The sequence below is a fragment of the Mixophyes fleayi genome, chromosome 1 (genome assembly GCF_038048845.1).
Source record: "Mixophyes fleayi isolate aMixFle1 chromosome 1, aMixFle1.hap1, whole genome shotgun sequence".
NCBI classification, from domain to species: Eukaryota; Metazoa; Chordata; class Amphibia; order Anura; family Limnodynastidae; genus Mixophyes; species Mixophyes fleayi.
The window spans coordinates 275999786-276143964 of record NC_134402.1 but is presented as its reverse complement, the minus strand read 5'-3'; the positions used below and the strand labels follow the sequence as shown (position 1 = coordinate 276143964).

Below are 144179 nucleotides of genomic sequence, written 5' to 3'. Positions count from 1 at the left end.
TACAGAATTTGTTGAAAAGGAGCAACGTAAAGCATCTAGAGTGCAAAGTGTGGGTTAACATTATTTATTCAGCTTTATATAATTATTTTTAAAATCATTTTTGAATGTATAGCACATATTAAAACTGTTTACTTGTTTAAATATATTTACAAGTCTTCATAAAACAAGATTTTATACTTGTAAGATACAGTCCTTCATTCACAACTAGACCCCAAAAATTACATATACATATATGGAGCATAAAAGTTAAATGTAATGCTCAATGTTACCCTGCTTTTCCTCTGCAGTTCTGTCTAAAAGTAAATTTTTTATTATTTATTTCCACTTCATCGTAAAACACTTGGACTCATTAAAAAGTACAGACCCATCTGGTTTTCCAGAGCAGTACAAAAATTAGATTTCATTTTGCAGTGTGAGAATTTTGAAATGAGATAAGGGGTTGAAGAAGTTTTTTTTCCTTTAACATTATTATTTTTATTAATGCGGTTCATGGTAATAGTAAACGGGTACAGAAAAAAGAAAAATGTGGATGGGTACATAGTGGGGAGCAGACTTAACAAAGCACATCATTAAACAAAGATGTACGGCACCCACAGAGCCATGGAAACGAATGAAAACTAAAAACTAGCAACATTATAGAATACACATTTAGGTACCTGGAGGCAAGTCAGGGGGACCAGGGAGAGGTGGTTCATTAGAACCAGGAAGACGGAGAATCACATAGCATTGACCTTCAGTAACAAACATTGCCAGTCCATCAATTTAACTATGGGGGGGGGAGGATGACACAGAATGAGGGACACCAGACGTCTCTATTTCAAAACTAAATTGTATTTTGAGAAGGATTTTGTGCAGAGAGGGATGGATCGGCTGTTTCCATTGATGTGCAATCACCACCCTGGCAGTTATGAGGATATGTCCCCATGAATATTTATGGTGATATGGCAGCTGGTAATGATAGAAAAGGAAGAGGGCAATGAGTGGTGACGTGACCAATGAAATCGTGGTGACTTTCCGTGTCAGGTCAAAGACCTCTAGACATAACGACTGGTTGGCTGGTTTACAAGACATGTCCAAAAGACATGAAAAATGTCTCCCACAGCACCACAATTGTGCCAGGAAAATTTGAGAGACAATTTCTGCAAGCGAGCTGGGGTTAGATTAATCCTAAATAAGAATTTCAAAAAGCATTTCCAAGTGATTAGCGCATTTGGACACCGTATTAAGATTACTCTAGATGGAGTCCAAGTGGTCTGGGGAGAGAGATGCACTAAGGTCCGACTCCCATTTGCTTTGAAAGGCATAATTGGGTATGTCTGGGAGACAGGTCAATTGCTGGTATCAGAAAGTAATATTCCCCTTATTATTGCTCCTAGTCAACATAGTATGTATCAGAGACAGTGGCAAGCCAAAGGGGAAGAGCTCTGTGATCCAATGCTGCAACTGCAGGTATTTGTAGAAATCTTTAGAGGAGATGAAATATTTGTCCTACAATTACACAAAGGAGCAGAGATCCCGGTGTTAAACATGTGGGCAAGAGAAGAGATCCCCTAGCACACCAGCTGGATAAATTAAGGTTGGGGATAAGCTTAGAAACACTGGAGAGGGGGAGGTTTCTTGTCGGGGGAACAAATCTTGCAGAGGAACATGCCCTTTTATCCCATACCCTAAGGGCATCCAGAGTAGAGGATGTAGATTGGGTAGAATGCGGTCTCATCGAGGAAGGAAGCCATAACACACTCGCAATAGGCAAGGTGGGTTACAGGGCTCACTGTAGGTTGATCTGTGAGAGGATACATGCTTCTAGGTACCTGACCAAGTGTGGAAGACCAAGTCCTCCCTGTTCCCTGAGAAAGCTCATCTGACTAAAAGACACGGGAAGGCCTTCGTCTCCAGATATATTTAAGTAGAAGAAAATGCAGTGCATCTATAAAACCTCTATGAGATTGTTCGAAATACATAATCTTAAGAAGGCCCATCATTTTGAATGCAGCAATTCTACCCATTCAGGAGACCTCATATCCCATCCAAGAAGCAGAGAGCATAGTGATCTAGGCAATAAATCAGATAGATTTGAGGAAACATGAATCTCTAGCTAAGAAATACAGCTGTCCATCCAAGCATAATTAAAACAAGATTTTAACAGAGCCAAGGAGTCCAATGTAATGTTAATGGGGAGGTGTTCAGTTTTAATAGTATTGAATTTATATTAAGAGGCTCATCCATACTGATCTAACGATAGATGTTGTGAGGCTAACGAGGTCTCTGGGCTGGAGACAAAGAGCAGGACAGCATCAGCAAAGAGGCAAAGACTGTGGCTGGTCCCCAGGGTGTGCAAACCCTTACAATCTGTAGAACAACTGAGGTGTTCCGCCAGGGGTTCTATAACTAAAATATACGTAAGGGGCAAAGAAGGTGCTTTTTAATTGTTCATTTAAATGTGTTCCTTGCCATGCAGAAGGGCACGTAGCATATTTTCTGAGCTGGGGGAGATCAAGTCTCATCCTATAATTTTAATAGGATGCTTTTTTTAGCTTCCAGTTGCAATTCAGCAAAGAAGTTCAATTCTAGGTACGCTTCAAGAAATATAAAAAAAGTCCCAATCTCTCTTTATTTTCATGATTAAGTTAAACCATAAAGTAGGATAAATCGGGCAGAGAAACTTGAAAAGTTTTATTTTATGGAAAGGGCGGGTGGACAGTTTTTCAAAGTAAACTTCTTCAGATCTTTTTCACGTCCCCCAAACTTAACCACTTTTCTAATTTGCAGAGGTGTCTCCCTAGAATGAAAAGTAGACATGCCTCTTGATGGGCTAACAATCTAGGAGCAACAACGCAAGACCAATGTGATTTGTGATGCACATCCAGTGTGCTTAAATTAGTTTGAAGAGACATAACAACGGAAATATTCACATCTTTGGGGGCTATCCAAATAGTCAAAAACTATACCAAGCAATGTGCATCAATACCAGAAAAATTATAGAATGCACATTTGGGGGTAAATGTATCAAGCTGAGATTTTTCCGGCGGGATTGAAAAACCAATCAGATTCTATTTATTTAGTACATTCTACAAAATGATAGCTAAAATCCAATTGGTTGTTATAGGCAACATCTCCACTTTTGAAACCCGCAGGAAAACTCTCAGCTTGATACATTTACCCCTTGGTGTTCTTAAAAGCCATTTCCACTGTCAAGACAGATTTAGTGGTGTGCTGCTGGGCTCACTTTCTAAGGTTTACAAAACATTTGTGTCAAAAACCAAGGTGGCTCCTAGCATTTGTCAGGGTCTGAAACGTTCTCCTGTGGCAACTGAGATGAATGATGTTGGTAGCCAAGTGCACCGCCAATTCTTCTCACATACAGCAGATTTAATCAGAAAATTTCCATATATAAGGTTCTCCAGTGCCATGGTGTCCCAACATGCTGTACCTTATTTTGTTTTGCTTTGTCTTGCGTCAGTGCCGTAACTAGACATTTTGGTGCAGTGGGCGAGACAGGGCACCGGCGCCCCCCTTATAGGTGGGAGTGGCATTTGACAAGTGGGTGTGGCCAACCTAATGTGTGGGTGTGGCTAGCACTTTACTGAAAGAATTCATATATATATATATATATATATATACATATACACACACAAAAAACCCTTTAAACCCTGTCATTGTGTGTTATATAAAAGAATTTGATCTACTGCTCCTCTTTTTTCGTGTGTTCCAGCGGTGGAACTATGCATTCCACTGACAGGAAGTTTGGCATTTGGAACGCATTTGCATTCCAAATGCTAATGCAGGATGCCGCTCGGCCGCAGCTACAGCGCCGTTCAAGCTTCCGATGCCAGGAACAAATTGTTTCTGGTGGGGGAAGCTGTGTGTGATTGAGCCAGGGCACAGAGGTAGATAGCGGGCGGCTGCTGCGCCCTGGGCGACGGCACCACCCACACTACCCTAGTTACGGCTCTGTAAATCACAAATTACTTCCAATGAAGTAAAAGGACGATGAAAACCAGAATGGAGTCTACAGCTACATAGAAAACGTTGACTCTATGGTGCTTTTCGGCATCGGATTGAGTGGGTAGGTGATGACTGGTGGGTAAATCTATGATGATCTCATCCCATTTATCTTATATCTGTTCAATGTTTTTGAGAAGACATTTGATGTTGTCCAGGGTATGGAGGCAAGTCGCTGGCATCTTACCACCTCACTTCACATAGGAGAACTTACTCTACATGCCTGTATTTCATCAAGCAGAGGTAAGTGTACATCCACAAATCGATTGGGGAATATATGCGAATTTGAAGCTTGGCTCATTTTGATGTTTTTATCCAGCTGTCATCAGGTAATAAATAATATGTTTTTACTTTGATTTGTGTTATGTCACATACAAAAAGAGTGCTTCCATTATCAATACATATGGATATGGTTTTCTGGATTAAGAGAAGACTAATGATTAAGCATAATCACCTGTAAGAAATTATTGTGATCAATTTATTTTCATCTCATGGTCTGGTTTTTTTCTGACATTTACTTTTGGTATTGACTGGTAGCAAATTCAGTTATTTTAGTGACAATACATTTACTGACAGCTGGAAACCCTGGCTGTACTTAATAACCCTCCCCCTACGTGTAGGTCTATTTGAGCTGTTTTTCACACCGTTTCCAAACATATGTGACTGTGTTTACAAACCAAATATAAAGCTTGCTTCTTTCTTCTCCTGGAACATATATTTCAGTCACCTGTTTTATTGTTGCTGTGAACTCAGATGTTAATGTGTAGCGTGACCCTTATTACTGGTTAATTGGCCACACCCACATGACAAATTGACAATGTCACAAAAATTGGCCAGACCACACCCAAACCCCACCCATATGACATCATAAGTAGTCTCAGGGTATAAAAGTGGGGGCTGGGAGCCTACAAGTCATTTGCTCCTGGCTGAAGGCAACTTGGCCACTACAATGGCCTATCAAAGGAAACAAAAGAAGCGTCACCTGCCCAAAACTCGGGCAGTGACTTCCCGGAAGAGGAGACGGTACACAAGGCAGAAGAAGCGTGTAACCGTTACTAAAGGCACACGGAGAGGTAAATATATATGTTCCAGCTAATGTATAAATTACAGTCTAGATCAGTGTTGTACAAGATTTCCTCTACAAATTCTGTCTACCATGAAAAAGTGAATCTTTAACTTAATAAGCTGTTATTTTTCATTGTTACAGGTTACAGACGTAATCGTCTGATGTTTTAGAGGCATAAGACGTGATGATGACGGTGACCTTCTCCACCTGCCGGAGTCACCTCAATTCACCCTAAAGAGCATTCAGAAAATACAAAAAAAAGAAAAAAAGAAGAAAAGGAAAAACAAATAAGTTAGGTTTAGACAAGGTGCAAGGTTTAGACATGCTGACAATGGTAATGGTCCCATGCAGAAGAATTAAGGCTAATCTAAGTGCAAAATGGTAATGGTCCCAATGCAGAAGAATTAAGGTTAATCTACGTGCAATTAAGAAGCATGACACAAAGTTATTTAGCATGTAGGTTAATCTGTTTAGATTTACAATGGTAATGGTCCCAATGCAGAAGAATTAAGGATAATCTAAGCGCAATTAAGAAGCATGACACAAAGTTATTTAGCATTCAGGCTAATCTAAGTGCAATTAAGAAGCATGGAATAAAAAAATAAGCTGAATTTGGTCTACTGTGATCTTTTAAGTATTAAGGGGTTTAATGTACATGTTACATGCACGCTGCACAAATGGTGCAGAATAAACACACCTTTAAAAGCCTTAAGGTAAGAAGTCTAAAGTTTAAAGATAAATAAGGAATACATAAAATACATAATTATACTGCCTGGCCAATAAATTTTAAAGGGGCGCCACAAAGCCAGATCAGATTGTAATCTGAAAGAGAGCGGAGGAAACTTTTCCTGGTATACTTGTGAAGATCTAATGACTGCCGGTAAGGGTTCAATAACCACAGTGAAGACCATGGACAACAGCGGACATCTTTGTCTAGTACCGTTTCGGATAATAACCCTATTGGATGGTGTCCCATTGATCACTATCATTGCTGATGGGTCTGAATATAGAACAAATATGCTTATAAGGAAATCTCCATAGACGCTAACCACTTCCAGAGTGAGGGATATAAATGTCCACGATATTCTATTGAATGCATTTTTTAGCATCAAAAGATAGAAGTTTATCTGGGATTCTTTTAGCATTTCTAATATAAGATTTATTTATTGACAGGTTTTCATATAGCACCTACATAATGATCTGTGCCTTACAGAGAATATTTTATCATGCAAATAACTCCCAGCCCAGAGGAGCTTACAATCTATATTCCCTACCACACAGACTAGGGTTAATATTGTCAACTAACCCACCACTATGCTTTAGGGATGTTGTCACACTCCGCTCCCCAGGTATCTCTTATCGAGCCTCTAAACACTGACTGTCACTCAGGGCCGGACTGGGACTAAAAATCAGCCCTGGCATTTAAAGTACACAGGCCCACCTGCTGTGGGCTCCATGTACGATATTGTTGCGTGCTGATGTGGTGTTGCTGGTGCAGTGCAATATAAAGCCTCAGCACAAACGTATTTATCAAGAATTGTCTTCTGCCCACCCTGATCAATTCCCTTTTTGTGCAAAGCACCTGGAGCACTGGGAAAATGCACAAAACCACAATGTTTTTTTTAAAAAATTATATATTGTTAAAATACAATGTATAGTGTGTCCATGCTACTTTCCACTGCACCATATAAGACAGAATTTTTTTGAGATGCAATGGCCATAGTAATTTATTGAATCATAATATACTATATGTAAGCCACAGCATCAAACCAAAAATAACTTATGCATTTTATATAACAACTAAAATTAACATGTAAAACATAAATTGCATAAAACTGAAATAAAAGACCTAATTACTGAAATTAGCAAACCATAAGTCAGCGGCCCTACAACATGACCCCTTCCACCAGGTACAAGAGGCTCTACCCCTCGACTTCCAACATCATTTATGATTGCTGTCGCCTTTGCTGTAACTTTTATTAGGTATATTTAATATATACTGAAATATATACTGAAATTACCTTCAAGTATTAAAATAATAATTTGGAAATCAGACGGTATAAATAAGCTTAAGCAATATCTAAAGCATACAACATTGTACTGAATTATATAACGGTATAGTTATTGGTTCTAATCTCTCCAGTGTGGACAAGGAGTGATATAAATGTTGCATCCTTTACAAATTGTTTAAGCCATTTCCGAATAAATCACTTTGGATCATCGTAATGCTTTAAGGTAATTTCCGTCTATGTTAAGTATACCTAATAAAAGTTACATTTTACATTTACGAGTCTATAAAATATAACCAGAGCAAATTCTGGTGCTGAGCTTACTTCATACCAGTTGGAAAATTAAGTTGCATCTGTAATAGAGGACCTTACTGTATGTCCCAACTCAAGACAGAAAAACTAAAAAATACAGCGCTGCAAAAAACTGGTGCAAATAATTAAATTTGATTAAATTCACTAAGGCAGAATAAGTGAATGGTTCTCTGCAAAAATTAAACATATATGGTTTGAGTAATTAAGGAGAGTAAGGCAAAAAAAAGGGTTAAGGGTGATTAAGTGTTCTGCCCGCCCTAGGCGAATACACTGGTTGCACCCCCGCCCCCTCCCCAATGTGTTAGGAATACTCATGAATATGAATATTCAGATGTATTCTCCAGCATTCAAGTTTAGACAGATTGTGCCATTGTCTCTTACCTGTTCTTGCTCTTCTCTCCTGCTTGTTCTTGCAGCTTTGTTGTCTTTTTGATGGATTTTGGAAAGTTGGAGTCCTGTATTGAAAATTGTATCATATTTTATTATAATGCAAACTGTTAATAAACCCTGAATGATTAGGCCCTTTAGTTCAAACAAAACACTCCATTATGGCCAAATAAAATGACCCCATTGTACAGGCATATAAAAGCAATAACTGAACATTTGCTGTCAATCAAATATTAACCTCTACCAGCCCCATCTCAGAAATATTTAGTATTCTAGTGATTGATAAGGCCACAGAGAGCTTTCATGTAGCCATCACACAATAAAGAGATCATGCCCCCAAAGCTGCTCTTTTTATTAAATACCCCCCAATATATTTTATTACCCTTGGATGAATAATCTCCAGTGCTATTAAAAGAGTAAACCAACGTAAAAAAATAATAAAATATTAATTTAATAAACTCATCTATACACAAATATAAATTGTGTACTTCCAAACAAGTCAATACTTCCCGCTGCAGCTGTTAAAAGGGACTATTGCTCTTCTTCTAACTAAACCACACATCTAAACACAAGAAAAACAGCGATGAAGGCAGTAAAGTGTATACAAATGTACATAATTGAATATATATATATATATATATATATATATATATATATATTTATATAAAAATTATTGATTAATAGAAAAATCCATTTCATTACCCACCTTTGGCCATTTTCATTATCCCCCCTGCAGCCTTTGCCATCTCCCCTGCAGCCATTTTCCTTACTCCCCCATGCAGATATTTTCACTACCCCCTCCAACAGTCATTGTCCCCCCATGCAGGTATTTCCTTACCTCCCCTTCTACAGACATTGCCTCCCCCCTCAGTCAGTTTTACTAACTCCCCCGCTGCAGGAATTTCCTTAGCACCCCCTCCTACAGCCATTGCAACCCCTCAGTCATTTTTACTTACCCCCCCTTCTACAGCCACTGCCTCCCCCCTCAGTCATTTTTACTTACCCCCCCTTCTACAGCCATTGCCTCCCCCCTCAGTCATTTTTACTTACCCCCCTTCTACAGCCATTGCCTCCCCCCCTCAATCATTTTTACTTACCCCCCTTCTACAGCCATTTCCTCCCCCCTCAGTCATTTTTACTTACCCCCCTTCTACAGCCATTGCGTCCCCCTCAGTCATTTTTACTTACCCCCCTTCTACAGCCATTGCCTACCCCCTCAGTCATTTTTACTTACCCCCCTTCTACAGCCATTTCCTCCCCCCTCAGTCATTTTTACTAACTCCTCCGCTGCAGGAATTTCCTTAGCACCCCCTTCCCCTCCTACAGCCGTTGCCTCGCCTCCAGTATTTTTTACTCCCCCCCCCCCCCGCCCGCAGGTTTTTGCTTACCTGCTCGGCAGTGGCTGCCGGCATTCACTCTGCGCCTCCAGATTCCAGACCGCGCTCCTACGTTGCTGCGTGTGACGTCATGACGTCACATCGGGTGCGCAGGGAAGCTTCAATCAAGACCACAGGGAGCTCCAGCGTCGGGAACCAGAACAAGGGCGAGCAAGGAGCCGGACCGGCCCATCTAGCCATCGGCCCTTCTGGCAAATGCCAGAAGTGCCAGATGGCCAGTCCGGCCCTGCTGTCACTTTAATTCCTGTTCTAGTGCAGACGATTAGTCAAGGTCTGCACCTGTGTTTGCTACACCTGTGTACTGGTCAGGTTTACCATTGGTCAGCCTCCCTTTATAAGGCCTCTCCTTTCATTCTTGCATTGCTGGTTCTTCAAGTCATATCTGTTACTCTGATGTCTCTGTTGGCATGCATACCCGTGGAAACTGAGTTTATCTGCTGCTCGTGGTAAATGCTATGAATTACACCAGTTACCTGCGCGGCCTGCATCGCTGACTGCTGTTACCTGTTCCACAATCCGTGGTAAGCTGCTATTCATCACTGCTGTGTGTTCATCGCTGCTGTATGCTGGACTTCCTTGATCTCTGCATACTTGTTCCACTGCTCGTGGTAAACGCTATGATCTACACCTGTTACCTGTTCCACAATCCATGGTAAGCTGCTATTCATCATTGCTGGGTGTTCATCGCTGCTGTTTGTTGGAATTCCTCTATTTCTGCATACTTGTTCCACTGCTTGTGGTAAACGCTATGATCTACACCTGTTACCTGCTCGGTGTCACGACTCTGAATGATTTTTATAGATCCCCTGCCTCTGCTGAGATGGAACTTGCCCAGCTGTGCGGAGTCTAATGGGTAGGAGGTTTTCACCAGGGATCCCCGCAAGGGGATATGGACTCCGCTGCTCCTGTTCTGCAGGTCACGGTCTCCCAGACAAGCACTAGCAGAGGGTAGTGGAGGTTAGGACACAATGGATACAGGAATGATGAATATATATATAACGGCAGAAACAAAACACATGGCAGGTTAGTCACTTGAAGAAACAACTCACAACACGCCACTTCACAATAGGTAACCCTTGACAACTGCAGGGGATAAGTAGAGCAAAAGTTCAAAGCTGAGGATGATGAATGGAAAATGCTAGATCCAATAAAGTAACACACGGCAGAGGAATGTGAATCACTGATACAGCAACCGTCCAAACAGAATAATAATATAGAAGTAGCTTATCCGTAAACTAAGGTGATTCCACATAGCAGGTGAGTTACTGGTATAGCGGTAATTCTCTTTGTAGAAAAGCAAAGGCGATGAACTCGATTCTACAGATAACAATCCCAAGTGACATAGATGAACATAAGTGCATCAAACAATTTGTTACCTAGAAGTAGCGGAGGAGCAAAGTATATCTGAGCCGTGCGTGGAACTACAGGTGACAGATAGCTCAGCAGTAGATCCAATAGTAAAACCACAGCAGTGTTGAGCCGGCCAGTTAGAAGTTAGAAACTTGAGCTGTGGTAATAGACACAGGTGCAGCAAGCAGTTCACAATAATAGTTCAGCATGCAGGTTAGCAGCGGAGTGAAGTTTCAGCTGAGCCAAGCGTGGAACTACAGGTGACAGGTAACTCGGCAGTAGATCTCACAATGAAGAAATAGCGGTGTTGAGCAGCCGGGTAGAGATGGAGAACTTGAGCCACAGGTGCAGCAAGTGGTTCACAATGGTAGTTCAGCATGCAGGTTAGCAGCAGCAATGAAGAGACAGCCAAATCCAGACAGCAATGGATAATAGGAAGATCAACCTATGGAAGCCAAATCCTAGTACTGAGTGAGTAACACGAAGAACAGGCAATGAACAGAGAACCATGGGAGATTTAAATAGTACTCAGAACCAATGAGAATCGGGAGGAGGTCCAGAACAAAGAAACCAGGAGCACCTGTGTGAAAGTAATGTCTTAGAACCAGGTAGAAAGTTCAATCACCGTTAACAAGAGGAAAGTCACAGCGCTGCTACCTGTTTATGGGACCGGCGTATGACACTCGGCCTGCATCGCTGACTGCTGTTACCTGTTCCACAATCCATGGTAAGCTGCTATTCATCATTGCTGTGGGTTTCCCCGAGCCTCTATGAACCTCTGAAAGGCCCTGTATATAAGTGACACCATCATGTGTACGACAATGCTATCTAAGGTATCAACAGATCTTGTGCACTATTCAGTGGCAGAATGGCATGCCAATCTGAATGTATCTCTTAAATGAGTCTCGTCAGAAACGCATATATCCTGATCCCATAATAACTTTCTTCACTCATCTGGCTTTTCAGCACCTTTTTTAAGCCTGGTTCTCTAAGGACGCTTTAAAAAATTGCTACTTGACACTCTGTAAGAGAAAACACGTGACAGCTTGAGAACACGTTACATAGCAGGAGAATGATCCAATTCGGCCATCAAATGGTGGTAACAAAGATTACCATTTTATTGTAAAACATTAACACAAGGATTCTATGAAGACTTGAGTGATTTGCAGATGATGATCACGAAGACATGCAACAATAGTAACTATCAGCAACATTCATTAATACAAGCTGCATATGCAATAACCAGATTCTCTATTAAAAGTAGAATTGAGATACAGGAATCAACAAAGTTCCAACATATTCAGTCACTATTGGCACGGCTTGTCACAGATGATGGAGCTGATAACGGTAATCAACAATGCCGGCCAGGTAGATAACAGATGCGGGTCCAGAGCCGTAACTTAGAATTCTAGCACCTGGGGCGAGAAAGACAAATGCCGCCCCCTAGCCCTCAATTTTAACCAAATGAACCTAAAATTTTCCTAGATTACGCCCCCCTTCAGCATTGCGCCCTGGGCGGTCGCCCCTGTGGCACAGCCCTAGTTACGGCCCTGTCTTGCGTTCTCCATGTCTTTCATTCTCATTCTCTCAATTCTCTTACTCATACATTTAAACCCATTTGCCTCAATGCCACGCCCTGTACACTTTTTCTTCTCTCTCTGCCCCTGCTACAGGACACCTGAACCACAGCTAAAAGGACCCATCATCTTTCAAGTGAACGTCTTTAAAATAAAATCTTTTATATTCTTAGTTAAATTGTTGTTATACTAAACACCAAAATATTGCAATTACTGTGTTTAAAAACAGGGCTCTATTTATCAAAAATCAAAATGTTTCATTGCCACCAAAGACAGGAGATTTTGTTTATGAGAGGGCTTATTTTTGCTTCACCTTATACATCATATACAACCCCTATGATGTATAAGGTGAAGCAAAAATAAGCCCTCTCATAAACAAAATCTCCTCTGATGATAACATTGTTACTGCCGTTGATCAACCTTTGATGATTGTTGAAGTTGTATATATAATAATAATAACATTTAGTGTCAGCAACCTGATTTGCAATATTATTATATATTATTGTTATAATGCATATTATATTTAGGAATGGCTGGTATAACACTGTGAAAAGGCTATATCTTGTGCAAATATCTCTTCTGAGAAAGTAGATCCGTGAAGGTAATCATGATTCATTGTAAGCTATTGACCTCTGTGATGACATCATTTTGTAAACACACCCACCATTGTAAACGTTTTTAAATTGACCTGCAGTCAATTGAGTGCAGGCACTCTACTAAGAATCCTGGTCTGTCTCCTGTATAGTAACTATGTAACTTAAAAATGAAGTAAAATCTCTTTGTATTGCAAAATCTACAATTGGACTGGACAATATTTATTTATTCTGAAAATTAACTCAACATGATAAATTGCCAACTAAGGCTTCAACATGCTTTTGTGTAGTGGAGCTTATCTATCGAGCCCAATGGCACAATACCTATTCTGTTAACGCCATCTCAGAATGCCATAACATTGAATTACCTAGTACATTCCATGCAACAAGAGCACTGGTGAGAGGTGATGCCAAGCGGGATTAACCTTTAATTCTGTGATGCATGGTACCCAGCTCTTGCCACAATGATGACAGAGATTACAGTTTGCACATTACAATTCTCATCAGTTCCAATGTGGTAAAGGGCTGAGGCAATCACAATACCCCTAGCCATATGCAAGATATTTTAGCCACCCTGCATTGGTGCAGTGAGGACCAATTCAATCACAATCAGCCTAATGCAAGAGACCCTACCCTAGGTCCCCTGGTGGTGCTGGGTCAATCGCAATTTGTCTCCAAGTTCTGTCATATTTAGCCTGACTTACTCAGGTATGGCCTCAATTTTGTGATTCAGGACGAGTGGTTTTCATAAAGTGTTTTTTATTTTAAGTGGATAATGTGATGAATATAAGCAAATGTGGTTTTCATAGTATCCCCAAGTTATGATTAATTACATAGAATTCCATACTGTTCCAGTAAAAACATCTGTAATTTGGGCTATAAATACATAATACACAATAATATAACTGTGCACTCTTGTTACCATATGAACTTTTAAATGGTAATACACCTAATAAAATAGCTATGCGTAGCACTCACTAGATCACAAAAGATCAAGCACCTTATATCAAAATTGAAGATCTCTAATTTAGAGTTTGATGCCTTTTCTTATGTCCTGAAAGAATGCATAAAGTACGTGTGTATTTAGAATAACATGTATCTCAGGATACGTCCAACTGAAGATACAGCATTATTTCTATGTCAGGTATATACTTACACCCAACGATAGCGTAGAGATGCGGTTTGATAGTGTTAGTTATGAATGCAAGTCACATTGCCCTATTAATATACTATAAAATGTAATGAAGTGTCATATACACAAGAGAGAATAGTGTTTCTACAATACTATTAATAAATGCGTTAGTCGCATTTGTCAATTAAAATGTAATTCAATACAAACACCCTCACATCCATTGTTTATCGCTTTTTAAGTACAATGGGAATCTTCTTTTCTGCAATAGTCCTTATAGAAATGACAAATAAGAAATCTGACTAGACTACCACACCTTAACATATTATGGCCACAACGCTAATTTAAGAAGTACTATCAGTTGGTGTGGTCAATATGCAAACAGCCTATCAGAAGTATCTAGAGTGTCCTGATGGTGTCATCATCATCATCAACATGTATCTTTACACCACGCCTCCAATACCCACAAAATATATACAACCTGGAGATGCTTTCAAGTCTAATTAGGTGCCAGGCACCTTCTACATTTACGTGTACACGTCCTTACTGTACACAACTTTTGTATGTCAGTCACCTTTCCATCACTCTTAGTGAACTAGCTCTGCCGCTTATCTTTTGTCTTTTTCCAGTGGCTGAGATGATTCTATATAACAATTCCATCCACAAAAGCTATTTATTGTTTTAAAAAACTCCCACATACCGCTTGGCAAACCTCATAGAATGCTAAAATCAAACTACAATAATGATAGTCAACAGTCACACTAGTAGTGTGTTTTACCCTTTCAGCTTTGTCAGTGGCTGAGTTACATTTACTGACAAAGACTGAAGATGAGGGCCTCGATTTACTATGCATAAAATAAGGGTAACTAAGTAAAAAGAGGGCTTTATAATTAAATACATTTATAATTAGTTTGTATTTTATTGGAGTGTTGGCTTTTTTTACATTTTTAAAACTGGTCAGGAGTCTGGTTACCCCTAGACCAGCATGCCCCAAAACAGCATGGGGGTTGGAAAGGACCCTCAGTGTGACATTAAAGGCCACATCATGTGTTAGGATATATGTAGCCATTGGATAAAATAGGAGAACTTGAGTAATAAATACCCAACCCTGAGGGTACTGGTTTATAGATTCCCATTGCACAATGACATTTATGGATAAAGCAAGATTCCCCTCCCAAAACACACTAGGGGATGGGTAGTCTTTATTGCACAAGGAGAATTCAGATGGAGCACTGGACTGGGGGACTTTTACATTGTCCCCTCGTCCTGCACCAATATGGATGTTAGGCATCTCTACCTGGATCTTACTGAAATAAACAGCAAACCTCATCTTCACATCCACAGCACCAGGTGAGGCTTTAAGATTTCTATAAAAATTATGTAATTTGTTTTCCACTTAAAAGCTTTCGCTGCTAGACAACATATTGTAGCTGTGTAAGAGGTAACACCACTTTTTGCTACCAATCACTACACTACAACACAGGTTTGAAATTCACCATGATTGGCCCTCAATGCTTGTCCATTATTATTTCATAAACTACTGCTGATGCATTAAGCTATGAGCTGCAGGTCCGGATTTACTATCCAACCTAGGCAATTGCCTAGGGCCCAGCGGTCCTCAAAGGGCCCTCCCAGGGCCGTTGGTGAGACCAACCTTTAAAAATGGGCCGCTACTTATGGGCCAGTGCTATGTGCTTGCCCCCCTGGGCTAAAGTCTGCCAACCAGCCCCTGAATAGGGGTATATGTTATGCTAAAAACTATAGTGCTATGGATTTTTTTAAGGGAGGGGGACCCAAACCAGTATCTTGCCTAGGGCCCCATGAGGTCTAAATCCAGCTCTGATGAGCTGTGGTGAGCAAGTAGTTTTCACCACATGCTAGTAGAAGTATACTAGAGTTTCATGATAATTGAAGTACCTTATACACATTTCACGTACAATTGTTATATATTTCTAGCACTAGACTGGGAGCTTTACTTATACGTCCCACTCTTACACCACTTGTGGGAGACATCTCTTCCTGGTCCCACAATGAACCAGGGGTAGAGGGACTGTAATATACAGCACCTAAACCACCACATTCAAAAGCACAAGCACCATATAGAGTATTATTTAACTGTATTTTTTACAGCAAATTATACAACCTTGGCTATTGCAGCTTTTTAATAGATGTCATCAAATGTATTTTTCTAATTAGTAATAACACTCACCATAAGGTTATAACTTGGCACTAATCACCACTTATTGCCCTACACTGTTTGGCGCTCAACACTTGGCAATCTTGCTTTAGAAAATGAGTCCCTGGTGCAATGAGCTGCTTAATAAGAGTTCAACAAAGTTTTATGATGCTTAAAGTACAATATACCCATTTCAGCCACATTGTTTGCTATATGAGTTTAGATATGAACACATAGGTAGGGAATCTATACTTGAAAAAAATCTGTAATAGTGTGTGTATGTCACAATAATGTATTACATTAAAAACAGGTATGTTTAAGCAAGATAAATGCATACAGTAGGCAATTTGACAACAGTGAGCACCATGGCAGCAGATTGGCTTGTTCCAATATTGTTATAGTTTACACTGCGGTTCACTATATTTAAGGATTTGCTATAAATTAAGTCTCCTTTGCCATTAAGGAAAATTATATTAGTTTTCCTGGGAGATTTACAAAAATGTTTTGTGGTTTAATAGAAACCCGGCTGAATAACAATAGCATGACATTTATATTAAGTGCATCCATGTTTTAAAAAGTTTAAGAAAGGAAAGGGAATTATTTGTAGACGCTAGAGACAATTTAATTGTATGCATTATAACCAGTCTTTATACTAAACAGACTGTTATAAACTCATTCAAGAGTTTTAACCTTTCTGGGATAGATTGTTTTTTCGGCTGGAACATCAAAGTGAAAATAGTGAAAATGTTGCTGTTATATACACCTCCCTTATAAGGGAGATTCATACTTTTTTAAACTTAGTAACTTTTTATAACTCCCTTTTGAAAACACAATATCTGTACCTTTGTCAAAGATGTCTAATTCAATGGCTGGAACAAAAAATAACATGGAACACATTTCCTGTAATCAGAACATTCAATTTGATCCTATAAATAGTGTGGGATGAATTGTGATGTAAATGCCTTCAATGCACATAAGGAATATAAAAGTCATGAAAACCAATGCTTGGAATGTAACTACTAGCATGTAGTAACCCGCAATACTTAGTTGTGCACTGTTACAGCTCATTTATAAGGATTGAGTTCCCATGATACCCAATCAGGCTGAGCTCATTTAGCTGAGCGGAATACATGTCAGACAACTCTGGACAAAAGGATTCTTTATTCCACTGAGAATCTCAAGTACCATCCTCCCTCCCTATGTTGCCCTGAACATCCATGTGAATAGACGTTGCACTAATGGCAGGGATAAATTTAATCATTTTTCCAACCCTGCCTGACATGCCCTTCTATTCTTTTCAATACTAAAATAAAAAAACACCTTGAAGGATGTAGCAAAGCAATGTGACTGTACTTGTAGATGAATCCTAAATCCTATAATGTGGGGCTCTTTGTAGGAATGTGATCATTTGTTGGCTGGTGTATGTAATTATTTTCTTTAGAAGTATGTTACTGTTTTCTGACAAATATCCAGAGGAGTCATGGTCAGACGTTCCTGCATGCCTTGCAGTGCCTTAGCTGCAGAAATAATAGCTAAATAAATCTGTTAAAATGGAGAAAAAAATATTGGTTGAAAGCATCAACCACTGAGATACATAATAAGTGATGAAAATTCTATAAAAGACTCCCCTTTGAGAATCTATTAAGTCCATATTGTCATGAAAATTTGGTGCATTTTTTGTTTAATTAGAATTCTTTATGTATTTAAATTTATTCTTATGTACAGTTTGAATGTGTCAGATCAGGAAGGAAGGTTTCTTTCCTGAGGGTTGGGGATACTACATGCAACCTTCATTTAATTACTTCAGATCAAGTGCTTCAATCAGTATATGCTCTGGATTACATCTGATGAAGACTTCAACTGACCACGCGTAGAACTAGAGTAAGTACTTGTGGTCTAATAGAGATCTTTTTTTTTTTTAAAAAATAATTAACTTTATTTTTTTTTTCATGAATATATTTTATTTTAACCTAAACTTGGACCATTTGTGGCTGTACAGCTGTTAGGGAATTACAAGAGCCCCATGTGGTCCCAGGGGAAAGTGATGTGAACAACCCTGCAGGGGACACTGAATGTTACCTCTTCAGTTCACAATTGTACTACTATATATTGGCACCCTTGCTTTTTTTCTAATGATGCACCATTTATTCCAGAAGTTGTTGAAATTAAAAAATATTTGGATGACCACATATGTATTTGTTTTGCAGTGTAATACAAAAAGCAGGAACGAATGCAAAGTTGTAGCTTATTCCATAAAGAAATCCTTAAATGGGTAGAAGAAGCTAGAAATAATTAGATCTCAAGCATGTAATCCTCCTTCACTTTGGAACTGAACTCACCTGTAGTAGTCGCACTGTAGAAAGAAAGACAGCCAAGGAATCGCCTGAGGAGGTCAGACAGAAGATTGCAGTCAAGCATGGACAATCTTAAGGCTACAAAGCAATCTCCAGAGACCTTAATGTTCTTGTTTCCACCATGCATAATGTTATTAGGAAGTTTAAGGCCCATGGTACTGTAACCAACCTCCATGAACTTGGCAGCAAATTAAAACTTGAACCGAGATTGCTCTAATGGTGGAGAAAGCACCTTGAGCAACTGCCATACAGTTTCAGTAAGAGGGAGTACCATGAGCCCCAATTTATTGAATGGGAGTGCATAATGTATTCTGCAAGGACGTCAGACATCACCCCAGAAAGATTGGAGAGCCTTTGGATGACAGTGCCTAGAAGTAAGGCATGGATGAAGAGAGAGACCCTTGGAAGGGATGAGTGTGATTGTTGGAAGTCACATGGACTGTGATAAAGCACCCTATGTAGAGCTCCTTGTAAAGGCCCCCATACAGCGAGGGTGGGTTGCAGCAGAGGCAGCTTGGCTAGCAGGAGCTAATTTATTTCCCCTTTAAAGAAAACCCATAATGTGATAGGGGGGTAGGCACTTGGCTGCTCTGCAGGAAAGGAGTCCGCACAGTCAGCTGTAGATGTGTCCTGTGGTTGAGTAGCTATTATATCAAGTGAGGCAGAGTCTCTGGCTATTGGGATGTATTAAAGAGGTCTGCCTGAGTGACTTTACACCAGTTGTTGCAGTGTGTTCCCTAGTTGTGACCGGTTCCTAGATATTCAGATAACATTTGAAAGTGTCAGTGTGAAATGCACCAGTTGACTGGAGTAAGAGTGTCCCTGTTTGATATGGCACAGAGAATCCCTGGATAGTCCAATGTTAGTTAATCTTTGTTGGAACTCCCAAGGATGCCCATTGTGTGCTGAGACCTGTGGGAGAGAGCCCAGTATTTATAGAATGTGTGGAACTACTGCACCCAGCAACATCACTTATGCAGATGTGTGCTTATGCATAATGGATTTTAGAAAACAAATGTGCATGTCGAGTAAAGGAGTATAGTAAAGCAATAACATCTGCTGAAGTAATGTGCTGAAGGTGTTTTGAAGAAGTGTCAGTAATCACTATGATCAGTTTTGGAGGAGTTTGGTATTGTGTCCTATACCACGCAACCATTATGATATGTGCAGGAGGAGAAGACTTTTGAGACAATGTTACTTTCTATGAGATGATCTGGCGCCCAACATTTATCTGACAATGTAGTTCACACCCCCCCATGATTTCTGTTAGGTGGGCAAACACTGTGTTTTGCCCACCAATGAACTTCTACACAAAAGCCTTCTGAGGTCATGGAATCTCTTCTAAATTTGTGAAAAGTTTTTAAATTATAGATTACCTTAGTATAACTACCAAATGTTCTTTAATATAGATTGCCTTAGAATATATTTAATACAGATTGATTTATTTGTTTATTTAAAAAACTCTAAAGGGCATATTTACTAAACTGCACGTTTGAAAAGGTGGAGATGTTGCTTATAGCAACCAATCAGATTCTAGCTGTCATTTTGTAGAATGTACTAAATAAATGATAACTAGAATCTGATTAAATGCTATAGGCAAAACCCGCAATTTAGTAAATATACCCCTAAGTGTTCCGTTCATAAACATTTAATAAATAACCTGTATTGACGATGAACAACTATTTACTTTTACCCTGAATTTTGTGTGGCGTGTCCAGTAACAAACATGAGATATAGCAATCTGAATAGCACATACCATAACCAGTGAGGCAATGACTATAGATTTAAAAATACTTCCAATCAATTGAGATTAGGCTGTCAATGAAATCTGAATAAAAACTAGGTTAAGGACTATAAAAAATGAAATTTTTTAAGATGGACATTTGAATTTATCTATCTTTCTAACAGCTTTTGTACTAATTGGTAGTTAATATTATTAATAATATATAAATACATTTTTATAGTATAATAAACAATGAACCTGGGGTTGGCCAACCCCTAAAACACTGACAAAAATGAACATAAGGGTTAGGAGTCTTTGTCAACTATCATAAAACGAGATACCAAACGTGAGAAAATGCACTACAGTAGTAGTTGGCCTTTTGCCCCTCCATGGTCTTAAAGGAGCAAAAACTCTCCTGTCATTAAATGGTAACTTACTTTTTGTTTATTTAAACCAATAGTAAAGTATTTAAAAAATAAAAGATTCAGAAAGGAACATACATGAAATTACATCCATTGCTCAAGAATCTCAAATCATCTTGCAAACTAAACAAATATACATATATGAATAAATATATCCCAGAATTAGACGCAGAAGGGTGTTAGTGAAAATCGGAATTGCCTGAATGCCGCAACACCATAATGATTTGGCTCCCTGCAGCGCCCTCTGCTGCTTGGTGTCTTGAGTGAAGTTTGGGGGTATATTTACTAAACTGCGGGTTTGAAAAAGTGGAGATGTTGTCTATAGCAACCAATCAGATTGTAGATATCTTTTATTTAGCACATTCTACAAAATGATAGCCAGAATCTGCTTGGTTGCTATCGGCAACATCCCCACTTTTTCAAACCCGCAGTTTAGTAAATCGAGACCTTGGTGTGTTCTCTCTACCTGTATAGTGCATTCTGTTCTGCTACACAGATAAGTTCTCTGTAATATGTGGAACAACTATTGCACATATTATATTGCACATATATAATATTGTATGTGTGGAGATATATATATATATATATATATATATATATATATATATATATATATATATATATATATATACACATATATATATATATATATATATATACACACACACACATAATATATTTTTATATATTTCTGTATACTGTAGCTATGTATTCTAGTTATCCATTCTACCTGCCAGAATGTATGTCGGAATGGACTGCTGAGATCATTACCCATCCATTCTGGGTGCCAGAATGAAGCTCCTTGGACCTTAGCCATCCAATCTGGCTGCTGTAATGCAGCTCTGAGTACCTTAACTATCCATTTTGGCTGCCGGAATGGGCCTTAAAACATCATAGCCTTCCATTACGGCTGCCAGAATTGAGTTCTCAGAAACTTTGACAATTTTTCCAGGAATGGGCCTCTGAGTACATTATTCATCCATTCCGGGAGTCAGAATGGGGCTAAAAGTACCCTAACCATCCATTCTGGCTGCCAGAATGGGGCTCAGAGTAACTTAGCCATCCATTCCGGCTGCCGGAATAAATGTATGAGTAACTTAGACATCCATTCCGGCTACTGGATTGGATATATAAGTACTTGAGCTATCCATTCTGGGTGCCAGAATAAGGTTTTGTTTATATTAATCATCCATTCCAGATGCCAAAATGGATGCTTAATGCACTCGGAGCCCCATTCCAGCAGCCCGAATGGATGCTTAATGTACTCGAGGCTTTATTAAGATAGGGCTAAGGTCCTCAAAGCTCTATTCTGGCAGCAATAATGGATGGTTAAAGTCCTTGGAGCCACATTTCGGTACCCGGAATGAATGGTTAATGTCCTTGGATCTCCATTCCAGCAGTCACAATGGATAGCTAAGGTACTGACAGACCCATTCCAGCATCTGGAATGGATGGCTAAGATACTGACAGACCAATTCCAGCCCCCAGAGTGGATGGGTAAGGTACTCGGAGACCCATTCCGGCACCCAGAATGGATGGGTAAGGTACTCGCAGACCCATTCCGGCACCCAGAATGGATGGGTAAGGTACTCGTAGACCCTTTCTGTCAGCCGTTATAGATGGCTAAGGTCACCTGAGAACCATTCTGGCAGCCGGAATGGATGGGTAATCCACTCAGCAGTCCATTCCGACATACATTCAGGCAGGTAGAATGGATAACTAGAATATATAGCTATGATATAAAGAAATATGTATAAATATATTGTGTGTGTGTGTGTGTATATATATATATATATATATATATATATATATATATATATATATATATATATATATATATATATATATATATTACACACACAATACAATATTTATGCATCTCAATATGTGGAATAGTTGTTCCACATATTACAGAGAACATATCTGTGTAGCAGAACAGAAAGCACTATACAGGCAGAGAAAACACAGCACGCTTCACTCAAGACACCAAGCAGCAGAGGGTGCTGCAGAAAGCTGACTCATTCCGGCATTCCGGCAGTTCCAGCTTTTACCTAATCCTCATTTTACAGCTATTTTCTCTTTACCCAGTAGAAGTGTTTGTGTGCCTCAAAGAGGAGCACTAATGACCTGCCTAGCGCATGCTCTTTGTATTTGTTACGTCCCCTCCTCCTCTCCTCAGCAAGTAGCTTTCTAATACCTTCCATTAATACAAACTGGGGAAGCCTGAAAACCCAGGATCTACTGCACTGGAAATACACAGATAAAGAGATAGACAGAGAGATGCGTGATTGATGCAAACAATCAGGATTACAAGTCAGCAGCATCGGGAGATAATATACAAGGAAATCTCTGCACAGAGCAGGAATCAGAATGCCTACATTTGGGATTTTATCTCGTGCAAGTTGTACAGTGTATTGGGACTCCTAGCTGGACAGATTGGCTGACAAGGAAAGGACACAAAAAAAGGTAAGAGGCACGATGAGGTGTTGTGAACAGCAAACAATGCTGGTATGGGGGATGCTGTCTCGTGATAAGATGAAGGAAGACAGAATCCTGCTGTGACAAATGCTTGTGGTTTTGCTGTGGTACGTTATAGTGTGGTTGTGCACCTGACATTATACCAGCACTCCTCTAAATTGGATAGGATTTTACAATAAGGGCATATTTACCTAAATGATCCTACAGTACAATGCATTTCCTTTATTATGCATGTCAAATTATGAAGGATATACTGTAGCCTAGGATACAAACGAAGATTTATGTTCTGTCAAACACCAGCTAATACGGTTGACATTAATAGGTGCTGTATTTGCATTTAGTGCTTTCTTTGCAAAGGGCTGAGATCTCAGGAATTTGGGACAGACAGGTTCCAGCCTATTGCCGATCTTTGACTGAATGTGCAGTCAGGTTGAAAACTAGTAGGAAGGATGCTTGAAAATCACAGCAACATTTGAAAGCAAAGCATTAGATACGTCAAGCGGTTGAACAGTTCCTCTTTTTATTTTGATTGCTGAACTGGAAAATAAAAAAGGTGATGTCGAGGTCATCCGTGGACATGATGAGTTATTATTTAATACTACCCTCAACGTGTCTGAGAGCTTGTGAAATAAACCAGGGGGGACTGGTGTTGCTTTCAAATAATCATTGGTGGCCACATTCCCAGGGGATGGCATGCAATCTGCACAAGGAAATTGTGTTTTTTAATGACAGGGGGATGGATAGAATATTTGTGAACATGTGATCATATGTGTATATTATGCAGACTATTCCTGTTTTTAGCATATAGAAAGTGTGTCAAAAAGCTTTTTATTGCTAAAGAATGCTATATTATCTATATATCTATTATACTGATACACTGATACAATCTATAATAAGAATAGATTGATCATTGCACTTCAGCCTTTTAAAGAAATTAAAAAGATTTAATTTGAAAATAAATAAAAAAACCAACAACACTATATCTTTGCTCATGATCCACATTTCCCATGTGAATCTAACTTGCATCTGCTGTGTATTTATTTGAAAATGAAATGCTGTGTGTTCACTTTCTGGGGCATGTACAATGGAGAGGTTAGGTATGAATAGAGAGGGGGTTGGTCCTGGCTGCTTACTAACTACTTATGAGAGTTAGCATTATAGTTTGGTGCTTGGTGCTGGATATATCAACCATGGAGTATAATGCAAACAACATCCAACCACACTGTGTTGTCTTTTTGCTGTTTATTAACTACTCTTATAATATCAAGAGTACAGTTTCATTTACTAGTAATAGTGTTTATTTACAGCATTTATTTGGCAAAAAATATCTTATTTCCTTATCGTTTCATTGGGATACTGTACATATGATTTGTGGAAATTAAAAGACATCCATTTTAGGTAATGTAATTGTTTCTGCACAGGGAGCAATTGTCATGTCAATTACCAGCAATCACATAAAAATTATATATAAGCACATTGTGAGAAGGTTGTTAAAAAAAGCAATCCCATGTAATATAGGGTATTCACTTGTACTGCACAGCCAACATCTACCTTGAAAAATGCAAGTCAAAGAAATGTTTTTGCTCTCATTATTTATGCATATTTGCAGGTTTTACAAATACGCATTAAAAAAATGTGTGTTAATTATGCTTTGTATGAAATGCTGATTATATGTGATTGGAAATATCTGCTTTGAAAATAGCTTGCACATTATTATCTGTATGCAAATTTATTGACTAATTTGATTTTGAAAGAAAGTGTGTGGGTAAGTGTGTTTATATAAACAGTATAATTTATATAAATATATTGGAATAAGCAGAGAGAAGCACTATTGATACATAGATGACACCTTTGCAATAAAACAGTTATGAAAAAAACAGAATGGAATGGAAACAATTCCAGTGAAACTTTGATATATTGATTGATATATAAAAAGTATGGTTATGGCTCCCATATGTCCCATTGTGAACAAGGCATCAAGGACCATTACCCACTGGTGTCGCATTTGCTCCAAGAAAACGTAAGTGCAGTCCGCACCTGAAAACTTAGGTAAATGCTATGAATTTGCTTATGTGTTTGATAAGCATTTTGACTGTGGTATGCAGTTGACATGCGGTTTGATGTGTTTGCATGCATTCTTGAATGCGTTAAGAATGCAAGTGGTAAGGGGCTTCTCCCAGTTATTTCGATAGCTCATTCATTTCAATTGGATTTTCAGCCTTTGCATCACATGTAGATACACTATTAAAATGAATAAAGAAGCTCAGAAAGTAAATAAGTAATCTTAAAATTCATGAATCGTGTTTCCCCTCCAATTACTCATCCAGCCCTGAGCCCCAGCATTAGACAGCGTGGACTGGTTCCTATTCAGGCAGGTGTACAATGAGTGTGGGGTTGCCCTGCTAGGGTGGAAACCAACTAGACAGGATGGACTGGTTACAAGTATTAATAGGGAAACCATAAGTGTGGGTCCCAGGCTGGTCAGTGCAGGGCTGTGTAGCCTCTATGTTGGTAGTGCAAAAAAAAACCAAAGTGCCCAAAATTTTACACCGCCGCTATAGGTGTCTTCATACGTTTGGGAGCGTGGCTATGCATCATTGGGGCGTGGCTAGCAGGTGAAACACGCTAGGCCACCCTCCTACAGAACAAAAACATGCATTGTTGTGCACTCCTGACTTTCAGGACATCTAGCACAATGTAGTGTGTATATAAAGAGTTAACAATCTTGGCCTGCCCCTTACATTGGGCAGAATAGTCACCAAAAATTGGAATTGTCCCACTAGAATTACAACATTTCACAGACTGTCCTGTTATCTCCTACCTGCTCTTGTCACTTTCACCACCTGTGGCTGCGGGTTTCTTTAGTTGCGGCTTGTCTGGATCCTGGAAAGTCAGGGCCCTATTTAGAAAAAGAAATGGGTACATTTAGAAAATTCCAACCAGCCCTGGCGTTAAATCAAGAGCACCCACGACTAATAATTAGGCCTTCCTCCAGCCCTAACAATAAAATAATGGTATTCCCATTTAATAAATTAACCTATTTCCCTCCCTGCAAACAGCCCCAGCAACAAATTAATAGTGTTTACATTTCATAAATATACCTATATCCCGCAACCATCACTGCCATTAAATAATTCATAGTCACATTTATTAAAGAGACCTCATTCTCCCCAAACTCACCCCCACATTCAATAGCCCCCAAACCACCCCATCTTAAATTAATAGTCCCCACTATTAAATTGCCCCACCATTGCCACACAAACAAAATAGCACCCATTAATTAGCCACCACCTACCTCACACACACTACATTGCTACAAGGCCCCTGTGCCATCACACACACATTACTGTGCCCCTTCATCACGACCACGCTGTGCCCCCTTATAATTACACTGCGCCCTCCATGCTGCTTTCCCCTTCACCTGGCCCCCCTTCATCACACTGTGCCTTTCTCCCCCCTTCTTCATCACACTGTGCCTTTCCCCCACTTCTTCATCACACTGTGCCTTTCTCCCCCTCTTCTTCATCACACTGTGCCTTTCTCCCCCCCTTCTTCATCACACTGTGCCTTTCTCCCCCCCTTCTTCATCACACTGTGCCTTCCCCCCTTCTTCATCACACTGTGCCTTTCTCCCCCCCCCTTCTTCATCACACTGTGCCTCCCCCCTCAGGGCCATCTTAACAACATTATGGGCCCCCGGGCAAAGCAGTGCACCGGGGCCCCTACATATATATATATATATATATATATAGATAGATATAGATGTATAGAGATAGATGTATAGAGATACAGATATAGATATATAGAGATAGAGATAGATAGATGTACTTGCTCAGTGACCATTGAAAGTTTTTTTGCAGGTGTTTTCTTTTGCAGGATTATTTATTCTAATTAAGAGCCCTGCCTATGGGGCCCCCTTGCCCGTGGGGCCCCCGGGCACCTGCCCATCGTGCCCAATGGAAAATATGGCCCTGTCCCCCCTTCTTCATCACACTGTGCCTCCCCCCTTCTTCATCACACTGTGCCTCCCCCCCTTCTTCATCACCCTGTGCCTTTCCCCCCCTTCTTCATCACCTTGTGCCTTTCCCCCCCCTTCTTCATCACACTGTGCCTCCCCCCTTCTACATCACACTGTGCCCTTCTCCCCCCCTTCTTCATCACACTGTCACACTGTTCCCCCCCCTTCTTCATCACACTGTGACTTTCTCCCCCCTTCTTCATCACACTGTACCTCTCTCTCCCCCCCATTCTTCATCAAACTGTGCCCTCCCCCTTTTTCCTCACACTGTGCCTTTCTTCCCCCTGTTTCCTCACACTGTTCCCCCCCTCCCATTTTTCCTCACACTGTGCTTTTCTGCTTGCCTCCGCTCTTTTACTTACCTCTGTATTGGTTTATTTCAACACTTTTCTTTCCTTCTGTCTTCGATTTCCTGTTTTTTTGCTTCTTGCTGGGTCCTCTCTGCGCTGCTTCTCACGGAATGTTGGGCGTGACTTGATGACGTCATTCCCGACATTCAGTGTGAACGGAGGAGGGAGGAGGGACGCCAGCGGCGCTATCACATGAGCATATTTTTGGTTTTTCTTAACTACCCTGCTCCCCCACCAACGAACGGGGTGGAACTACACCCCCCTCCCCACAAAAAAACAGAACAAAACCACAAATGAAGAAATGTACATTTTAAAAAAAATCTAATAATAAAAAAAAAACGTCGGCAGTAAGGGCCCAGGCTGGCCCCCTGGCATGTCCGGGTAATTAGTACCCAACCACCCCTCTAGTGGCCCTGCTTGTCTCTTGCCTCTGCTATAGTGCCTAGATATTATGTCTCATGTGCAGTATTATGTTTCCTGCATTACTTTGCTTATCGGTATGCTTTTGTTATATGTTTCTCCTCTGTACAGAAATAATTAGCAAAACTTTGAAGCTCCATTCATGTCAGTGACCCATTCATGTCAAAGAGCCATTGGAATGCATGCGTCATTGACATTAATGGAAAAAAATACAGCATATTGCTGGTTTTACCTCTTTCATTAACCCCTAGTGGGTATATATACACTGCGCGCCAATAAAGGTAAATTTAATTTTTGGTGACATGTGTGAGTGACATGATTTGATGCACTGATATGGAGCATGCAGCATTCAATAAACATTGCCGTAATACAAATGCACACAGATGCAGGTAGTAATGGAATTATTTATGAATACATAGAATAGAATGGGTTTTTATACTCACATGCAGTTATGTTTCACACTTGTGTTAAGAACATTGCACTTGTGTAAAAATGCAAGTTAGGAGCAGCGATTAAGTTTCTTGATACATGTGGCTAAGCTGGAATAGGAATATATTGCAGTCACGGCCAGCACTATCAATAGGTGAACAAAAGTGGTTGCCTAGGGTACCAAAGGTTAGAGGTTACCTAAAACACTGACACAATGTCACTCACACAGTGATTGTAATGCGGCACCCCCCACTTGGTATTTTTATTAGAAAAACAGGAGGAGGACTATACATCCCTAATTTAAATAGATAGGAAACAGAAAAATAAGCTTTTCCCTGGCAATAAATCCATTCCAAATAAAATTGTAATAAAACATAATGATGATTAGTTGGATGTAAGAAAAAAATATCTAAAAATACACATATAAAAATACAATACTGATGCCCATATCCTGAATCCTACACATCTCAAGATACATCCACCTCTGCACCAGTAGCATATGTGTCAAGTTTATATCGGGCATACATCAGATACACTTATACTCAATCAGGACATAAGCATAATAAAAGTTTATAGGTATAATCTGAAAGTAGCAATAAATTAATTCTAAAACACAACCACAAAAAAACCCTTTCACATTCAGAGGTGAATCCTCAGTCAGCCAATTAGAAACAGTTAGCTAGTGCTGGTAACTGTCATCATCATCAGTATGCATTTGCACCATCCCTCTGATACTGCTACTGACAGGTGCACTTGTATGTCTGCCACAGACTCAAATTCATGAACATGCACTAAATTTGACCTCCCATTTCCTCAACCTTTACGCCTGTGTGAATGGTGAGACCCGGGTTTTTCAAGTCACCGACAGCTATTGAAAAGTTAAAGAAAAAAATTAAAGATCACAAGAGTAGCCAATCAGAGCTCGTCTTGTGTTGTTACCATGGAGACCCGGGCAGATCCGTGTGTACCTGGAGAATCTGTCCCCCAGCAATTTCCCGGGTTCATATAACCGGGCTATTGTTGGGGTGGCAAACTGAAAGTAGCATTAATGACTATGAAAAGTAAGGATGAGCGGGCTCGGATTCCGCTAATCCGAGCCCACCCGAACAGTGCGGATCCGACGGGATCCGAGCACTGTTCGGGAACTTCCGGGCGCCAAACTAATCCAAACCGAGGCTATGACATCCAAGTCTCGCGTCGGATCTCGCGAGACTCGGATGTCATAAATACTCACCTTGCGGCCGCCATCTTCATTTCGCCTGACATCAGGGAAGAGGGAGGGTGTGTAGGGTAGTGGTGCTCTGTCCTTGTGTCCAGTGCTCTGTCCTTGCTGAGTCCAGTGGTGCATCAGTCCAGTGCTCTGTCCTTGCTGAGTCCAGTGGTGCATCAGTCCAGTGCTCTGTCCTTGCTGAGTCCAGTGGTGCATCAGTCCAGTGCTCTGTCCTTGCTGAGTCCAGTGGGGCATAAGGCCAGTGCGCTGTGCTGCTGAGTACAGTGGTGCATCAGTCCAGTGCTCTGTCCTTGCTGAGTCCAGTGGTGCATCAGTCCAGTGCTCTGTCCTTACTGAGTCCAGTGGGGCATAAGGCCAGTGCGCTGTGCTGCTGAGTACAGTGGTGCTTTTGTCCTGTGCTTTGTTCTGATAAGTGCATAGTTATTTTAAAAATATTAAAAAATCTTAAAAAAAATAAAAATAAAAAATAAATTTATACAAAAATCATTTAAAAAAAATATATATTTTTTTTAAAAAAGTATTAAAAAAATTCTTGCAGTCCAGAAACATTAATACTGCAATCTATTAAAAAGTGTTCACTGTTCCAGCAGTATTTAAAAAATAGTACTGTAATACAACGTGTGCTGCATATAATGGAGTATCAAAATTTGGAGGATAAAGTAGGGAAAGATCAAGACACACTTCCTTCTAATGCTGAACCTGCTGCCACTATTCATAACATAGATGATGAAATGCCATCAACGTCGTCTGACAAGGTCGATGCCCAATCTCCTAGTAGAGGGCATGTAAAATCCAGAAACCCAAAGTTCACAAAAATTACCAAAAAAAGGAAAATAAAAACATCTGAGGAGAAACGAAAACTTGTCAATATGCCATTTACGACACGGAGTGGCAAGGAACGGCTTAGGCCCTGGCCCGTGTTCAGGACTAGTGGTTCAGCTTCACCCAAGGATCTAAGCCCTCCTCCTCCCCCGCCCTCCAAAAAATTTAAGAGAGTTATGCTGTCAGCAACAACACAGCAAACAACTCTGCCTTCTAAACACATGACATCACAAATCCCCAAGGCGAGTCCAAGGGTGTTGGTGGTTGCGTAGCCTGACCTTCCCATCACTGTACGGGAAGAGGTGGCTCCTTCCACCATTTGCAGCACGCTCTCTGCATATACTAGAAGGATCACCCACAGTCCAGTTACAGATTTGGCTAATGAAGGTGTGAATGTTGTACACCTGGAGGAGGATATTGATGTAGCTGGCGCTGAGGAGGAACTTGACGAGGAGGATGCTGATGTGGTTATCATAAGTGAGCCACCAGGGGGGGAAACAGTTGTTGTCCATGGGATGAAAAAGCCCATCGTCATGCCTGGTCAGAAGACCAAAAAATCCACCTCTTCTGTCTGGAGTTATTTTTATCCCAATCCGGACAACAAATGTATGGCCATATGTAGCTTATGTAAAGCTCAAATAAGCAGGGGTAAGGATCTTGGCCACCTAGGGACATCCTCCCTTATACGTCACCTGAAGAACCTTCATAATTCAGTGTTTAGTTCAGGACCTGTGGCTAGGACCTTCAGCAGTCCAGGGACACCTAAATCCCTTGATCCTGTTGGATACACACCACCAACACCCTCCTCGTCAACCTCCTCCACGATCTCCATCAGATTTAGTCCTGCAGGCCATGTCACCAGCCAGACTGAGTCCTCTTCAATACGGGATTCATCCGAGGAATCCTGCAGCGGTACGCCTACTACTGCCACTACGCAGTCCAGAAATCTTAGTATCAGATATTAAACTATGTTCACTGTTCCTGCAGTGCAGAAATATTAGTATCAGATATTAAATTACGTTCACTGTTCCTGCTACATCAAAAAAGCATAAACATGCCCTGCCATCAACAAAACCAAGAGGTAGTGACGCGCTTGAACTCCACCCTCTATATGCTGCAGAGGATGGAGGAGCAGAAAAAGGCCATTCAAGCCTACACAGCCACCTACGATGGCCACGTGTTTGTGCCGCCCACTTGTGTTGCTTAGCTTAGACATCCAGCTACCTCGGTGCAACCTTTTGGACTAAAAACAATATTGTGAGGTGTGAGGCGTTCACAATAGACTGGAAGTTAGTGGAAATGAATGTTATTGAGGTTAATAATAGTGTAGGAGTGAAAAAAAAAAACGAAATATGGATTTTAGCACTTTTTATGCTTTTTTTTTAAAAAAAAATCAGAACCCAAAACCCAAAATCAGAACCAAAACCTTTCGTGGGGTGTTTTGACAAAACAAATCAGAACCCAAAACCTCAAGCTAATCAGACCCCAAAACCCAAAACACCAAAAGTGCCCGGTGCACACCCTTAATGAAAAGGAGAATATTGTTCATCCTGCAAGAATTGACTCTTCAAATGTAATAAGGGAAACATTAAGTTAATTAAGTATGAATGACATCCCCGTTGGGACTGTATTCACTTTTTTTTTTTTTATAAGAAATGTGTTATTGTGCAGCTTAGTGCACCTTTCTTGTTTTTATTATAAGCAACTACAGATGCAATTTTACTTAAAACACCCAGACAATATTATCAGAGTGTAGCTTCTCACTGAGACCGATAATAGGGAACATTGTTCAGAAAACAATTCTGTTACCATACTTGTCTATAAAATATAAAAAAGACATTGATACAATTGCTGAGAATGTATCTTTCTAAAACTGATAGAAAGGTAGCAAAAGTATTGTTAACAATATCTTAGATATCTAAAGAGTGCTTTAAGTTAACTTTGTAATCTTGCCTTGCCTGGTATATGTTTATCTCTATGTATTGCTGTTTTCTTCTTGAACAATATTGACTCTTGCAAGACAAGTCTCAGAAGCCAGGTAGCCATAAGGCTTAAAAGCTTATTGCAGATACCTTATATTTTGGAGTCATTTTTGATAAGTATGTTCCTCTTATATAATTTTAAAAGGTTTGCTTTGCATCTATGTGTGCCTGAGTGACTTGTGAATTATGTCCAGATGTGGACTAACATCTCTCTCTCTATCTATCTATCTATCTATCTATCTATCTATCTAATCTATCTATCTATCTATCTATCTATCTATCATGTCGTCATATGTCAGTCAGTCCGTTATCTACAGATTATGCCTCCTGCATACAAGCATCATTGCTCATGCCTGTGCTTCGCTGTCTTCACCAAAGTGATTGCAGAGCTAGCTAGGCGTTGGGTTCATTGATCTCTATATGAAATGGACAGGCTATGACAGGGGTTGGCAACCTTTTTCTATCAGTGTGCAGGCTAAATTAAAATCTAGTGAAGCACAGGTGTGCCAGATTAAGCGTTTTTGCTTGGTTTAAGTGTGTGTTAAAGACAAGGGGCCTGATTCATTAAGGATCTTAACTTCTTATTTCAGTCTCCTGGACAAAACCATGTTACAATGCAAGGGGTGCAAATTAGCATTTTGTTTTGCACATAAGTTAAATACTGACTGTTATTTCATGTAGCACACAAATATCAACTTTAAATTTCAGTGTGCAAATAAGCTATCAAGTATCTGTGTACTACATGAAAAAACAGTCAGTATTTAACTTATGTGCAAAACAAATGCTAATTTGCACCCCTTGCATTGTAACATGGTTTTGTCCAGGAGACTGAAATAAGAAGTTTCTCAAGTTAAGATCCTTAATGAATCAGGTCCAAGATTTTTTGCCAAGAGAAACTGTACAGTAGTTTACTATGATGTCACTTTGTTTCAGATTACAAGAAAACCATGGTGACATGCACAGCAAGGGTGTTAATTTACTCCCTGAGTTGACTACAATAAAATATGCTTAACAGAACTCTATTTATATAGAAAAGGAGTGGTAACGTACAAAGTGTGGTGCAAAGTGCATAATGAAGTGCAAATGGCTTAGGGCTCATTTACATGTACATAAAATAACACCGATTTATCCTAAATCTGTATTTTATTAATATATGTCATGGGGTAAATGAATCAAACTCAGAGTTTATAAGGGGTTTAAAAAGTGCAGATGTTGCCTATAGCAACCAAGCAAATTCTAGTTATCATTTATTTACTACATTCTACAACATGAAAGCTAGAATCTGATTGGTTGCTCTAGGCAACATCTCCAATTTTCAAACCCGCCGTAAACTTTCAGCTTGATACATTTACCCCCAAGTGTGAGTGAATGGATTGCAATAATGATGTTAAGCTGTATGCACATTTTTTTTAATCAGAATGGTAAGGGCCTATCTTTACAATGGCAATTGTGAAACATTAAAGCTGCGCATTAAAGCTAATGTGGTGCTGTTTCCCCATTTTAGCATATGCGCATGTTTTACATAGTCCATATTTAAAGCATACACATTTTATGTAGGTGTGAATGGGGATTTAGTCAAAGGTGCAGTGCAGTGTTCATGTAGAGAAGGAGGGGAGGTAGTTGATATAATAGGAAATGCATAGGTATGAGCCCTGGGTTCTAATCACTGAGCTTATGGTGCAGATTTTTGTGAAATGTGACAGTTGCTTAATTATTTTATTTTTCTATTGACCATTTCATGTTATAGTATAATATTATTCAAAAATAGCTAGAACTGGCCCAAAGCGCAGTCAAGCTAGAGGAATTGGTAAACTAATTACTAATAGCAATTGTATTATAGTTAATATTAGTAACAATGTTGTTTAATAGGTCAAACCAGTTTCAAAACATTCACATTTTACATACTTCATTATTAATGTAAAAGTTGGAGAAATAAAAAAAATCATCTTTTAAAAGCCTGTGTGATGGAAATGGTCCATAATTTGGAGGAACGGTTGCAATTTTTCTATTTAATCATTCATTTTACAAAGAACATTGTGTATTGTTCTTAAATTGTTCTTAAATGCTTTATAGCAAAACAGGAGGCATATAATATTATATTTATTATATACTATATTCCTATACACAAGTGATGAACTTTGAAAACTCCATGATAAATAAGTTGTAGATATTTGGCTGTTTCCAAATGGTAGGACATAATAGTGTTTATCTACTAACATTGCATTTAGGTGCAAAATTTGCTTGAAACACAACAACCAATAAGCAATTAATTTTTATCTGTCCAATGCCAGTTAGAATATGAAAGCAATTATCTGTTTGGTTTAATTCTAATTTTGCACCTAAATTATATTTTAGTAGCTGCAACATAGGGCACCAGGGATCATTTGCTATCACTGGCATTCTGTTTAAATGGGAAAACATTGGTGCTGATGTAACTGAGTTCATTATTAGCTGGGAATCCATTTATTAACCACAATAAAATTGTCTGTAAATTTCTGCCCTTTGACTCACATTGTGAACCAAACCTGATGTTAAAGGGTTAAAGACTTATCACAAACTTATTATAGCTGGTACCCAGGAAATGCTGTAAAAGGTGAGCACATTTTTTTTTGATAGAGGTATTTATTATTCTAACCATTGGAGTCTAGACTATGTGGATCCTACTGTATTATTACTGAACAGCTAATGCATAGTTGCCTACTCTTCCGGAATTTCTGGGAGACTTCTAAATTTTTGGGACCCGGGAGAGCAGGACAACCTGTCGGTTACTAAAGTGGTGGGGGTGGGGTTTATGATGCAAATTGTGCCATCGTGGCCCTGCCCCCTGCTGTAATTGGACAACAACATTGATGCTCATTTCGGGGATGGGGCCCAATGGCACCAACCACGCCAGCACCACCCCCAACACGCCCACCTCCCTATCCGATCTCACAGACCACCTCTTGTCAAAGTTGGCAAGTATGTGCTTATGTTAATAGTGCAATGATACTAGTTCATAATTGAGGATAAAAAAATAAAATGTACTTGTAATTAAAAATATATTTACAAGTGTTTACAATATAGATAGATTGTCAATAGGGCCATTTTAATAAAAGAGCAAACAGTAAATTTTCCATGTGCTCAAAAGGACAGGGGAGGAACCATTAGACTGTTTAGTAATCAATCAAAGCATTGTAAGCATAGGCAGCAAGGTGGCATAGTGGCATTGCTCCCTCTCGGATTCGGGTCATGAGTTTGATTCCGACCAGAGCCCTATGTTTGTGGAGTTTGTGGGCCTGATTCATTAAGGAAACTAAGGCAAAAAAATGAGTATGTTTTCTCCTGGACGAAACCATGTTGCAATCCAAGGGGTGCAAATTAGTTTATTATTTTGCACTTAAGTTAAATGCTGCTTTTTCATGTAGCGCACAGATACTTGATAGCTTATTTGTACACTGAAATTTAAAGTTGATCTAGGATATGCCTTACCCCAACTATAATTCTGCCATCACATTTTAAATTTACATCCTCCTTTTATGTACAGTAGACCTTAATAACTTTATAATAAATGTATTATGACTATATTATTAACAGGTGAGATTAATTGAATTTTTTTTTCTTGTGTGACTTGATATTCCACGTGTGTTATTATTATTATTATTATTATTATTATCCTTTATTTGTTTGGCGCCACAAGGGTTCCGCAGCGCCGTACACTGTACAAAACAGTAGACTATACAGGGTAAGACATTACTGGACAATAAACAATAAATACCAAACTTCAGAAACTCCAGGCAGGCTAATGCAGTAAGGACGGAGCAGAAGAACAGGTATGGATACAGGAGGGAAGAGGGCCCTGCTCAAGTGAGCTTACATCCTAAGGGAGGGTGAACAAGACTCAGGCACAAAGGATGTTGGATGTATTCTGCAGTGTCTTGTCTGTTAGAGCAGAGCAGACCTAGAACAATATTCTTCAAGAGATTTATCTTCAGATCCCTCCTTGTTGAATAGGGACGTGTGTATACTTAATATACCAGCATCTTTAAAAAAAAAACAAAAAAAACGCAAATTGCGATCATTGTGTACAGTCATGGCCAAAAGTTTTGAGAATGACACAAGTATTGATTTTCACAAAGTTTGCTGCTTTAGTGGTTTTAGACCTTTTTGTCAGATGTTGCTATGGTATACTGAAGTAAAATTACAAGCATTTCATAAGTGTCAAAGGCTTTTAATAACAATTGCACTAAGTTTATGCAAATAGTCAATATATGCAGTGTTGACCCCTCAATTTGAAGACCTCTGCAATTTGCCCTGACATTCTGTCAATCAACTTCTGGGCCACATACTGAATAATGGCCGCCCATTCTTGCCTAATCAATGCTTGGAGTTTGTCAGAATTTGTGGTTTTGTTTGTCCGCCCGCCTCTTGAGGATTGACCACAAGTTCTCAATTGGATTAAGGTCTGGGGAGTTTCCTGGCCATGGAACCAACATTTTGATGTTTTGATCCCTGATCCCTTTTGCCTTATGGGAAGGTGCTTCATCATGCTGGAAAGGGCATTGTCCGTCACCAAACTGCTCTTGAATGGTTGGGAGAAGTTGCTCTTGGAGGATGTTTTGGTACCATTCTTTATTTATGGCTGTGTTCTTAGGCAAAATTGTGAGTGAGCCCACTCCCTTGGCTGAGAAGCAACCCCACACATGAATGGTCTCAGGATGCTTTACTGTTGGCATGATACAGGACTGATGGTAGCGCTCACCTTACCTTCTCAGGGCAAGCGTTTTTCCAGATGCCCCATCTTCTCAGGGCAAGCGTTTTACCAGATGCCCCAAACAATCTGAAAGGGGATTCATCAGAGAAAGTGACTTTACCCCAGTCCTCAGCAGTCCAATCCCTGTACCTTTTGTAGAATATCAGTCTGTCCCTGATGTTTTTCCTGGAGAGAAGTGGCTTCTTTGCTGGCCTTCTTGACACCAGGCCATCCTCCAAAAGTCTTCGTCTCACTGTGCGTGCAGAAGCACTCACACCTGCCTGCTGCCATTCCTGTGCAAGCTCTGCACTGGTGGTGCCCTCATCCCGCAGCTGAATCAACTTTAGGAGACGTCCGCGCGCTTGCTGAATGTTCTTGACCAGTCTGAAGCCTTCTTCACAACTATTGAACCACTCTCTTGGAAGTCCTGGCTGAACCGATAAATGGATGATTTAGGTGCAATCTTACTAGCAGCAATATCCTTGACTGTGAAGCCCTTTTTGTGCAAAGCATTGATGACTGCATGTGTTTCCTTGCAGGTAAACATGGTTAACAGAGGAAGAACAATGATTTCAAGCACCACCCTCCTTTTAAAACTTCCAGTCTGTTATTCTAACTCAATCAGCATGGCAGAGTGATCTCCAGCCTTGTTTTTTTTCAACACTCTCACCTGTGTTAACTAGAGTATCACTGACCTGATATCAGCTGGTCCTTTTGTGGCAGGGCTGAAATGCAGTGGGCATGTTGTTTTTGGAATAAAGTTCATTGTCATGGCAAAGAGGGACTTTGAAATTAATTGAAATTCATCTGATCACACTTCATGACATTCTGGAGTATATGCAAATTGCCGTAATAGAAACTGAGGCAGCAGACTGTGTGAAAAATAATATTTGTGCCATTCTCAAAACTTTTGGCCATGACTATATTTCTTCATGAATGAGGTCGACAGTGTATTGCAAATATTTCTTCTTTCAGTCGTCTCAGTCTATCTAGTAATTTTATATACAACTGTAAGTTTGCCAGCTTGTCATTAAATTATTAATCATACTACACTTGTGTATAAGATATTATGTCAAGAATATATGATGTTTTTTTTAACCATTTTACCTGTTTACTAATTACATATTTTATTATGCCATATTTATATTTCCCACGTTATTTTATTTCTAGATTGTAGCTGATATTTTACATTTCAGAAGAAATCTGGTGTATCGGAAAAACTATGGGCTATTCAACTGTGTTCTGGCTTGGTCCATTTTTCTTTATTGTTGTTTTAACAATCCATTGTGATTCTATAATGGCTTCTTAAAGCATATGCAACTGCTATCCTTATGACTTTCATTATCAGCACTTTTTAAAATTATTCAAATACTATACAGAGCCCATATTGGTGACAAGTAAACAATGGATACTAATTTTGATGGCAAGTAAATGGAACATAATATTGTAGCCAGCAGTAGCTATACTATAATACACAACAGTAGTAAATAGCTTCTTAATATTCCTAGAAACAGTAGCTATATTGTCAGTGATATGCATAGTAGCAGTTGTTCTGTCTAGTCATATGTCCAGCAGTGGTAATGGTATGCTCAGTGAGCCTGAATGCAGATACATGCCGAATTTTGCGTTAAAGTGCGCTGTGCATGCTCAGAACCAAACTTTACGCCAGAGAACACAAGTGTGCAATCAAGAGCAGTGGTAAATGGATTTTATGTATAGTAGGCATAAATAACATCCTGATATATGTATTTCTTGGGTGAAAACTTAGAATTATTTTTTTTCTAATGTTTTTTCATTAATGAATATATTTTTAACAGTTGCCAATAATTGAATATGTTCAGTTTGCATGCCTTAATGAATATGGCCCACTATGTTAAGCACTAGTAATGCTTAGTGACTAATAATATGCCCGGGCAATAGTAATGCCAAGTAATAAGTACAGAAACACAGTAGTAGCAATACTCAGCATCATACCAACATAAATAAAATATAATATCCTAAGAAAAACAAAAAGTGCTTTACCCAGGGTGTGGCTTTAATTCTAACCAACAGGTCCTCTGACCTTGTGTGTGTGTCCAATGCTGTTCCACTTGTTCCTTTGTGAGGGCGGTACTCCCGAAGAACGTCTCGAAGAGTCCCCTGTAATGAGGAAAGGTTCTCACCTGATCCCGAGGGTCGCTATGGGCGGAATCCGTCAAGTGCAGGAGGCTTCTGCTGCAGTCACGGTCCCTCCTGCGTGCGAGAGGAACAGAGGCACGAAAACAATGGGGGTAGAGGAAGGGGGTGTCCGGAATGCCGCCCAGGACTAAAGGGTTACTCAGCCCCGCTTGGCGACTCTCCGTTTTATTCTGGCCAAGCCACGCGGCTCCAAGAGTTCGGGGTAGAGAACGTTCTCGCCCGAACTCCCTACTCCCCTCTGGGGAGGGCCACAAGTGTGGGGACAAGACTCACTCCGCCGGCGGTGCGCCGCGAGGTATCACAGTCCCCACCCGGAACCGTCAGTCTCCTGCCGGCGTGCGGGCGGACTTCGTTTTACCCCTCGAGACACCGTCTGCCCTGGAACCGTCAGGCAACCTTGCCGGAACTCAGGCCAGACACCCCAATGGAACCGTGGACGGCCGTGACCAACCCCGGAACTCACAAGGGCAGGGCTGCACTGCCCCAGTGGAACCGCGGAACGCCCGAACCGCCCTCGGAACTCAGAAGGGCTGTGCTACACTACCTCCAAGGCACCGAGGGAGACCTTGATCTCCCCCAGCCCGCGAAGAAGTCGTGCCACACCGCCGCCCAAGGATCTGCCCCACCAGAGTCTACACGGAAGGGGGAAGGGAGAGGGGATAGACAATACTTACCGGCTCGGGAGACCCTCCTCGGTCCTTCTCCCTGGGGTGGGACGTAGCTCGCCTACTTGCCCTTCCCAGGCCGTACGCACGGCCCAGGGACGAGTTGAGTCCACCCGGTGGTCAGTCCCAACACACCACTTTCCGACCCCTGCAGGGAGACACAACACGCCCCAACCACCCACTACACCGTACAATACCCCCAATACAATACTCAATTGACAGTACAATACTCCCAATACAATACTCAATTGACAGTACAACACTCCCAATACAATACTCAATTGCACAGTACAATACCCAGGACACTATTAACCAGGCAAAGTACAATATCAAAGAGGAGTGTGTGTGTTCCTGCCCTACTCTGCCCCAAGGTGATACGGCTAGGAAAAGGGAGAGGGGGAACAAAGACAGGGTTCAAAGACGGGGCCTAAAGCCTGGGGGTGACCTGAGGGCCTCGTGCCCTATGGGATCTACTCAGGGCCTGGTGCCCTATTGGGTCTAACGGGAGCTACCAAACGGAAAGGCGGACTTAATGGACGCCGGCAGAAGGCCCTGGGCCCGAGTAAATAGTGTCCGATAGCCTGCGGGCGTGGGCCCGGGAGAGGTGGTCCCCACTGGGGTCTTACCTGGTCTAGGTCCTCCGCTCGCGACGTCAGCGTAGCTCCTCTTCGGTCCTGCTAATGCTGTCCGCCCGGGCTCCCTGCCGTGCTCTGGCTCCGTGACTATCTGCTCTGCTCTGCCTTCACCAGACAGAGTAGCTCCTCTGTCTGGACTGGTCTTGGTGATGTCCACCGCTGCTGCTACTGTGGGTGCTGCTGCTGCTGCTACTGTGGGTGCTGCTGCTGCTGCTGCTACTGTGGGTGCTGCTGCAGCTGCTACTGTGGGTGCTGCTGCTGCTGCTGCTACTGTGGGTGCTGCTGCTGCTGCTACTGTGGGTGCTGCTGCTCTCTCCGGACGTCCTTCCTTCAGCTTGACTTCCCGCCGAACAGACCGCCCTCCACGTGGCCGCCGACCATATCTCCGTGCCGGGCGCTTCCCTATGACCTCATCACGTCCGGGAGCCGTGATTGGTCCGTGGCCGGGCACCGTGATTGGCCCGCGGCCCGTCTGTGGAGCCGGCGTCTCCACACCTTCATGCTCCTGGTGGCAGTGTATTCTCTTAAAAAAGACAAGGTAAGCAGGAGTAGGAAGAGTCCAGCAGTTTCTGCTGCACTTTTCTCACTCAGTTAAATGCACAGTGAATGCAGTAATGCCAAGCACTGGCAGCTACTCATGTCTCCACCTACTCCTGACCTGTCACTCATCCAGTTGTGTCCCAGTTTCTCATCCTGCAGCTCTTCCCCAGCAGGTGATGTGAATTGTGCTTATTTACGGTTTCTTATTAACTGTCAGTCACAAGCCACATTAGAGGCCATACACCACAACAGCAGAAGCAGGTCACTGTAGATGGAAGAGTCTCCACATCTAATATCTCTGTTTGTGCATTTGTAATGAAGTTAAGTGAAACAAGGTGCTCACCTCACTTAATTACATATGCGCACTTAAGCGTCATGATATTGCACTCTGAAATTATTATTTTTATGCTCACTACATTCTTCTTTTTTAAAATAAATACATTTACACTACTAGTCGGCATTTCAAAAAATATCCTGAACAGGAGTTGGCCCACAATAATTTCAATAATACCGCTTTCATACTGCTGCCCAGGCAATATCCTGGGTATATGAACCTGGGATATTGCCGGGGGACAGGGGACAGAGGCTCCCCAGGAGTCCTATTCCCTGGTAGACCGCGTTCATACTGAACACGGGTCTGCCCGGGGTCTCCATGGCAACATCAAAAGGAGCTTCTCTTGGCTCCTCTTGTGATTGTTTTGTTTATTGCATTTTTTTTTACTTTAGCATTGTGTCTGGTGAGACCCGGGTTAAAAAACCCGGGTTGCAACATTCATAGCGCAGGCTTCACCGGGGCAGACCCGGCATTACCCAACCAAAAGTCCCGGGTCTAATTCACGGATTTGATGACCAGGGAATTAGATCTGTCAGCATTCATACTGCAGCTCGACCTGGGTCGTCTGGGTTTTTTACCTGGCAAAAACCCGAGTTTTTAGTGCAGTATGAATGGGGTATTAATGACTGAATTTACTGTACTAAGCTGCAATGTCCAGGATTGATATACGGTACATTTCTAGAACATCACAGTCAGACTGTTAAAAACATTGTTAAACCCACCTGCACAATACTGCAGTCATCCAAACAGGCGCGCCAGTATTACATTTAACAAAATCATGCTGCTTTCTAGAGCTCTGGGGATGGTGGAGTGTTACTTTACCAAGTGTCCAAAAACATAGCTTTTCGCCTTTTGGCTAATAAAGTCTGTGGATGACACTTACCTGCATGCTTAATTGTCAAGCCTGTCAGAGAGGAGAAGAAGTAGGTCTTATTGCTCTCTCACTGGCAGGCTGGACACTGCTCCCTTCTTTCATGTAATTTAATGGAGCTCTGTTATGGCAGGTGACCATGTGTGTTCAGCAATCACTACTGGATTGAATTTGGCTGGCCTTGTAGGTAGCTGCTTTCCCAGTAAATCAATAGTTGTATTCTAGTAAGGGAAGACACCATGGATGGATCATGTTTTATGTCTTGCCCTGGTGTCTCTATGGTGGGCTGTACCAGAGTGAGACAACCTCAACTAGCGCTGAGCCATCAGCTCTGTTCAGCTTCCAGATATGAGTCTTTAACATTTAAGAAGCAATACACCTTAGTATCTGCCACAGCTTCCTGAAACATACCACTCTTCACCACTGTGCCCTTCCTTCTCTGTGTATCTGAGACTATACAACTGTCAGGCTAATTTCTTTCCCCCGCACGTCCCCTCCTTCATTTTGCACAGCTTCACATTATCATTTTTAAAGAAAAGCTGAGATTTGATTTTTGGGAGGGTTCAGAAAACAGGCCTGTTAAATGTTGAATCATTATTCAGCACCTGACGCAAGGACTGTGTCAGCCATGCACTAAGGGCTGATACAGCAGCAGGATCGGAGAGATGACAAACACTACAATACAATCTGCACATGAATGGACTTTTCATATGCCCTGTAAATACAAGAATGTACAAACCAAGATGTGAAGTATTTTGCTACGGCGTCGAGCTAAGATATCACAGGGAATTAGTCTTTGCCAGGACAGCCACTTTTCGCCGACGCAATCCCATCTAAATTAATTTGATAAATTGCTCTGAAATGTAATTTCTTATCACTGCGATATGTGGCAATAAGAAATGATACTTATATTTTAATACATAGATGCTTTAGTGCTGCAGCCCATCTAGTTACTGCTAGTTGCATGGTAATGAAATGTCCTTCAGAAATTTTTGCAACAATTGTTATCTCTTCTTTCATATAATATTAAACATGAAAAATGTTGTCCTTTGTGGAAAAGGAAAGTCCTGTCCTTAATTATGTTGAGCCCTTTTTTACATCTATGGCTGTAAATGATTACACATAGAATTCTTCTTTTGTAGCTAAGACAACAATGTACGTCTTGTAGCATGGTAACAAGACTGCAAAGAAATATTATTCTGAGTTTTGTCATGGGACCAAACACACAGATTATTCCTGTCTTGAAACATCAACTGCGGAAAGGTTTGTCTGACACTGTTAAGAAGCCACTATCTTAGATTTCCATGCTGCCTCCCAGAATGGATTCATGCAATTTGCAATTCAGATGACTAAATATTACAGGAGAGGCAATAAGAGATGTTTGCTAAATTTTCTCCTTTTTTCAGAATGCAAGTAAAACCAGATACAGCTAGATTAATGGTGTCCATCACTTTCTGTAATCTTATTGTCTCTCACAGTATCTTGGAGTGCCACAAAAAACTTTTAGATGACCAGTCTTTTAGCACACGGTCATCCTACATTGATATGGAAAGATGAACCTAGTACTTGATGATTTGTTTAATTTTTTCTGCATGTACATTTTAAAAAATTCATTGTGTTGAATTTGTGGCATTCTGTGTCCAAATATTGTATTGTGTTACTGCAAATTTGAGATTCACAACGAATTTAGTACAGTGCATAGGAGCAAATCAGGGATTCACAAATGAAAATATTGAGAAATGACCCCCTCTTGAACCCACTGCCAGTTCTGATTTCACAGAGCTGATGCTGTTTAAAGTAAAAAGAGGAAAGTTCCGACCAGCCCGAAAGTTAGAAAACCTGGGCTGGTTTGCACTATAAGAGGAGGGCACGCATTTAAAAAAAGAAATCAAGACCCCAGACTCCCGAAGCCCCCGTTCACAACTTTATTAAAATAAAACAAAATATTTATTTCTTCATTCTCGATCCATCATAGTCCAAATGTAAAACAAAACAAGCTCTCCTGAATAATTCCAGTAAAAATAGCCCACAGTCTGCATACTCGCATTTGTCCCAGTGCTCTGTCAATTCAATGATACAGAACCTGAAAACTAATTTTGGTAACCAACATTACATTGCACAGAGTGAGAGAAACGGAGGAACCGCAGGAAAGCAGCTGCACATCGTAATCCCCTGGGCTCTGACTACTGTGTGGGGCCAGCTTAGGAAAGTATTTTGTAGGTGTTAGTGCAGCTTTAATTAAATAGCAATGAACAGTGCTTTAAAATGTACTTCTTGTGTGTTAACGGCTACCTAGATAAACTTTTAGAACAGATGGAATAGAGGTTTTCTATTCCCATAGAACTAGTTGCGTTCAAAGCTACTCGGATGCCCCCAGGACTTCACTCTAGCATAGTAAAAGTTTATCAGTGGCGGCCGTAGCACAGAGGTGGAGGGTAACCGAAATACAGTGCCAGAGACAGTCCAAAGCTCGTGGGTCAGTAGCGAGCAGGATGAACAGGGACACACCAGAGGTCAGGGCCGATTGCAAGCAAGGGCAATCAAATAAATATGAAGAGTTCAGGGGCAATCAGCATTCACGCAAGGTCCAAAAACAAGCCAAGGGTCACAACAGGAGTCAGATCAAAGATAGAGTAGTCACAGGACAGAGCAGGTCAGCAAGGTGCAGTACACTGGACAATATAACCAGCAGGGAGGCTAAGCCCTCCCTGCCTTAAATACCAACAGTAGCCAATCAGAAGTCAGGCACCAGCATGGAATAATTAACCCCAGATGCAGCCTAATCTTATAAATAAAAAACATTGGTCTGTTTGTTTGTCAGTCCAGTTATGCATTCGGACACCCCTGCACTGATTAGGATGAAGCCAACGCAAGATGATCTAGTTGGATCCTGGCAAGGATTTAGTGAGGTTAGATTCCCAGTCAGATCTACCGTTGGTGTACGCTGGGAAGAACTCTGACCTGGGACCTTCCATTAAATGGATTTGGGTGACATTTAACATAAAGACAAAAACAACAGAGGGCAGCCACCTCATGGGTGTTGAGAGCTGCTAAACTGCTAATTATTTTTAAAAGGTTGACATTTACATCCAACTCTTTGATAACTTAATAACTTGAAGAGTTATACCCGGACAACGCCGGGTACTTCCACTAACTTATTATATAGCTAATGCGTACACGCTCGGCTACCCACACTTGCCCGGGACATAGCGCTGATTAACTAAGCATGATTGCTGGAACTAAGAAGGCGGAAGTGACGTCCTGGCTATTGTCATGACAGCTGGGACGCAGCCAGAAGATGGAAAGAGCGAACCGCTTCAGCTCGTCACATTGTGCATAATCTTTTGGGGGGATTTCTATAACTCTTTTTGAATGCTACTCAAAATATCAAGCTGAGTTCTAAATTTGACCATCTGGTTAGAAAACGTCTAAAATAAATTGTTTAGCCTCTTGTATAATTACAGATTTCTGGCCAAATCTCTGATTTATGACAGGCAAATGCAACATAAAACTAAGAGCCTGGTAATGACTACAACATTTATAAATATGCAAGATTTTGTGTCAAATTTCAAATGAGTCTGCAATTATTTTATACCCTGCACAAGTGAGTAAACCTTATGTTATAGGTCCAAATATGAAAAGCCATATCTTGCTACTGACTGCCTGTGTTCATATGGCCAATCGCCCTTATTAACGCAACTTTCCAAATAATTTTTTTTAACTGTTTGACTAATATTTTCTCAGACCTTAAGCAAAGTACACTTAGGGCCTCACTAAGAATTAGATGTTGGTTCTTTTGGCCTGTGAAAATGTAATTTGTGTAAATTTAGTTGCATTGTGTATACACACAACTGACCTCTGTATTTGGAGTTGAGCATAACTTAGACATGCAGCCCCTTGAACTCAGAGGTGTGTGTCAAGGCTGTTACATTTCACTAAGGACGCAATTCAACCATGTCCCTTACTGATGCTTCCAAGTTTTACTCAGATCTAGCATTTTAGGAGGCATATCTTTGTGGGTGCCATAGGACTGATTCAAATTTCTGTCATGATGATATTGATGGTCACATCTTTGCAATGGACTCATCTACACACTAGATTAAAAGTTGCTCTAATCTTAACCTGCTACTTAAAATACAGTTGCAGTCCTGTACTGTATAAGGTTATATAAGTGTACTGACACATTTTTTTTGTTTACACAAAAGACTCAATATGAAAAACTGTAAATCAGGCCCTTAGTTGGTATTCCGATTCTCCGGGGAACTTGGAAAGTACATTCTAGAGTTATGCTAAGTAAGTAAAAGTAATTATGGGAACAATTAATAGGAAAAATTGTAGCTTTTTTTCCTTGTTTTATCCCTGAGTAATGTCTCCCCCAAAAATTATATATATTATATACATTGCTATCACAATCTTAACAGCAGATAGTCAAATTGACCTCTTAATGTCCTGGAAGACCTTAAGCTTCACCACCTCTTGCTTATTTTTAGCTTTTCCTCTCCACATCTTAAACCTTTGGATTCAATTGTTTAAATCATTGTTCTTTAAGTGGGAATTTTTAAAGGCAGTTCTTTATATCTGTATTGCCAGTGGTCGAAGTGGGGGTGTATGCAGTGTTATGCCACAATGTCACTTCTACTACTGCCTTCATTGTAACACTGTCAAATTCCATTCACTTACTGTACGTTCCCATTACATTTCTCATGCCGCCACTTTTACATTTCCACTTCGTCCTGTGTGTATTGCTCTTTTCAAGTGCATGCAATTCTTGCCTGGATACAGTTTGTTTGTTTTACTGCCTCACGTGTCAAGCAAAACAGCTTAATTATCAATGGTCCCAAGAGCCCATAGACATATACAGTATTGTTTGTTTAAATCTATACTACAGCCAGTGACTTGTAGATAAAGTTATTATATAATAAAACTATGCTATTATTCAAAGAATTAATACATTTATAAGTATAGAGCAAATCATTCCTGAAGTTGAACAGTTTAATTACAGATCTGATAAAATTGTACCACATTTAAAGACTGCCACACACCTGTATTGTATGCAGTGTTTATGGAATCATTCTCTAGCAAACAATACAATATGATTATTAATATACATTTTGTTATGTTGCTTATTGTCATAGTGTTCTGTTGACATCATTGTTGTTCATAGTGCAGTTTTATATTCACACAAGTGTGCTTGTTAATGTTGTTTTATAGTCATTCATTTAAAATATAGCTTTCTGTTTATCTGAACCACTTATTAATATTGTCTTTACTTTTGTAAATGACAACTATTTATGCAGCACTCCACATGAAGCTGTTCAGTGGGTGTACCCACTTAGAACAACACTGTTTAAAGAGCACTGACTGAGTGGGTGACTGAACCTATTCTAGTTATTCCAGCTGCAAGAATGTAGTGAGTGCAGTGTATACAGCACCTCATTGGTTATGACTTCTCTCCAGTCAGGAGATATATGTACCATACTCTATTTTCTGGAAAAATTTAAGTACCTGAACAGGGCAGCTAGACTGGCTGTTCATTATCTTAATTACAGGTAACCTAATGAATGGGACTACATGGAGGGCTACCTGATTATAAGGGAAGAGTTGTCCAAAGGTTGACACCCCTATTAGTCACGTGATTTCAATATGTCATACATCTATGTCAGATAAACTAGCAGGGGCGAACGGAGGATTGTCGGGGGGGGGGGGGGTTTCCCCCCCTCCCCCGACCCAAAAAAACCCACCCCCCGTGAGAGCTGCTCCGTTTCTTCAGCGCTGTCCTATACAGCAGCCGCGGCGCTGTCTAAGAAGCGTCCGCGGCGGTGCTGTATACACTACAACACCGCCGCGGACGCTTCTTTGACAGCGCCGCGGCTGCTGTATAGGACAGTGCAGCTATAGCGGCCACTTAGTTAGCGCAGGGGGGGGTTTCTGGAGACTCAGAAACCCCCCTGCGTGCGCCACTGACTAGTTTTTGGTGTTGACACCTTATGTCTTATCCTTTCTACCTTATCATTGATAGTTCAGGGTGTGTCTTTGAACCCTCACATTTCCTCCTACTTTCTGATGAATACTTTGCAAAATGCAGATCTACCTATGTACTGTAGTCAAAATGACTGTCAAAGCATTTGTTAATTTATTCATCTTGATCACTATACATGCATTATCACCTGTGTTTTATTTCTCATGTTGTATCCACCTAGTTAGGATGTTGTATAGAAGGAGGGGATTTGTATGGTTCCTTTTGTTTTGTTTGTGATTGTTTAAAAAAAAGTATTTAATTAATGAAGCATTTGCTTAGATGTATCTAATGCCATGAGAAGCTTACACTTCATTTAACATCAGGAGCAGTGTCTATATATACTTTCCCACTTTCAAAACCAGTGCAGGAGGGGGCCCCCTGCTATGAAATTGTAAAATTCCCGGCATTCCGTTGCATGGACAGGGCTTGATAATGCAAATTGCATCATTAAGCCCCACCTCTACCAAGACTCAGGAGGATGCCTGCTCTTCCAGGAGAGCTCCCCGAATTTCGGGAACCTCCATGACATTCCTGAAAAGTCGGCAAGTATGGTCTATGTCCCACTTCAGGAGCACAAAATAATTGTTAATACAATAGTACAAATAACGTAGTACATTATTATTTATTCCAATATGCTTATAAAAGTAAATTGTATGAAAAAAAATAAAAAATAAAATATATATATTTATATGTGTGTGTGTGTGTGTGTGTGTAATGTATGTATGACCGTTCCTTATACAGTTTTATCAAGATTTATAGTGTTTACTTTTATGTGATTTAGCTGGGTAGTGATAGATTACTTATGCTAGAATGCAAAATTCTCTATAGGGTCATATTTCCTGAGCTCTTGGCATTGCAGTTAAGCTGACTGAGTGCTGTCTGTGCCTTGTCCGTGGCAAATTTCCAGCATTGAATGGGTATGTTTCAGGGGGGTTACTAATGCCTGCATTTCTCCTAACCAGAAAATACTGCCAAGGGTTTGGTGACTAGCAGATGGAACTCTTTCCCTTGCTTATATACTGAATGTTGTGGCTTGTATATTACTTCTAAGCATGATTATTATTACTATGTTGATTTGGAATTTGATGTGTTTATTATGAGTATGCTATCCATACATTAAAGTGGTAGTATGTGATTGTGCAAAGAAAATCCAGAGTTTATTCTCTATAAATAGTACATTGTCAACCATTGTATGACGATTCATTTATTTAGCTAAAGCACAATGGTGATCAATTCAAAAGTTACCTATTAAAAATACTGCCAGCGTTACATAATATGTGGTGCTAGCAGCAGTGTGCTAGTGTATGAAATTAATCTGTAAAGCTTCATTTAAGAAAAAAACAAACAAAAACAAAACAGTCATCATCTTTTTATCATTTTTGGAGATTAGATTAGATTATTATTGATAATACAAATACCTATGTGTGATTGTTAATGCAGCAATCACACATAGGGATGGATTTTTTTCTATAAATAGCAAGTCAAGTACCTTTCAAAGCGAGCATCATCAGTTTTCTTAGCTGTCCTCATACATATCAGTAACTCCTTTTCAACATCTATCTGGAGGGCAGACAATTAAGGTTGCCAGTTACACACACAGACTCAAACTCTTAGCAGGTCATGTGAAGATGGTGTGGGGGGATTGAACAAAGAGTGAAATTTACAGTGTAGACAGATCTCAGAGGGGTGTTCCAAAGTCTCTCTGCTCAGTACTTCATGTGACTGTGGTTGACATGGTAATTGCATGACACTGTGGAACCTCTGAAGAATTATAAAGCATTACTAGCAGCCTGAAAAAACAAGACCAAAGAAAATGCTAGTTACTTAGCTTCTTCTTATACTGTAGACGGCCACAATGATTTATGTTAAAAAAGAAACACAGCTAATTTTTTCACTGGATTACTTCTTTAATGTTCCTGGTGGCTTAGTTAGCATGCATACTACATAATCATAGTTTTTAACATTTTCAGAAACATTTTATTATTGCACATGAGGCTGATATAGAGTTATATAATCTGAAACATGGTAATTGGCATATACATTGTATTAAATACAGGGTGATTCAAAAGTCGCAGTACACCCTTTTATTTCAAAAACTCTACAGGAATTGGGCCGATTAGCCAATTTCAAGATGGCGCCCATGTTTGGTACATACCGTAAAAGATAGACCACGTCACCCATACCTTACTGGAGTATTCAGGTTTCCCAAATTCTTGTAGAGTTCTTGAAATAAAAGGGTGTACTGCGACTTTTAAATCACCCTGTACTTTTAAAAATAACAGTATAATCTTCTACAGCATAAAGATGAAAAATATAATTTGAGAGTAGTAAATCATTAGATTGAAGGCCCTAGTGCAACTGTATGCACTATGCGCAGGGCCTGATTGAGGGTTCTGGCCACCCTAGGCTAATATACCTGTGGCGCTTCCCCCCCCCCCAAATCATTAAAGGAAAATTCAGGAGTATTTTCCAGCAAACAAATTTAGACCGATTCTCTTACTTGTTCTTGCTGTTTTTTCTTGCTTGTTTTTGCAGCTTTGTTGTAGTTATTATTATTATTATTATTAATTTTTATTTATAGGGCGCCACTAGGTGTCCGTAGCGCCGTACAGGGACAAACGAGATTACAATACGAGATGAGACAGCACAGTACAGTAAACAATAATCACAGTAACTCAGTGAGCTCAAAGCACCGCTAAAGGGGCGGAGGAGGGGAGAGGGGAAGGTCCGCCAACGACGGAGTCCAAGAGGGAAGGCACAGATGACAGGGAGACCCCTAGAGGGGAGAGGAGGGAGCAAGAGGGGATGCGGGAAAGAGGGTCCTCAAGGAGGAGGGCTAAGTAGCTGGAGAGCAGAGTTAACAGTGGTGAAGACAGGAGGAGAGAATACCCTGCTCAAAGGAGCGTACAATCTAAGGGGTGGTGTAGACAGACAGAGAGACACGGGGGAGAGATGGAGGAACGGAGGATAAGGATAAGGGGGGAGGAAGAGGCAGAAGAAAAGGTAGGAAGTTAAGTGGGAGACTGGAAGGCTTTAAGAAAAAGGTGGGTTTTTAAAGCCCGTTTGAAACTGGACAAATTAGGGGAAGTTCTGATGGAGGGAGGGAGCTTGTTCCAGTGGAGGGGGGCAGCACGGGCGAAGTCTTGGATACACGCGTGGGAGGAGGTGATCAGGGGGGAAGAGATGTGACGGTCATTGGCAGAACGGAGAGGGCGGGATGGAGCATGAATAGAGAGGAGGGTGGAGATGTAGGGTGCAGTGGAGTTGGCGAGGGCCTTGTATGTAAGAGTAAGGAGCTTGAACAGGATTCTGTAGGGGAAGGGGAGCCAGTGAAGGGATTGGTAGAGGGGGGAGACAGAAGAGGAGCGGCGAGAAAGGAAGATGAGCCTAGCGGCTGCGTTAAGTACAGATCGAAGGGGAGCGAGATGAGAGTGGGGGAGGCCAGTAAGGAGGAGGTTGCAGTAGTCCAAGCGGGAGATGATCAGAGAGTGAATAGTTTAGCTGCCTTCTGGAAAGTTAGGGTCCTGTTTTGAAAATTAGCAAATGTTACAAACCCTCAATGATTAGGCTCTTTAGAGAGCATCCTCATGAACGCCACACAATACAGAGATCATGCCTGCCACAAGCGGCCAATTCATGACCCCCCAGCCATTTCATCACACTGCAGCGGCCAATTCATGACTCCCCTGCAGACTACCCCCCTCAAAACACACTCTGTTTCCCTTCTGCACTGTATACCTCTTCAAAACAGACACTCCATCCCCCTTTCAAAACATACTGTCCCCCTTCAAAACACACACACACACACACACTGTCCCCCTGCATAACACACAAACACACACACACACACACACACACAAACACACACACTCTCTCTGTCCCCATGCATAACACACACTCTGTCCCCCTGCATAACACACACACACTCCCCCCATTCATAACACATACACACACACAAACACACACACTGTCCCCCTTCAAAACACACACACACTCTGTTCCACTTCAAAACATATACACACACACACACACACACACACACACACACACACACACACACACACACACACTGTCCCCCTTCAAAACACACACACAGACACACTGACTCCCTTCAAAACACACACACACACACACACACACACACTGTCCCCCTGCATAACACACAAACACACACACACACACACACACACACACACTCTGTCCCATGCATAACACACAAACTCTGTTCCTCTTCAAAACACAAACACACACACACACACACACACACACACACACTCTGTCCCCATGCATAGCACACACTCTGTCCCCCTGCATAACACACACACTGTTCCCGTTCAAAACACACACACACACACAGTCCCCCTTCAAAACACACACACACTCTGTCTCCCTTCAAAACACACACACACACACATACATACACACACACACACACACACACACACTCTGTCCCCCTTTAAAACATATACACACACACACACACACACACACACACACTGTCCCCCTTCAAAACACACACACAAACACACTCTGTCCCAATTCAAAACACACACACACTCTGTCCCCCTTCAAAACACACACACACACTGCCCCTCTTCATAACACACACACACTCCCACTTCATAAAACACACACACACACCACACACACACACACTGTCCCTCTTCAAAACACAAACACACACTCTGTCCCCCTGCATAACACACACACACACACACACACACACTGTCCCCATTCATAACACACACACACACACACACACACCCTGTCCCCCTTCAAAACACACACACACACAGTCCCCCTTCAAAACACACACACACACACACACACACACACACACTCTGTCCCCCTTCAAAACACACACACACAGACACACACACACACACACACACACACTGTCCCCCTTCAAAACACACACACAGACACACTGACTCCCTTCAAAACACACACACAAACACACTCTGTCCCAATTCAAAACACACACACACTCTGTCCCCCTTCAAAACACACACACACACACTGACCCCTTCATAACACACACACACACACACACACACACACACACACACACACACACACACACACACACACTCCCCCTTCATAAAACACACACACTCTGTCCCCCTTCAAAACACACACACACTCTGTCCCCCTTCAAAACACACACACACACACACAGACACACACACACACACACACACACACACACTGTCCCCCTTCAAAGCACACACACACATTCTGTCCCCCTTCAAAACAAACACACACACACACACACACACACACTGTCCCCCTTCAAAGCACACACACACATTCTGTCCCCCTTCAAAACACACACACACACACACACACACACACACACACTCTGTCCCCCTTAAAAACACACACACACACACACACACTGCCCCCCTTCATAACACACACACACACACACACACACACACACACTCTTCCCCTTCATAAAACACACACACACACACACACACACACATCCACTGTCCCCCTTCAAAACACACACACACACAGTCCCCCTTCAAAACACACACACACACACACACACACACACACACTGTCCCCCTTCAAAACACACACACACACACACACACACACTGCCCCCCTTCATAACACACACACACACACACACACACACTCCCCCTTCATAAAACACACACACACACACACACACACACACTGTCCCCCTTCAAAACACAAATACACACACACTCAGTCCCCCTTCATAACACACACACGCTCTGTCCACCTGCATAACACACACACGCTCTGTCCTCCTGCATAACACACACACGCTCTGTCCACCTGCATAAGACACACACTCTCTGTCCTCCTGCATAACACACACACACACTCTGTCCCCCTGCATAAGACACACACACACTCTGTCCCCCTGCATAAGACACACACACACACACACACACACACACACACACACACACACACTCTGTCCCCCTGCATAACACACACACACTCTGTCCACCTGCATAAGACACACACTCTCTGTCCTCCTGCATAACACACGCACACACTCTGTCCCCCTGCATAAGTCACACACACACACACACACACACACACACACACACACTCTGTCCCCCTGCATAACACACACACACTTTGTCCACCTGCATAAGACACACACACTCTGTCCCCCTGCATAACACACACACACTCTGTCCCCCTTCAAAACATTAATCTACTTATCTGTCTTCTTCCCTTCAGCTGGCAGTCAGCTGCTCTCACTGCAGCCTGTTTGGAGGTCTGGGCAGGAGAGGTAAATTTGGGTGTCATCTATGTATATGTGATAGTGGAGACTACATGAGCATATCAGTTTGCCTCCAAGAGAGGAGGTATAGATGGAGAAGAGTAGAGGGCCAAGGACAGAGCCTTAGTTAGCTCTAATAGAGAAAGGAAGATGAAGGGAGCATAAATTGGAAGCAGAGACAATGAAAGGGTGACCTGAGAGGTAGAAGGGGAACTAGGAGAGGACAGGGTCACACAGGCCAAGGGAGTGAAGGGTGTGAAGGAAAAGAGATAAAAACAAAGTCACTTTGCTTAATGATGAGTTTTGTAAGCAAACTTAGCAACACTTTCACAGAATAGATAAAAGTCCTGTAATTAATATTTGTGGGGAATCAAATAGTTTTTACATTGCTAATTAATTAGACTATACCACTATTTCATTTGGAGTGAGCTACTGAGTATTTTTTTGTCAACTAGTAACTAAATATATATGGTACATATATATACATGCATATAGTTTATTAGTTGACTGCGTTTGTTTTGACAGTGGAATCCCACTTAAAGGGCCGGCAATGAGAGAGATAAGAGGCTGATTTTCCTATCAACCTAGATTGCTTGCTGTGATGAGTAAATATATCTTTTTGCCTAAAATAAACTCACCACTGTAGTATATCTTGTTGCCAGCATACCTTTCAAATCTGTTTACAAGCAATTCATTACTGTAATAGAATAATTGAATTTCTTAAAAAATGTAATCTGACTAACAGACTGGAACCACCCTGAGGTTTCTGTGTTTACAACATTGAACAAAGGATGAGGAAGCATGCATAGTGCTTTGTTTCTCTAAATTGTGATGTTCTTCTCAGCATGGAACACAGATGAGTTTTCCTTAAATGTTAAGCAAAGTAAATTTGACTTGCATGGCGGCTTATGTTCTCTAAATTGTAAGACAATGCACTTACATAATAATAGTTACTAAGCAGCTGCTATAACAGCTAGAGCAAGAAGACAACACATTTATTGGTATGATGTAAAATAAATTGATTGTTTACTGTTGCTACATGTGCTAGTTAATCAAAATAAAGCAATTACATGTAAACTTTTTATTGTTCACTTTTATATTTAGACCTGGAATGGATTGTGTTTTTTTACAGCCTCATTAATTGCTCACAGAGAAAAACAACACACGCCTATTATAGGCTGATAAATGCAAAAACAGAGTTCAATGCAAAATGATATCCTCATTTGTGGACTACATTTTGTTTTATCAATTCATGTAAACCTAAAGGGTAACTTTTGTCAAGGCAATCTCCAGCCTAGTTGTAATGGTTGGTTAGATACAGACTATAGTGTCATTTTTCTAATGCTTACCTTCCCTTCATACATATACAGTGTACTTTTATAATTCCTATGTACATAGCTGCATCACCACTGCATCATATGCCAACTCCGGCAACTTTTAAATCTCAGAAAGTGAGGTTATTGCCAGCTATGTGGTGATTAGTAAAATACCCAACAGATAAGTGATGTATATACTTTTCTGGTGAGGATGTTGAACCATGACATACCTCCGAACTGTTTCGCTTCTGTATGGACAGGACAGTCCATACAGAAGCGAAACAGTTCGGAGGTATGTCATGGTTCAACATCCTCACCAGAAAAGTATATACATCACTTATCTGTTGGGTATTTTACTAATCACCACATAGCTGGCAATAACCTCACTTTCTGAGATTTAAAAGTTGCCGGAGTTGGCATATGATGCAGTGGTGATGCAGTGGATAATACAATGGTGTCAGATGTTGGACCATCCGGTGTACTTACTGCATACATGCCAACTTTCTAAACTTCTCACCCGGGAGATCCCGAGGGAGAAGTCATATGACAGGGGGTAGGAGGGGGTGTGGTGACGTTGTCACGTCACCCTAGCCCACCCCCATTGTGAAATGCCTGAATTCATGGCATTGAATAGCCAGGGTGGGACTTAATGCCGCAATTAATGCCCCTGCCATTTAATGTCGTGAATTTCGGTGAATCCGGGAGGTTTTCCTACTCTTAAGGGAGTTTGGGAGGCCTCCCCAAAATTCGGGAGCCTCCGGGGAATTCCAGGAGAGTAGGCAAGTATGACTTACTGGTATCCGGCACACTCTCCTTAGTCCTCCAGGTGGTCTTTCATGGACACTGCCAATGCACTCTTGGTTTTTGGGCGAGTATACACGCCCACTATTTATAAATGAATGTTCCACGGGCTGCTGCCTCTCCACCCTCTCATTTACCCTAGACTATTTAAGGAAGCTAAATTTGCAATATAATGCCAGTTCTTCAGGTCTATGCTAGCTGTGCCATCCTGACTGTTTGGTTCCTGTTCCAGTGTGTTCCTGGTATTATCATCTATACAGTATATTCCTGATATTAACAGCCACCTGGTGTACTCCTGCTATCATCATATCACCAGCATATTCCTGTTATCATCACCTATTCAGTGGATTCCTGGTATCATCCTCTATCTACTATAGTCCTAGTATGAACACTGATAGTGTAATCCTGGTATCTCCATTCATGTTATATTTGCCTTTGATTACATCTATCTGCCGGTCATACGTAATACCTGTACAGAGGGCTGGGAATAGCAGCAACCCACATATTTCATTGGGGGGAGGGGGGTTACTGGTGAAGACCTACTTCACTTTAGATTCCACTCCTCCACTGTAGATAACGTCAAACTGACTGATTTAAGTCCACAGTGTCTGTTTTCTTCTGACAATCAGGGCCGGTGCTAGGGTCCACGGCGCCCTAGGTATTTTTAAAAAAGCGGCGCCCCCCCCCCCTGCAAAAATCGCCGGCCTCCTCCCTCCTCCCTCCTCTCCTTACCTTGTCTCACCACCGCCGCCTCTCTGCTCCGTCTCCTCCCCTCCACTCACTGACACTAGTAAGTGGAGGGGAGGAGACGGAGCAGAGAGGCGGCGGTGGTGACAAAATAGCCTCTTCCCCCCTCCCCGTGCACCTGAATGCTGTGCGGCGGCCGTGACAGGTATGGTCAGCGGTCGCCGCACAGTTTTAAAGTCTTTTAGTATTCTGTGGCGCCCGCCAGAGCCCGGCACCCTAGGCAAGTGCCTAACCTTGCCTAATGGGAGCGCCGGGCCTGCTGACAATCCGTCAGTTTGGAGGGGAAAATCCCTGGGGAAGTTTCAAAACCGCCCCCCCCCCCCCCCCAAAACAAAGCAGCTTGATACTTTTCTCTATAGAGCCTATTTACTAACACTGCATTTAGGTGCAAAATTTGCATTAAACCATAGCAATCAATCAGATACTTGCTTTCATTGTATAACTTGACAGGTAATAAACTAATTGCTGATTGGTTGCACCTAAATTCAAATAACATGTATGTCTCCAGTTTTAAGTGTTTAGTTAGTTTTTTAGCTGTACATTTTGTTGGCATTTCTGGATTTTTTTGCCATCTTTGTACATTGCAGTTTATTTCAAATCAAATGTATCTTGAAGAAGCTTGACAGTATCGTCCTGTAAGGCAGCTCTTGGTCTGCGTCCTCAGAGAGATCAGTTTATAGATTTTTGTGAGGCATGCTTTTTGCAGACTCTCTATTGTGCTACAGTACATCTCCCACTGACTCCCATATGGCTAATTCCATTTTCAGAGTGGCATTGTTCCAGAAAACCTGATTGTTGAAAGAAAGTGTTTCTATATTTTTAATTAATCCCACAGATAGTTTTTTTTAAATAAATATATTTTTGCTACTTATATGAAATGTGCATTTTAAAAAATGTACAATTTACAGAAGTAAAATAATCATATATGTTTTTAAGTTATTAATTCCCTCATTTTTTAATTAAGTGGTCAATTCTTGTACACTAACTGGGGGATGTTGAGGGAATTTTAAAAAGAAGATGTTGGTGTGACTTACCGTATATACTCAAGTATAAGCCAACCCGAATATAAGCCGAGGCACCTAATATTACCACAAAAAACTGGGAAAACTTATTGACTCGAGTATAAGTCTATGGTGGGAAATGCAGCAGTACAGTCCAAAATTGACTTGCTTCTTTTAATAAACTCAGGCCCCCAAAATGTCTCCAAATGTACCAAAAATCATTAAGTACCCACATCAGCCCACTGTCCACAAAAGTACACAGCCAGAGGAATGAAAAAACAAAAAACGACTTATTTACCTTCCTTGGTTGGTTAATTGGTGACCTAATGCTTTTGAGGGAGGGAGGGAGGGATTTCCTTCAGCCCTTAACTTCCACAGTGGAACGCATGTGCGCTCCAAATGCCGAACTTCCTGTCACACACATGCGTTCCACTGCGGAAGTTAAGAGCTGAGAGACCGGACAACAGGTAAGTCACTCAAATATAAGCCGAGGGGAGCTTTTTCAGCACAAAAAATGTGCTGAAAAACTCAGCTTTTACATGAGTATATACGGTATATTTGAATGACTGCATAATACATGTTTACCCTGCACATGTTTTATGATTGTCAATATGACGTGAGTCATAGTTGTTTTTTACTGCCAAAAAAATATATAATACCAATCCCAAGAATTGTTGTCCTTCTTTATAATATAGCCTGTGCTATATTATATCACTGTCCATATTTATACATTTAATAGCAATGGCTGCATAAGCTTGAATATAGACTAAATTAAATAATGATTTATTTTATGTTTCTTGTAAAAAGTCAGCTAATTTTTGCATTGTTAGAATTTATTATTTGAGCAGAGTAAATGCATGATATAAAACATTTTCAGACCTAATTAAGCAATACTTGGTTTGAATGGTATAAATAATGTTCTTAAAATGTCTGATGTACTTACAGTAAACCCTTGTTCTCTTGTATTTGGTATCTAGTATTCTGTTGTATCATTGTGATTTTCTAGCCAAAGGGGGTTAATCAGGAAAAGAACTGCTTAGCAGATCATGCTGGCAAAGCAATTCCTCCTCCATGTTGTGCTTGGTATTTGTGAAACCAGCTACACAGTGGGACTCCACTGTACTGAAACAGTAATGTATCTTTTGTGCTAGCAGGTAGGATATCTTATAGAAAGTCGGGGATTTAAGTTAAGTCAAGGACAAGAGCTTCAGTTACCAAATAAAACAGGGGGATTATGGCAAAGTTTTCAATGCAGTCTTTTTCCTGTCTGAATGAGAACAGTATTTGCAAATAGTATTTGAAGGGCTTGATTTTAAAACAGGCAAAAATGGCTTGGTGAGACTGAGCCCCCAAATTGGCGTGACAATTTCCCCTTTTTGTGTGTCCCCTTGTCCCAATTTGCAGCACTTCAATGTATGCTAGGTTACTTTGTATTGCCTTTTTCTGGATTAACACAATTCGAATTTATCGAAGAAAAGAGAGAAACTACCTCACAGCGTTAAAGCCATTTAAAAATCACAACAAGCAGCTATTCTAATGAGATTCTGTCAACTCATAGAACTATACAACATATCGGAAAATAAACCTCTTAATTACTAGATCTAAGTAGTGTTGTTGCTTTATAGCTGTGGATGGGAATCTGAGTTCCTAACATTTGATTGATTTATCACCTGCAGTCTGATTTATGTGTGGAGGGGACCTTTTTACATATGCTATATATATTTTACTGAACAGTTTTTCATATATATTTTTAAAATAATACATTTATATTGGTATTCCCAATTGTTTTCTATTTGGATCCAGTGATTAAGAGGTCTGTTTTATGTATCTGGGTTTGATTGTTGCCAACAATTTAGTGCTGCGTATATATTCATTGTTTCCTATCCAGAATTTATAGTAGGTCATACATGATGGAATTTGTTATATATAACTTTCTCACAGTAAAATTACTTTTTATTTATTGATTTGCCCATAATAAGGAAGTTGTATCTATGAACTTTATACATTTAATACCACATCCTTCTTGTACCAGTTTGACAGGAGCCTCACATCCATACTTGCCTACACACAAAGTCCCGGAAGCACAGGTCTCCCTCCTGGATCCTACCCACTTCCATATTGAGTGGGAGGAGACGAGAGAGTCACGTCATATTCTGCGATTTGCCCCCCACCCCTCCTCCAGCACTGACCACCTGACCTCCTTTCCGGGAGGGGAGCTTTTCAGTGTTGCCAAGTATGCTCACATAAACCATGGTAATCATATGCTGTTGTTATTGTGTAGATGCTCAGGTTGGCCATATATTGACAGGGACCCTCCCACTTCAGACTTGCCTATACATGGAAATAATAGTAGGCTGATATGACATACTGTGCTGCTATTAACATTGTAGGACCCACTCTGCCTACTAGTTGTCCATCTATCTAAGCCAGTTCTGAAGTGCACTCGATGCACAGTGCAAAATGCCTTAGTTTTACATCCATCTGCAGAGGTGCACTGTGCAAATGTGTAAACATTCCTTGTTCATATTTTCTGTTAAAAGATACTCAGTGTGATGTTATTGCATTAGATATGCTTAATGTTTGTAGACACTCCCTTATATGTTTAAGCTTGAATCTTTAGTGATGGTCCCTAAGTCCATGGGGAATGCTGGGAAGTGGGTGTGGGCAGTGTGCAATGTACCCGGAGTCTGCAAATGGCTGAATAAAGAGCTCAGCAGTGCCCACCCATGCTTCAGTGTCCTGATGAACTGATTTACAAGTATATTAACAAAACATGGTGTCAGAAGAAGTTTTAACTGGACTGCTAGAGCTCAGAGTGTGAAAGGATCCTGCAGAAGTCTGTAAAGCTGTGACACGCAGTGTCTGAATATCTGCCTTGTGCTCTGGTCACATCAAACAGTGAGTAACTATGGATAGGCTGTCTCCTCCAGCAGGCATGCTCATGTCTGGCAACTTGTCTGAAAACTGGAAAACATTTAAACAAAGGTTTAATATATATCTTGCTGCATGTGGAGCTGATGCAATGGAGGATAAAACAAAGTCATCCATCTTCCATGTGATAGGAGAGGATGTGCTAGACATTTATAACAGTTTTCAGTTTGCTGAAGGGCAGAATATGGTGCTATCTTCTATAATGCAAAAGTTTAAAGATTACTTTGTGCCAAGGAAAAATGTGACATATGAAAGATATAAGTTTTTCACCTGTGATCAGAAGTCTGGAGAAGGATTTGATCAGTATGTTACAGAACTGCAATCACTCAGTAAAACCTGTGAGTTTGGTGATTTAAAGGACTCACTGATTAGAGATCGTATTGTCTGTGGAATACCTGATAATGGACTCAGAGAAAGATTGCTGAGAGAGCAAGACCTAACACTAGACAAGGCAATGACTATGTGCAGATCTGCAGAAATGACCAGACTGCAAGCCAAACAGTTACACAAGGAATCTGATACTACTGTACATGTGGTGAAGAAAACAGAGCCAAGCAAACCACCATTCTCTAAAATGAAGCAGTCTAAAATGCAATCTAATAGGAAAATCTGCAGTAGATGTGGAAATACTCACAATCCTAAAATGTGCCCTGCTTATGGTAAAACCTGCATGAAATGTGGTGGACTTAATCACTTTGCCAAATGCTGTAGAACCAATAGTGAAACAAACAAAGTGCATGCCGTTGAACAAGCTACGTCTGAAGATTTTTTTTGTGAATTGTATTGAACTTTGCAGTACAGACAAGAAAGAATGGATTGTTCCTTTAACAGTGACCGAGATTGTCATTCCCTTTAAGCTTGATTCTGGTGCGCAGGTGAATTTGATATCGTTTCAAGACTATAAGACCTAAAATTTATCCAGCCAATGTGAAAGTTACAGGCTACACTGGGGAGGAAATTCCTGTGAAAGGTACATGCCTAGTGACCCTGAGCTACAAAGGACAAAAGTTCAAAACATCTCTACTGATTGTGGATAAAGATGTACAGCCGAGTCTAGGATTAAGTTCATGTGAGAAGCTTAACTTGATAAAGAAAGTTTTCATGGTGACATCACAAGTAGAAGATGAATGCAAATCAGTGTTTACAGAATACAGAGACATGTTTGAAGGTTTAGGTTGTCTGCCTGGCGAGCATAAGATAAATCTAGACACGCAAGTTCCTCCAGTGATACACCCCTGTAGAAAAGTGCCATTTGCGCTGAGAGAAAAACTAAAACAGGAGTTAAACCGCATGGAAGCTTTGGGTGTGATACAGAAAGTTGATGAGCCTACTGAATGGGTGAGCTCCTTAGTAATTGTTGAAAAGAAAAATGGACAACTCAGAATATGTCTGGATCCAAGAGATTTAAATAAGGCTATTAAAAGAGAACATTTCAAACTACCAACCAGAGATGAAATCATGTCACAATTTTCGGGAGCAAAATGGTTCAGTAAATTGAATGCATCTTCAGGATTCTGGCAAATGAAGCTAGATGAAGCCAGCGCAATGCTGTGTACATTCAATACCCCAGAAGGTCGATTCCTTCGACTACCATATGGGATATTGTCTGCTCCAGAAGTATATCACAAAAGGATACACATGATTTTTGAACACATTCCAGGTGTTGAAACAATGATGGATGACATTATTGTCTGGGGATCTACAAAAGAAGAACATGATTCTAGACCGAGACAAGTAATGTAACTTATCAAGAAGGTGAATCTAAAGCTGAGCAAGGACAAATGTGAATTTGGTGTGAAAACACTTACCTTTATGGGTGATGTGGTCTCCGAGGAAGGTGTGAAGCCTGACCCGAGCAAAATATCAGCCAATAAACATGGAACGTCCTAACAACAAAGACGACGTGAGAAGATTCCTAGGAATGATTACTTACTTAGGAAAGTTTATTTCTCAACTCTCCGAACAAACAGCACCTCTAAGATGGTTGTTGGACAAAAATAATGAGTGGATGTGGTCACATGAACAAGAAGAAAGTTGGCAAAACTTGAAACGGACCATCACAGAGCAACCAGTACTAAGATTCTTTGATCCTACAAAAGGAATAAGAATTTCAGCAGGTGCCTCGCAATTTGGCCTAGGCTCAGTGTTGTTACATGAACATGAGGATACATGGCAACCGGTAATCTATGCATCAAGAGCATTGACAAGTGCTGAAACAAGATATGCTCAGATAGAAAAAGAACTTCTAGCAATCACATATGCATGTGAGCGATTTCATCAATTTGTGTATGGTCAAGCGTTTACAGTGGAAACTGACCACAAGCCATTGGTAGCTATCATGGCTAAATCGTTACAGGACTGTCCCATGAGAATTCAACGAATACTTATAAGACTACAGAAATATGATGTCCAATTGCTGTACTGTCCTGGTAAATACATGTACATTGCTGACACACTTTCCCGTGCTGTGAACAAAAGTGAAGGTTCCGAAAGTCTGATGGATAAAGAGATAGACGCATATGTTAATTTGATTGTAGCTTCTCTACCTGTGTCTCTTGCAAGACAAGAACAGATAAGAAAAGAAACAGAGACTGACATCACAATGAAAGTGTTACAAGACATCATTCTGAAAGGATGGCCAGCAGAAAAAAATGCGTGCCCACTGTCTATTCATGATTATTGGATGTACCGCACTGACCTTACGGTTGTCAATGGTATTATTTACAAAGGCAATAGAATTAATATACCTGCACGACTAAGAAAAATTATGCTGTGCAAGATACATGAAGGCCACTTAGGAGAAGAGAAATGTAAACGGAGGGCGCGTGAAGTGATGTATTGGCCAAGAATGAACCAGGACATAGCACAGACAACAGCTACATGTGAACTGTGTCTTATGTACAGACCAAAGCAACAAGTCGAGCCGCTGAGTCCTCATGCAGTGCCAGAGAGACCATAGCAGAAGGTAGGCGCAGATTTGTTTGATTGTATTGGAAAAACGCACATTGTCGTGACTGATTATTATTCTAATTACCCTGAGGTGCAGACTCTACCTACAACTACTAGTAAAGCCGTAATCAGTTGCATGAAGTCAATCTTTGCAAGGCATGGTGTTCCTATGGAAGTGTTCACTGACAATGGACCTCAGTTTTCCAGCGCTGAATTTAGACAATTTGCTGAAGAGTGGGAATTTGTCCATGCAACATCGAGTCCCCACTATCCACTGTCAAATGGGTTGGTGGAAAGTTCAGTAAAAACTGTAAAGAGTCTAATGAAAAAAGCACAAGACGGCAAAGAAAATTTCTACAAAAGTCTTTTAATCTACCGTAGTACACCTCTACAGAATGGACTCTCTCCTGCACAAATGCTGATGGGAAGGAGGATTAGAGCAAATCTTCCGATAAGTGATGAACTGCTTAATACGCATAACTCAGCATTGGTGAGACTGAGTAAGGTACGTCAACAGGAGAAACAGAAACTGTACCATGATAGGCGAGCAAAAAGCTTATCTGATCTAAGATCAGGTGACCAAGCCCATCTCCGAGATCATGAGAAAGGCATTTGGATGCAGAAAGGTATTGTGCAAGCACAAGTAGCACCAAGATCTTATAATGTACGTACAGATCGTGGAACAGAAGTTAGAAGAAATCGGGTCGATTTAAGATCTCAACCCAACCATAGTGATGGCAACACGACTGAAGAATACCCTTCATCTGACATGTATGATGGACTTGATAATGGTGAACAAACCATGATGGAAGAAAGGTCCAACATGGTTGAAGAAACACAGACTTTGTGTGAAAGACCCATAAGAGAAATACGCAGACCTGAGAGACTCATTGAAACGTGTTAGATGATGTTCTTAATGTTATATCGTTGAATTGTTATACTGAAGGATACAGGGCTTATCTTTAAAGAAAAGAAGATGTGATGTTATTGCATTAGATATGCTTAATGTTTGTAGACACTCCCTTATATGTTTAAGCTTGAATCTTTAGTGATGGTCCCTAAGACCATGGGGAATGCTGGGAAGTGGGTGTGGGCAGTGTGCAATGTACCCGGAGTCTGCAAATGGCTGAATAAAGAGCTCAGCAGTGCCCACCCATGCTTCAGTGTCCTGATGAACTGATTTACAAGTATATTAACAAAACACTCAGGAGAGTGAATGTGAGGGGACATTAGGAAGAGGGCGGAGGGGGATTAAGCTTTTGGGGAAAGCGCACTGCTCTGTTGAAGCGCAACTGGAGGGCACAAGATTCACCCCACTAAAATCATAGGTTGAGACCAGAGCTCAGAGCAGGTGCAAAGATCAAGTCTTTATTTGAAGTAAAAATGGTTGTGTGTTCCTCTGCACTACAAGGGATGCATCTATGCATCTAAAAATGTGCCATTTCACACAAACTGAAATATAACTTTTGCACTGATCTGCATAAATAGCACAACAATGTGCCTATTCAGGGGTTTGTAAGAAACTGAATCTCACTTTGAATATTTCCTCCCACTGGCAGGTGCAAATTTCTGCTTCTCTGCAATTATGGGGAAAATTTAGGTGCCAGAATATGCCTAAGGCATTAATTTAGTTAATTGTACTAGCATTTTTAATGTTATTACAATGCACATAAAGGGGTCTGAAAATTGAATCAATTTTTTTCCAATGGTCCCATGCTCACACGTATTGTTACGGGTGATGCTGTAGAGCTGCATATATCCAAACACTATCTGTTCCATCCACTTGTGTTTACTGCAAGTTAACACATTGGAGAAACCTAGGCAGCCTCCAGTGACCCCCAAAACATGAGTAAAAATGTTATTAACAACCACTTGTCACCCACTTCACATGTATTTTTCTGACATTTTTTTTATTGCAAAACAAATGTCAGTGGATATGAGGCTTAAGAGGCTCATATCAAGCTCAACAGTGATCAGATGATTTAAACAAGCACAACTTGAAGGTAGAAGTTCAGTACAAATAATTAATGAAGCCAAGCAGGCAAGGCAACAGTCTAGCAACAAGAGGTGCAGGGCTTGAGTGCACAACTTAATTCCTCTCTCATAAATATGCTCATTTTCTCAAACTTATTCAGGTATATCTCTATAAGAACATGGGTAATGGCTAAATAACAGGCACATGATGTCACAAAACAGACACGTTTTTCCTTTGTACTAGATTTCATTGTTAAATAGCTTTTAAAGATATATAAACAAAAAGTGCTAATACTTTTGCAATTACTTTTTTCTAGTTGTCAGAATTGGCCAATCAATTTTAGATGCAGGATCATAAGTCACTTAAGTACATACTTGCTAATTTTAGAAACCTTCCTTCCGGGATATCCCGGAGAGGAGGTCATGCGATAGGAGTATGAGAGAGGCGTGGCAACACCATTACGTCACTGTCCCGCCCCTTCTGGGAAATGCTCAAATTAACGGCATTGCATAGTGGGACTTAATGACGCAATATCCAATGCAGTACTATTTACATTAGTTTTATTAGTTGAAGAAAGGTATTGCTAATTCCATAGACACCACTGTAGCTAACCAGCACCATACCGCTTCTTCCACTTCAACCATTGTTTTCAAATCCTCCACTGCTGGTTCAAGATTCGCTCAATCAAAAGATTATTAAATGGGTCAAGTTGAAGAAGCTATGTTAATGCGCTTCTGTATAATAATAACTACTAAGAGAGAAAAAATATATTACTCATTTAAATAACATTCATTTACGTTAAAATAATATATAAAACTGTAAAAGATGGCAGACTACCTAACTCCCTTGCATTCTCTTCACCCTTCCTTCCTTGGTCTCTTCTTAAGTCCAACAGTTGACTCCCTATAATTACTAAAAAAAGAGGCATCATTCATTGATAGAAGATTGGTACTACAAACTGTAGTACCAATATTTTATCAGTGGGTAATCTGGCCGCATCAAGTAGTATGCCATGCATCCGCCTGTGTACGCCTGCAGGGTAGCCATAAGGGGTGTACAGGGAGTACAGCAGTATGGGGTCCAACAGCAGAATGAGGCCCCACCAGCCCTGGGCCCAAACAAATTTATTTGCCTACACTGTTCAATGTGACTCTAGATTCCCACATCACCTACAGTAAGCATGTGGTGGCCAAAATTCTGTATTTCATGCTTTCAGTAGAAGAAATGGAGTAAGCATATATTTATTAGAAGTGCTGAATAATTCATTGGTTCATGAAACTGTAACCTCTACTCTACAAAGCAGTATCTCATTATGACAGAACTATCTTCCATGGAAATATTGTTCCAATAAAGAACACAGAAAGACACGCTGCAAAAAGTGATGTTAAATGTATGTGTTGGGTTGTTTTTCTAGTGCAGACAGAGCAGCTTCTGACTCACCACATAAATGATTACTGCCTCTAGCTGAATTCACAGAATCTATTCATTTGATCTAATTTCTGAACTTTAATGCGCTTCTCTGTGCTAGAGATCCGTAAATTAATTGCGTGACAATTAATTTCATTTGCAAAACAATTTATGAGCATTGATCAAGCAAAGATTCATTTAATTAAAGATACAAATCTTCTACAAAAGCATGTTAATTCTGACATGAATAAAATTCTTGTTTCAGAAATTCTAGGTATTCTAAGTATAAATTAACTTGATTCAAAACAACAGTTTCTGATATTAAATATTTTTTTTTATTTATTTATTTATTTATTTAAGAATTTCAAACTTCTATTGCTGCATTGGTTATGAAAATGCCTGTATGGTTTTTAAGTGTGTTTGACTAAATCAGAGAACCTACAACAACTTTTCTTTAATTAAATATTTCCATTTTTCTCCTACAACACTGGTTGGTTAAGCTTCATCTATATCTTAAATTAATCATGAGAGTCAGCTTTTTTTATTACATGTATTATTGTTGTGTGTTTTTAAGCTTTTTATTCTATTTATTATATTGGTGCATTTGGAAATGTGAGATTTATCTTGAATTGCGACTGAAATTGCAATTAGTGTTCCATAGTAGGTATAGGGTCGAGGCCCATCCTTCGGGATCTCAGAGGTGGTGGCATACGTCTTTCTGACAATGTAAATGTCGGGACTAAACCTACCAACGCAAAAATGTCGGCAGGCTAAGTGCCGACAATTGCATTGTGTGACTATTTGACAATGTTGTCAGTGTAATTGATGATATTCACAATGTCGCCAATCACATTGCTGACATTAAAAGGCCAATGTCGCTGGGTCCAGGATATAGCTACCGGGCCTGGCGGCATTGGTCATATATATCCTCACTTTAATATAAGAGAGATTGGTGAAAGATTATTTCTAATCCTGAGTTTCCATTCTTAGCCAAGAAAAGTGTTAAAGACATAGAGAAACCCTTTTTTTTGAACCTGGACCTAACATTGTTAGTGAGTTAGAAGGAGCTGGCTTGTATACGGAGAGTGATCAATGTATTTTTATGGGGTTTCATTTAATCTTTTCTACAAATATTTATCTGTTTTCTCTACATAATACTCAAAACTGGAAAAAACAAACAACCAGCATTTACACATCTGTGGTACTAAAAGAAGGGCTTGTCTGTCCTAGAAATACATTAAATAATTGAATGATTTACTGGGGGGAGCAATAGTACCTCTGGCAAAACCAAAGTAGTGAAAATCAGCTCAATTTCACAAGTGGGCAAACTAAGTAAACCAGTTGTTAAAAAAATCTTAAAGTGTTTAGAACGCATCCCATTTCTTTTTATAGGCTAATAAACAGAAATGTGTCAGACTCTCTTTTATGCTTTTGTTAGCGTATCTAGAGTATGGGAAGTCTGGTTTCTTTGGACCACCAAGGAATTGAAAGTTTCCCAATTTATGTAGCCACCAATTATGTTTGACATATATTGCTACACACACTGATTTGAGAAAGGCCATTTCAATTGTTCCTCAAGAATACTAATGTTCAATACTAGAGATCCTGAAATCTACTGTAAAAAAAAACCTTAACAAATAGTATGTAAATAGTATGACTTTTAAGTTTGAAAACTTACAGATGGTCCAAAAACATCTTGGTGTAGATTTATCAAATATAACAAAGGAAAAGTAGAAGTATTGTCCATAGCAACCAGATTATAGCTACAACTTGATTTGTTGCTATAGGCAACGCCTCAACGTTTCCTTTTTAGATGGTTTGTTAAATCTACCTTCTTGTTTTATTAAACATTGGGGCAGATTCAATTATTACAAAAATTGCTGTGTAGTGTCCCGGAACGGCGCAAACCACAGCGCAGTGATTTTTTTTTTAGTGAAAGTAAAGCTTACTTTTGCTCGTGCCCCACAAAGGTGCGAGCAAAAGTAGGCGTTACTTTTTAACCTTATAAAAAGTAATAAATTCCGTCTAGGAGGGAAATTTCAATTGGCCGTGATGTTACTGAGAACATCGCGGCCAATTGAATTTCCCTCCTAGACGGAATATTTTGCAAGATGTATCAATGCAATTTGCTGAGATTTCATATCTCAGAGACATATCCAAAAACAGAACTTATTATTTACATATCTATTTTATTACTGTTTGGTATATTTAATTTTTTTCTAAAACATGTATCACTGACTCTTTTTACATTTTACTTGACTTGGTGATCTATAGCTGAATGTAAAAGACGTGATCAATAAATGACTGCATATTCAAGATAAAATGAATTTTGCATAAGTAAAATAGCCATCTCATGCCAAACAAATAAACATAAATTATTTTTGTAGTAACAGTTTACTTATGTAACATAGATTTCTGCTTGATGTAACAGTGTTACCTTGGGAAGGGATTAGACAATTGATGTTTTTCAAAATGCATACTGCAGGGCATATTCAATTGTGCGTGGAAGGCCTCTGGTACAGGGGCATGAAGGCACTCCGTGTCACTGCAATATCACGAATTTCCCTTCGCCCACCCATAGGGTTGTGAAGGGAAATGCACAATGTTGCAGTACCTTGTTAAAAATGTGCAGCAGTATGATGCACACATTTTAGAAGCTTACTGTATTCCTTACATTCTATCAAATGCCACAATAGCTCTACTTTTTGCTACAGTGCTATCATAACTACATTGAGCGAATATTACTTCATATTGTCAATTAGGTACTGCAATATATTATTAATAGTAATAATATTAATAATAATAATAATAATAATAGCTAATATTGATTTATATGGTGTTACTCTAAAGTGCCTATATTCCATAAATTAGTTAATTGCATTAAATGGAACTGTATGTGTAGAGTGCATATTAATCAATGTGTTTAAGTTTTACATCTGTTGTGCATATATTAATGCATATTATATATATATATATATATATATTAAACTGTTGGATGCATGTAAACAGGGTATCAAAAAGGAGCTGGGTGAGTACAAAGTATCCAGGCATCTTGGGGGCCTAGTGTTGGTGATGATGATGCGGGTACACTGTTACAGCTGAGCTGTATTGTGGGTGTGGGAAAGTGACTTCGTGGACCAGTAGCTCCCTATTGGTCCACTTGGTCACACCCCTTCCTAGGCAACTCTTGCAACACCAGCATTTGCTAAAGTTGTGCGTTGAGCCCAAGAGGGTACACACTTCTGCAGGCCCTGTGTGCGCAGCTTACACTTTTAAAAAGGCTTGGGAGTAGGGGATGCAAGGGGGACAGGAAGAGTCCACACTGGTGCTCTTGGTGGCTCTCAGTTACCCTGGATGTAAGTCTAATTCATACCTTTATTTATTTAGTCCCTTCTCCACATCATTTACCATGATTTTAAGACACAGTTTTATGAGGGGGAGGGGGGGGTATATTTAAATGCAAAACACAAGATTTAAAGTGCATATTCTGCATACTGTATGTGAGAGTTAGTTCAATAAATATGTTTATTCAAATCCATTTGTATGACTAAATTGACATTGCATTAGTTGAATAACTTTATTATGGTTAATTTTACATTGCTCTGCACATTGTTGCACAATATTGTTATGTTGTAATTGAGATTTCATTTTGTTTTTAAAAGTAAGTGGCCTCTACATTCAATAACTACATAAATAGGTAATGTAATGATAACAAAAAGCAACCGAAGCATAACACTAATCACAAATAATAGCAGCTGAAAATGCAATATAGTTGCAATAATGATTGCAAATGCTAAACTTAGGACCAGGAGACAATTGAGTGCACACAGAAACACATGTATTGTGTGCAAAAGTGGTTAAAACTGGTAGACCGGAAGTTAAGAGGTCTAGTAGAGTGTGTCCTAGACCCTGTGCAGCAGCCAAAGATACCAAACTACTTTAGTTTTTATCTATGAAGCCTTAAATATAAGATACTTAAAATTCCTCTAAATTTAAAGGGGATTTATCATATCCCCTATTTCTTTTTACAGTACAAGGTTCTTCACCTAGATAGTTAAATGGTAAGCTCCAGCCAGTCCTGAGATGCAACTCCAATATTCTCAGTTCTTGGGAGACTTTGGCAGTTATATATTGACCAATTTTGCTAAAAAGCTTGAAATCTTTGAAAAATATTTTGTAAAAGGGCCCCCAAATATTGTTATTACTGCACTGACTGTGTTTCCAAGTCAGGATATATACAGGGGTTATCGAGCAGAATCAGGTGCATCTAATGGGCTTCTTATTTCTCATTTATTTTCAGGATATTTTCTAGGTTCACATTACTTAGGCTACAATAAACATTTTTTACTGTAATGCTGTAGTTCAATTTATTCAATATAGCACAGTACTACTACATGTAAATATTGTTTGTATAAAAATTCTTTTACACTATGGAAAGATTTTATATATAGTATACCTTACTTAGAACATCTGTTTTTTTCTATAACATGTATCATTGAATCTTTTTACCTTTTACTTGACTTAGTGACCTATAGATGAACGGAAAATATATGATTAACAAAATACTCTATGTTCAAGAAAAGTTTATTTAAAATTAATTTTCTCAGGCCAAACAACATAAATACTTTTTGTAATAACAGTTCAGTTATGTAATACACATGTCTGCTCTTTTGTGACACATATCAGTGGTACCTTGGTGAGGGATTAGAGAATTGATGCTTTTCAAATGTATACCGCAGCCAATCTTAGCCATTAAGTATATATCTTATAACATTTCTACTTGTAAATTTCAGACTTCTAATGCATTTGAATAAACATGCAGGTTATGTTTAATTATCTGTGCCAAAATACTCAGATAATAAATGGGGAGGGATGGTACCTGCGCTTCCCCCAGATGTGTGTGGATTGGGGGCTGCCTCCAGGAAAAAGTGAGGGGTAGGCTTCCACCCTCTAAATCGTATAGATATAAAACTGTGAATGACCTGGTGGCGCCAAAAAAACAAATAATAGTGTGTATTGGTATGATATTCACTTTATTCATGCATATAACTTCAATCATGCATAAGTTCTAATCATACAAGTGCTGATGAAAAGGTAAACAGCAATAGCATATTGTACTGATGTCACAGGTAACAAAACAGTCTGTACCATGGAAACTGTATAAGGTGTATCAGGTATATAATGGATCAAAACAAATCAAAACAAACTGTTGCCATATAGACAGTATATCCGGTGGTACCGATAAATAATCCCACTATTCCGGATTCAATCACAATACTCACAATGTCCAGGATATTCAATAGTGGTCCCGTAGGAATGTCAAAGGTGCACAGATTGGTGCCTCATATGACAAACAGCGGTGTATGAATAACGACCAAAATAGCTAACAGTGTTCCGTTGGGTATATTTCTGATCCAATACCTGGTATGTAAAGATGACAATGTTGCAGTCAGGTATATCGACAATCCTATCAACAAAACCCTTTTAGGGTGAAATGACCAATATATCGTGCCCATCGATAAAGCACCAACAGACCTCCAGTTGGAATGGATGTCCAGATATTCGGGCAGGTGCAGTATGAACCCGCCCGACCCGGGAATCTTGTTATCTTTACTGCCCTGTGCCCCGGCAATATGAAAGTGATATTAGCTGCATTATTAGGAATTCAGCTTACTCATAATAAACAGTGTATATTATTGCAAAGCTAGAGTTTCTAACATTCAAAGTGCTGCATAGCTCTTTAAACTGGCTACTCCTCTTGCCAGTGAATTCTGCCTGTGATGTCACCTGCCTCTCTATACCTCCCTAGACAGATCCAGGATCCTGAGCACACAGATCACCTTAAGATCCAGTTTCTGGGGCTCAGCAATCACTGGGAGATCCCAAAAGTCTAGGGACAGAGATCTTATCTGCCATCTAATAAAGGTTCAAGTAATACAGAGTCCTTCATGTTCAATATATGTATAAAATATTGGTGTTATTTTGAGCATGACATTAAATTATCAACATGCATGTAAACATAATCTGTTGCTTCCCCACCCTGGAATGTTAAGTCAAACTACACGTGAGCAAATCTGCTTGTACTGTCAGACAGCATGACCTCTTCTGTGAGCGCCATAAATTCTGAGTGCTATGGATGGTGGGGATATTCCATTGACCTACAGCCTGTGTATCTCCTGTGCTTTCCTTCTCTCATGCTTTACTTTACAGTGTTGTCTCCCTCTCTCTCTCCTGTATCTGCCTGCCTCCCTGAGGCCACTGTTCAAAGTGCTCAAATACTATCAGCCCTTTAAAGACATTGAATAGAGCACCTCTCTTCATTTCACTCTTTGGTAAGGAACCTTGAGAGTTATCTCTGGGGAAATATGTCTCGCTGGCCACCCACATTTGGCCGCCACTTTCTACGAGACAGATTTCAATTTTTTTTATTTATTATTGCAATAAGCAGCAATAAAAAATGATAGTTAACACTGAAATCTAGTGGGCCTATAAGGATCAAGGCATTGTACTTCTGTCAGCATATACTGTACATTAAAGTGCAGTCTATTTTGGATCGAGCTGAGAAGAGAGAGCATAATTTTTTTTGTTATTTAATTGTTAAGAGTAAATTTATTTGTTGGTTTTTGATACAACTTTAACTTTCTCAGGTATAATGGACATGGTCTTATTAGATGTATGTTTCCATTACAGACCAGTGCACCTCTTGCCCTAGGTATGGATTGTAATTGTACTACATGCTAGTGTCAGCTTTTCTTTTATACCTGATGAGGAAATAGAAAATTATTTTCACATGGCCATTTAGCGTGTCTACAACAACCTTCACATTTATGTTTAAGATGGCAAAACTATAATTTCTTACAGATTTTAGGCACTGTTTTTGCACAAGATTTGTTTCATCCAATAATTTTTAATGCACGCAGTACAATAGATAAACATTGATCAAATAAATACATAAGCAAGCACTAAGAACTAGAAGCAAAAATGGAAAAGCAACACTAGTCCAGAGATCTTAAACATGATGGAACCTAGAGGAAGTCTCCCAATGTCATACATTGCATTATTCAAATTTGCTTGACAGACATACCTGAAGACAATATGGCATTTGTTATCTGTGGGCCATTTGCCATCTGACTTATATAAACAGGCTCTATAACAACTGGTTAATACTTCTTTTTAGCACAGAGACTGCATATCCAATAATCACTAGGTAGCATGAGACAGAATATAATGAAAGAACGCTGTTTAGCCCACCCTAAATATGTCCAGAGGTGCACAGCTTTCTTTTTAAAATTAAATGCAATTAAAAAAATCACACTCAATAAAAAGAAATGTTTTTATGTGCTACATTATATTTTTAGCTAGATACTGCACACATTTTTAAAAGCAATAGAGAGGTTTTAACCAGTGATATTCTGTCTAAATTATGCCAATTTCCATTGTTTGTAAGCCTATGTACAGAACTTATCTGTAGTTTTTAGAAAGCAAAACATGACATTTATATTAAAGGCATCTTTATTGCCCTGAACTAAACCAGGTTAAAATCTGAAGTCGTTTTCTTTTCTGTTCCAGACATTTTAGGTATCAAAGACCTTTCCAGCTGAAAGGAAATGGCTTTGGAAAACAATACCCATCGCAGTTATTCAATTATACCATGCTTCATCTTTGTGGAGGTAAGTGTGACGTTTTGTATTTGAAACGGCAAGGTTGCTATAGTTACAGTTGCAGATCAGTAAACAAGTCACTTCAGAGCTCCATACCCATTGTATATCTAATGGATTTCATTGTTATTACATTGCAAGTGTCACTGAAAAATCTTAAGTAACAGCTGGAAAACAAGTGTTTTTATCAAAATATTCTCCAGTATTTATATCAATCTGTATGCAGTATAAATGAGATTTCTATTCTAACTTGCTAAATTTCATTTTCATTAAAAAGCCTAAACAGTTTAAGTTAAAGAGGCTCATTTAAAGTGAATAAGGAAACTAATTCTAAGCATTCAGTGAGACAAAGTGGTTCTGTCGATCAATAAAAGTGCAGTTACACAGAAAATCAATTGACTTAACAAAAGGAACCGCACAGATAATTAAACAACAGGCATGCACATCTGTGGCATAGTCTTTCCTAAGGACATAATTGCATGATCTTGTAAGCAAGAAAAGTGTATATTCTGCACTAGTTTCGGGAAGGTGTTGGGGTTAGTTTGTGCAATCTACATGTGTGGGACTGACAAGCCTCAGCAACAGTGGACCACTAGCATTGCGGCTATATTATATCTGGTCACATTCGACTATCCGCATTGTATATCTGTCATTTACATTTGGACTACTGCAGGAAAACAGATTTACATTGGATTTTAAAGGGGTACATAACGGATGTGGAGGTGTTTGTATCTATTTACATTTTATATAATGTTTTTATATATTATGTACAAATAGGGTAAGGTGACTCTAGCATTTGCTACTAACACTGTCAAGCCACAATGCCTATTAGGCGTAAGTATACAGACATGTATACCTGATGCAAATGCTACTTTTTTTTAGCTGTACACATCTTGAGATAACATCTTGAGATATGTCCTCCTCAAAATAAACACATAAGTACGTTTTTTTTATTACTTGTTTTTCTGTCTATGTTTGGTACATAAACACATCCAATTATAAATTAGTTTTTTTGTTGGGTCAGTTTGTACAATCTACATGCGTGGGACTAGCTGATAAGCCTCAGTGGATCATCTCTTATAGTTAACTTTTTGTCAACCTCACCATGAATTCATGTATTCATTAAATATCTGGACACATTTTGTCTATACTTTATCACTGTTTACAATGTACTCCATTCTCTCCATTTACTTTACCTGCCTTAAAGCATCTGCTGTCCTTCATATTATCTAATTTTCTGCTCTTTATGAGGAATTTCTCCTAACTAATAAATGCCTATTATGTCCTGAATAGATTTTTTTATATCAATTCAGTGCTTTGTACAAATCCACTGTATAGTGTTTGTTCTTAAAACCTTGCTTGCAAAGAGTGTTTTGAACAAGGCCATGAAAACCTAGTTAAGCATATAGCAATGAACCTCCAGCATATTTAAATATTTCATAGCACTACAATTTAGAATGACCCAGCTTCTGATTTACAAATCCAATTACAATTGTCTGTAGTAATCAATCACATTGATTGCCTAGGGTATTACATTTTAATATCTATGTGCTGCTACTTATCTTGGTTTACTTTGTAAAGCAACTCCGAAAATTCAAGTTAAACACAATAAAAAAGTGCTCACTCCTTTTTTATCTTAAAAATAGCTCTCACCATTGAATTATCAGTCCTCGTTAACAGCCATGTGCTCTGTTATTTAAGACTCAGTAATCACTTTTAATTATTGATTGCACAAGATGCACATCCTAAATAAGAGGAAAACAGATGTGTAGACTCATTGGTTTATGTATGTTCTAGGTAGTAAATCCCATACTGGATTAATTAGTGGTTTGCTTTTTTAAAATATAGGTTATCGTGTCCTGTTAATAATAATAATAATAATAATAATAATAATAATAATAATAATAATAATAAAAATAAATAATAATCATTATTATTATTATTATTATTATTATTATTATTTTTGTTACTTTCTATGTATTTATATGGCATCAAACCTATTTTGTAGTGCTTTTCAACTGGGGAGTTATTTAAGTGACATAAAATACAATAGAATTACTCTTGCAGCCTCATGTCTTACTGATTGTGCAGTATACATATAGGTGAAATATATACGCCAGGGCATAGAGACAAAAATACTGAACACATGTATATGGACAAACAGGACACATAGGTAGGAAAAATAAATACAGTCACATGCAGACAAACATTTTTAGGTTCAACCAGGACACACAGAAAAGGAAAAATGTACTTCGGAAATACAGCCAGGACAAAGATAGGGACATATTCAGTAGATAGGACAGATAGACCGAGGGATATTGGAAGGATATTAGAATAGAAAGACACAAAGACTGTACAACCATATACCTCCCAACCATCCCATTTAATTTGGACAGTCCTGATTTGAGGACTCTGTTCTGCCATTCCGATTGGGGCAGCTTTTTTTCTGCTGTTAGTTAAGTTTTTGTTGATCCTAATCAATGTGCTACTGCTGAAACTAGACTCCATGAACTGCACCAGGCTAAACTCTCTGTGGCAGAGTATACTGCTGAGCTCTAATGTTGGATTGCTAGCACCACATGGAATTCATCTACTCAGAAAGTCAGTTCCGCTGAGCAGAGGCGTTACTAGCGAGTTGTGGGTCCCCTGTACAGATAGGCAAGGAGAAGGGAACCGGGGCACCCAGACCTCTGCATCTGCCATGCAGCGGGTCCCATTATCTCCATGGGCCTGCCGCACCAATGGTAGTTCTGCCACTGCCGATGGGTTCTTTCTGAGCAAGTGAAGGATGAACTGGCCAGAGTTATGACATCCTGGTGATATTGGTAACCTACTATGCATTTGGATAGATTAGGAAGCAGTACACGTCAGTCTTTGAGCCATACAGTGTTAAAGACTCCACAATTAGACAGGCCAAGTGCCTTACCTGAACCTATGCAAATTGATGTTGTTAGGAAACCTCTCAGTATTCATGGAAAAATACAGACTTCATGCTGAGAATCTTTATTTATATTGTGGCATTATGCATTTAACCATTGCCATGACAGACTTTAAACTAGTTGTAACCAAGAAGTCCAGTCAGTAAAATTCTGCCTCACAATCACATTTTTTTCAAGGAGAAGAAGGTTCTCTGCCTCAGAAATCCCATATTTCTACCAATTACACTTTATTCTGGGACCCTTGTAATTACCAGCCTGGCCATGCTGGTGGAAATTTCATGGACATTTCCTTTGCACACAATAACCAAATTGAACCAAGGTCTAAACAAGCTCCCATAAATTTGGAGACAGTAGATGGATCTCTTTTGTCTTTTGGACCAGTGATTAATGAGCTGATGAGTGACTAATGAGTGATGGATGAGCCAAATGATTGTTGAAATCACTAAATAATGTCAATGAATTTGAAATCACTGAATAATGTAAATGAAAAACATATATACAAAATATTTGTCACAGATCAGCAGCTCAAATGTAAATGGTATTTAATAAACAACAAAATGATACATAAATACACATATCAAATAATTTGCAATCAGTGTGATACAAACATGATAAAACATGGATGTTAGCAAACCCTGTTACATGGTAAAATCAATTACTAACTCAATGTCAGGATTAAGTATAACTTAGATATAATTAATATACATAGGGAAATGTGCTAATTAGGTGCTAGAAATAAAGTGGATTGGAGAAACAGACTCGTTAGTAAAATACAGATGTACAGTCTTTGAACAGGCCAGCTGCTTGTCTGTAATGCAAATAATACAAACTCTTTATTTATATGATCTGATTCTATATCATTTGGAAGCAAAAAAAACATCCTCATCGACTGTTCAGTCACTAGAAGGTTCCAAACTGAAAGTGGATCATGAGTGTTAAACAGATGATAGTTCACATAAGATTATCCCAGTTCAAAAACTTTGAAACAATATACAGCTTCCAGTCGTTGATCTCAAATGTAAGTTTTACAAGCATGCATTAATGTAATTAAGTGATGTACTGTACATCACAATTTAAGGCTGCTCCACTAAAAAGAGGGGAGCTCACAGACAATTATGTTACAGGATGATTATTTTACTAGCGCCTGGTTATTGTGGCCAGGCTGCAGCTCTCACACAACAGGCAGCTAAATCCAGACCGAGCTTCCGTTCGTCAGAAGTCAGCAAACAGCTTGTCAGGCACTGCCTCCTCACTGACATAAGGTGCGAGAGGCGGCCACCTGTGATCTTCCAATCATTGCAACGGGACACTTTCTGTACTTCCGGCCACTGCGCACGTATGCGCAGTTACTTTGCATCTCTGACTACTGGAAAAACCATTCACCTATCAAGGACCACATAGAGGGATAAATAGGAGTCTCTGGCACTATTAGGGCACCAGAGTATTGGTTTCACCCAGCTCCAGTACCTCGTTAGTATCCTGACCCTGTTCCAGCTTTGACCCGGCTATTTCCTCTGATTTTTCTTTTGGATTACGCTTTGTACCTTGCTGCTAGTTCTGGTTCCTGATTCCTGGCCTGTTCCTGACTATTCCTCTGATTCTCTTTTGTACCTCCTTCCCAGCTGGTTCTGACCCAGACTGATTGACTACATTCTGTCCACTCTATTACTACGCTGGTGGCTGTCTGGGAGAACCGCGACCTTCACACCCTCTTGCAGTGAAGCCCAAACACCCTTGTGGGGGTTCCTGGTGAATACTGAGGGTGCGTTAGACTCCGCGCCTCCTTGCTCAACTGTGCTAATACCAGCTAGCAACTCCCTCACAGATTGTGACTGTATACTTTGGCCAAGAAGATGAGTGGTCAGAAAGAACCCTCCGCTTGAGATCTTCTGCTTCATCTAACCCAAAGAGTGGATCAGCAAAAGTCTAATCAAGCTCAGCTTCTGCAGTGCTTTCAGGGGGTAGTCTCCTGTTTGGACATCCTCCAGGGATCCCTGCCAGCAAACCAAGTGACTGTGGCGGTCACAGTCTCTTCTTCCGCTACAGCTTCCACAGTCAGTACACCAGCCTCCAGAGATTTACGTAGTCCCTCAAAAAGTTTGATGGCGACCCCAAGCAATTCCAGTGTGCCATCTAATTTGAATTGTCTCCCGAGAATCTTGCTTCCGAACGCACCAAGGTGGCTTATATAATTTATCTTCTTACGTGTCAAGCTCTAGCATAGGCTTCCCCTCTCTGGGAGGGGGATGATTCTATGCTCTAGAATACTTCTCGTTTCCTCGAGAATTTCCGGAAGGTATTCGATGAGTCGGGCTATATTTCCTCCCCTGCTTCAGGATTACTGGCCCTTCATCAAGGATCCTTAACTGCTGGCCAATTTGCAGGTCAGTTTCGGACCCTAGCCTCTGAGCTGCGCTGGAATAATAAGACACTCATGGCTACCTTTTGGCAAGGGCCCAATGAACGTATCAAAGATGTTTTGACGTTCCGTGATCTTTCATCCAGCTTGGACAAGTTAATCTCTCTGTATCAAAGTGAATATACGCCACAGGGAATGTAACTAGGAGAGGTACCGCTCTCGTCGATCCTTTCCTCATCTGGCCACTCAGTTTCAATCTCCCGTATACACGTCCGAGGAACAGATGCAGAGTGGCCGCTCCTGTCTCTCCCAGGAGGAACGTGACAGATGCATCAAAAATCATCTCTGTCTTTATTGTGGCGAATCTGGTCACCTTCTCCCTTCTTATTCCAAGGCACCGGGAAACGCTCCATCCTAGGCGATGTTGGGGGGGTCATCCTAGGATCTAGGTCCCTTACTACCTACTCCGCAAGAGATGCTGAATTCCTCATGCCTGTAGTTCTCTTTGCACTGGACGGTCCCCAGCAATTGTCGGCCTTCATGGACTCTGGATCTGGAAACTGGAAACTTCATATCCGCCAATTTGGCCTCCAAGCTCCATCTCTCCCTTCATCCTTTGCCACAGCCTTTTGCTCTGACTGTGATAGATGATAACCGCATCACCAACGGCTCCATCAACAACACTACCAGTCCATTACGGTTGTCGGTAGGAGATCTCCACTCTGAATGGATAAGTTTCCTAATTCTTCCACAGTCCATCAACCCAGTAATTCTGTGACTAACCTGGCTCAGGGTGCATTCACCTCAATTCGACTGGCACCGTGCTCAGGTCATTTCCACTTGCAAGCATCGATGTCTGTCTCCGGTACTTCCTGCCAGAACCTTAATCTCTTGTTTTGCCTCAACTTCTCAGCCCATCCTCCCTGAAGTCTATTCAGATTTTCTGGACATCTTTAGCAAGACCAGATGTATATATACAGTAAATAGCTACGGCGCTTATACTTAAACAGACAGGTACACCTTATGTAATTCCTATACAAAATGTCCCATATGAACAAACTGATGATATGTAGTCCAGAAAAAAGGTTTCCAATGCTCATATGTCCAAAGTTTTGAATCCACAAATCGATGATATAGATCCAAATAAGGGGGTCTTTAAGTTAAAGACCCCCTTATTTGGATCTATATCATCGATTTGTGGAAAAATAAAAAAGTTGATAAAGTTGATAAAAAATAAAAAATAAAAGTTGATACATTTTACTCTGCAGTTTAAATACTGCCAAACAGAGAAAACCATAGCCAGGCTTCTGAGCTAAACACATCTGAAACAGATGCTGCAGGCATTGGGGCCTGAACATTGATGCTTGCCAGGGGCGGATTGGCCATAGACCTTACAGGGAACTTTCCCGGTAGGCTGATGGCCTAACGAGGCCAACTGGAGGCCACCTCAGATTTTCCCGGGGGGGCGCGCTTGGATGCGGCGGGGGGAGGCACGTACAGGAAAGCAATCTAAAATATTGGTGTTCAGTGGGCAGCAACAGGCAGCCAATTGCTAGGCTCCCACGGTGCTGTTCGGCAGACAGGAAGTCTGACTTTACTTCCTGTCTGCCTGATGTGAGAAGAGACGCTGCTCAGAGTAACTGAAGGTAAGTGAGGGGGGCTTAGTATACTATACTATACTAAGGGGGGGTCCTATACTATACTAAGGGGGACTACCTATACTATTCTATACTAAGGGGGGCTGCCTATACTATACTAAGGGGTGGCTACCTATACTATACTAAGGGGGGCTGTCTATACTATACTAAGGGGAGTTACCTATACTATACTAAGGTGGGTTACCTATACTATACTATACTAAGGGGGGCTGCCTATACTATACTAAGGGGAGTTACCTATACTATACTATGGGGGGCTACCTATACTATACTATACTAAGGGGGGCAACCTATACTATACTAAGGGGGCTATCTATACTATACTATTGGGGGGCTACCTATACTATACTAAGAGGGGGCTGCCTATAGTATACTATACATTTGTCCTGCATGGCTTTAGATATGACCCACTCTGTGTAAAGTCATCTCATCTAGGTTTTCCTAAATGTTACTACAACCAAATTCCTGTAGTTCTAAATCCCGCCTACTTTTGTGTTGGCCCCACCTAGTTATTTTGGTCCCGCCGACATGAGGCCACTTCAATAATTTTTTCCAGCGCCACTTTAAGTTCCCAATCCGCCCCTGATGCTCGCCTATGACAGGTTCAATTCTGGTAAGGAAACAAAGGGTCTACAGTGACCTTTGCAACGGCAACTGTCTGTAGATGTTGGAAGCAGTCAAAATAGAAGCAGAACCTCAATAAGGCTAACACTGCTGTAGCTGTTTCTGATGGAAAACACAGCTTGACAGTTGACCATATCAGTCACAGAGCATGCTTGTAACATCACGTGAACTGGTTTGCCATGACTTGGAAGATTGGGGAGAAGATTAATACTCATAAATAGGTAATGTCACTGCCTGCTAAAATGGTTGTCCTTCAAACTGGAACTAAATACTAGATCTTAAAAGTCCAGCTAAATATGAGACTGAATGCTCCCTGTAGCTAAGACTGGAGAGGCTGATTGGGGGCTGGAAAGCATGAGTACAAGGATGTGCACAGAAAGAGGAAGATTTAATTCAGGGTGATGTGTCCTGGAACAATCCACAGAGACACATTGTGCCGATATTGGAGCATAGAGGTGCAAGAAAAAATTAGCAGAGTTTTCTTACTGATTACTTACTTAATGATTGGTAATGTGATGTCTGGTGGCACATTGTGGACAATTTAATCTGCACTAATTTAACACCTAGCAGCATCTGCACCAAGTTATGCCAGAATGGGATGCTCTCACTAAAATAGGAAGATCTGCAGCACCTGGAATAGTTATTTTTTGTGGGGGAAGCATTTATTTTAAATAAAATAATACATTTGGTGTGTCTGTTTTTTTACTTTAGATTCTTTTGTGGAACAAAATGTTACTGTAGTTCAATAAGCCCCAGCATACTATGGCAGCCAAAGGCTTCATGGCACTTTTAACTCTATGAGCATCAGCAAGCCCAAGCAGTCTATTGGTGCAAGGGCTTGCTTTGACTTGTAGTTCCACATAAGTACTTCCTGACTTTTTGCTATTACCTTCGCAACCACCGCCCAAGGGGTTTCATGAAGAGTCCAAAGGCGGGCCTGGATTCCCTAGGGATTCCCACACCATACTGACAATCATAGGGATGATTTCATATGTTGGCAGGAAAATCCATGCTGCAGGTCTCCTGTTGCAGCATGACAACACCAGCATTGTATAGCGATATGTTTAGTCAGAGTCATCTTAAGATCAGTGGCAGTCAATATTACAGCTATGGGAAAGCCGACATGCTTTTAAACAATGTGACAATAACGATTGCAATAAGCCCGATAATAATAAAAAGACTACTTACTATATAACAGATAAGAACTTTTTACCGAAGGTTTAAATGACCGCCCACTGTAATATCCGAATGGGCTAAACAGCTACACTAGGAAATTAAGTCAGTTACCATAGACAAATGAAAATGACCGTTTTAAAGCGGCAATAGCCAGACCCCGTGCCATGTATAATGGCATACAGATGTGGGGTCCGAGTGTTGCCGCTTTAAAACCAGCATTTACACTCTGTCTATGGTAAATGATGTAATTTCCTAGTGTAGCTGTTTAGCCCATTCGGATATTACACTGCCCGGTCATTTAAACCTTCGGAAAAAGTTATTATCTGTTATATAGTAGTAAGTATTTTTATTATTATTGCCCTTATACCAATCGTTATTTTCGCTTTTTTAAAAGTATGTCGGCTTTCTCATACCCGTTAACCCGTACCTCACCCCTTAAGATAAGCCCAGTTCTGCACTAGTTGCATGTACACCAGGTTTATGTCAGGCGTACATCAGATTAATCTATGATGGATGCAGGGGAGAGTCAAGGGGACCCAATGCCAACCACTCTGCACCCAGAATTTTATACTGCTGTCATAATTATTTTTTACTCCCAATGAGGGCCTTTGCTCCATTATGTCATTATGTGTTAGTAACCATCTGTACAGCATAATTTCACTAATCCTGTAGACTGTATAAGCCAATATTTAAGATCCACTCAGAGTAGCGTTTGAAATAATCTCACTTCAAGTTCTTATCATAAAACAGATGAAATAAAAGTGAACACAAAATGCTGCAGGCTGTTCTGTCAGCAATCTGTCTGGAGAACGAACTTAGACAATGTTGAAAATTTCTGTAATACACTTGTTTTGTCTTCATACATTTTTTCATAACAAGTAAAGATATATCCTGATTGTGTCACAGCGAGCAACTATTCTACATCTCCCAAGAGGTGTATTTGGAGATTTGGAGGTAAATGTATCAAGCTGAGAGTTTTCTAGCTGGTTTAAAAATCCAATCTATCTATTATTTATTTAGTACATTGTGCAAAATGATAGCTAGAATCTGATTGGTTTCTATAGGCAACATCTCCAGTTTTCAAACCTGCTGGAAAACTCTCGGCTTGATACATTTACCCCTTTGTCTTATTTAAAATTGGCTAAACCTCCAGGAGTCATGCCAGACTTATCAGTTCACGCTTATTCTTTAAATAAGTTGTGTTTGCATGCTCCCAAACTGCCTCTTCACGTGTAAGGGAATGCAATTGTACCTGTTATATTTTGACCATCCCAGCCTTGCATAGCTTGGTGCTGGTTGCCACTTTTTCAGGGAGACCCCATGCTTTTTTGTCCCCTTAAATTAGATGTGATCAACCCATGCTAAAATCACTGGTTCTGGTTACTGTTTTAAAGTGGGGCACTTTTTTAATGTTAACCTTTTGTCATGATCTGCCTACAGCGTATGCATTACATGCTGCTTTGCATGGCAGCTCCTGCCTTTTTGTCATTCTATTATTTCTATTTCTAGTTCCAGCAGTACCTCTTTTCACCAGAGGTGCTGCTATTGTGCATTATTCTTGTGCTTAAGGAGTTAACCTGTATGTTCACTAATTATCTCATGCACCTGGGTGTGTCTCATTCCCCTTATATATACCTGTTCCTCCCAGCAGTCATTGCTGGTTATTGTTGTCCCATCCTGTGTTGTCCTTTCCTGTTGTCCAATCCTGATGTAATTTCCTGTTGTCCTTACCTGATTGTTTCTGGACATTCATGCTACTTTCTGCATCAGCTGGAACCTGGTATTTATCACTGCTCCTTATTACCTGTTGTTAACACCTCTCTGCAAATAAACACAGAGTGTTTTCACCTATCCATGACTCCTAGCTGTACTTCTGTTTGAGATCCGTGACACCTTTAAAGCATATTTAGGGGCATATTCAATTGTCGACGGGATTGCCGAAAGTCCCGCGGCCCGCGCACGATTATCGTTATTACGGTAATCGTGCGCGGAAAAACCATTAATACGGTAATTTACTCGCTGGATCCAGCGAGAGATTACTGTATTATGGGTATTAGTTTTTCGGTGGCGGAACCCGCCGACAATTGAATACCCCCCTTAGAGTTTTGTGCTTCTAGATGTATGTAGATGGTTTGCTGAAATGTCAAAATATTTGCGCAGTTATGTTATTATTCAAGAGAAAGCTGTACCTATACCTATAAATTACTTAGCTAGGTATACATTATATTGCATGTAAAAAAACATATATTACAACGTAGTTTATTATTGCAAAATGTAGGTTCAGGCTGACCTTAAATGTTCTTCACTATGTTAGAACTGCATAATTGCATTTTTATCTTTTTAATTAATTGCACTAAATTTAACTAGGTTGCTGGCAATATAGTGATAGTTTAAAGCCAGCCCAATAATGTAAAGCTGTACATTTTATCTGGAGAATATATATTTTTTTCTTATGCACTTTCTGATGCTGGATATGTTTGATGAACACTGTGGTCAAAGGTTTATGGAATTCTCTGAAGTTTTCCTGGAAGCAGATAGTACGGAATGACACACAGATGTATGGCTGCAAGCTTTATGCCAAAAAGCTTGGCAGGCATTTCCATGTTTTAATTCAGTTAAAAGCATTCTTACCGCACACTCTAGATACATTTAACTTTAAGTGAACTTTTATCACTCCTTCACATTTTATTGGCATTATATGCTATTGAATAGATTTGGAGAGGTACATAAGCATACTTTATTTTTGTCATTAACAGCCTACCAGCTTGAGTGGTGCTAAGCAATAAGCCTACAGTTCTGCAATATGCTCAAGCTTTTTTGATTTAGGTAAGTCGACTGTAATGCAGATATACAATGCACCACTGTCCTGATGAAGTCATTGGATGACAAAACGCATAGGGATTGATTAAGTGATGGCTCATGAGCAGTGGGCCAAATGTCAGAAAGGGTGCTCAGGGTTACTGGTAACAACCTGGACTACATAGACAATGATGATATGCTCAATATATGCTGTATATGTGTATATATATATATATATATATATATATATATATATATATATATATATATATATATACATATATATATATACATACATATATATACATATTTTTAATATTTTATTTAAGTAGTAGTGTGTAAATTACTAAAGTATTATGTTTCCCATTTTCTTTTCTATGCTTCAGATATACAGTAGTGTCTAGTATTTTTTCATAAATGCTAATTTTGCATTTCTGGAAACACCCATACAAAATCAGACAGATAATATTTTGTAGACGTTCACATTTTAAACACTCACTAATGGGTATCTACATTATCTGACTGCTTTCATGTTTCAGAAACCATTTGCTATAACACAGGAGTTCCAATCCGTCCAGAAAAGTTACATTTGTGTATGATGTTTTAATTAATGTATCAAGCTGATTTTCTAAGTCTTTGAAAAGTTGATCCGAGCTTACTGTTGAGAAACTAGCTATATGCTATAAAAACACTTTTTTAATATTATAAGTAAATTACAATAATGAATCAGCAATAGTTATAAACATTTAAAGATTTTTTTTTTAGCTAATACTACTGTAATAAAAATGACACTCATTCTTACCTTCACTTTTTATTTCCACAATATTAGTGTAAGCTGTATATTGCCCATCCATAGCCCTATATACCTCATCAGTCTGTGTCTCACATGTCCTCTCAGAAGTTAAATAATAGAAATGCTGCCTAAGATATATAGGCACCTAAATCTGTAAACTAAGAGGAATCCGAAAACAATGTAGAGCAAATATTTGCCCCTAAGGGGAGAAAATATCAATACATGAAATAGTGTCACCTTCAAATTGGGCAACAGTAGTGATAGATGAATCATTAAATCAATTGTACTTCAGACGCAATTTTTTTCTATTAAGACTCATTTTACACCATATATTCTTAATAAAACTTCAAGTCCATTTTTAAAGTAAAATGTGTATTCTGAGAAGACCTTAAAATCAGTGATGGATCAAAAGTTAAAATAATAGTCCAAAATCACAAATCAATGCCCAAGCATGGTTTCTGTTAATAACTGCCCCAGATGATACACTGGAATCTGTGTTGCATATTTCTATATGTAGATTTCTAGAGGGGACCTAGTGTATTTGTGTTCCTGAGGATGCCCTTCCCCTGCTCCAAAAGTTCTGTACATCCCATGCCACATTGTGCATGACTGCAAATGAAGCCTGCTGGTTCTGAATGTTATGTTTTGAAAACTTACTATAATAAGAAACATTATACAAGTAGTTGGACATTCTTATTATCTCAGTGGTATGCAGTGTTCTTACCATATGGCATAATTACCAGCAAGTTTTCTCATTTATATATACAGATTGCGTTCTATGGAAAGAACATCTAGATATTCATACAAAATCACAGATTTTTGTAGCTACAATCTTTGCTGGGAACACACATTTGGATTATCTAGAAAAGTATTAGCGCCCATTATAATATTAAGAGACATGTTATTTCTTTCCATTTAGTTACAAAATGTTGGGATTTAGAAACTAGGATTAAGCTAAAAATGTGACTGCATCACATTAAAATAGCTTTCAATAGATGTCACTCAGCTTGGGTGGAAAAGTTAGTGCATGCCACAGAACAGTCAGCTGCCTCTGAGCAAGTATGTACAGCATTTATTCACTGTTTCTTACTTGCTGGGCCTGATTCATTAAGGAAAGTTAAGCAAAAGTAAGTAAGGCAAAACCATGTTGCACTGGAGGGGGATGTAAATTTAAAATGTGATGGCAGATTTATATTTGGGGTAGGGCATGTCCTAAATCAACTTTAAATTTCAGTGTACAAATAAGCTATCAAGTATTTGTGTGCTACATGAAAAAACAGACAGCATTTTCCTTATGTGCAAAATAATAAAATAATTTGCATCCCTTGCATTGCAACATGGTTTTGTCCAGAAAACTTGAGTAAGAAAACTTACTCAATTTTTGCTAACTTTCCTTAATGAATCAGGTCCACTATGTCTATCAGATATGACATACATCTTTTCCCATAACTCCGACTCCTGAAATGCCCAAATTAATAGGATATGTGGAAAATGGTTCCTATAACTGTTTTGCCTAATTCTAGACCTTATTATAAAAATTGCAAAGATATGACAGCAACTTCAGTTTTCATAATGCAAAAATACTGCATATTTACAGCAGCATAAAGTTGATGTTTCGGCATATACACCCTTTATAAAAAAAGCATACATAAAGCGAAACAGACATTTATATAATCCATAGACAGATGCACTAACTAGCATGTAACCAATCACCTGTACACTGTCTTAAGCTGGGTACACACTACAAACACTTTAGACCGATTTGTTATCAGTAACGATTTAATGAACGACTGAAGTCCCGATCAGTCTGCTGATTCAGGTGTACACACTACACAAGATTTACCATCGATCTGTGCTCTTCATCTGTCAAGTGTTATGTCCAGCAGGTCTCTGCCTGGCCATGAAGTGTCAGGCTGATGCGTGAGGTTACAGCATGTCCCGCCCTCTCTCCTGCCCGTTACACAGCCACATTGTTCAATTAATTTTGTTAACCCCTGTGTTGCTAGCAAGGCGTGCTGGAGGTCCCTGTTACCGTCTGGAACAGTTGGTGCACTCAGAAGGTATGAGGGTAGATCGAGACATGGGAGAGAGTTTTAACAGCCCTCAGTGTGGCAGGTAACAAGGGTTAAATGCTGTGTGTGTTTTTCAAACATAATGTGATTTTTAGGGTTAAATTCGAGTGAACAGCAGGGCGGGGAGGGATGGAAAGCAGGCATTCAATCACTATGCAGGCTGGATTCCTTTGCATAAGCTGTTGCTGTCAAAGTTGTAAGTTGAGCTGAGGGGATGCTGCAGGGGGATCGGAAGGTGATTGGGACGAAAATATTAAACAGAACGACCAACAAACTTAAACGATGATCTGCACTTTGGGACGACTTTAAATAATTGTGTAAGTATACACACACACACACACACACACACACACACACACACAAGATACCTGGCCAATCAGTTGTTTATCGTCTGATTGGCCCAATAATCTGCTGAAAACAGTGTAGTGTGTACACAGCTTAACTTATACACATGCAGATAATGTATAAAACATCCAGAGAGACGATTTAAATATAAAAAAGATTAAGTAGAACAGAGAATGTATTTACAGTCATCATTTTTCACCAGGTTAACAATAAGTTTATTCAGAGAACCATAAAATCTGAAAAATTTAGTGAATCACTGCATGGATAGGGCTCAGTGCCACTACTGAAGAAAATAAAAAATCAACTCTATTATTTAGTCCACACAATAGAAAAGGTGTTTGTGTTGAACAATTATTTGAATTAGAGTTAGAAGCTTGTTTTACTAATTCCAAATATTGAAAAGTATTACACACAGAGTTGAATTTCAGTTTTAAAAGGAGAAAGATGTTGAAAGTTTTTCTTATGGTTAAATAAAAATTATTATGAAGGAGACAAGGCAAGCAAAATCTTAGCCCAAAAAATAACGCACCAAAATGTCCAACAGGAATATTCTTCTTATTAATGATAAAAGATAATCTAGAACCAGTCAAAATAATGAAGCTAATATGAAGATGAATATGAAGATATTTATTGTAAAGGATAAGCGTACCCTCGGGTTGATCATTGGGGTTTTCTTTTGAGAAACTAGACAAAGTAATAAAGGGTCAAAGACTGGGAAAGGCCCCTGGCCCAGATGGCTTTTCAGCAGCCTACTATGAAACATTTAAAAATATTTTACTCCCCATTTATACAGTCTCTTTCCCACAAACACTAGAAGCCAGAGTAATGTTAATTCATAAAGCAGGTAAAGACTATAACTCCTGTGTCAGCTACCGACTCATATCTCTGCTAAATAATAGTATCAAACTCTTTTCTAAAATACAAGCCTGTAGACTAAACAAAGTACTTCAACAGATTATTCATTGTGACCCGGACATTAAGCAAGAAACAATACCCATAGGACAATAGATCTGATTCACACAATAAATAAATCCATCTCTCCTGCTCTCCTCAGATGCAAGTGTACAACAGATTTCACCGACAGTTCATGTTTCCATGCTTACATTGATTAGGGAAGGAATGTTCTCACTTCAATAAAAGCGCTGTATTCAAACACTGTAGCCAAAGTTCAAGTTCAGTATGACCTCAAGCACTATTCAAATGGACAATGGCACTAGACAAGAATGTCCATTGTCTCTCCTTATTTTGAGTTAACTATAGAACCTTCACAAGATTTAAGTGGGTTAAATATGAATATAAAAGGTGTTGGGGGGGAGGATATAATATATATATATATATATATATATATTGTATATAATTCTCCTTATTTGCAGATGATGTATTACTTACACTCTATCCCCCCCCCCCCCATAGCTCTCTTCCAATTTTGTACCAAACCCTTGACTTTTTATTCAGTATAAACTAGATTATACTAAATCAATGGGATTACTCATTCATATGCCAAACTGTAATTTGGACAAAAATGAAAAGTTCATTTGGAAATCCAGGAAAATTAAATGCTTGGATATCTATATAATGAGTAATTGTAAAATTGTAACCTGTGTAAAGAGAATCTGCCTTCTCTTTTTGCCAAAATTAACATGGACTTGCAGGCATGGAGACAGTAAATAATATCATGGTTCAGAAGGATGGTGGCAGTAAAAATATTTTGTCAAGAGTGTTATATTATTTCCAGACCATCAATGTACATGTCTCACACAAAGTCCTACACCAAATGCAGAAACTTATCTCTATTTTTTTCTGGCTTGACACCTCCTAAATTGGAATTGCCTTGATAATCCAGTTAAATTATCCAATTCAATTTCGACATACTCTTCTCTTTAAAACCCTTATGGATGACCTACGGTGAAGCCCGACATTATCTTACAATTTCATGAAGGTGCAACATGGAGCTCATTGGACTCTCCCAGAAACACAACATCTCCTGGTCATAGCAGTTTGACTATTTCCAAGTGCATTCATTTCTCCAAAGCATCCAAATGGAGCAACTATTTAGACATCTGACCACTTTTTAAGTAACTTGCTACTATTTTCCTATGATAAAATTTTATTAATTCCATATTGTATAGTATGCTGTACTCCTTTAATATGGATTGAGACTTCTCCACCAGAGGAAGACTCATGGTCAATTATTAGACAGATAATTAATTATTATTCTAATTATTCTATTTAGATTTTAATTAAAGAAAAGATTTGTAGAATATGTTAACTGGTTCCTACCATATTAAATCAAATTTTTCCATCTGCGTCTTATCTGTTCTGTGAGATTGTGACCTAAATTGTGACTAGATTTGGTGGACTAAAGATATTCCTCTTTTGGTCTGACAATAAAAAGCTACTTGAAGCGATTTTACAAACTAATGTCCAACTGAGACCCTGGCCAGTTCACCTAGGCTTGTTCATCTCATGCCTTAATCTCACAACAGTATAGGGACCCAACCAGCGCTGTTTATCTCTCAAATGAAGATAAAAATAAACATAAAAATATTCAATGATGAGTAGGACAGATTTCGTTCACAACTCTTCCATGTTGAACGCAGACGTACATATGGAGAAAAAAAATAAACACAAAACAGTGCAACTCTGTGTGTACATAAACGTGGTATAATATAATAACGAATCAATAATAATGCAGAAAATTCTTCTATCTTGATTTCCACATGTCCATCATGACCACTCTTCCCCTTATATACAAGCACTTACACAAAACCCCACTTGTGCAGATTCATAAACATGTACTTTGTCTCGATAACCATCTAACTTATACCTCTCCCAAAGGAAACCTATTTATAGGATGGTTTTATCTATTAATTAAAATTTTGTCTATTAATTATTAGCATGAATTTATTTTTTATGGATTTTAATCTATTCTCATGGATGTTAATTATTTTTTATGGATTATAATTGTGAAATATGTATTTAGATTTAGATGTACCTAATATAAATTACAAGGCAGAATATGAATTATATTTGTAATTTGTATAATAAGAATTAATTGGAGACATCATGTGATGAATCATGTGATCATGTCTATGTTTATAAAAGGATAGTCTGAGTTTTATGGTGCACTACCTTGAAAAAGATCCCTTGGAAGGATTGAAACACATTGGAAAGTGTACCTTGTGAGAGAAGGACTACCCACCATGGAATATTATATCAACATGGGTTACCAGCAGTGAAATATCCCAGGTTTATATATCACATGCATGATTGCCTATGACTATGGAAGGAGTGTCTGCATCTCTCAGTCATTTTTTTATGAGAAATTGTTTTAGACTGTAGTGTTGTTGTACAAACATAGAAAAAAAGCAGGGATGGTACAATAGAATTAACATATTACATCTTGAAGAAGCTTATGACGAAAAGCGACCAATTTTAGCAGTTTTAAATTCAAGATCAAGAAAAAATTATTTTTAACTGTAGAGGAAGTGGAAGGTGTTGGGGGGGTCAGGTGGGAAATTGTGTGGGGGGGAGGGATGTGCAAGATTTCTTTTTTAAGGGCAGATAGAGTGGAGAGAAGTTTTTTTTCCAGTTTACTGTAATAAGGGATTTAAAAGCAGCTGTGAGTATGTGTGCAGTTCATTTTTTGGAGAATTTGTCAAGCTCCGGAGGAGGGTAACATAGTAGGAACACCCAGGGGTCCTTCGCAACGGGAGCCTCAACTAGAGAGTTCAGGAGGTCATGTACCTCATCCCAGAAAGTGGAGGTAATTAGACAGGTCCACCAAATATGAAACATAGTTCCCCTGTGGCCACAACCTCTCCAACAGTCAGGTGAGGAAGAGGGAAACATGCTATAAAGTCATGTGGGAGTATAATACCAGCGGTAGTAGATTTTATAGAAGGTCTCTCTAAGTTTGGTAGATATGGAGTTTTTGGCTATCCCCAGTCTCATGTCATCCCAGGCCTCATCATCTGGGCGGGGGCCAAGATCTCTCTCTCATTCAACTTCATGGGACCTCAGAGAGGGGTAGTCAGCAGCGAAAAATATACTATAAAGTTGGGATATCATACACCTGTCTTTAGGGTGATTCTTATAAATGTTTTCAAAGGAAGTCAGGTCTCGCAAGACATAGACGGGATGGATCATAGAATATGACTGATTTGGAAAAATTCAAAAGGACTAAGTATCCGGGATGAGGAGTGACATTGGAGATCGGCGGCCAGCGGCCCAACTTGGAAAAGCCTTTTGGGAATTTGAGACCAGCCCAAATCCAGGAGCAAGCTTTCACGGTGTAAACTCCAGGGGGGAATACAGAATTGTGTCAAATGGGGGTTGGAGGGGACAATGCTGTGGTGAGGTTCAGCTTAAAGGAATGAGAGCCCCACAACTTAATGTCAAACTTAATGGTTGGAAGCGGGAGGGCGGTTTGTAGGGGGAAGACCCCACAGGAGAGTAAGATCATTCAAGGTAGTTTAGGCCGACTCTATGTCAAGCCAAGAGTTAGAGCCTGAGGGGGCATAGGAAGTAACAATATGGGAAAAGTGGGAGGCCAAGTAATACATTTTAATATCAGGAAGGCCTCTGCCGCCAGATTTTTTTAAGAATGTTGGCTGAGATCCGGGGAGGTCTGTGATTTCATATGAAAGGAATGAGGGATTTTTGAATGTTAGCAAGAAGGGAGCGGGGACTGCAACCAGTAATGTTTGAAAGAGGTATAGCCATTTGGGTAAAATAGTCATTTTGACCGCTATGATCCTGCCCAGCCAGGAGATAATGAGCCGTTTCCAGGAGGCCAGGTCGTAGTGCATGCTAGCAAGAAGGGGAGGGAAGTGTTCATGGAAGAGGTGAGGAAAACTCCCAAATATTTGATCTTTCTGGTTTGCCACTTAACACTGAAAGTGGATCGGAGGGGATCACATTCCCCAGGGGAGACATGAAGCAGCATGGCCTCTGAATTCGCATAGTTTATGTTATAACCAGATATGGTCCCATAGGCCTGAAGGGTTTCATAGAGGTTACAGAGGGAGATTGTTGGTTGGGATAGAGAGAGGAGAACATCGTCTGCAAAGAGAGAAATCTTAGAGTTGATGCTACCCACCTGCATCTCCTGCATGTTGGAATTGGACCTAATCTGAGAGGTTAGGGGCTCTATCACCAGCGCAAATATAGGGAGTGATAGAGGGCAACCCTGTCTTGTACTGTTTTGGATAAGGAATGGGCTCGAGGGTGTACCATTAATCAAAATTTGGGCAGAAGGGGTAGTATACAATGTTAGGACGCCAGTGAGGAAATCGCCAGCAAATCCAAAAGCCTCAAGAGCTGCCCTCATAAAGTCCCAGGAGATCCTATCAAATGCTTTTTCAGCATCGAGAGAAAGCATGATAGTTGGAGAGCTCCTGGAGTCAACAATGTAGATGATATCAATTACTCTTCTGGTGTTATCTCTCGTCTGGCGTCTCGGGATGAATCCCATTTAGTCATAGTGGATTAGGGAGGGGAGAATTTGGTTCAAACGATTTGCAAAAATTTTGGCGTATATTTTTAAATCCAGATTGAGGAGGGAGATTGGTCTGTAACTTGCGAAGTGGAGTGAGTCTTTCCCTTCTTTGGGAATCACTACAATCCTGGCTTCAATCATTTCAGGTGGGAAAGAGTGTCCCTGAAGAAGATTATTGTAGAGGGAGTGCAGGTGAGGAGAATGCTTCTCAACTTCTTATAATAGGCAGCCGTGAAGCCATCGGGGCCCGGGGACTTGCCACTTTTTTGTGCTTTAATGGTACTCTGGACTTCTTCTATCGAGATCTCCTCATTGAGATGCTCAAGAGCTTGGTGGGAAAGCTTGGGGAGTCTGGAATTGGCTAGGAATTCAGAGATCAGAGTAGCATTAGATCGGTGTGCCGGGACGGGAGGGGACAGGAGTTTGTAGAGCGCTGTGTAATATTGTTGGAATGCTGTTCTAATGGCTGCAGGATCATAAAGAAGCTGGTTATGGGAATTACGAATCGAGACAATATTTCCGTGAGTTTTAGCGGAGCGGAGACGTGGCGCAAGAATTTTATCTCCTTTGTCCCCTACCTCAAAAAAGGTTTGACGAATTATTTTGAAACACAAATATTGCAAAAAAAGTTATTTTGTTTAGTACAGCTAATTTAATATGATTAACCCTATGTAATTTTATATTTTTAACTAGATATGTATTTACATTATCTGAAAACTGGTATTGTCAGTTACTCCAATCTCTACTGACATCTACAGTAGAAGTAAGCAACTGCAGACTCCCTTTCCTTGCTTAGTGGCCAATGACACATGCTGAACAGTGGATGGCATTTATGGTCCAGAATAAGTTCAGGGTGACAGCGTAGTTTGCTGTCAAATGTGTCTATTTATCTGCAAAGGATATAAGTTAAAACAATTGTGCATTCTGCATTTAGATTTCACTTGTTTGTTCAGAAACGTGGCCATTTTTTTCTTGACAGTTTCTAAATGTTTGGTCTGAGACATGCATTCAGATGTGTAAAGTATAGCTTATTTTTTATTTAGACACATCCCTTATTTAATTTAAACGTTTCCTCTTTTTCTCTAAAGCATCTGTTTGTTCCACATTTATTTCTGTGTTAACTCATAACACTAAGGTAACAAGGAGGCTGCTCATTTCATGTGGCACATCTGTAGTTAAATTTTAGTTATATTGATCTATCTGTGCATAAAATATAAGAGGAAACCTAGTTGTGTTTATTAGGAAGGGAGAGGAATTGTCCTCTCTGCCCCATCCCCTGGGCCTACTCTAAATAAGCTGTCAGTCTGTACGCTCCTAATACAGTACAGGAGGAGCGTGAACTGTGGCTGGGGGAGCACGGTGGGGCAAGGCTAACAACCACATAACAGGTTGGGGCAGGCTCAACTTTATGGAATGGCCATATAGAGGCTGAAGGAATGACTCTTACTTTGCCTGTCTGTCTTTAATTGTATGTACATTAATTATTTACTATATGCCTATTACTAACATTTGAATTACCTCTAAATTATTTCCAAACTTTTTATAAGTGTAACTCAGACAGCTGTGTATGTGTGGAGCATAACTTTATTGAAACTTTTAGCTCACATAATTCATCAAATGACCAATCACAGATCTTTTACACCTTATCCATTGACAGGAATGGGTTAGCGCTATGACATTCTGTGACAGCTGCACTGTGGGGTTCCGCTGAATGTATACTAAAGTCTATGTTATCTGTACTGACAAAAAATTATCTTAAATCATTTCCTGCTTTTTGATTATACAGTGTTTTATTTTTTAGCTATATTGATCAGTCTATCATCAGTGGCACAAACTAGCTGCTTAAGGCACATATCCCTCTGTGTATTGGCAGTGTCCTAACTTCGATTAGATATATTTATGAGGTCAGTTTGCTGAAGGGCTTATGTAACAGACATTGTACTGCATATGCAAACAGTCCAACACAATTGTTCCAGTTATGGGAACATTGCTTGGGTGATGGGGAAAATATTGGCTGATAGATGTTGCTCTGAATGCACTTTTGTTTATCTACTCTAAAATACCATGCTTTACTTTCAGCTCGTCATTATGGCTGGCACCGTTCTGCTTGCATACTACTTTGAGTGCACAGATACCTTTCAAGTGCACATTCAAGGCTTCTTCTGCCAAGATGGAAATCTGATGAAACCATACCCAGGAACTGAGGATGAAAGTTTCATTTCCCCTCTGGTACTGTACTGTGTGCTGTCAGCAACACCAACGGCGATTGTAAGTCATTTATATACTAAGCATTTATAATTATTTACATGAAGTATTTAGTTGGCACAGTGGTTCCTCTAAAAAAATATATTTATATAAAATTGGCATAATTAATTTGCCTGTGCTCAGATTTCATTGTTTCAGTTTATATTTTTATTCAAAGAACACAAAGTAGACGCCAGAATTCAACTTTCAACTTTAAACTGTTCATGTTATTTTCCAACTGTATAAATATAGTATAATATATCAAATACTGCATATGATCTCAATGTGCGCTGTGTATCAAATACTGCATATGTTCTCAGTGTATGCTGTGTGTCAAATACTGCATATGATCTCAATGTACACTGTGTGTCAAATACTGCATATTATCTCAGTGTACACTGTGTGTCAAATACTGCATATGATCTCAATGTACGCTGTGTATCAAATACTGCATATAATCTCAGTGTACGCTGTGTGTCAAATACTGCATATGATCTCAATGTACACTGTGTGTCAAATACTGCATATGATCTCAATGTACACTGTGTGTCAAATACTGCATATGATCTCAATGTACACTGTGTGTCAAATACTGCATATGATCTCAGTGTACACTGTGTGTCAAATACTGCATATTATCTCAGTGTACACTGTGTGTCAAATACTGCATATGATCTCAATGTATGCTGTGCAGTTGGGTACTTTACATAGCAGAAATTTTTATTTCCATAAAAGTTCAATTTATGGCATCAAAAATATTTTAACTAAGTCATGATGGTATAATTTGCCGTAGGATATAACTGCTCAGAGTGTTTACTTGAGTAGCACTACATAACTCTCAATAAGTACTGTATTTCTTTTCATTTTCTTAACAATTACATAGTTGGTAATATTAGTATTATTATTATTATTATTATTCACCAATATCTGATAGTGGGTTTCAAGTTTGTGCTCAGTGAATTTATTATTGAATAAAACAAATAGATATATTTTGAGTCTTCTGAAAGGAAATACGCATATATGAATTATCCATGTTTCTTGGTTGCAGAATATAGGTCACACATAGCTGTTTGCATTTCTAATCAAATATATTATGAAATGCTGTTCCAAGGGTTTCTATGAACTCAACAGTCTTTGATCAGTAAAAAGTAACAATTACTTCCAATTTTAGTCTCCCCATCATTAAGACTGTATTACCGCATTTCTTCCTTTCATGCAGAAAAAGCGTTTTTCTTTTATCCAATTAAATCAAAAACACATTAAAAAATAAGTTTGGTCAGCTCTTCATTTCTTTTGATAGTAAATGATTCAGAAACATGACAATTATTAGTTTTGCACAGATTTGTCAAGTGGCAGACAATAAAGCATTACAAGACCAAATAATGCTAAAATATATATTTTTGGCCAGCGCAGTGAAAAGAGTGACAAATCTACATGGCATAATGCCTGACCTACAAGAGACCTAGCTCTCTCTGAAAATTCTGGGCAACACAGTGTCTGGGCTCTTTACGGCAGAGGACTAGATAATAGTTTTGATCTAGTTATGCCCTCTCAAAGACAAATCTATTTATGTACTTTTGCCATAAGGGCACATTTACTTTATGGATACACATACTATGTACATATTTTCCCTGATGGTCTCAGCAGTTTGGGATAGGATGGTTATGTCTATCTGAGCACTATCTTACAGAACACTATATGTGCGCTAGAGATGAGCAAAGTGGCAGAATTGTTCAGCAATATATTCGCTATACACTGCATTAGGACGAAAAATCTAAAAAAAATTGCGAGCAGAATTTAGCCCTTATATAATGAATTGACCATGAACACTCTCAGCTTAAAATTCTGTGATCTGCAAATTCAGAGTGAAATGTCATTCTGTGGAGTGGCAAACCAAAAGCAGAGCTTGAAGTTTGAATCACTGGAACATGTACATCAGTTGCAAAATATATCGCCCATCTCTATTGGGAGCTGTCCTTGTACTCTATGTACTCTAGTTTGCTCTAGTATAAAGTTGTACCCAGGCAGTGCCTACTAGGCATTGTTTGGTCCAACCCTTTATGTAAGCAACTGTTTCTTTCACTCCCATTTTGAAACTGAAAAACCTTTCGATATAAAGCGGCCAAGTCATGTTCTTGCTTGCTAATTTTAACCTACTACTTACTGAAGATTCATTTTCAGTCATTCACTTAAGACCTCCTTATTTTCTGGAGAAGCTCTGCAATCATGGACATAATGAGCATTTCCTCAGTTAGCTCCATATTTGCTCATGTACCTTTCAGGCTTGCAAATCCACCATATTGTTTTAGGTTAGTTACACATAAGGACCACCACTATCCAACCATTTTATGGCCAAATTCGTACATGTTTGCAAAGCTCCAATAATTAAACATTTGGGCCCGATTCATTAAGGAAAGTAAAGCAAAAAAAATGAGTAACTTTTCCCCTTGGCAAAACCATGTTGGATTGGAAGGGGACGTAAATTTTAAATAGGAAAGAAGATTTATAGTTGGGGAAGGGGTCCTAGATAAACTTTAAATTTCAGTGTAGAAATAAATCTATGAAGTATTTGTGTGCTACATGAAAAAAACAGACAATATTTAACTTTTATGCAAAATAATAAACTAATTTGCACCACTTGCATTTTAACATGGTTTTACCTTTTCTTAATGAAGCAGGCCCTTTATGTTGTCTTGGAGTGCAAATCAGGATCCAGAAATTCAAAGAATGGGCAATCTCAAGTTGTGCTAGATCAGGGGTTGGCAACCTTTTCCTATCAGAGTGCCAGCTAAAAGCTAGTGAAGCCCAGGTGTGCCAGTTGGGTGTGATTATATATATACACACATATACACATACAGGGCTGCCTAGAGAAATTCATGGCCCCAGTACAGCAACTTCATGTGTCCCCCCTTATAGTCAAGCGGCGGTGCAACATTTTTTTTACCATGCAAGTGCAGGGGCGCACGCAGGATTGTCAGGGGGGGAGCTGCTTCAGTAAAGCAGCCGATGATGGCCGAAACGGTCATCATTGGCTGCTTTGCTGACTGAAGCAGCTTCACTGTGGCATAGTTCGTTAATGAAACAGCTTCAGTTAAGCAGCCGGTGGTGGCCGAAACGGAGCTTCTGCGCATGCGCAGAACCTCCGTTTGGGCCATCATCGGCTGCTTTACTGAAGCAGCTTCAGCGTCGGCGTGCCACACAAAAGTGGTCAGCGTGCCACGTCTGGCACTCGTGCCGGGGGTTGCCGGCCCCTGTGCTAGATTGTCAGCCATTAATAACATCAGAAAACATTTTCTTGTAATGTTTATCTTTGTTCTATTAACACTGTAGCATTAATGTGTTGAAGTTTAAACCAATATACAATAATCAGAAAATGTATAAGTGGTTAGTGCTTATCTATGTTTAATTGATTATTAAAAGTTTGACAATTACCTTTTGTTAACAACGTGTAACAGATATTCAAGTGTTCTTCTTCAATACGGGTAGAACTGCTTATGTGTATTTCACTTCTGTTTATTTTTATTATGTGTTTTTGCTTGGAGGTTAATTTTCAGATGCTTATATGATATTACTGCTTATCAAATGGATAAATTCTCATTTATCTATTTGTTTAACTTCATCTTATGCTCCATTTGCAGCAGTGAAGAACAAACACAAGCAACAAGCAGGAAATAATTAATAGTTAATTTTAAATAACAGAATATGAAATTGTAATTGTTGATCATGATTACTTTTGATTAAAGCAGACCTAATCTCCTTTTTAATTTTTTTTTTAGATATTTATCGGTGAGATAGCAACTTATTTCATAAAGTCTACAAGAGAAAATCTGATTATTCAGGAAAAAATGATTTTGACAGGGGAGTGCTGCTACTTGAACCCGTTAATCCGACGAACAATACGGTTTATAGGTAAGATTCAGTTGCTAGGTATTGGGAGTTTATGATTTTCTTTTAACTTGTGATTTTGAATGGCACGTGATTGCAAAATGAAATAAACATAGTAAACATCTTTGCAAAATCACAATCACATACAGAATACCAAAATAGCTTATTATTTTAAGTAAATAAAGAAAGCTTACCTTAAATCACTTTCATTGCATGCATATTTTAGAATATTGTGGATGAATGGGTTCAGTTTACTAATAAATGTTTAAAGCAGGGTTGTCCAACCCGCGGCCCAGCACGCCTGTAAATGTGGCCCAGAAGGAGTTTTGGTTGTGGCAAGGGGGCAGCACTGTTAATGGAAAAAAAAAATCCTGCAAAGAAAAGAAAAGAAAATACTTACCTTGCGGTCACGTCAGCTGGTACTCCGGCTCCCTCCCTTGTCTCCACCTCCGTGCGGTGCTCGCGGTGAATGTCGGGCATGATGTCATCACGCCCAACTTCCATTGCGGAGCGCAGCACAGAGGAGACACCCGCGCAAGAAGAACAATCAGCAGCAGAGAATTGGAGAAGAGAAGAGGACAGGAGAACAAGCCGATTAAAAGGTAAGTTAAGGGGGATTTTTTTTATTATTTCAAGGGACGCTGAGCAGTGAATAAAAGTCACCTGGTCCTGGAGCATCACAGCCCTTATCTCCCTGTTACATACTTCTACTTGTAATACTAATGGGGCATTATATATTATTCTCTTTGGTCCATTATAAGTTGTTATCTCTTAACTAACAAAGTGGTGTAATTAGCAAAACAGGTCACAATTTGGGGTCACAGTGATGTATATGTCAGGTACCGCAGGCCTGGTCAGGGCACCCTGATATACAATGCCTGGCTTAAATAGCACTTTATTGATATTGCATCGAAACAATCCAAAAAGTGATTATAGTATAATAACTAGAGAGGATTTTTTGAACAGGGCGATTGAAAGGTAAGTATAGGGGGATTTGAAAAAAAAGTGATTGATATATATATATATATATATATATCACTTTTTTTCTCATATATATGTATATGTTAACTATGTTTTCTAGGGTTTTTTGGATGATCAGCTATCGTAATTGTTAGTGTATCTTATGTGCGGCCCAAACCAACTTGTCGTCTTCCAATGTGGCCCAGGGAAACTAAAAGGTTGGACACCCCTGGTTTAAAGCTTAAATAATTTGTTTTTTTTTTCTGTCTGAAGCATCTAATATTACATTACAGCATCTTTGATAACATTACACACACATGTTCTAGAGATACCAATCACATCCCTAGAACATTTAGGTTACCTGAGTAAAACGCTATTGTTACACTTGCTTGGAAAACTGCAGATTATGAGGTTAACTCAAGTAAAATAGGATCTTCTGGTGTCACTTCACGTGATAATGTTCCATGGACTTCAAATGATATTTGTAACATTATGCTCTGAAGTTCACGTGCAATTTACATGTGATAAATTTAAGGTCTGAAAAAATTCCTCCCATAAATTTTTGCTAACTTTGTAAGAGCAATTTGCAAGTCTAGCCTGTCAGAGATCTATGTTGTGGTTTGTGGCTTCTAGCCACAAACCCTCTGGCCTCCCCTCCCACCCCATTGGTTGTTCATACTCACCTGACTCTGTAGATCTCTCCTCCCGGATGCCTAGTTAAATTTTACTGTTTGAATGTTAGGATTTGAACTCCCCTAATAAGCACAGATTAGCATTTACCACATTTCAAAACGTAGCACAGATGTTGTAGTGCCACACAAGACCCACTTTTCTTCCTGAACCCCCCTCCCCCGCTCCAGATCCGGGACTCGAGATTCCCTGTTGCCTATTCCACCTTCAGCCCTTTTATGAAAAATGGGGTGACTACTTTGTTCAGCACACAAATCCCTTTCAACCTACAGATGAAGGTGAAAGATAAGTCTAATTGTTTACTAATCCTGGTTGGGATCCTTGAAGATAAAGCTGGGACCATAGTCTCCAATATACCAACAACTCGAGTCAGATTCCCTTTCTTAAAAGTGATGTTTAGTAATGCTGGGAGCTTTTAACTTGACTCTAGATCGTAAACTAGATAAATCCCAGGTTCCTCGCCCAGCTAGTACAAGCTCTCCTGGTCCCAAAAGGAAGTGGAAGTAGCTATTAAACGCCTTCCAAAGGAGAGGGACCCTGGTCAGGATGGATACATGAATACTTTCTATGTCTACTTTCAGGAGGATCTTGCTCCACTTCTCATTATTCTGTAGAACAGCATGGTGGCTGGAAGCAGGTTCCAAGTTGAAATGCTTGAAACACAGATCATCATGATCCCAAAACCGTGAAAAGACCACTCAGATTGCAAAAATTACAGAGCGATAGCCTTACTTAACACCCATGTGAAGATATTTGTTAAATTAATTTCTACCCATTTAAATCCAATTCTTCCACATCCATCCAGACCAAGTGGGATTTATACCTGGCCACAAGGTGTTGGATAATACTCGATGCATCCTTAATGTGATAGATCTTGTGCAGGACACCTTGGATGAGCTGGTTTTGCTTTTTCTGCATCTAGCAAAAGCCCTTGATGGGCTTCACTGGCTTTATATGCGTGAAGTTACAAGGATCCCTCAGCTAGGGTCTTTATTAATGACTTTCTCTCCTCCCCCTTCATCTAAAGTTATAAGGCAGGGCTGCCCCCTATCCCCCCTCATGTTTGCTCTTGCCATCGAGCCTATGGCCAAATCAATTAGGTTTGTACCTGACTTCCCTGTGATCACCCTTCATTCATACTCTCATAAATTATATTTGTTTGCTGATCATGTGTTTGTTTTTGTCACCAGTCTGGAGACCTCATTGGTGGCCCTGCAGCTAATCTTGAACCGATATAGTGCTGCCTCATTTTACAAATTAAATGTTACCAAATTTGAGGCACTCTTAGACATCCCCCCACCCTCTCTCGCACTGCTGCAGCGGAAGTTCCCCTTCGTGGGATTGCAGATATCCTTGTCCTATCTGGGTATCCCTAAAATCTACTTTTCTCTGCTACTTTTGTACCTTACTTCATTGGCCAAGAGCTGGATCAACTATGAGGTCTCCTGGCTGGGTTGTACAGCTGCCTTTAAAGTGTTGCTTCTACCGAAATTAATGTACATTTTCCGCACCATTCCCTACATGGAAGCGGTACATGGATAGCCTCTATAAGCTAATGATAGCTTACATCTGGAAACAGAAACACCCCCTCATGGCCTATCAACATATGAACCTCTTTAAGCAACAGGGTGGTTAAACACTTCCCAATCTGGCTCTCTATCAAGAAGTTTGCATATTAATCAACCTTAGGGACTGGTCTTTCCCTCCTAAATCTAAACCTTGGGTGGACCTGGAAAGGGCTTTATGTCCAGACTATCCCCTAGTAGACTCCCTATGGATGCCTAGGACTGCCCGGCCATTGCCCATATACAAAATCCTCTCCACTTCAGATGCTCTGCAGATCTGGGATAGATTAATGGGAGGACACAAGGAGCTAGCACTTCCCACTCGCAACATATCCCTTCAAACCCACTCCAAACTCATCCCAGTTCTTAACCTCACTTCCTGGAGCACTAAGTGCCTGACTCCCCTTAAGGACTTGTATGCCCAAGAGCTTCTCCTCCCTTTTGCAATCCTGCAAGACCTTTTTGATATCCCCCTCATAGAAATGTGTAAGTATGCCCATATTTGCCACTGAACTGGAGCAGTCTCCAAGTCCCCTCATTCCTTGTCTTTGCCCCTGGAACAAGCATTAGATAGGCTGAGGAAGAGCACCAACAGGGATGGGATAACTTTCTGGTACCAGTATCTCCAATATTTCTCCTTACCTCTCAAAACCCCTTCCCAGATATGATGGGAGTCGGACCTCAATCTCACCCTCTCCCCACAGAAGTGGGAGATTATCTATACAGACTTCCATCACCTGTCCAATTGTATGAATCATACTGAGATGCACATCAAACTCGTTAACAGGCTCTGCCTCACCCTGGCTAGCCTACATGTCATCTGGCCCTCCCAAACAAAATTTTGTTGGTGTCAATGTGTCCAAATAGTTGGTATATTGCATGTCTTTTGGACATACCCGCTCATATAACTACATTGGTGGCAGGTATTTGATCTCATAGCCATATTATTGAGAGGAAATGTTGACCCAGACTCTGCTTTGGCGCTCCTCTTCCTTTATCCAACCTCTATCCCTAAACATGACAAATATGTTCTGGGTCATATCTTGATAGTGGCTAGAGCTATGATTTCTCAAAATTGGAAGGCCCATACCCCTCCCACTTTGTCGAGAATCATCTAAAAAATTCAGTACAGCTTCAAAATGGAGATAATAGATAAGCCAATTCCACTTCCACTCCTATCATGAAATGGTCCAGGTGGCACGAATATGTCATGGATGGTGCTGGTGCAACTAAAAGTTCCCCTTCTTCCTCCCATACTCCTTTGCCTTTAGTCCTGCTTGAACCTCTTGGGATGACTACCATTGTCCCCACGAGGGCTCAAACCACAGGAATCTGTACTGATATGTTTTTTCCATTTTTGCCTTCTGTATTCTCGTATCCTATGGACATATGTATGTATGTATGTTGTAGCCATTGCGCAAATACCCCCCCTATATACTTAACTTTGTTTTGACTCCTTTTTACTATCTGAACCCCCAATTATACTTGCACATAATTCTCAATAAACATTGTTGATGGAAAAAAAAGTGCGGCTGCACCATTTGTAGATTTATTTAATTGTCTTACTATATAGCAAAAATAAATTAGTATGCTTCTTGGCAAGGTCACACAGTTATAGAGACAGCTTAAACACCACAAATCATCAGCAATGAACATGTAAGCAATTTAACCCAAAACAATCACATGTAAGCAATGCAGCTAATTTTGTTGAATGGAATACATATAGATATCTAGTATACATTATTATATTTTATTAAAAAGGCAAATTACTTACATACATCTAGCCTTAGCTTTGATATATTCAGTGTCCCTGGGCATATTATATATTCACAAATATGCATGTAAACTTTTAAAAAAATAATCATATGCACTTGGTTGTGGCAGTATTTTGTCTTTCCACCAATATAATTTCCTGATTTTATGTAACTTGATTGGCTGATTGTGGATTATTATTTCCTGCATTTAATGTGTGGTTCTTCCATAATACCACATTCAAATGTGGGGCCTTTCAGATGGAAACTATATTATATAAAGGAAAACTAAAAGTATTTTTTGGCAGTTTATTCACTATTCTAGTCCTTGCACTTACAACATGTACAGAAAATAATTTATTTGGAACAAATATGCAGAAAGTCATTCTCATTTCATAAAGTGTTTTCAGTATGACTCACCCATTAATTTGCTGTATTAAAAAGCAAAAATTGTCAAATTGTCAAAAGTAATACATAAAAGTAATACATATCTAAATAAATAAATGAGGCACACTGTTTAGTTGTAGTTTTCCACCAGATTTGTACTAAATGCAGGTTTAAACAAGTCCTTTGCACACAATATTTTTGTCACACTTTGCTGGGCATTTTAGTTAATAAATCCTACTAATAAATACAGTACATATTTCCTTTATAGTAGAGAGTAGCTATTCTAAGGAATGATATTCTCATTTTAAAAATGCAATTAACCAAACAGCTCAACCATCAAAACAATTGAAAAATGCAATTGAACCAAGAACATCTGATTCAATATCTAATTGTATATAATTATATTTCATCTCCATGCACATGAACATTGCTCTGCTACTGTAATTGTCTGAAAAGGTTTGGCAAATTAAATAACTGTCCTTATGTGCTATATTTGACAGTAATGTCCTGGTTTTTAAGAATACAACATATATAGTAACAATAGCGAAAATTAACAGCCTACAAAGTAAAATAAATGATGTCACAGGTATAATATCACTAATGCTGAGAGAGAGGTTTTTTTTACTTTTTCTGTGTAATTAAAAGCTTAGTATAGGCATGAGAAAGTGTCATGAGTCATAGGAGAACAATATGGATTTATTTTACTAACATATCCATGGGTTATAGTACAAAATACATAAGTTAATAATTACAGTAGTGGAAAAACACGTACCCTCCCAGTTCTAAGAACAAAATAAATACATGAATATACCCCAAATTGCTTACTGGCAAATTAATTACTGATTCAATCAAAGCCTTTGTCCTAAATTTTCCTTCGGATGTAATCTGCATCATACATTGATTGAAACACTCTATATAATCTTGATCCAATGTAGACCATTTTGGATAAAAAAAAGCTTACTTATTCTTAGTTGCCCATTTGAATAGGCAATTAAATAAATGGAATTATATTATAATGCAAGTGACTTTGTCTTCAAAATCTGTTTAAGTCTCATGTAAATGTAAGGCTCAGCCAGACTTGAACCATTGATCACTACGCTGTGGTGCCTGATTCTTAGCCGCTAGATTATTGGAGCATGTGCTGTGGTATATCTGTCTTCATGTCCACTTGGTGTCTTCTATTGTCTACCCATTCTGTGTCTGTCTTCTCTGCTCTTATGGGACCAGATGTAGTAAGTTCCAAGCAACCTTTAGGAGTATATAAAGAGTATACAGTACTAGATATTCCAAGACCTTTTTAGTTCTATGCCCAGCCCTGCTTTTACAAATTTGGATCTGGGCTTTTGTATCCTGTTTTCTTCTTCCATTGCTTATCCTATATTTGCCTTGATCAGTTATTGTTGCCAACTTCCCTTGTCTCTTTATATTGTACCTGTCACCCTTAACCCCTGCTTTTCCTGCTGTACTTCTAGTGATTTATGCTTTCCAAGTCCAGGAGGAACAATCCAAAAGGGAAAGATGTCTGCTATAGATTCAAGACCAGGAATTTGAATCTCCTTTAGGAGTTTCCATATTTTTTTATCAACCCCTTCCTGGCTGACTACTGGTTTTGATTTTGACCCTTTGTTATATCACTACCCACTCTGAACTCCTGACGCTGGTCTGTCTGACTATTCACTGGTTGTGACTTTTTCCTTTGGTTAATATAAGTATTTTTGCTCTATGATTCAAAATTTCTCTCAGCATAATCTCCCAACTAGAGAATGTTTATGGTACAGTTTTCTGTGGTACAATACTGTATTTGAAGTTCATCGTTCAGTGCTCACCTGTTTGCGGTTTCCGATTGCAATTACAAAATCGCCAATATGTAAAAAAAAATAATTCTCATGAGTGAACTGGCTTGACCATGTGAAAATTGGCTCAACTATGTTGCAGCTATCTCAATTGTGTGCAAACCGGTTTGAATTTGGTCAAACAGGCTCTAACCTGGATGAACCATTTTTAACATGGTCAAATCTGTTTTTGACTTTCTTCAATGTAGCTGAATATTTTTAATCAATCTAAAATTCAAGACATTCCAGAGAATTTTACAGCTGATTTCACAAACCAATTTGAGAATCGATATTCAGCCAAACCAAACTTCTCATGAGTACTATTTTTTTCTTCTTTGCATGAGATTTCCTTTTGCCTCAGTTACTGATCAGTGATCTTCTGCTGATTATTAAAGTAAGTGAAGGTGGTTGTGCTTAGCTAGGTGTGCTTTCAATACCTCTAGAAATTGGTGCCTTTGAGCTACATTCAGTAGAGTTCTGTTTGCTCAACCTAGGCACAAATAGATTAGACATGGATATTACAGACTATATCATTTTAACATTTGAAACAAAGACCCATTATCTACGTTTGAGTTTTTTTAAGGCATGAATGAGTGTCAGACTAGCAGTAGTTTTAGATAAATTAGGTAATGTTACATGTAATAAGGCTTGATGTGCAATAATGCAGTTAGGCAGTGATTTAACCTGATACTTTCATCTTTACAACTGTGCATAATTGAATGCAAGACAACTATTTATAATGGGGGTATAAAACAATATCAGCAAGTTAGGAAGTACAATGCACAAATGTAGGTACACCAGTGTTAAATGAAACACATGGAATTGCGCCATACCAAAATAAATTACCCAATTGCATGGAATTAACAGTAGCAAAAAAAAAGCAAACAAATTACTAAAATTATCTAATGCAGATATCATCAAAAAATTACGGTCCTTTTGCTCTTGTTCTTATATTCTGAGCTTATCTCTTGTTGCATCCGTTGGAGGCACTTTATAAATAAGCTAAACTTATATACTAGGCAAGATATGTGTATTGATATTGGTATGTGCTGATGTATGGGATGTAAGTGGCTGTTTTAACATTTCTCTTGAATCATGTAAACAACAAATCACATAATCTGGTGTTTCTGTTGTACTTTTACATTGTCTCAAGCTTGAGAATCAATAGCAATAGTGTGTCCATGCTTGACTGCTATAATTGCATTTGGCTCAATAAATCAAGTGTCTATAATTACTACAATGCCAATTTATTTCACATTAGTTCCACTGGGCTAACAATGCCACCATAATTTACTCTTCTCAATAATAAGACCTCTGTTAAAAGTGTCTCACAATAATTGACAGTTTTGTGGAGGTTGATAACATTACCACTTAACAGACAGAGCAAAATTCTTCAAATGACTCATTACTTTGAGTCATGTTAATGTGGTTGCACACCCACAAGTGGTGACTAGTTTGCTTTTGTATTGAAATAAAAAGTGGTTTATACTTCACTGTAAGCTTTGAAAATGCATTCATTTTACCACATGCCTTATCCTCGGTATTGATTTAGTATGGAGAGATTCACCATATGGAGTGCCCCTATTTTGAATTGTGAACAATTTTTTTTATTTCTACTTATTAAGAACCAGGCATCACACTGAAAGTGAAGGGGCTAAGGAAACAAGACCTTCAAAAGATGGCAAGAATGCAACATATGTCTAATCAAACACAGTTCCCAGCCAGTGATTGAACTACCGCAAGTACAAGGTGTGAGGCTGGTGCGGGACAATACTGCATCACTTGGCTCTTCTAAGCATGCACAGGGGCCAAAGCATACACAGTGAAGCTCTAAATGGAGCTTCATTGTGCATGCTCCAGCCCCCATGCATGCACAGAAGATTATATTGCTGGGCCTGCGCATGCAGAGTGAAGCCCCAAATGCATGATTACAAGAACAGGGGCTGCCGAAGGGGTGGACCTGAATTGCTGGACCCTACCCCATATTTTGCTATGGGGCCCAGCCATGCCATGTTCCATTCTTTTTACCAGTCCTTGTGTTGCTCAATGCTGGGCTGGATGTCTTTAGTGGGGGAGGCTCTTAATCTTCCTTGTGAAGTGGTAGCAAATTAAACAAGTGAGAGCACCAAAATGTAGTAGTGGCAAGCTATTTAGCGTCCCAGTATATCAGACTTGGGTTAAAAAACCTTACTACACTGCAGGCCCTGTGCTAGTTAACTTAGTAGCCTAGCTGGCTAGTATGATTTTGGATTGACCTACAACTTAGGCAGCGAAACGCATCCTCTCTAGGGTCCCTGTGTAACAGTCATTGGTACACTGAACCCATGTCCATTAGATGGTAGCTCCAGGGCTGACAAACAGTCAAGGCTAAGGATATTTTATGGATCCTTTTGCCACTACTTGGATGTTATTAGCAGTGGATGGTGGAGGTTGAACAAAACACAGAAGATGATAATAGCGTTGCAATATAGTATATTGGTAGATGGTATAACAGCAACAGTGAAAGATATGTACAACTCAGCAAGCTGAGTACACGACAGTTCACAAAATACAATGAAATCACGAAAGAAGTTCAGTTGGTAACCATTAGCAAAGGCATGAAGAATGAATGCACACAACTTGAATAACGGAACTGGCAACTAGCTTGGCAATATATTCTTAATAACAGTCCAGCAACTAATAATCAGCAGAGTAATAATAATAGCCGTGCCAAACATAGAATCACAGATGACAAGGTAACTTGATTGTAGTTCAGTAAAGAATACAGGCAGCCGAGCAGAAAGATAGTTGAGCCAATCAATATGAGTGCAGGTGTAATAGGCAACTCACGAGACAGTTCAGTGTGCAGATGTAGAAGTCCAGTACACAGGTAACAGCAATAGGAGATTCAGTAAGCAGTGTGGAACTACAAGTACCAGGTATGGAGGTTATAGATGTAGAAGTCCAGCACACAGGTAACAGCAATAGGAGATTCAGTAAGCAGTGTGGAACTACAAGTACCAGGTATGGTGGTTTGTAGATGTAGAAGTCCAGCACACAGGTAACAGCAGCAACAGATACAACCCAGACCAAGGTAGACTGAGTAACACAAAGATCAGGCAATGAGTCCATAACCTTGGGAGGTTCATATAGTGCTCCAGGACCAATGAGGTTTAGGGAGTGGTCCAGATCACAGTAGCTAGGAACACCTGTGAAAGTAATGTCTCTGAAAGAGAAGCAAGCAGAATCATGGTTCTTAAAGGGAAAGTCACAGAGCCGGGACGGGCGTGTGACAGTACCCCCCATTTTAAAAGTGGCCACTGGACACTTAGGGATGACCTCAAAACTTTATACAGTCCAATGAATAGAGGGGCGAACCTCCTAGAAGGGACTTTACGATGAATGTTCCGAGTGGACAACCAAACTCTGTCACTCACTTTAAGAGCATATACGGCTCTACGTCTCCTGTCAGCCGCTGAGTTATAACGAATAGCAGTCTTCTTAAGCTGAGATATAACTGGATTCCAAGTATCTGAAAAATTCTGAACAAGATCTGCAGCAGGAGAAGATGGAATAACCATGGGCATCTGTAGGCTCTTAGGATCTAAACTGGAACGATTAGTAGGAGATTGTTGAGGAAGAATTACGGCCTCAGAGCAGACAGCACAGTGAGGAGCCGCAGAGCAGACAGCACTGTGAGGAGCCGCAGAGCAGACCGCACCAAGTGGTAACTCGGGCTAAACCGCATAGAGTGGCAACTCGGGCTGAACCGCATAGAGTGGCAACTCGGGCTGAACCGCATAGAGTGGCAACTCGGGCTGAACCGCATAGAGTGGCAACTCGGGCTGAACCGCATAGAGTGGCAACTCGGGCTGAACCGCCTGGGACAGGGCCCTCTCTGCAGCAGACTGGAGGGACAGGGCCCTCTCTGCAGCAGACTGGAGGGACAGGGCCCTCTCTGCAGCAGACTGGAGGGACAGGGCCCTCTCTGCAGCAGACTGGAGGGACAGGGCCCTCTCTGCAGCAGACTGGAGGGACAGGGCCCTCTCTGCAGCAGACTGGAGGGACAGGGCCCTCTCTGCAGCAGACTGGAGGGACAGGGCCCTCTCTGCAGCAGACTGGAGGGACAGGGCCCTCTCTGCAGCAGACTGGAGGGACAGGGCCCTCTCTGCAGCAGACTGGAGGGACAGGGCCCTCTCTGCAGCAGACTGGAGGGACAGGGCCCTCTCTGCAGCAGACTGGAGGGACAGGGCCCTCTCTGCAGCAGACTGGAGGGACAAGGCCCTCTCTGCAGCAGACTGGAGGGACAAGGCCCTCTCTGCAGCAGACTGGAGGGACAAGGCCCTCTCTGCAGCAGATGATTGATATTGAGAAGGTAATGCAGAAGGTTCCAAAGGTGCAGGGAGTCTAGGAGACTGGAGTGGTTTCCCCTTGGTCAGACATCCAGAATGGCAATGAGGACCCCAGGACAGAATCTCAGAAGTCTTCCAATCCAGTTGTGGAGAATGTAATTGAAGCCATGAAAGGCCCAGGACAACTGGAAAAGCAGTAGGAGGCAAAATCAGAAAAGAAATACTTTCAGAATGTAAAGCACCAACATGAAGACGAAGAGGCTCGGTCCGGGCATGAACCACCCCTTGAAAAAGCTGGGATCCATCGATGGTTGTGATGACAACAGGATTCTCCAAAGGAACAGATGGAATTAACCATTCATTAACTAAAGTCTGTGAAATAAAGTTCTCAGCCGCACCAGAATCCACCAAAGCTTGAGTAGCATGACTTTTGGAATTGTACATCAAGGAAACAGAAAGGCTACAAGCCACAGGAGAAAAGGTTTCCCTAGGCTCCAATCTGACTCTCCCGAAGCAGATCGGGTTTTGACCTTTTCCCGGTCTTTTACCACAGGAATCTAGAAAGTGACCAGAGTCACCACAATAAATGCATAACTTGTCCCGGCGTCTTCTGTCACGTTCCTCTGGGGTCAATCGAGATCTCCCAATTTGCATAGGCTCATCAGGATTTGAAGAAAGTGACAGAGTGCGGAACTGGCCTATAGATTGGGCAACGAGCTATCTCTTCCTCTATAGCTCTCTCTCTGAAACATAAATCCACTTTGTTACACAATGAGATGACCGCATCCAAATTCGTAGGAAGTTCATAAGAGGCTAAAGCATTTTTAACACGGTCAGATAACCCCTGCCAAAATGCGGCCACCAGTGCTTCATCGTTCCAAGATAATTCAGAGGATAATATGCGAAATTCAATGACATATTGAGCCACTGACAGATTCCCTTGTCGCAAACAGAGTATAACCGTAGATGCAGAGGAGAGTTGACCAGGTTCATCGAAGATGCGACGGAACATGAAAAGAAAAGATGCATAATCAGAGAGAAGTGGATCATTCCTCTCCCAGAGTGGGGATGCCCAGGCTAAGGCTTTGCCATTCAGTAGAGAAACCACATATGCCACTTTAGACCTATCAGTGGGAACATTTTGTGATTGAAGCTCAAACTGGATTGAGCACTGATTGAGAAAACCACGACACATTTTAGGGTCCCCATCAAATTTGGCCGGAGTAGGTAACCTGAGCATAGAGGAAGTCACAAGGGAGGCCTGCAGTTCCGAAACTTGCTCAGGAGGAGAGGCTGGCATCTGTGGTTGATTTGTTGGCAACGCATCCAGACGACCAGTAAGTGCATGAAGACATCGTAGCACCAGAGCAAGTGTGTCCTCCAATTTTTCAGCTCGAAAAATTAAATGCTGTAGCATATCCCTCGCAGATGGCTCCACCGGGGGATCAGACATTGTGGCCTGATCTTACTGTCACGGCTAAGGATATTTTATGGATCCCTTTTGCCACTACTTGGATGTTATTAGCAGTGGATGATGGAGGTTGAACAAAACACAGAAGATGATAATAGCGTTGCAATATAGTATATTGGTAGATGGTATAACAGCAACAGTGAAAGATATGTACAACTCAGCAAGCTGAGTACACGACAGTTCACAAAATACAATGAAATCACGAAAGAAGTTCAGTTGGTAACCAATAGCAACGGCATAAAGAATGAATGCACACAACTTGAATAACAGAACTGGCAACTAGCTTGGCAATATATTCTTAATAACAGTCCAGCAACTAATAATCAGCAGAGTAATAATAATAGCTGTGCCAAACATAGAATCACAGATGACAAGGTAACTTGATTGTAGTGCAGTAAAGAATACAGGCAGCCGAGCAGAAAGATAGTTGAGCCAATCAATATTAGTGCAGGTGTAATAGGCAACTCACGAGACAGTTCAGTGTGCAGATGTAGAAGTCCAGTACACAGGTAACAGCAATAGGAGATTCAGTAAGCAGTGTGGAACTACAAGTACCAGGTATGGTGGCTGTAGATGTAGAAGTCCAGCACACAGGCAACAGCAGTAGGAGATTCAGCAAGCAGTGTGGAACCACAAGTACCAGGTATGGTGGTTTGTAGATGTAGAAGTCCAGCACACAGGTAACAGCAGCAACAGATACAACCCAGACCAAGGTAGACTGAGTAACACAAAGATCAGGCAATGAGTCCATAACCTTGGGAGGTTCATATAGTGCTCCAGGACCAATGAGGTTTAGGGAGTGGTCCAGATCACAGTAGCTAGGAACACCTGTGAAAGTAATGTCTCTGAAAGAGAAGCAAGCAGAATCATGGTTCTTAAAGGGAAAGTCACAGAGCCGGGACCTGACTTTAGGACCGGCGTGTGACACAAACCATGCTTTGGGGACAACCTATGAAATGGTTATCCCCAAACCATTGCCATCTCTTTGACTGTTGACTGCTTGTGTTGTTGCCTTTTAGTAGATGGGACCAAACAAAAGTGGGCGGTCCATCTACTAATTTAGCTCCAGGCCTGAAGAGTGTTAAGGCTCTTACTGGACTCCCTGTTGCAGCGGTGGCTATTTGAAATAGTAGAAAACAAATTAAGCCCCTGAAGGTGCTTAAATGTTAATAAACACACAACTGAAAAACACAGCAGCTGAACTGGGAGATTGTCAACCTTTATGTAGTACTTCAGGTAATAAAAAAACAAAATACAAAGTAATGCACAATACAGTAAAATAAAACCAACAGTGATGGCTTTAATTATTTTGGTGCATGTAAACGTTTGAAGAGAAATCAGTAAACCTTCATGGAAATTAGGTGTTAGACTTGGTAAAGTGAGTGAAATATATGGAAAATCTGTGTCTCAATACTACACTAGGGGGTAAATTTATCAAGCTGCGAGTTTTCAGCTGGTTTGAAAAGTAGAGATGCTGCATATAGTAACCAAGTGCTGAGAGATTCAGCTTCAGTAATAGTTTTGCTATACACTCCATAGACAGGCATCCAGAAATAAGCAAATGCAAGATGTCAAGATGTTTCAATATTAATGTAGAAAGCAGAGGGATTACAGACAGGTGGATAAGATAAAAATAATTATAAACTCCACTGGAATAATAGATAACACATACATAACATAACACAGGGTGGTGACAGATATCTGAAAACAAGTAGTTTTCTGGATATATACAGTAAGTTGGGTACTCTACAGCCAGACAATTTAAATGGGTCTTAGTGGTAACACTTAGGTTCCTGTCTTATCCAACACTTTAGAGTTCATATTTCTCAGACCCTTAATGATATATGTTAACTCTTTAGTCAGTGGAGTTTATTTTTATTTATTGAATTCCCAGCACCCCTTTTTCTGTCCATATTAGTGACCAATACCTTTTGGAAACTGTTTATTTTTTGTGTTGTTGGCTATTAATAATAGGCCATGTTTATAATATCGCCCCCTCAATTTAAGAAACCTGTTTTAATCTTCTTTTTCTTCAAGTGATCCTTCTTCTTTCTTCCCTATAGTATTTTATTCTTCTTTTGCCATATTCTTTGCTCTGCTGTTTTGTTTCTAAGCATTTTCTTTCTTCTGTCTTCAGTGCTCTAATATTCTAATTTTTTTCATTGCCCTCTTGTGATTGAATCACTTATAAGTAACTTATGGTATAAATTTATTTAAAGGAAATAGTGCAGGGCGCTTATTTATTTAATCGCAAATGCACTTATTTTTTTATATTGTGTATATTTTGGTAAAGGAAATCTTTATTTCTGAGACCAGGGAAGAAACTTGTTTGCTTTAACCTTGCAAGAGGAAATGCATGATTTCTGAGATATATATCTGATACAATAAGCCGTTCTGCAGGACATCTTTTGTGTATCGTGATGTGGGGAAATGACTTGTTTGGGGTTTTGTGACTTTCTTTGGGAATGTGTATTGTGCAGCTGTCTGAAGATAAAGGACTCATGTTAATCTCATGTTAATTAGACCTTTTAATGTATGAGGGTCCAGCACCTGAAGACACAGGAAGGTTTAATTAGACGTGCTACTAGAAATCACAGCAAGTTTTAGGATATCACAGATAAGTGTAAATATTGTTAGCTTTGCATTGCATGTTGTCAGGGATAAGTGCCTCTATCTACTCCCTGATTAGATATCTTATCATATACTCCAACAGTCATACAATATAGCACCTCTTTTTTTGTCAGGAAACCGCTCCTGAACCCCTTTATTGGTCACAAACAGTCCTCTGCGCACTTGTGACTTGGAAGCTTACTGTAAGGGAACACACAGGATTCTCACACTCACCTCTTCCTCTAAGGCTACAGATTTTGCTGGTCCCTTTCCCAACACATATGCACGCTTCACACCTCTCAGCAACTGCCACCAGCTACGTATAAGGCCCGTAGCAAGTCTATGAATTAATCACCCAATTGCGCACACTCTGTGTTCTGGTAGCTAAACAGTTAACCCTTCACACACTGGTTTCTAAAGAGTTAATCCAGCCAAGCAATCTGTCTCTTCTAAACAGGCAATGGATTCTTTTAGAGCAATGATGACAGAACTATTAAATTTTAGATTTAATATACAAAAAGTACAATGCTTACAGATAATAAAAAACAATTAGATAAAGATTTTACATACAAATAATGTCACACTCCGCTCACTGGGTATCTCCACCCCAGCCTCAAACACGGACTATCACTTTAAATCTCTCTTCTTAGTACTGGTTGTCAGCCACGGTTGCACCTGTGATTACATCACCTGTGTGATAGTCAGTTCTGCCATTGGTCAGCCTCCCTTTATAAGGCCTCTCCTTTCACCTTTTACTTGCTGGTTCTTCAAGTCATACCTGACCTGATTCTATGCCTGCTCTGTGATGTATATTCTGTTGCACAATCCGTGGTAAGTTGTGCTTCATCACTGCTGTGTGTTCATCACTGCGGTATGTTTGGACTCCATCGATCTCTGCATATCTGTTCCAATGCCTGTGCTATACGCTATGATCAACACGTGTTACCTACTCGGCCTGCACTGCTGACTATTGCTATCCTGTTCCACAATCCGTGGTAAGCTGTGCTTCATCGCTGCTGTGTGTTTGGTCTCCATTGAGCTCTGCATACCTGTACCTCAGTCTGAGGTAAACGCTATGATCAACACCTGTTACCTACTTGGCCAGCACTGCTGACTATTGCTATCCTGTTCCACATTCCATGGTAAGATGTGTTTCATCGTGCCTATGTATGCTGATCTCTGTGCATCATTCTACTACTTATACGTGATAATTGCTGTGATCGTTGCTCGCTATCTATGTTATTGCATCATGCTCAACTGCTGGCTAGTGTTACATCTTAGTGGTGAGCTGGGGGTCATCTTCTGCATATCAAGATTCCACAGATCTTTAGTGATCTTCATTGAACTGTGTATTGTGTTCCACTCTTTAGTGGTACTTGTTGTGACTTTGATCATTACGTATGCAGTCTGTACTATTAAACGTTGCTGACGGTTACTACTCTTTTATATCTTTGTGATCATCATTTGCAATATTCAAGTCTTCATTGAACTCTTGTATTTATGTTTTATAATAAAATGGTAATCTTTGTTATCACCATTTGATGTCCGAATTGGATCATTCTTCTGCTGTGTAACCTGTTCTCTATCTATCTCACTGGGAGCTTCCCTGGAGGGCCACGACCTGCAGGGTGTAAGCCGTGGAAGACCAAATTCCCTTGCGGGAATCCCCGGTGAACACCTTCCATCTTGTTAGACTCTTCTCCTGCAGGAAAGTTTAGTGAATACCCATTGAGACAGCAGGATCTCACTCAATCATTTGTGAGCTAACCTGACAAATAAAAAATTGCAAACAGTTATAAAAACAAATGGGAGGAAAGTACAGAGCATCACTTACATATAATAATCTGTATGCCTGGGGGTAGGCAGAAAAGATGGACAGTCCTTCAATTAGATTGATCCCCAAGAAGCTGACTTTTTTTGTAACTGGTCTCAGTTTTTTAAAGACAATTCCACACCTGTCCCTGACCCAGGGGTTGTGTCTGTGATACCTTTTTCAATCACCATTTGCATGTTGCCTGATTTACTACCCAATTTTACTATGTGACCTAACTTTTTCGCGGAACGTCACACAGACCCGATTTCATTATCAATAAATCCCTTTTAAATTTGTCCATCTTTCAATACCAAACATAATGGAATTATGACAATGTGACATACCTTTTCCAAATATATGTGATTATAACTGTTCCCGGATACCGCCAGTACCTGACATTCACAACCCTGGTGTGATTTCTGCTCCTCAGTATGGAGTAGCACCCAGATTTCCCAAAATAGGAACTATGAAGACATTCTCCTTTGAAGCTCGGTGACTAACTGGTTAGCACTTCTGCCTCATCGCGCTGGGGTCATGAGTTCAATTCCCGACCATGACCTTATCTGTGTGGAGTTTGTATGTTCTCCCTGTGTTTGCATGGGTTTCCTCCGGGTGCTCCGGTTTCCTCCCACACTCCAAAAACATATTATTAGGTTAATTGGCTGCTATAAAAAGTGACCCTGGTCTCTCTCTGTCTGTCTGTGTGTGCATGTTAGGGAATTTAGACTGTAAGCTCCAATGGGGCAGGGACTGATGTGAATGAGTTCTCTGTACAGCGCTGCAGAATCAGTGGCTCTATATAAATAAATGGTGATGATGATGATATTTCTATATATCTTTATAGGCAGTCTTCAAATGCTGTCTTTGTCTACACGGATCTCACCTAGGCATATGGCACTGTAATTTACAGCTAGAGGTTCTTTTGTGTTTACAATACCTATTGAAAGGAAGTCAATTAGGAAGTGGAATACATGATCAAAACAATGAATGTCTAGGATCTGCATATCTTGCGCTGATGTGCTCACAAATGGGTTCCTCAACCTAATTACTTCCTACTGGGCTAATTGTTTCCTTTCTAAAACATTTTGTTAAACATTTATCTGAGGGGAAAATCAGGTTCACTTCTAGGTATCAATGCAATATTTTATTTGGGCCCTGGCATTCAATATTCTATTTCATCATATCAGAGTTATGCTCTCATCCTGACACATGTAAATCTGTTTAGGTAAACAAATTGCATCCTGATTCTGAAAATAGCTCAGATCTCAATTGGGCTGGCTTACCCTGTGAGGCTGTGTTCAAATCTGTATAAAATACACTGTCTTGTATTGAAAATTGTTCTTCTTGTTCCATCTGACTTGATCACTGGTACCTTCAATCAGTGTGACTGCAAATAAACATCACTTGCTTCAAAGACCTGCTTGAAAATGTCTTCCATGCTGAAAATCCTGTGACCTACAGATCAGACTCAAAATGTAATTAGTTTCTGGCTGTCTGAGGTTTGTACCCAGCTTCCCAGCACCACCGCTCTGCCCACTTCACAGCAGCTCTGGCCAGGGGGGATTCATCCACAGCAACCCTGATCTATAGGAAGAGTTCAGGAGTACCAGCCCAGGTACACCACTAATGGGGTACATTAGCAGCGTCAGTTATCCAGCAGACACCCGGTTCTGGATGCCGGTAAAGGAGTCCAGTGGTGGCAGCATTTGTAAACCCCTCCTACTGCGGTGAGAGGGTGCATTGGGATAACAAAAGGGAACGTTGGCAAAGTAAGCCCAGCCGGTTCCCAGCAACAACAGACAGGGTGGCATAGGCGGTCCATCCTGTCACAACTCTAAATTTGAAAATGTCATAAATGAGTGACGTTCAATCATTATTTACTCAATTTGAATATTGTGTTGGAACAGGTGTTAGGTGCAAAATTCAGCGATACAATATTTGAGCTCAGCTTTTGCGTCGCTGTTCCGAGGAATGGTATTCTGCACTGTATTTGTAAACTCCACATTCTGCTGAATTTATAGTCTATAAATAGATCTAGGATGATGAGAATGTAATTGTGCTCTGTGATTTGGTTGGTGTAGAGAATTACTCATGAAGGATAAATTTCGCTGGAGAAATATGCAAAATTTGATGACCTTATATTGAATGAGTCAAATATTCTGTGACCATTTTTTGAAAATGTCTACATTCAAACAGCCTGAACACAGAAGAGAGTTTATTTAAAAGATTCCTCTACGAACCTCTTTCATCATCTAGTTTAACATGAGAGATTTTCTTGTTATTGCAATCATGAACTATAACAAATCAAGAAAGACAATAGGGTCAAGGGCTTCAATGACGCTATGTTATCGGTTTGATGAAGAGTGAGGATAAGGGATTTTAATTACTATATGTAGAATGAGGATCAGTAAGTACTTTGGGGTCTAATGAAGATTTGTAAAGCAATGAGTGTTTAGATTTTTTTTAAAACTTTATTAGGGAGGGGGTGTGGAGAATTACATCATTATGCCCCGCCTCTGCCTGGGTTACGGGACTCTGCCTGCTATCCGACAATTCAGGGAGAGTAGAAAAGTATAATTTATATGCAACCATTCCATGTATTTCGTAACTAGCTTAGTAAGCGGAGAGGGTGTCTGTCTGTTTCAGTCCCCATTCTAAGGGAAAATTGCTGACGGTTTTCTTTTTGCACTTAATTATCTAAAATTGCTAAATTTAAACTGAAGCACAAACTCCACTCATGCAAAGTCTCATGGATAATCTTTATGTCAGTCTTTATTTCAAAATTGAGGGAACAGTTTTCTTTAAAAGTTCTTCAATATCTGCATGCCAGTTTCCTTGCATACTATTCCAAAGTTATTAGCACCTGAAAATAGTTATAATGGAAGTCTATAAATGGCACATGCATTTTAATAACCTTCTTGCAACACAATTCCTAAATTCCTAATATCGCTATTTAAACTATTTAAAGAACACTTTGCCAAATACAATATATGTGACAGGACCATCTTGACTGATAAGGGACGGACCTCTGGTTTTATTAAAATATACTCTGCCTAGATGTGAATGTTCTAGTATGAACTGAACCAGGTCTCTTCATACATACCTATAAAATCTTACTTTGATTGTCCTTTCAGACATGTTAAAGGGAAATTGTAAAGCGGTCCATGGTTGCCAAGCCTGTATTTTCCCTCTGAAAATACTCATTACTCTGTTCTTTATTCCGTTCAATTTATTATAATCTATGTATACTGTATGCTGCATAGCTTCCAGTATACACTTTCTCCCAACAACATGTTCCAGATTTCTCATTTAAGGGTTAATTTAATAACTTTGAGACATCCTTGAGCTTGAGTTGTCTGTGAACATCTACTTTATTGATGACTGGCAAGCTGCCATAATGCTGAGAGTGTGGGATCCCCTTTGGGCATTGTGCGCTGTGCTTTACCAGCAAGTCTTGCACATTATAAAAGGTCTGAACCACAATATCATGCTAGTTTGGCTTTGGTAGCTTTAGACAGTTAAGACGGTGCACACTGTAGTGTTATGGAAAGCAAATTCCATATAAGCTGCTGCAGTAACAATGCTTTGTAGTAGTCATAATTCAGGGAAGGTTTTATACATACAATTGCTCAAATTTAGTATATGATTTCCTGAGATTGCTACAGACTTGATCTACATAGATTGATAGACATTCAATGAAATCATTCTGATAGTCAATTATATTTACAAGGGGAATCTCCCCATCCTTCTCCTTCCTCTAGCTATGTTCTATCACAATGTTTCTGTCATACTGAGAGACACGGATTAGAAGCACACTGTGAGCTCAGCAATCATGATCATGTGAAGAAATCCCCTACTAGTACAGTGTTCATTAAAGTCATCTATTAAACAGGTTTGTCTTGACTACAGATCGTAGGTTAATACAGATAATTTAATGGAATCCATGGTTGGGATTTGCTTGGTTTCAGTCCCTCTTTCCCATATAAGTGAATTCATATTCAGAATATGACTTTATTTTGTCTTTGCTCATTTAAACTTCAGAAAAATGCATACAATTACACAGCAAGATGCAAAAGGAATATCTACATATTATTTTACTAATGTGGTTCTAATGTTTTTTCCCACCCTTCCAGGAGTTTTTGCATTTGGGCTATTTGCAACAGACATTTTTGTAAATGCTGGACAAGTAGTAACAGGCAACCTCACTCCCTATTTCTTGACTGTGTGCAAACCGAACTACACTGGAACAGACTGTCAGGCTCACCATCAGTTTATCAACAATGGAAACATCTGCAATGGGGATGCTGAAGTGATTGAGAAGGCCAGGAGGTCTTTTCCGTCCAAGCATGCGGCATTAAGTATATACTCTGCATTATATGCAACGGTAAGTAAAACAGCATTACACTGGATTAAAATGAACTAACCAGCAGTCATTAAAACAAAATGTTTCATATTTACAGTGCACTAATAATTACACAAATATTCAAGGGAATTGCTAGTTTGCACATATAATGTAGGAGACATTACATGGTTGTAGAAATCTACAACTTCTACAGTGGTTGGGGTAACCTCCACGCTTAGTAAATCAATGCCTTTTGAGCATTCAGTAAATTGAAAAGAGAGGTTTTTTTAGATTTTGGATTAACTATTAACTTTTAATTTGATGGAATAATTAACTTTTTACAAAACGTGGCTGTGCACGAAAGCATCTCGGCTATTTTATAGACATTAAACTTGCTATCCTGACCCTCATTTTGGTGATGTTCCTGGGGATAAGCATTGATAAGGGTAAACTGACAGCTGTATTACTGTATATATGGTTGAACTGGTTACACTTGACAGAGCCACAGAAAACTTTGAAAATGGTTTGATTTTAAAACACTTACTTTAGGTTTAAACAGTGCCAGGAGCTTAACCCTTTCCCTGCATTCAGTATATTCAGGTAGCCTGATTAATTGGTAATCCTCCACAAAGCATGTGGTAGACTACTAACTGCCCACATCATCTTCTTATTCTTCTTCATAACCAAGTCCTTCTTTTCTAACTAGGCAAAATTTCACTTAGCTGTCCATGTGTATATGGATCTCTGGTACTGGTTCTTGATGGCCAGGGTAGTGGTGTACAGGAGCCGGGGTCAATAGAGGGTGGGCGAGGGAGTGGAGTAGAAGTCAACTTATCCTTTTTTTCCCCTTCACCCACTTTTCATTGTTTCCTTCATCCACTCTTCCTTCATATTTCCTTACACCCTTTTTTTCTTTTATTTCTCCCCACTCCTTTGTTTCCTTTTCTAAACCCATCCTACTACTAACCACCACACACCACACAACACCACTGTCTCCTTTTCAATAGTTTGTTCTTTATTCCTTATTCATCTTATGTTTATGAAATCATTTATACAATTTTCTATTAATCCATTCCTATTCAATATTTTATTTGACACATCATCTTTCTTAATTTTACAAACTGCTTCCACCACTCATGTTATGTTTTCTCGCACTCCCTAGCAGTCTACACTACACCATTAACCATCCTACTTCTACTCTGCTCTCTAACCCACCATTCCGGACCCCTGTTCCTGTGCAACACAACTCGACCATAAAGACCCAGTACATGCAAGCAGCAATCCACAGCTATGGACAGCTAAGTATCACTTTGTTTAGGCTCACTTGGTGGAGAATCATGTGTTTATACCTTATGCACATACTCCAAGTGCATTTGTGCCCCTGTAACAGAATTTCCAACACCTGATTACTCCGTCTTGGAGTCAAACACCTCAGGTGCTCGTGCCATTGGCCTGGTAATACTTAATATTAATATCAATCAATGCTCTTCCTTTTGCCTATGTGGTAGCTTTTTAACATTGTGGCAAAAGCAATTCCTTAAATAAATGTCAGCTGTTGCATGAAACAGGCATTGTAGACACATATACAGATTGTCACACTGCCTTTTGACATAAAGCCCGAAGCAAACTATCTGCTGGGGGCAGACAGACAGTTCTCACTGTGTCATACCAACAAACCAAAGACACATTTGTTCCTGGACATATGCCCAAAAGTACAGTTAGCCCAACTGATTTATTCTGTGCAATACCCACAAACACATATATAAAAAAAATACAGCTCTTTGGATGGAAATGGCACTATACCATCAGACCTCACACAGGTTTCAATGTTTGTCTATGGCTAGACTTTTCCAGCATTCAATCCAGTGTATTCCATTATTCTTAATATAGCTTCTATATACCCATTACTTACGCCCTACTACTATGAAATCTCAGATTCTACATTTTGGATAATACTGAAATCTGGAGTGTCTCTGAGGTGGGTGTATTGAAGGTTGAACACAGCCAGTGGAAAGGTGGGGCCTTTATGAGTAAAATTCTAGTCAGAATGGGGCTTTCTTTAACTATTATTACATTATTATAATTCTAAATATATGAAGAATATGCATTTATTGGAAGGGAAAAGTGAAGGAGAAACAAGGTTGGCAATCTGTGCCTTTTACACTTTCAGACCCAAAAACATACACATTCTACATAGTAGAGTTTGTTATATTCACCTCAAAACACATAATTGTAATTCTTGGTTGTATGTATGTGTAGGATTACCTACTTTATATAGCACCACCGTTTGCACAGAACACAAAATCCATCAAACTTGTAACACAATTTTGGTAATTTCATTTTACAGTAAACTCTCAATTTCTGACTTCACTTGTAAAATTTTAATGTAGCACTGTTGCCCTCTAGTGTTTATTAAAAGCATTAGTCATCTAATAGAGAGATGAGTACATCTGTGATCAAATGTGTGGATTGTTATAATAATTGCTTGGATTTTTGAAGTGGATACATTGATTGAACATATGTAATTAAACTGTGCTTAAAATCTAGATATGGATGCCTATGCATTGTCCCTCATTCTCGCACCTCCAAAACCTACTTGTCCTGCCTAAACTCTTCCATTAAAATAACGAGCAAATTTATTAAGGCATTGCTAATGAAATTTGTTAAGTACTCAATATTCAATAAGCAATCTGTACTTGTATATTGATTATCAATGTCTTTTTGAAGCTGGATTCTGGGATGTCACATTTATTGTGGCTGCTTTTTCTTTTCTGTCTTCTCTGTTTATTCTCTGTTGTTGTTGTTTCTTTAAAATATATGGAAAGTGGAGACTCCATAGTTTAAAAGGTAAAAATATATAGATGCGGTGGACTTTTACCATTAGAGCAATATAACCATCATAATTATTGTTTGTAAATCAAAGCAAATGTCTGGTTTCTGTGTGTTAATGCACATTTGTATTTTTGGGCCATGTTAGTAAATTGCTCCCGTGAAGTTGATCACACATTTTTCTTGGACTTCAAGTTCATCATCATCATCCTCATTTATTTATATAGCGCCACTAGTTCCGCAGCGCTGTACAGAGAACTCACTCACATCAGTGCCTGCTCCATTGGAGCTTACAGTCTAAATTCCCTAACATACATGCACACACACAGACAAGTGATTGCCTTGTTGAAATGTTCAAGTACAAATGGTCTCTTTTTAACTTTTGAATAAGGTTTCTTAGATAGGTACTTCAATTCCAAATATGCCATATAGACCTTTTAAAGCACATTTAAACGGATAATTATCCCTTTGAACTGACAAGCGACCTGTTCTATTTCAGATGTACATCACGAGCACAATTAAAACGAAAAGCAGCAGACTAGCAAAACCCGTTCTTTGCCTTGGGATTCTCTGCTCTGCATTCCTTACCGGACTGAACCGTGTATCTGAGTACAGGAACCACTGTGTAGATGTTATTGGTGGTTTCATTCTTGGAACTGCCGTGGCTTTGTTTTTGGTACGTACTGTCAAAATAACTATTGTATAGTCTTTATTACAGAACTCTGCATAGAAGAACAAATTAGTCACTATGTATATATTATAAACTGTTACTCACTTTTGCAATTATGTGGATATTTGTTTTGGTTAAATACTAAAAAAATACAAACACAAATACACACACTCATGATAAATAAAAATAATAGTAGTGCTGTCATGTTAGGGGAATATATTTTTACCAGCCTGTCATTGTCCAGACCAATATACCAGTTGTTGAAGTGTTTATTAGCAATGGCATACACAGACAGACATTATTAGAGGGCTAGGATGGCTACTTCAAATGTAAAGAAAACATTTTCAACACAGTACACACTCTAATAGAGCACAGAGATCAATACATTGCAAAATACTACAAATTGTCCTACTCATTAAAGTGTAAAACACTTCTGGTCAATAAGGGGTTAATATGGTTGAATAGTACTTGTGGCATTGGTTAAACTTACAAAAAGATACATAACCATAGCAAAGCCTATAGACCATTAGAGTAACAGTATTTCCACATGGGATGGAAGGAAAATTAATATAATATAATATTTGTTTGTATATTCAGATTCAACAAGGATAAATTAAATCAGCTCTTGTTGAAGGGTTCATTCAGAATGACCAAACTTACATAGATACTAATATGACATGATACATGATACTACATGGCTTTTGTTTCCACTTCATTGTATACCAGATTGTGCTGTTGTTTTTAAGTAACCTTTTTTACTTCTGAAGTTATGTGTTGCATGCTGAGCCTATTTACAACACATTATACCAGTATATAGATAATAAAAGCAGGGTAAACAAATATACAGGGCTGTTTCTCTTATGAGATGTGGTGGAAAATTTCTAAGTTCATGATAACTTTTTTCTGGAATTTGAATTGAAATTACTTTTTCATTGTTAATATATAGCTCAAATAATAAACTGTATATAGCAGGTCTGGTCAACCTATCGCTCTCTAGGTGTTGTGAAACTTCCAACTCCAGCATGTTTTCCAGCCGATAGCTGACATGATATGAGAATTAATCTGCATTGTATGCAACGTGAAACAATTATCCTTTATTTTTATAGCACCAACATATTACAGATTTATACAGAGAATTTATATAAAAAAAGTTAACAGGTACTTTTCTATTAGTTTTTATGGGTAAACAATCTCAACAAAACTACAAATACCAAAGAAATAAAATCCATATACTACCACAAGTCTACAGTAAAACCTCTACACATCTACAATCAAATATCATATGATTTTTACAGTACTGTTTAAAACAGTAACCGGCATCCCTTCCACAATAATGGCTCATTTACATAATGTGTGCGCAAATTGAGTTTTCTGTGACACTTTGCATTTATATTTGTGCAAATTCATCCTTTTAACATATACTCTCTGTATTTTTTTCTCCATCTCTTTTATTTCTATTTATTTTTCATGAGAATAAGTTGGTATATCCATGTTTACATACATACAGTATCTATACGGATAAACAAAAAAATCTGGTTTAATAAATTATTTGCAACTCTAACTGGTTTATGCTTTTTTATTTATTGAAGGGGTTGTGTGTTGTGCACAACTTTAAAGGAACACATGGATTTCCATCTAAACCGAAACCTGAAGACACAAGGGGAATGCCCCTAATGGCTTTTCCCAGAGTTGAAAGTCCCCTTGAGACTTTGAGTGCACAGGTAATATTACATATTATTATTTACTATTATTTTATATAAATTGTTTGTTTTTATTAGGGTTTTGACAACAATATAATAGCATTATAGAACAATTATTTTAAATTGGTTGCAATGTTAATTTTTGTATAATAACAGACACTTGCTCAAGACATGTTTTATTCAAATAAATCAGTAGTGGAAGTGGGGGTGTATATGATGGTATGCCATACCGACACTTCTTCTACTGCTTTCATTGTAAAACTATCAAATTCTATTCATTTACATTCCCATTACATTTTTCATAACGCCACTTCTAAATTTCAATACTGACACATCCATAGTTCCACTTTAACCACTGCACCAAACTATACATAAACTTATAATGGATCCACAGTGTATACATAACCCCCCATTTTCAATTAGGACGTAATGCTGATTTTTCTACCTTTTTTTTTTAAATCAAAATTGCCGCAATTGCCTAAAAAAGGGAAGTTCTTTGCCCCAATGCTCTAATTTATTTAACAGTGATTTTTAGCAATGTCTGTCACCCTAAAAAAAAGTTCATCAGCAATGTTTAAAAATCTCAGAGCTTTTCCCATTCATGTTCTTGTACCCTTTAATTTCAATGAAGCTTCCAACATGTGTGCAACATGTAGGAACACAAATAAAATAGATGGGAACATTTCCAAACATGCAAGTTAGGAAAAACTATGACATTTGGACATTCAACATCAGGAGTGTCAGATATATTCCAAATGAAGATTATTTTTGTCTTTCCAAGTGCCTGGGTTTTATGTGAATGTATATACCCTCTGCAGTAGATAATAGTAGTGATTCAGTACCACCAACACTACATATTCTATTTGATCTGTACTGGAACATAGCAATCTCTATGTAGTTTAATCAGGTTATGAACACAAGAAGACAGGACAGAACTACTGTGATGTAGGGAACTACTACTCCTGGGGTAGTGATATTTTGGGGTACAATATTTACTTTTGCATATTGATGTTAATCTAAAGATTAGGTGACTGACTGACAAAGTAGAAATTAAAATTAAATTATAACATTTATTTCACCACTAAAATGTATAATGTTAAAAGTGGAGATGCTCACTGACCCCCGTGTTTTGGTTTTGGTTTTGGATCTGGATTACCTTCGTGTTTTGGTTTTGGTTTTTCCAAAACCGCCTTTGTGTGTTTTGGTTTTGGTTTTGTTTGGTTTTGTTTTGCAATTTTTAAAAAAATTCCATGTTTTGGGCTAAAATAACATAATTTAGGTATTATTTTGTACCTACATTATTAACCTCACTAACACTAATTTGCAGTCATTTCCATTCAATTTTGACCATCTCACAGGTCACAATATGCTTTTCATACACTTTCAGCCAAATACTGCAGCGATCTGGCTGGATGGTAAGCGACAGAGCAATGACACAAACACACGACAGTTCCTACCACATCTAGGAAACATTGCAACGAGCGCTCCACCTGTTTCTTGGAAAGGGAGGTAATTCTACAGGTAATACATGGCAACGATTGATCACTCCACCTGTTTCTTGGATAAGTGAGGTAATTCTACAGCTAATACATGGCAACGATCGATCGCTCCACCTGTTTCTTGAATAAGTGAAGTATTTCTACAGCTAATAAATGTCAACGAGTGCTGACCCTCTCGGGATGTGTGCTTTTATCAGACACACAGCAATCCAGGGTGCCAGACAGCGCACTTCAAGAGCTATTGAAATTCAAAGTAAACAGCCAGTTGGGTGTATATTATACCCTACACTTATTAGTGCAAATTACGATAAATACAGTTTAATCCCTGCTAGGCCCTTCTTAATTCTACAGCTAATAAATGTGAACGAGCGCTGACCCTCCCGGGATGTGTGCTTTTATCAGACACACACCAATCCAGGGTGCCAGACAACGCACTTCAAGAGCTATTGAAATTCAAAGTAAAAAGCCAGTTGGGTGTATATTACACCCTACACTTATAGTTCAAGTTTTAAAAAAGCAGCCTGCAAAGACTGTACAATAAATCAAAATGCCCAAAGCAGCTTTTCTCTTTGGGTGTATATTACACCCTACACTTATAGTGAAAGTTACAAAAATGCAGCCTGCAAAGACTGTGTGATAAATCAAAATGCTTAAAGCACCTTTTCTCTTTGGGTGTATATTACACCCTACACTTAAAGTAAAAGTTACAAAAATGCAGCCTGCAAAGACTGTACAATAAATGAAAATGCCCAAAGCACCTTTTCTCTTTGGATGTATATTCCACCCTACACTTATAGTGAAGGTTACAAAAATGCAGCCTGCAAAGACTGTACGATAAATCAAAATGCCCAATGCACCTTTTCTCTTTGGGTATATATTACACCCTACACTTGAAGTGAAAGTTACAAAAATGCAGCCTGCAAAGACTGTACGATAAATCAAAATGCCCAATGCACCTTTTCTCTTTGGGTATATATTACACCCTACACTTATAGTGAAAGTTACAAAAATGCAGCCTGCAAAGACTGTGTGATAAATCAAAATGCTTACAGCACCTTTTCTCTTTGGGTGTATATTACACCCTACACTTAAAGTAAAAGTTACAAAAATGCAGCCTGCAAAGACTGTACAATAAATGAAAATGCCCAAAGCACCTTTTCTCTTTGGATGTATATTCCACCCTACACTTATAGTGAAGATTACAAAAATACAGCCTGCAAATACTGTACGATAAATCAAAATGCCCAAAACAGTTTTTCTCTTTGGGTGTATATTACACCCTACACTTATAGTGAAAGTTACAAAAATGCAGCCTGCAAAGACTGTACGATAAATCAAAATGCCCAAACCCCCTTTTCTGTTTGGGTGTATATTACACCCTACACTTATAGTGAAAAGTTTCAAAAACATGTTGTCGTCATCATCTTCAACATCATCCTCACCCTCATCAGTGTGTACATCATCATCACAGTCTATTAATACATCTCCGCTCGAATCCGCCATTAGAGAAGTGTCAATACTTGAATGTATTTGCCGGTAAAGGCCTTCCTTGTGAAAGATGTAGTTCATTTTGATGAGCATTATCTTTTCCACATTTTTAGTAAGTAACCTCCTACGTCAATCACTGACCAGGTTTCCGGCTGTGCTGAATACTCTTTCTAAGTACATACTAGAGTGTGGGCAGCTTAGGTATTGCAAAGCTAGTTTGTACATGGGTTTCCAAATGGATTGTTTTTCCTCCCAGTATGGAAAGGGACTGTCTGACATTTCCATATCAATTAAATCTTGAAAATAATCCTCCACCATCCTTTGCATGTTAATAGTAGGATTGGATGGAGTTATGGCCGAGGTCACACTTTTTTTGGTAAAATCTTTCAAACCAGCCCAGATGTCAAAGTTGTGGTCTGTCACCTGCGTCATCCCTGCTTGTATTTGGAAAGTGCAATTTTTTCCGAGCAGCAGCTGCCTGAGAAACTGAAGGAGGAGACTTCATCAAGCCAAGGCCCAGTTCAGCGGACAACTTGCTGACCAATAGCTCCTTGCAACTGTTTTGATCTCGGTCCTTTGGAAGCATAGAATGGATGTAGGTCTTAAACCTCAGATCAAGCACAGTTGCCAAAACATAGCGATAACTCTTGGATTATTGCGAAGCGAATTAAGTACTTAATCTACAAGGCCAACATACTTTGCGGAATTGCTATCTTTCATCTCCTCCTTCAGTTTGTCAAGCTGATTTTCCAAAAGTCGAATTAAGGAAATGACTTGGCTCAAGCACGCAGAGTCTGAACTCACTTCACATGTCACAACTTCAAATGGTTTCAGCACCTTGCACAGCACAGAAAGGATTCTCCACTGTGCAAGACTGAAATACATTCCCCCTCCTTTCCCAATGGCTTGTGCAATACGCTTGTATGGCTTTGCGCTGTTCATCCATCCTCAGGGTGGAATTCCACCTTGTTAACACCTCTTGCTTAAGTTGGTGGCAGGGCAAGTTAAATTGTTCTTGGAGCTGTTGCAATCTCCTACATGCTGTGGCAGAATGCCGGAAATGCCCCGGTTATTTTTCAAGAAGTACTGCACCACCAATTTTATTGTGTGAGCAAAACAGGGAATGTGATGGAATTCACCCAGCTGTAATGATCGCAAAATATTGTTGGCGTTATCAGAAATAACATATCCTGGGGAGAGTCCAAGTGGTATAAGCCATGTATCAATGACATCCCTTAGTTTTCGTAACAAATTATCAGCTGTATGCCTGTTAGTGAAGCCGGTGATACAAAGAGTAGCCTGCCTGTGAGAAATGTTACGTAGTGGTGTACATGCTGCTGCTGTTACTTCTTGTGAAGGCGAATGACCAACCCAGTGTGCTGTGACAGTCGTATAATCTTTGGTTTGGCCACTTCCACTTTTCCACATATCTGTGGTTAAGTGTACAGTTGTTACAGCGGCATTTTTGAGCCCAATTAGTATATTTTTATGAACGTTTTGATACAGTTGCGGAATAGCTTGTCGTGAAAAATGGTGTTGCGATGGAATTTTGTAACGGGGACACAAAACATTAATTAACTGTGAAAAACCAGCTGCGTTTATTGTGGATATTGGACGCAGATCTAACACTAGTATAGTCGCCATGGTGTCTGTGATCCGCTTTGCGACTGGGTGACTGCTGTCATATTTGCTTCCTCTAGCAAAAGGTTGTTTCACAGTTAATTGTTGTAAAGTACTAGTGCTCTTCTTCTTGGGCTTCTTATGGGAGGAAGATTCACCCCCGGCAGCAGCAGGGGGACTAACGTTCAAACATTCTACAGAGGAATCAATTATAGTGCCGGAGTCATCGAGCCTTACTAAGCGGATTCAGGGCTATCTCCGATCGCTACTGAGGATATTGATGAGAACGGTGTTGTGGGTGTAGATTGCAGGCTTTGGATGTAAGTGAGAGAAGGGTCCTAGCTGATGATGAAGTGCTTTTGTTATTTTTTTGCCATAACTTTCAGGTTTTCCCAACACCTTTCCATGAACTCTCGTCAAATGGCATAACATGGATGAGGTTTAAAGATGGTTAAGGTCCCCCCCCCTCGACTGATTGTGGCTTTATATACACTACAAATGGCTATACAACTGTTTTAGGATTTGGGTAGAAATAATTCCACACATAAGAAGTGGCTTTTTTGGTCTTATGCCCAGGCATGACAATGGCCTTCTTCTTGTCACATGCCAGAACTGCTTCCACTGGTGCAGGACTTACACAAACAACCTCATCCTCATCAACAACCTCATTAGCGCCCTCGTCGGCTACACAAATATCCCCCTCATCCTCTTCTAATTCTAAAGTGGCATCCTCAATCAGTGTATCACCGGCTACACTCGGGCTGTTCAGGCACACAGCAGCAGAAATGCTGAAAGGGGCCTTCTTTATGGGTACACTATCAGAATGGTCACGATTACACATACCACTCGTTGATGGACTCTCCTCAGGGATTGATGTCATTTCTGATTCTGAGCATACATTTTCCTTTAATGTCTTACTGTTTTTTTGCAGCTCGGCTTTCACACGTAACAGTAGTTGTGAAACCACTTTTGGACTCCGAATTACTTGGTCTTGCTTGGTCATGAGTGACCTTACAAGAAGAAGCCTCAGTAACATTTTTAGATCTTGCGCTAATAGAGAAAGGCGAAGGCCCCATTCTTTCTTTGCCACTGGGTGTGTAGAATGGCATGTGGGCAATTTTTTTTTTATCAGCAGTTAACTTTTCCTCTATTACAGCTCTTTTTCTCTTCAACATGGTAAAACGTGTTTTATTTGTGTGATTTTTGTTACCTGACTTCAAAAGACTATGTCCTTTTACATAGGCTTTACCAGATGACATACAGGGAAGACTACCATCAGGACTGGTGGCAGCAGCTGCTTGCTGCTCTTGTGTACTTCTGTGAATCCATTTTAATGACAGCCCAAACACTTTGTTGTGCAAATTCAGAAATATAGAGTGCTGGTATATTAGAGTTTCAGCAGTCAAGATAATAGGTTTTTTCCAAGGGGGGAATATGACACCCCAAACACTTTTTAATGCAAATTCAGATATATACTTTGAGGATATTTTACTATTTCACAAGTCTGCAAATAGTTTTTTTTCAAGGGGGAATATAACAACCCAAACACTTTTTAGGGAAAAATGCCTCCTCTATACTGCTCTCTTCCTGCTCAATTACTACTCAATTACTGCTCAATTACTGCCACCTAACCCTTCTCTGTCCCTCTCTCAAATGGCGCTGGATTTTCGTAGAGGCGGCTATTTATTCATTCTAAACCTCGCGAGATCCGACGACGTCACAATGACGTTTTGCCTCGATTTAGAGTCCGAATAGGCGCGAGAGTACCGAGCCGACTCGGCTCTGTACTTGGATTCCGGAAGTTTGGTTTCAAGGAAACCGAGCCCGTCCATCTCTAGTTAAAAGCAAAATATTGTTGCCTAAACCAATATTAATAATATGGGGGTGTTCCCAGAATGTAAATAGTATTAATACATCAACAGAATCCTTATATAATAGGCTAGTTATTCACAATCTCTGGTTATGTATTGTGTAGAGCTATGAACTCTAGAGATTCATCATGGTTTTTTAGCTTAAATTATCAAGAGAGAAGTCAGTGGTTAATTAATTTGTTAACTTTGTGTGATTATGCTAAATATTCAAAGCTCCCACTGATATTACATTAATGAAAAAGCAGTGGGCTCTCAATATTGAGTATAATCAATAACCAGTATCCTCCCACAGTCCAAAACATACTGACAAGTTAATTGACTTGTAACTAAATTAACCCTAGTGTGTCTGTTGGAGAAAATGCAGACTGTAAGCTCCACCGGAGCAGGGACTGATGTAAATCATTAAAAAACAATCGGTGTAAAGCCGTGCATATAAAGGTGTCAATAATAATACTAATAATATTGAGAACCAAGAATAAGGTCTGTGCATATGTTAATTTGAACAAGTTCATAAACATTTGTTGATAACTTACTAGTGTTAAATTCATTAATTCAACATCCTATTGTACTCTTTAACCCCTTTGGCTCTGAGGCTTTTCTCACCCTTTGCTGAGCCCATTTGGCACTTTTTAGGCTGGTCATATTCCAACACTAATGTTAATAATTTGTTTATGCAGTACCCATACAAATTATACCTTGTTTTTTTTTTTAGAAAACTTTGAATTTTCAGAAAATTCCATTATTATGCTTATTCCTTCTGACACGGCTAAGAAAAACTACCCAAAATGGCCACACATGATAACCACATAATAATTTCTCAGAGACTCCCCTCTTTCAAATTGACACTGTAGCTGCCAGGATGCGGGAAATTGGGCATTTCCTGCACTACAGATTAGTGCAGTGGTGAGTGCTAATTCACCGGGTGATGTCATCATGCTCAGGCGATGATGTCATTATGTGCTAACTCTCTCCCAGCCCTCACTGGCAGCAAATACTTGTGGGGGACAGGTAACTATCATTTTGAATCATTGGAGCCTCATGTGTGCTAAGGACAATTGGGACTCGTCCCTTTGAGGTATGTGTGCAGGATGAGTCCCACTTGTCCTTAGCACTGAAGGGGTTAAACCAGGGTTTCCCAAACCCAGTCCTCAGGGCTCCCTAACAGTGCAGGTTTTCTGGATCACATGTGACATAATTAGGACCACCTGTGGATCTGTTACAATATGTCAGTCAGTAATGAATACACCTGTGCTCCAGCAAGGAGATATGGAAAACCTGCACTGTTAGGGAGCCCTGAGCACTGGGTTTGGGAAACCCTGGGTTAAACATTGGGGAGTGCCAGAAATTCTGCAGCATGCTGGTAAAAGAATTATAGGAAAAGAAGACCAAGTGATCCCTCTAGTGGGGGAAATAAATACTGTTATATACAGGATAGAATTAAATCCTTTTTTTCCGTACAATCCAATAATCAGTAAAATAATTTGAACTCAGTAAATAATATAACTAATGAACTCTAGAAATGAGACAGAATAGTGGACATAGTCATATAAAGAACAGAACTTCAACACAAAACCTTGAAGTAAGATGTGACATTATATAATACAGTCAGTAACGTTTCCAGGTTAAGAAGTTTATGCTCTTTTTATGTTATTGCACATGGTAATGCTCTTTACATAAGTACTTAAATGTAATTCTTTAAATCTGTTTCTTTTTCACAGAATCACTCTTCATCGATGACTGAAGTTACCTGAAATGAATAATACATGTAAAAAAGAACTGTTTTTATACTACATTAGTGCGAGAACACCAACAAACACAGTTGCTCATTGTTAAACTGTGACTATCAGTATTATGTTATATATAGTTAGAAGCTGATGTTTTGTACAATTTTGTTTAAGGAAGTGATGTAGCCCTGATATTCTTTTTTCTGTTGTAGTGTCAAAATCCCATATTTATGCCATAATCCAATTTTCTCCTGTTATGGTATATGGTGCACTAAAAAAACAACAACATCTTTTTGAATTGTCGACGTTATGTGATCATGTTTGTATACAATTTTTGTATTATTTTATATGCATTAAACTGCAGTGTAAATGAAAATGCTGTAATACACCTTAATTTTTGTTTCTTTGCAGAACAGGAGAATTTTATACTTGAAATGTGTACAGGAGTGAGCATAGCATTTTTTTCTTGTTTATTGTGTAATTTGCAAAGAAATACAAAGCTGTAATTTTTTTTCCAAACTGTGTAACTTATAGCAGTGACTAGTTACAACAAATAAATTAGTTGGTCTCATTCACATGGGCATATTTTCTCTGTGTTTGCTACAGTTAGGGAAAATTGGTGAGAAAATAAATATAATTTAAAATCTGAATTGCCAAACAGGTGGGGTTAAACTTTTTTGGGCGAACATTGTACTGTACTTGCCCAAAAGATTTGGAGGATGTGGTATTACTTGCATACCCATAAATAGTGGGGAAAACAATAGGGAAGGAGCAGGAACCTGTGAGCTTGTTACAGTGAACCTTTTACCCCCACATAACATCCAGAACCATATTTATATAAATGGAGACTATAGATATGCATTTGTTGGTGCTCTAATCTCTGCCCCATCCACCAGTCACACATTTTATATTAAATATTATTGTAACGCTACCTTACACAAAACATTCCCATCTCAGTTAAACTTACATCAGTTGTCTTTCTCATTCCCTTAGTTCCCATTATGTCTATGGAGAAAGAAAACAAATCTGAGATGTTATATGCAGGTATAGAACGACTTCTCAACCTCCACCAACCCTAGACACAGGCTCATGCTAAATCCAACATTCCAAAACTTCACATTATTATTGTTATGAATATTATTTAGCTCCACATCCCTAACAATGGATATAAGGGACTAATGGTTTAGAGCAGAGGTGTCAAAACTCAGTCCTCAAGGGCTACCAAGAGTTCATGGTTTCAGGAGTTCTTTAATCACGTACAGGTGAGTTAATCTGGCTGGGTCAGTAATTATCCCACCTGTTTCTACAGACGGAAATCCCAAAAACATGACCTGTTAGTAGCACTTGAGGACTGAGTTAGGACACCTCTAGTTTAGATGCTGTTTGTTACCAGTTGATAAATTTTGTCATTTGCTTTTATATCTTGTCTTTTCTTAACTTTAATACATATACCAATACTTTGTCAATATGTCCTAGAGATCTCTAGAGAGGTTAGTATATTAAAGTTTGCACATCATTAGTGCAAAAGATAGAAAACAGGCCTTGCAGAATGAAGAATTGTGAGTTACTGGATGGTGCATACATGCCCACAGCCTGGAATCGAAATCAGTTTGCACCTCTCTTTATAGTAGTTGATTGGTCTATTCCTGAATATAAACACATTAGAAATATGCCCATATTGATCAGCCATTGTTGTAAAACCCAGCTGCTGTTACCGGTGTTAAACAGAGGTTCGTCTAGAACCCCGATAGCTGTGAAAATATTGTTAGTGCTTTTATGGAAGCATTAACTGAAATGATTTACATACAGAAACACAACCTGTCTCTCCTGCTGACATTTTAATAAATAAAGCTTGCTGTTTGTATACTTCTTGAAATGAATTTATATCTGTAAAATATAATACAATTTTCACTACATTAAAAAAAAACCTAAAAAGTGTAAAGGACAATTGGGGGTTCCTTGTTATAATATTGCCTACTCTATCATTTCAAGCATGACTGATATATACAGGATTGTGTGTATTCTAAGCAAAGCTTGATGGCTGGAGCAAGACATGAAATTACATTTGTTTCTTGATAACTTCTGGTATATTTATTTTACTTCCTAGGTAAAGGTTTCAAAATAGTAATCAAAAATTACCAATCATCATCCTTATATAAGGAACATTTTATTTTCTTGGTAAAATGCAGCTTAGTTTGGTCAATTTTAATTTTTACCAAGATATATCAGTTTTGTGTTTTGAAATGTCTGTATTTCACTCTGGTTCAGACCAGTAAGTACTTGGTGATGTTTAAATTTTAAACGTTTTTGAGCAATAAACTGTTTAATTTTAATCAGTTTGACCAAATGGATTTATTTCAAGACTTAGATATTCTCCTGAGCATTGAGCAAGGGATAGAACACTCCTCTAAGGATAGATTCTTCTATAAGGAACAACCCCTCCCCCTACACTTCTATGTGGTGCCATATACCATAGCATAACAGAAGCAATGCGAGTGTATACATTAGTTAATCTTACAAAAAACTCTTGCAGAGACAGCCCTAAATATTGAAATTGAGGTTGTTTATAGTGGAAAAATACTAAAATATGTTTTTATTACTAGCAGTTCACTCATTTGAAAGCAATGTATACAATACATTAATGTTTGTTGTTTAAACTAATGTATGCCAGAAAGCAAGAGCTTGTATAAATAATTGATAATAATATTTGTATCAGGTTATCAGAGTTAAAGTAATGAAATATTAGCACAATGTAATAATAACTGCCATAAAAGATGTAATATAAAAATGATTTTACTTAGCTTCAAAAAATTAAGTTAACCAATTATGTCTGGATCAATGCAGAAATCCCAGCCCGGTCTGCGTATGATTTGGAATGCACTTAATTTTCAAGACAATCTTCACATTGAGGGGACTCGGAAAGGATATCTTTTTATCCTAAAAATAGATTCTAAATAATTCCTCATCCTACATATCTTTATATTCGCTCTAAAGAATCATGTGAGATAACTGTAATCCACTACTAACTTTAGACAGTAGATGGCAGTAGTGCAATATCTAAGTATAAAATATGTGATTATATATTACAGTATATGGCAGTAACACTACATCTAAAGGTTCAACATCATCATCATCACCACATTTATTTATATAGCACCAGCATATTCTGTAGCGCTTTACAATTAGGAACAAACACAGTAATAAAACAATACAATGGGTAATACAAACAGAGAGGTAAGAAGGTCTTGTTCGCAAGCTTACAATCTATGGGACAATGGGAGTTATATATACAAGGTTAAGTAAAGCTAGCATTTAAAAGATATATTGCTTATATATTCTATTACAAGAAATAACAATATATAGTCTATTGCCAGCAATCCCTACAGAAATATCTAATCTAGTACATGATATAAGAATTTGCAAACATTTACTTATCTCTCTTCAGAATCTTACACTATATGAATTCATACATAATGTTACAATAACCTCATTCATACACACAATGTTTTGTGTGTATGAGCAGAATACATATTTATATGTGAATATATCTGTTTTACAGCTAACATTATAATTAATTATACCTGTAATTGTTAGGAAAGCATAATGAATACTTTAAGCATTGTGTGACATATATAAGATCCACTCCAGTAGAATTTTACAAACAACACTCCTTCGCTTTCACATAAGGTCCCTCCAAAATGGATGTAGAAACACATGTAGTAAATGCTGGCTGTTCCTTCCTTTTCACTATGTTAAAACAACTTACTGTTTCCTTTCTGTAAACTGTGACACAATTCACACTTAGGGCTAGATTTACTAAGCTGTGGGTTTGAAAAAGTGGAGATGTTGCCTATAGCAACCAATCAGATTCTAGCTATCATTTTGTAGAAGGTACTAAATAAATGAAAGCTAGAATCTGATTGGTTGCTATAGGCAACTTCCCCACTTTTTCAAACCCGCAGCTTAGTAAATCTAGCCCTTAATCTCCACTGAAAAGGGTTCTCATTTCTGTATTAATACACTTTTCCACCTTGGTATGTCAGTCCCAAATCTCCTATCTAGCTGTCTCTTCACTATACCCATGAAGCTAAAGCATAGTCCTGCAAAAGGGTTTTTACAAATATATGTTCAGTCCACCAGTTCCCTCTTTAACTAACAATAATACAAGAGTATTTCTACTGATCCCACTGGTCTCCAGCTTTCACTGTCAGCATGGCCTCTCTCCACAATGGAATTAGGTAGCAGCATCCACAACTTCTGGTTTGTTCATTCTGCTGAGGCGATGTTCCTAAATAAAGGTTTGACAGAACATAAATTTGCAAGTTATGCAAATAGCGGTCATTTTCCTGGAGACCATAGTGCACTCACTATGTAAGTAGCTCACCCACTGTGGCTTGTACATTGGAGATGAATTTGATTGTGACAATTGATCTCCAATGGGGAAATGTACTAGAAGGCACTTTTTTTGTCACTTTTCAAATTGCCACACATCGCCAGCGATTTTCATCCCCAGGTAGCAGGATTTACTATCCTGCAGTTTGAATGATGAAAATCCAAACCATTGGTGATGTGCAGCATTTTAACAACCCCAAACCTTATGCAGTTTGATTCTTGACTATTACCCACTCATTGTCATACATTCTTGATGATCACCCACTCCTTGGACCACATTCTCACCATACACCCACCCATTGTACCATATTTTAGACAATCACCCACCTTTAGTTTATTATAAATATCCTGCACAATTTGCGAGAGAGCTTGCAGCTGATTATAGAGAACATTTGCCAGAGACAAAATGGCTAGTATCCATGAGAGTACCTTTCAAAACTTTTGTGGCCAGTTATAATGTCACAAATCACCTTACTTGAGTTAAGTTACCAGAGCAGTTGGTAGCGAGAGCTTCCCCTATAGCAGCCCCCTTTCCCAGGGAACTTGATATGTTCGTTGGTACTTGGTTGTAGTAACCAAGTTCAAACAGTATTACATAAGGCAATAGAGTACTGGTTAGTATAGTGAGCAATAAAGAAATGTGCAAGTCGTAATTTTCGGTGTTTGGCCAGTACTTCTGTGGCAGTGTGAAGCAGCACCAGTACTAATAAAACTAGACAAAGAAGGATGAAAAGCATTATTGTCAGTAAAGTGATGTTCAGGCAGATCAGAAGTCTATACACAATCTGTGCAGAATAATGTGGTGCAGAATCTGGAGAACAAAAAAAACAGCAGAGCAGACATAACCGTGCAATAGGCAAAATCTGGGTCAAGCAGCAAACAGTATACTAGGAGTCACAGTCTAAGACTAGGCAACAAACAGGATAAATAAGGTCACAATCTACTTTTTGTTTTAGGCAGAAAATCACATAAACGGGGTCACAGGCTAAAGTTCAGTCCATGCAGCATGTAGGATAGTCTGGGCGACAAGCAAGAGTCAGATAGCAAAAAGCAGGCAGGATTCAGAACAACAATGAACAAGAACACAAAAAAGCTAGTGTGTGAACGCTATAACCCAACAAGGCTTGTCGGACACAGGTAGCTAATTAAAGCATCAGGAACCAATAGGAATCAGTATGTGATCCCACTACACAGGTAAAATCCTAAATGTTTGTTAACAGCCCTAACAAGACAATAAACTCCTAAATGCTCATGGGACCAGTTACATGCTCTTCCTAACACATGTCCAACAATCTTGACAATCGCCAACTCACCCCATTCTTGATTAACACCCACCCCTTGTCCCACATTCTTGGCAATCAATCAACCAACCCACATCTTGTCTCAAGTTCTTGACAATTAACCACACATCCTTTGTCCCATGTTTTTTGATGATAACCCACCAACCCCTTGTTCCCCATTCTTGATGGTCACCTACCCACTTCCTGTCCCAAAATATTAAAGATCACCCATCCACCACTTGTCCCACATTCTTGATGATTACTCGCTTGACCTTTGACCCACATTCTTGACTATCAGCTACCCATTGTCATACATTTTTTGATGCTCACCCACCCCTTAGCTCACATTCTCAGCGTACATCCATGCATTGTCCCACATTTTTGTCATTCACCCACCTTTTGTCCCACACTGACAGTCTCTTAGAAATGTACTGTACAGTTTGTGAGAGAACTTGCAGATGTAGTTAGTTATGATGTCACAAATCACCTTGCTTATATTAAGTTACCAGAACTCTTGTTGACGAGTGCTTCACCTATAGCAACCCCTTTCCCATGGAAATTGATATGTTCACCGGTACTTGGTTGTCCCCAGGACTTATTCTCGAGTAATAGTAACTGAACAGAGAAAGAATGGAACAATAGCATATGAGCAAAGTTAATTGACTGACCTGGTTAATACGACAGTTGGAATGGATGATGCACCAATAAAAGAACGATGCAACAGGTGTCACGATCAGAGGCTGCTAGGTTTAGTGCTACCTACAGAGAGTAGCGGAATCTAACGGGACAGAAGGAATTAACCAGTGACCTCTGTAAGAAAGTATGGGCTTTGCAGATTCTGCCCCGCAGGTCGCAGTTCTAATAGTAGGCACCTAGCAAGTCTCAGTGGATAACGCTGGATGGAAGACGATTTAGAGGATATAACAGTCTGCAGAAGAAATACATGGAGGTCCAGGTATGCTTTGAAGCAAGGAGACTGGAACAGCAGAAGTGTAACGGTCTGCATACTGCAGGAAGCAGTACAGGGAGTTTCTGATAAGCTTGGAAACAGGAAATTAGATCAACATAAGTGTGATAGTCTGCGGGAGACATGGCATATCTTTAGTGGAACAATCACGTTTGATGAAAAGTGTGAACAACGAACTAAATTTGCACCTGGAAAAAATATTTTGTGATGCAGGAGAGGGTGGTGTAAGAGCTGGTTTAGAGCTGTTATGGGGATGCAGACTAAAGTGTAAAACTAGAGCTGGACAGCTTGTGTCCAGCAGACGAGAGCATGCTGTGTTTACCCTCCATACAATAAAAGTCAGCATTTGCACAAATATGGTTTGTTCGACTTTAAATTCTGTGCCTGGCAAAATTTGCATTTAACTATAAACCAGCCCCTTAACGTTATCTAGAAAGGAAAAGGGGAGGTTTGATAAATCTACCCCTTAGTGTCCTTCTTTTACTCTGTCCAACCTGATATTTATGTTAGAATTTACTTAATGAAGTTAGACAGGCACCTTCTATTAACTTCTAAACGTTTGGAATTATACTAGTTTGGGCGTTGAATTGACGATATTTGTGTTTTTAATGATTACCAAGCAGGCTGGAGCAACTGGATGAAATGTCACATTTTGATTAGTTGCATTTGCCTAGCAAGTTGGTTGGACTGCACACACATTGAACAGTGTATTGTCTTACATACCATATTGGGTGGC

General features: G+C 39.5%; 1 protein-coding gene and 1 long non-coding RNA gene across 2 annotated transcripts; both read left to right on the top strand.

Moving 5' to 3' along the window:
- Positions 1 to 4928: 4928 nt before the first annotated feature.
- LOC142107978 (uncharacterized) lies at positions 4929 to 5679 on the top strand. The gene is made up of 2 exons (XR_012680058.1): positions 4929 to 5075; positions 5210 to 5679. It is a non-coding gene; the product is annotated as an uncharacterized LOC142107978 (long non-coding RNA).
- A 16829-nt stretch (positions 5680 to 22508) lies between these two features.
- PLPPR1 (phospholipid phosphatase related 1) lies at positions 22509 to 139137 on the top strand. Its single transcript, XM_075210906.1, has 8 exons — positions 22509 to 22963; positions 75169 to 75269; positions 97602 to 97790; positions 101543 to 101675; positions 123195 to 123445; positions 126732 to 126908; positions 128492 to 128623; positions 136799 to 139137. The coding sequence occupies exons 2-8, from the start codon at positions 75207 to 75209 to the stop codon at positions 136829 to 136831; spliced, it is 978 nt and encodes a 325-aa protein (XP_075067007.1). The 5' UTR covers positions 22509 to 22963; positions 75169 to 75206; the 3' UTR covers positions 136832 to 139137.
- The last annotated feature ends 5042 nt before the right edge of the window (positions 139138 to 144179 follow it).

Coding starts and splice junctions, on each gene's coding strand:
- PLPPR1 (XM_075210906.1), top strand. CDS start 75,207: ATGGCTTTGGAAAACAATACCCATCGCAGTTATTCAATTATACCATGC. Junction 97,791..101,542: donor CAGCAACACCAACGGCGATT/GTAAGTCATTTA, acceptor TTTTTTTTTTAG/ATATTTATCGGTGAGATAGC. Junction 126,909..128,491: donor CTGCCGTGGCTTTGTTTTTG/GTACGTACTGTC, acceptor TATTTATTGAAG/GGGTTGTGTGTTGTGCACAA.